The 144,179-nt window shown below is 40.4% G+C and overlaps 2 protein-coding genes across 13 annotated transcripts; both read left to right on the top strand.

Moving 5' to 3' along the window:
• Positions 1 to 45,996: 45,996 nt before the first annotated feature.
• LOC149285208 (R3H domain-containing protein 2-like) lies at positions 45,997 to 81,974 on the top strand. 12 transcript variants are annotated; one of them, XM_089495666.1, is made up of 26 exons: positions 45,997 to 46,155; positions 48,796 to 48,837; positions 53,223 to 53,309; positions 54,283 to 54,400; positions 56,000 to 56,078; positions 56,235 to 56,294; positions 58,676 to 58,816; positions 60,978 to 61,086; positions 61,845 to 61,940; positions 62,435 to 62,463; positions 62,920 to 62,973; positions 66,255 to 66,484; positions 66,765 to 66,924; positions 68,647 to 68,662; positions 71,591 to 71,683; positions 73,916 to 74,158; positions 75,399 to 75,525; positions 75,935 to 76,092; positions 76,556 to 76,710; positions 77,850 to 77,950; positions 79,424 to 79,596; positions 80,200 to 80,344; positions 80,594 to 80,691; positions 80,825 to 80,834; positions 80,979 to 81,053; positions 81,625 to 81,974. In XM_089495666.1, exons 1-26 carry the CDS (start codon positions 45,997 to 45,999, stop codon positions 81,972 to 81,974), a joined length of 3,108 nt encoding a protein of 1,035 aa, XP_089351792.1. The 12 variants fall into 12 exon arrangements, with proteins under 12 accessions (XP_089351792.1, XP_089351796.1, XP_089351794.1 ...); XM_089495670.1 differs by lacking the exon at positions 61,845 to 61,940; XM_089495668.1 differs by lacking the exon at positions 62,920 to 62,973.
• A 21,224-nt stretch (positions 81,975 to 103,198) lies between these two features.
• LOC149285207 (SH3 and cysteine-rich domain-containing protein 3-like) lies at positions 103,199 to 112,633 on the top strand. The gene is made up of 7 exons (XM_089495641.1): positions 103,199 to 103,243; positions 103,817 to 103,880; positions 104,474 to 104,523; positions 105,326 to 105,423; positions 111,124 to 111,175; positions 111,529 to 111,666; positions 112,535 to 112,633. Exons 1-7 carry the CDS (start codon positions 103,199 to 103,201, stop codon positions 112,631 to 112,633), a joined length of 546 nt encoding a protein of 181 aa, XP_089351767.1.
• Positions 112,634 to 144,179: the final 31,546 nt, after the last annotated feature.

Below are 144,179 nucleotides of genomic sequence, written 5' to 3'. Positions count from 1 at the left end.
TAGACTTATTACCTGGCTCTTCTGTATCCTTTGGAAGGATCTTTCCTTTATCCGAGTCTGAACTGAAACGTTTAAAGGAATACCTCGACGAAAATTTAAGGAAGGGGTTTATCCGACCTTCTACCTCACCAGCAGGAGCCAGCATATTCTTCGTTGAAAAGAAAGATGGTTCCCTTCGACCGTGTATTGATTACAGGGACCTCAATAAGATTACCATAAAGAATCGGTACGTATTACCACTAATCCCTGAACTACTCGACAGAGCCCGCTCCGCCTCCATATTCTCCAAGCTCGATCTCAGAGGGGCCTATAACCTAGTCCGCATCAGGGAAGGTGATGAATGGAAGACTGCTTTTCGGACTAGGTATGGGCATTTCGAATATACTGTAATGCCTTTCGGCCTTTGTAATGCCCCGGCCACCTTTCAGTATTTTCTTAATGATGTATTCAGGGATTTTCTGGACATCTTCATGGTGGTGTACCTCGATGATATTCTTATCTTTTCGTCTTCGCTCGCAGAACATAGGCTCCACGTTAACAAAGTTCTGCTTCGTCTTCGTGAGAATGGTCTATACGCCAAATTAGAAAAATGTGTATTTGAAACTACCATGATTGAATTCCTGGGATTTATCGTTACCCCCAAATCCATTCAGATGGATCCTAAAAAGATCTCCGCAATCAAGGACTGACCTATACCCTCCTCCAAAAAAGAAGTACAGAGGTTTGTTGGGTTCGCCAACTTCTACCGAAAATTCATACATAATTTTTCTCATATTATTCAACCACTCACCGCTCTCACTAAACAAGATACTCCCTTCCGATGGTCTCCACAGGCACAAGATGCGTTCGAGATGCTTAAAGACAAATTCACATCGGCACCGATTCTCGTCCTCCCTGATCCATCTTCTCCTTACTTTGTGGAGGTGGATGCATCCGCTAGCGCGTTAGGAGCCGTGCTCTCGCAAAGGCGGGGTGAGAGACAACTTCTACACCCCATCGCTTATTATTCAAGGAAACTGTCGGTTGCAGAATTAAATTATGACGTTGGTGATAAAGAACTCTTGGCTATTAAAGTAGCTCTGGAAGAATGGCGTCACTTGTTGGAAGGCGCTTTACATCCCGTTACCATTTACACTGACCATCGCAATTTGGAATATCTTAGAACTGCACGACGCTTGCGCCCTCGTCAAGCCAGATGGGCATTATTTTTTTTCACGCTTCCAACTCCATATTACCTACCTCCCTGGTTCCAAGAACACAAAAGCTGACGCGCTGTCCCGTCTCGGTTCCAAGACTCCGGTTTCCTTGGATGCCGTACAGGAAACTGTTCTTCCAGCGACATGTTTTGTCACCTCTCAGTCTTCGCTATTGGATTTAATCAAGACTGTTACTTCTACCTCCTCGCAGAATGCTGAGATCCAAGAATTGACTCTGAGAGATGGTTTACTGTTTAAAGGAACCAGTATATACGTACCTCCTGCTGCCCGATTCGAAGTACTCAATTTTTGTCATGATTCTCGGGTTGCTGGTCATGGCGGCATAAGAAAGACAAAGGAACTACTTACCAGGTCCTTTTGGTGGCCGTCTGTGGGAAAGGACGTGCAAAGATACGTGTCTGCCTGCCCGGTCTGTGCTAGATCTAAAGATTTACATTTACACCCTGCTGGTCTTTTGCAGCCTTTACCCGTTCCTACACAACCTTGGGAGGATATTTCTCTTGATTTCATTGTCGACCTTCCGGCCTCTGAAGACCATACCACTATTCTGGTTGTCATTAACAGATTTACTAAGATGGCGCATTTCATCGCTACCAAAGGTATTCCCTCAGCCACAAGCACCGCTTCGTTGTTCTTTCGTGAGATCTTCCGGCTTCATGGTCTCCCAAGATCCATCGTGTCCGATAGGGGGGTTCAATTCACCTCACATTTCTGGGAAGCTTTCTGTCAGGAACTGGGTATCAAACGTTGTCTCTCCACGGCTTTCCACCCTCAAACTAAACCAGTTCCCTTGTTTGGTTTTCTCGGCTTTGACTCGTATTTGGATTTCGACCTCGGCTACGTCTTAACCCCTGGCTTTCTGCTCGGCTGCTCTGTGTTAACCCTCAGTCTTCTGGGGGGTCCATGTTATCCGTCTACTTACCCAGAGTCTATGTTAACTCTTCGTCTGCTGTTCCTGAATCCGTCTACCTACCCAGAGTCTACGTTAACTCCTCGTCTGCTGTTCCTGAGTCCGTCTACTTACCTAGAGTCTACGTTAACTCCTCGTCTGCTGTGAAGTTTACATCTCCCGTTCCCTGCTCAACTCACTACTAGCAGTCTGCCAACAACCTGCTATCTAGTGAGTAGTGCATGGTCCGGCCTCCCTGCACAAGGTTCCTCCTCTCCTGGGCCAGGTAGGCTTAACACCTGCACAGAACCATCCAATTATATTAAACTAATTCACTAAAGAAAACTCAGACATGTTTACATGTATCTATGACTATCTTTACTACTTCATTATATACAACACTATACAACAATGTTTGCAGGAATAACATTAGCAAATATTTTCCTTAATATTAAGATAAGAGGGAAAATAATAGCGGTATTGCCTCATCAATGTAACATATTAAAAAGGTCATAAAAATAAAGTATGTTTTGGGCCAAATAAAAGTATAAGTGGTTGTAAATATTTTGATAAATTAGGATTAAGTTATATCTATTCCTAACAAATATCTGTGAAAAAGTCAAAATGTGAGATAATATGATAAGACTATAGAGCATGTAAAATAATGGTCCTATATGTTTTCAGATACTGGTGTAATATCGGAGTTCTACAGGCTAAACCTATAGGTAACGTGATGTCTTTATTTTCTCATTAACCTTCAGGTTAAAAGCTTTTGGGTAATATGTAAATACTAAATCTAGCACAGCGTCCTTCCTTGTTAGCTATTCTACCAATTGCCGAAGACACAACCCCTGTAAAGAATTTAAGAAGTCTCCAATCCTGGCTGTTTGGTTTCTCTATGCTACACCAGGGAAAGCAAAGTCCCCCATAAAAATAACTTTCCATTCCATTGGCATCTTAGCTTTTTCCTCAACTAGCATATGATCATGAAACTAACTACTTTGTGAGAATGTGACAGATTTAATCAATAACTAATCAAGATCCTGTTCTGTAATTATATCCCTTCTCCTCATGTCATCCCAGAAAAGCTACGTCAGCCAGTCAACAACCATCAATAGAGGACAGATAACTGAAATAGGGGGGACAATGACACACATTCTGAGACTAAAAAGTTATTATGGCTGCTCCCATGACACATATAAAGGGAGTCACAGACTGCATGAAAAGGAAATGTGTGCCTTTACTTTACGGAGTGCCAGTATATGATGTCATGTTTCAGCTCTCCCCAATGAGGACAGCAGTTGTGGAAGAGGCAGCTAAGGTTCTGTCCTTGATCAGGCCAAGTCCAACACTCAAGGTCAATAAGCCTATGTGTAGGCCTGGCTTCCCCCCAAGACCAATTTCATGCTGCAGGTCCTATGTTCTGAGACCAGGAAGAGTGCTGTAGAGACGGTGTTGGCTAGGCACATAGCTTTCAAGTACAAATGTGTCAATTACAGTAGAGATTTTCATCCCCCCCCACAGCCTATAAGTAAGCAATGCACCAGGGAGCCAATTGCTCTATAAGGCAATTCGTCTCCAGTAGTGTGGCAAGAGTCTGAAGCAACAATGGGGCTAGTCCGGAACATAGATCTGTATAGATAGTGACTGCAGAAAATAGCTAATTCACATACCTAGACTATTTTTGATTCACATGTATTGTACCTTAAAAGCAAACTAAGCACATGACGCACAAGGATTACTGACTAGTAATTTTCATGTTGGTGTCTAGATTACAAAGGGACTATTGTGTAGAAATTATTATTATTTCTTTGAGATGCCAATATGCCATTGGGCATATATAAAATGAGAAGTGGAACTCTCTTGTAGGTATCTTGTCATATTGACCCAATAGAGAGACTGATGGCATGCTCAGACTATCTTCAAGAAATCCTGTGCTACGATTCACATTTTATTTTCTATAATTTTAATTTGTTTCCTTTTTTATATTTGTTTATTAAGCACAGTAAATGAACATGACGGATTGTATTTTTATATGCTGAACAAGTCAAAAGTGTTTTGGAAGCCCTTGAATAAACAGAATAAAATAAAACATGCAAACACTGTTTCCAGGTTACAAAGAACTTGAAATGTCCATATTCATGGGTACACTGATGCACTAATGTACAAAACACCATGATTACAGGCCAAAAGAACATCAACTGGGTCACAAAGTGCCAATAAAGTTAGTGTTTTAGACAGGAGCATTCCCAATATAAATTTCAAGCTTCCAAGTATAGTCAAAAGTGATTTGAGGTTGTTAGTTTGACACGACCTTTGTAAAGGAAATATTGGTAGTTATATTTGCTAATTTCAAAGTCCTTTTTAAAAGCACAACAGTTGTGAATGCAAATATTGAAGGTACATGGGACATCAATGGTGAATCCACTTTAAGCTGCTCTGTAACTTGGTCAGTTTAAAGCTAATCCTGAAGTCCTAAACTCTGATTAAATATTAGGTAACATTACTGATGTTAATCCCCAAATAATTCAATATCTTTTATATTCTATCTATAATTCTATATATTCTTATATATATATGTTTGTTTTATTGTTTTTATAAATAACCAAGCTTTAAATCAAAGAAGTACATAGCACAAACGTACATCCAAACACTGACCCAGCAGAAGATCAGAACATGTAACACTTGAGAAAGAAAAAAAGCCATGTCAATTAGGGAATCACATATATGAGGTCACCAAGTGAATTATGGTAAAATCCCAGACGCACATGGATGTCAAACAATAATGTGAGAGAGCAAATTTGGTAAAAATGATACCTTTATTGACTAACTGGGGCATAATGGATTGCAAGCTTTCAAAACTATCTAGGTTTCTTCTTCAGGAATATTATGTGAAAATAGAAAACAGTCCCCCTCTATATAGACCGTGACCCCAGGGTGAATCACCCACATTAAGCTTAAACATTATTGTTTGTGCACTGCACAAGTATGGATTTAAAGGTATCTGTTAATGTAAAGGTCCTCAAAGGCTATGAATTGTTGAGATCTGTCTCTATGCATTAGTATTTGCTTCTCAACATTACAAAGGTCGTCCACTGCCCACAGCCAATGTGTAAGTGGGGGCACTACAGATTTCTTCTAGAAGCATGAGTTGCTTTTTTCATCATCAGAAGGTGAAAAGCCAGTGCCTCCCTATATTTTCTAAGGAAAACAGCTGTGTGGTTTATCCATATTTAAGCAGGAGAAGGGGAAAACTCTCTGCCTAAAATAAGACGGCATATGTCTAACACTGCTGACCAGTAAGTCTGTCCCAACAGTCAGTCCCAAATAATATATGCCAGTATTTTAATGGCAATATTTGAGGACAGATGTGGTGTATAGTGGGGACCTTTGTTGGCGTTATGTTTGGGCTTATTGATGATGGACTGCCCAAATTTAGCTGCATTTTCCTGATCCATAGTTTATCTCACTGACTTTATTGCCCTTGCCCTACTTCATATGGTATCTTAGTTCTGATGGATCATTGCAAACAATCTCTCAAACCTGGGGGTTCAACACCTTCATATATTTCGATGTGCAGTGAAGACCTCAATTGAGTGTTAGGAGTAAATACTTCTGATGACTTATAGGTAAGCATACAGCGTAATAAAGCATGAGAAAAAGCAAGCAGGGTGCTCGGTTGTACAGCAAGAGGCATTAGTAGTAGGAAGAGGAATGTGGTTCTGCTTTTTACATACGTCACCTAGAGTATTGTGGGGAGTACTGGAGACCCCATCTCCAGAAGGATATTGACACATTGGAGCGAGTTTAGAGGAGGACTACAAAAAAGGAATGTAGTTTGTAGCATAAAAATTACCAGGAAAGGAGAGAAAGGGGAACAGATAGTAATCAGTAATTTAGTAAAAAAACACATTTTATTACCGATTATAAGACGACCCTGATTATAAGACGACCCCCCAAAATCTGAATATTAATTTAGGAAAAAAAGAAAAAGCCTGAATATAAGACGACCCTATAGAAAAAAAGTTTTACTAGTAAATGTTAATTTATGTAAACTATTTTTTTGAGAAAAATATTTTGTTTTTATTTCCTTTTATTTTTCAACCTGCCCCCCCCGTTATGCACATCTGCCCCAGAAATGCCTTATACCCCCTATATGCCACTGTGCCCCATGATATTCCTTTTAACCCTCTAAATGTCACTGTGCCCCATGATATGCCTTTTAACCCTCTAAATGTCACTGTGCCCCATGATATGCCTTTTAACCCTCTATATGCCACTGTGCCCCATGATATGCCTTTTGACCCCCTATGTGCCACTCTGCCTCCAGAAATGCCTTATACCCCTATATGCCATATTATGGGCCAGAGTGGCACATAGGGACGTATAAGTCATTTCAGGAGGCAGAGTGGCGTATAGAGGGTTAAAAGGCATTTCTGGAGGCACAGTGGCATTAAGGGGGTTAAAAGGCATTTCATAGAGCACTCTGCCTACAGAAATGCCTTATGCCCCACATTTAACATTCTCCCCCCACCCCAAACTTACCAGCGCTTCTGATTCCCTGGGGGTTGTCTGCGGTCGCGCAGACCTTCCCCGGCTGTCAGAGATCAGAGTTCCCCTCACCGGTGCGGGGAACTCTGATCTCTGACAGCCGGAGGGTGTATGCGCGATGGATGCAGACAACCCCCGCTGCTAACCGCACCTCCTTCCGGCTGCAGCGGAAGTTGCCTACGGTAATAATGTGTTTTTACTGTACGACCAGGATGACCCCTATCTCTGTCTGACAGCTGTCATTGATCGGTAGGGTCATCTAATGGCAGTCATAATGGTCAGACCACTCCTATTGGTCATCTGATCATCCATAGCTCACTCCTGATTGGCTCTGTGGCAGTTTGCACTAATGGGAGCAATTGCGCAGCTATGTTGAATAAAAGGACTGCCATGCTGTCTTCCCCCAGGCAGGGCTGCATTTTCAGTGTCTCATAGCCACTGATCTGGCAAGATGAGGAAGGCAAAAAGTAAAGGTCCACTTTGTCAGTTACGTACAATACGCTTAGCTGGCACTTTAAGAGTTAATGGGTATTGTGTATGTGTTTCTATAACATTACCAAATAACAGTGTGCTTTAAATGAGTAGTCTATCTGGTTTATCATTTTTGAGTTGTTTGTGTAGTTGAGATTCTAATGAATTGAAATGTATTTTTTTTGCCTAGTAAGTATCACAGAGGTTGGTTTTTTACATTTGTTTGTTGTTGTTTGTAGTGCCCAGAAGAGCATTATGATCTGAAAGGATTAATAGTGTAATTAAGGCACTTTGATGTAAGGGTTAATTTTGAGGAAAAAGGTTTCTTGGTGATTTTATCTATAAAAGTATGACAGGAACTTTAAATCAAAATGATGTCATGTAGAGTGTTCTAGAGTGGCTGGACACATTTTACATTGTCCTTAAGCCTAGGATGTTGGGATGTTGTCACACTGTGAACCGGCGTATACCTTTCAGGGTCTCCCAGTACAGATGTAAAACTAATCTGTTTCATTTTTCTTCTAGCCGGTTTATCTCCGTATCCTCACAACTGTTCCCATGTTGTAGCCATAAATACACATAACATTGGTTTTGAATATATATGCATTGTTTATTTTAGTTTTAATTAACATTAGATTGATATATAATATGCAACTATGGCTCGTAACTTTTTAGAGTTATTTAAAAAGATCAAATATGTTATGTTCTTTAGTCCAGAGGTGGCTAGCATGAGTTTCTGAAGCAGGACTGAATTTACCTTACAATTTTAATCCAGTCTAGCTGTATAAATCGGAGTCATTTCATCCTTCTAGTCCTTGATTTAAAATATGATTCCATCCAGGGCCGGCCCTACAATGGAGCCAAGCGCTTTTTTTTTTTTGAAGCGGAGGAGAGGGGCGCCGAGTGGTTTTCGCTTACCCGCTCGGCGCCCCTCTCTCTCCTCTGCGAGGTCTCGCTGCCGGCTTGTAATGCTGAGCGCCGGAAGTGACGTCAATTTCCGGCGCTCAGCATTACAAGCCGGCACCGTGGCAGAGCAGGGAGACTCGCCGCAGGACTGTTTAGCGGTAAGTACAAAGGGGGGAAGGTAGATAATGGCGTCGGCGAAGTTTAAAATGCGCCCCCCCCGGCGTCGGCAGGGGGGGGGGCGGCATTTTAAACTTAGCCCCAGGCGGCATTAAGTCTTGGGCCGGCCCTGATTCCATCATAAAATTGTATCTACACAGCAGACTAGTGTGCCTGTGACTGTGTATGTGATTGACTTACATGTCTGAAAAATTATATATCATATCTATGTAAAATATGTTTTCCAGACACAAAAGAGATTCATCTTATAGCCCAATTAAGATATTTTAATTATTAACTTGAGATATTAAATAATACAGATTGATATTTAATCTACACATATATTTCTGTTTTGTATAAATCTACATAATTGGTCTCTGCCAGTAGATGGCATGAGAAATATTTAAATAAAACGGCATTAGTGAAGATTAGTAATTCAATTTGAGGTAAATTTAGTTACAGTGCCCCCTCTTTGTAATTCAACTTTTATTGGTTAACATGCACATACAAACTAGTATGCAAAGGTACAGCAAATGCATAACCATCTAATGCACTTTTAAAATTAAAAAAGCCTCCTTTAAATACTTTGTTGTTTTTAAGTTTCTTTAAAAAATTCAAAGACCTCCATTGATTTAAAGCTCCCTTGGCCTGTCAGAGTATATCAGAGAATCTCTGATCAGCACTGTCTGCAAATGTAGGGCAGCTGCTTGGGACAGAGCTGGAAAATCAGGACTGTCCCGGGAAAACTGTGATTGCTGGGAGGTATGTCGTTCCAAGATTTTATGTAATTGTATATGAAACCAAAAGCCGATATAGTAGGAATTAAAAACAATGTATTCTAAATATATTTAATATAGCTAATATGTCACAGTATGGTGACAGTATGTTACCATAGTAACAATAGATAGGCTTGATAAAGAAGTACATTTGCAGATATTCAAACACAATGCATTTTTCCCCTTAACCTCATGAGTGTCGAGACATATTTTTCCCTGTAGGATGTTGGGCTAATTTTGTATTTTAACTATAATTATATTTAGGTGACAACTAGACAAACCAATATTTATGAATTTGGATTTTTAATAAAAAAATACCTAATTTGTTTATTCATGCAAATCTTGGAAAACAGGGAGAGATTCTCAACCAAACTAATGAAAATTAACAAGAAAAAGCTGCATATTCGTTATCAATTGGTTCATTAGTTTTTTCCTCACCTCAAACGACCTCGCCTTAATTAATCACTTGGAGCCTGGCCCAGATTTTCTGGGATGTGCCTAACAGTCAATCACTGCTTGTTACATTTTGTTGGAGTCATAAAATGTAACAAGCATTAATTGACGGTTGGGTGACATCCCAGAATATCTGGGCCTGGTCCCAAGTTAAGGACAGAAAGGACATTAGAAGAATGTAGCTAAGGATATTATATGTGAGTTGAGGAGGGGATGGAGGTTGGAAGGGAGAGAGAAGAAGTAGAAGGAAAAGGGGAGAGCAAGGGAAAAAAAGATGGAAAGAGAGAAATATGGATAACGAGAGAGAAAGAAGGATAGGCAGAGGGAGAGAAGCAGAAAGTTCTTACCTGATAATTTCCTTTCCTTGTCATTTCCTAGTAGCATGCAGTAGGAGACATAGTTTCACCTATCCTAACCAGGTAGGGCAGGAAATATTAAAACTTCCAGAACCTCCCCCTTACCCTTAGTGAATAAAAAAGCCAGAACTTAAGCAATACAATCTTTATTAGGGTGATGTCAGGGTCACACACGAGGACACAGTGTAATAACGGAGTCCAGTTTGCAGAGAATGTACACCCTTGCAAAACACAATATTGCAGGCCACAAACCACATAGGCAGTGTGAGTAGGCACAGGGCCAGGCCCAGCAGGCAAGGTACAGAAAGATAACCAGAAGCGGTCCGGATTCAGGGGCAGGCAGCATATATTCATGGTTGGGTAAACAGGCAAGATGTCAGATCCACTATAACTGGCCACAGTACAAATCTGGTCCATTGACATGCCAGCTGAGACAGCCCTAAAAAAAATTAGCACATCTTCTAGGAGGAGGTTATTTTCCAGCTTCCATGTAAGCTTTCTAATTGCTAACACAATACAATTGGCTATAGTGGCTCAGGGCACTTTTGCCCATTCCTAGGGCCTGCAAAGATGATAAACAAACTAGATCTCTAGGATGTGGTTATAGCCAGATACCATATTGTATCCATTATAGGCCACATCCTTATATAGCTTTGTACCATTTTAAAGAAAATGTAATATTTAAGAAAAGGGACATTAAAAGGGTATAAATTATGGGTCTACAATACAATACTTTATATCCTTTTAAGGTCTCTAACTAAAGGCGCATCATGAATTAAGGGGGACCTTAAAATGGCTATAATATACAGGGCTACGAGAATACATTTTCAGGTCTCCCTTAATTCATGATGCATCTTAGTGAGAGAGTACATCATGAATTATGAGGGGACCTTAAGAAGTCTATAAAGTATGGGGCTACAATACAATACTTTACAGCCTTTATACATCAAACTTAACATATGATGCACCCTCTAACCAAGAATGAGCAAAACAGGGTGGTACTAATTTTATTAGCTCACGCCAATGGAAGCGCTCCAATTCCGGGCTCGGCACAGGAGAGATAAAAACTCACCACTCGCCATCCTCAATATCTAAACTTAGATTATAGGCTGCACCCCTAATTTAAATGAGGGGATGTGTGGCCTATAATCGGGACGATACAGTAAACTTGGGATAAAATACCGGTAAAATAATTTCCTGAATCAAGTGGTAAGTGGAATACCACTAGACACAAGTTCTGGAGGTATGCAAAGACCAACACAAACTTAAAAAAATGTATAATACAGTTCTAGTAGTTCTACTCTTTTAGCTGAAGTGAGAGCTATGAGCAACACAATCTCAACATGAGGAATCTTATTGATACTTTTTGCAGGGGTTCAAATTGGACTTGAGTGCGTCTTCGTGGGGAAACAAATCTCCGTTCCTGTGTTCGGTTCAGGCCAATATTCGTGTACATTCTTCGTGTTTGTTTTTTAGAAGGGGTTAATACGAGGTTAACCCGTACGAGCAACTCTTTTGGTCGCCGGCAGGCAAACTGGACTCCGTTATTACACTGTGTCCTCGTGTGTGACCCTGACATTACCCTAATAAAGATTGCCATTAACCATTGAAGTGCAGATGCTCTTCATTGGTTGATGTCCGACAACCCCCTGCTGGCGACCAATAGAGTCACTCGTATGGACCTTTAAAATCTCCTGACTCGGCCTGGGAAGGTTCCAGGAGTTAAAGGTCTGTGTAAGCGACTCTATTGGTCGCCGGCAGGGAGCTCCTCTGGCAGGGTCGCTTATACAGACCTTTAACTCCAGACGGCAGAACTTGGCCTGGGGAGACCATTGGTCTTCCCACTCCAAGAATTAAAGGTCCGTACGAGCCACTCTACTGGTCGCCAGCAGGGAGCTTCTCTGGCATCAACCAATGAAGGAGCTCGCTGCCGGCGACCAATAGAGTCGCTCGTACAGACTATTAACTCCTGACGGCGAAAACTCTGCCTGGGTTGGTCTCCCTGCTCAAAGAGTTAAAGGTCCGTACGAGCAACTCTATTGGTCGCCGGCAGGGAGCTCCTCTGGCAGATTTCTGCTCCCGTTAACCCCTGCATTGCTGCGTAGATAAGGTAGGCTAGATGGGGAAGGGGCCAGGGAAATTAGTAGGAGTCTTAAGGTTCTGTGAATATGAGCATAAAGAAGGTGCTTCTGCCAGTAACCAGTCACCAAGTTAAAGATTTATTCGTATGCCTTTCTTTCTTATGTGGTGTTTGTGTTTAGCTGTAATTTTCTTCTGATTTACTGTACCCCCACAAATGATATGTTTTGTTTTCGTTTAAGCACAAGAATGGCTTTCTTTAGCTATGATCAAAATTATATGATATCATATAATCGGTAGACTTGGGCACCAGGGGGCTCTTCGTGTTCGTCTTCGTCAAAAAAAAAAACTTCGTATTCTGCGAATATTCGCCTGGTCCTGTCTTCTCTTTGGGCGAATATTCGCGGACATTCTTCGTTTTCCCCGGTTAAGGGGTTAAAGCCGCTCTGGCGCCAGGAGTTTAAATGTCCGTATGAGCAACTCTATTGGTTGTCAGCAGGGGGCTCATCTGCCATTGGTTGATGGCAGACGAGCCCCCTGCTGGCGACCAATAGGGTCACTCGTTCAGACTGTTAAACTCCTGGTGCCGTAATTGTCCGGCAGATCCCGCTGGTCTCCCTGTTCTATCATTTATTAACTGTAAGTTGCAGCATTGGGATTTTAAAAGTCTGTACGAGCGACTCTGTTGGTCGCTCGTACAGACTTTTAGGGTCCTGGTGCTGTAACTTACCCGGCACATCCCACTGGTCTCCCTGTTCTATCAGTTAAATGTCCGTACGAGCGACCAATAAAGTCGTTCGTACGGACATTTAACTGATAGAACAGGGAGACCAGTGGGATGTGCCGGGTAAGTTGCAGCATTGGGGTTTTAAAAGTCTGCACGAGCCACTCTGTTGGTCGCTCGTGCAGACTTTTAAAACCCCAATGCTGCAACTTACCCGGCACATCCCACTGGTCTCCCTCCCTGTTCAATTAATTAAATGTCCGTACGAGCGAACAATAAAGTCGCTCGTATGGACATGTAACTAATGGAACAGGGAGGGAGACCAGTGGCATCGGCAGGGTAAGTTGCAGCATTGAGGTTTTAAAACCCCAATGCTGCAACTTGCCCTGCAGATGCCACTGGTCTTTAACTAATTGAACAAGGAGGGAGATCAGTGGCATCGGCAGGGTAAGTTGCAGCATTGAGGTTTTAAAACCTCAATGCTGCAACTTACCCGGCAGATCCCACTGGTCTCCCTCCCTGTTCAATTAGTTAGGGGTTAACTTTATTTTTTAAAGGGTTAAGGGGCCGTGCAAGTGAGCCTATTGGTCGCTTGCACGGCCCTTTAACCTATGGATTTCCGCTCCCGTTAACCCCTTCTATGCTGTGTTAGATAACGCAGCATCGAAGGGGTTAACGGGAGCGGAAATCCATAGGTTCGCTGGCAGGGGTTACAAAGACCGTGCGAGTGAGCCTATTGGTCACCTGCAGGGTCTTCCTCTGGCATCAACCAATTGGTTATTTTTTTCCCCGGAATCTGGTTTAAGTTTGGCACCAGTTAATACCTATGGAAACTGTACAGAAATGAAGAAAAGAAAAACCAAAGAATTTATACAATATCCCTGTAGCAAAACGTTTATATTTAAATATCCTCTTTCTACGTTCAATTAGTTTATCTCAGAATGCTTAAAGAAAATATTTTGACCAACAAATTTTAAAACATCCATATGCATTTCACTACAGGAAGATGTCGAAGGCTACAAGCGAACGCTTATTTGACCAGAAAAGAGTCTATAGCGGCGACCAAGATTCTCTCCAATAAAACGCTTCCTACAAGGAAAATATACAGACCAAAATAATATTGCCTTTGCTCGGTTGCTAGTATTCAGCATACTGTATTTACATATGTCATCAATCATATTTCTTCATTGTAAATATCGCCACTGGGGGATATGTGGTAGGCTTAGTAGTAATACGTGAAAAAAGACCCACAAAAGGCTCATATATCATGATATGCGAGTGCAAGCGATTTCCAGAAGCGATCCTTCCCCTATCACAAACACATATTACGTTAACTTTTAAGTAATGTTACGACTTCCTGATATAGAGAGAACTGTACCTTGGTTACCATAAAAAATGGCGACTAGCCCTCCCTATAAACATACCATATCACAAACCCATGTGCCCTGTTATCGTAATTGCCCCCCACAAAAGCGCGTGTAACTCTGGAGTTGAGTAGCGCTGCCAGCCCCCGGTGTTTAGAACTCTGAGCCATTTTGCCGCGATGACGTCAACGCTCTGAGAGCGTAGTGGCGCCGACGCAACACGTAGCCTGCAAGGAGGAGGAGGAGTTTCGACATTTTTTTCCCTTCCTTCATTTCCTTTTCCCCTTTTCTTTTCTTTCTCTTTTTCCCCCTTTTCTCCATTCGTTCATCTTTATATTCCTCATCCGTCGCTTCCTCTGTTCTTATTCTTTGTGATGCCCCCCAGCCTCCCGCGCGCGTCTTCTCTGACGAGCTCCTCTCCTCCTCCACTCTCACACAACCGGGGCTAACCGGGCTGGAGGGAGGGCAGAGGCATCCATGTCATTATTACCACTGCTTTAACATCACACTGCTTTATTAATTGCCTTTAATTAACCGTGTTACTCCACCCTTCGCCTGTCCTACCCTCTGGATCCCCGAGGACCACCGGACAGCTCGAGGAGGAGAGACACCAGCACTGGAAAGGCTGAGGTAAGTGACACTTGTTGGCACATGGGATTTCCTAGGCCTGTAGTGTCAGCTGTCACGTGATGTAAGGAGACTGTGTAAGGAAGAGAAGCCTGAGAAGAAAATCAGACACACTGCTGTATATTCACTAAAAGGAGAGTGTGCACTAGAGTTGTTTTTTTTATTCTCTTACTTCACTATTCATTATGAAGGGCCCTTTGCGAGCAAGTTTGTCCAGCAAGGCGGTCTTTGCCTGCCCTTTCTCATTCAACTCGTAAACAGGCTTTTTAGAACCTTCACTGAATTTATCATGGATTATACAGGGACAGCCACGCTTGGATCTGAAACACCGCTCTACTGCAAACTCTCCCTTTAGTGAATAAACCCCACTGAAATATCGGTTCCTGAAATAGGTAATCCCATGTTACATCTCCTCATACACATGTCATATCGCTGATAGGAAGGATAATATATTTTCACTTTGCTTTAGTGTTCTAGTCTTACTATGTAGTTTTGAAATCATGCTGAAGAAATCTTGTAGGATGGTGCACGCTGCCAACACGTTACTGAATAATGACGTGGTGGTGTTACGCCGGGTGTCAGCCTACGGAGGAATACTTTGGTACTGAAGCGGTTGTCTGCAGAAATATATCTATCTGAATAGTCAAACGTAGAATTACAATTAAAATAATATATTTATGGCCATTATGATGAGATACTTTAATTCTGCTCAAAGTGAAGCCACTGAAGCATCACTGCTTATGTTCCATGTGGGAATACATGGTGCTTGGAGATGGTTTAGGCAGGCAATTCACCATAACATGGTGAGCTACTGACGCAGTATAATGGATCAGGGTTAGCCACATGCTTTCTATCCAGAGGCTGAGTTCACGGATTCCCGGTTAGCTTCCTTTAAAGAAAATGTTTCCAAATGGCTGCACGAGTGCCTCTGGAGCTGTAGTTTCGCAGTAGCTGGAGATCTACCTGTTTGCTTTTGCTAGACTATAGCAGGCTGAAGAGAACTGTTGCCGCTTTATAGTTTCTTCACTGAGAGTTGACTCTCCCAACCTATGGATATAATACCGTAAAATAAAAACAAAAACATTAATTTTGTGTGCCTTTTAACCCCCTATATACCACTCTGCCTCTAGAAATACCTTATACCCCTATATGCCACTCTGGCATATAGGGGGTTAAAATGTATATCATGGGCTGGAGTGGCATGTATAAGCTATTTCTGGAGGCAGAGTGGCATATAAGGGGTTAAAAGGCATTTCTGGAGGCAGAGTGGCATATATGGGGTTAAAAGGCATTCCTGGGGCAGCGGGTGGAGGCTGGTGTTAGCTCTGTCATAGAAGCCCCGGCGGAAGTGCCAGCAGCAACGGGGGTTGTCTGCATCCATTGCGCAGACCTTCCCCGGCTGCCAGCGTATACATATACTATTCTAATATTATAATGTAATATGTTGTGTTTGGAGAGGTGTTCTGCAAGAACTAGAGGCGGATGCTGTTGTTGGGTTCTGCTGAGACTGTCTAGTCCTTCTGCAGCGTAACATTGTGTATCTTCCTTTAACAGATGTGTTGCTAGAGCAACACCAGAACCTTAATAAAAATCTGTAAGATTTCATGTGATGAGTAGTCTCAGGGAAACAAAACAACTGCTCTGCATCATGTTTGCCCCTTGGCTAGCATAAACGCTCTGCTAATGTTTTTTATTTTTAATATACTGGGCTCAATGAATTGCCAGAGTGGTCTGTGGCTCAGGATGCACTACAGTAATCTTATTGATTGCACGGTTTACCCGTCGAAGGTTAGATTTACTTTATTGCTCTCGGGAAAGCAATTTAAAGCTCTTGATGTAATATCAAAGTATTCAGGATTACATTTTTTATAAATTTTATATTGTTTTAAATGTTTGTCACCTTTAGAAAAGTTTCTGATGTCCTCCCTCCTTACTACTCTCACATTATTGACACTGGTTTCATGCATTGCCTTCTCTTTAGTGTTCCTACTCTAACAAATCGATTTGAATTCCTACCATTGCCATGTACCCATCCTCCTTAAAACATGCTGCCATGTCTCCAATCTTGACAAAATCATCCATGGATCTTAGCCATTCGGTATGACCCCTTTACTGATGACAACCTGTAATCTGTCATTCTCTGACAATTTGTATTCTGTTTGTACGCTCTACCTGAAGCTCAACAGCCCAGGTTTGTTATAACACGTGACTCTGCTTCCTTCTTCACCAACCACATCTAGTCACTTACTAAATCTTGCTTCCTTCACCTCTGAAATAGCAAGACAACTGTTCAAGAGAACTTCTTTCTGTGTGCTCCCCACACCATTCATCGTCCCAGTTCCACCTGCCAGAGTAATCTCTTTAGTCTTCTGCTGTTTATCTGCTCTTCCTCATTACAATATTTACACTGGCCTCCCACACCCTACTAGGGTACAGTGCATGCCTTTTTTTCTAGGACCAAAATGCTCTAGTGCTATTTTTTAATGATTCCCTTGGATCTGTCTTGAAACACAGGGTACTTGATATCATGAGTGTCTCTATTTTTCTTTTTTGATTTGTACTATTCGATATTTTTATAATTTGGAGAGGGAGGAATTTCACTGAGGCTTATCACTAGGTGACCAGGAATCAGGGCTCTGCAGACCTGTGTTCCTGATTACAGCATGTGTGGTCATTATAGATACCAACAGGGTCTATGCAGACCATTTGGCGTCTCTGCCACAGCGATGCTGGCTTCTGTATTCTTAGGGAGATTTCTCTGCTGTTGCAAAATCCTTAAACTATGCTGTTAAATCCTGCATCTCATTATGACACCTTTTTTTTTTTTTTTTTTTTGTTTTTTTTTAAGGACGTAATAGTATGTCCATAGGGGTGTGAAGTGGTTAATTAGGCTCCACACTATTCCTACTAGAGCAGGCTTTAAAAAAAAAAAATCCCTTGGAGGTTTTCCCAGCTCTTTGCCTGAGGCATCCTTCACAGGCAGGACATATTGCAAACTCAGTCACTCTGTCACTCTGTGCGAGTAGGGCAGAGCTGTTCGCAGCGTATTGATAGTCTGATATGTGCACATTACAGATGTAGATGTTTTCAGTGTAAAATCATGGTCACTCTTTAAAGCCTAAAAAAGCTAATGCTAGTGTTTCATTTGAACCAAGTGGGCCTGACTTGATTCCTATATTCCCAGCTGTTTTCTAGCTATGTATCATCTCAGGTAAGATTGTAAACTAAACCAGTATGACCCAGTGGAAATAAAGCATCAAATACGTAGTGGTGGTGTGTGGATATTCAACCAGAACTATATGGTTCTTTGCATGTATATATAGTGCACTATATGGACAAAAGTATTGGGGCTGCTGACCATTGCACCAACAGGGACTTTGATGACATTGCATTCTCAATACATTGACATTAATATGTAGTTGCCCTCTCCATCTTGTCAGCTGTAAAGGTGTTTGATGGGGTCGAGGTGTGGGCAAGTCGAATTTTTCCATGCCAAACTCATCTAACCATGGACTTTTCTTTCTGCACTGGTGCACAGTCATGCTGGAATAGAAAAGGGTCTTCCCCAAACTGTTCCCACAAAGTTGGAAGCATAGCATTGTCCAAAATGTATTGGTATGCTGAAGCATTAAGATTTTCCTTCTCTGGACCTGATTATAAGGTGTGTTCCAATACTTTTGTCCGTATAGTGTGCAAGGTTCGTAAAAGCAGTAGGTAGTGTTCTCCCGGGATCCACCAAACCCATATTCACCCATCAGACTTCTAGATAATGAAGCATGATTCATCATTTACACTACTTCAGCCAACGCTTGGCATTGCTTATAGTGGTCTTTGGCTTGTGTGTACCTGCTCAGCCAGGAAAACCCATTTCATGAAGCCCTCCACACACAGTGCTTGTGCTAATTTTGCTTTCAGAGGCAGTCTGGGACTCTGTAGTGAGTGGTGCTACAGAGGTAGTGCTGTTTTTATGCACTCCGCTTCCTGGCTGAGCTTTTGTTGCTCCTAGATGTTTCTACTTCACAATAATAGCGTGAAGATCTAGCAGAGTAGGAACTCCACAAACTGACGTGGCATCCAATGACAGTGCCACGTTTAGTCACTGAGCTCTTCTGTGTGACCCATTCTACTGCCATTGTTTGTCTATGGAGATGACTGCCTATGTGCTTGGTTTTATATACCTGTTAGCATTGCGTATGGCGGAGACACCTAAACTCAGCAGTTAGCAGGCATGTCCACATGCTTTTGGTGATCTAGCGTATATTTATTATGAGGACTTGTTGGTCATTTGAATACAATTTGCAATGTATTATGTTTGCTATTTTTGCTCTTAGAATGGAAACTGGTGACAAAGGCTGGTACCAGGCTGCTCAACTGTACCACATGTCATTTTAACATTAAGAACAATTGAGTTCAGCTAATTGTGCATTTACTTGCGTAATTGTGAGCTGCTCCCACAAGTTTTGCTCCATTGATTTAAGTGTTATGTTGACTGTAGGAGGTGTACTAGAAGGAAAATTAGACCAATAATAATAATAATAATAAAAAAAAACCTTAGTATGCATTTAACTTTAAATAGGGGACAGTGTGGTATTTTAATTTGTAATCACTGCAAGCAATGTATGCATTTGTTCATGCTTTTTATTTTCATTGGAATCTGTTCTTATCCAAGTGTATAACCACACAAATCTGGAAGTATAAAAAATACATTCTGCCTTTCTAACTCTTCCAGCCCGTCAGACTGCTAAATTTAGCCTGATCCTGCAAGTAGGCTCTCTGGGGATCTGAACAGATAAAAAAACCAGCTTCCCAGAGAACAGGAAGACAGACTGTTCAAAAGCGAAACCGATATTTTAACATATATCTCCAAAATATACCCTGCTATCACACATTGCATGTATTTATTTTACAGCTGAATTATTTTGTGCTACAATCAGCTGGCAGCTATTCACAAATTCTCTCATTTGCTGCCCATTCAGAACCCATGAAATGTAAAGGTATTCCTCGAGGGTTTTTTTTTTTTTTAATTGGCTATTTTGGTGTCGGGGAACACCTATATTGTAAAATTATGGTTTAAGCCAGACCTCTTATGAAAACCGCATAAACATTAATCACTTGAAAATGTTTAGATTTTGAGGGAAGAACCCTCACTCTTCTCCTTGATAACCACTGCAGCTGATCAGAGCAGGGCTCTATTGTCCTACATTGCTGATTGCAGTAACAGCGAATAGCCTACAGGGGGCTCATCTGAGGCTTGAGGAGGGTCTGGGTAAACCCTCTGGAACAATTGTTCAAACAATCTTTGATTCAGACAAAGACTGCAGAAATGTCCTGTGTATCACAATTCAAGAACCGCACATACTAAAATGTACTTTTTAAGATGATTGCATGTTTTTATTATCTTTTCCACTGGAGCTTCTTAGCATAAAATTTGATTTTGGATTTTTCTGAAATAAAAATAATGGCAACATAAATGTTTTTGCATTGTTCATCTTAAAGGAACAGTTACCGTATTTTTCGCTCTATAAGACGCACCTGCTGATAAGACGCACCTAGATTTTAGAGGAGAAAAAAAAGGAAAAAATATTTTGAGCTAAAAAATGGGCTAAAATATTTATTACAATAACTGAATAAGCTATGAACACAGTAAGACAGACACAGTAAGACACACACAGACACAGTAAGACACACAGACACAGTGAGACACACACACACACACACACACACACACAGTAAGACACACACACACAGTAAGACACACACACACAGTAAGACACACACACAGTAAGACACACACACACAAACACAGTAAGACACACACAGTAAGACCTCCCTCCCTAACCCCCCTTCTCAGTATCTCCCCTCTAACTCCCTAACCCCCCCTTCTCAGGATCTCCCCTCTAACTCCCTAACCCCCCCTTCTCAGGATCTCCCCCCCCCCCCGCCCCGGTCACTTACCTTAAACTCCTGTGTTGGAAGCGTGAGGCGTTTGTCTCGGGTGCCGGCGCTTCACTGCTGAGCGCCGGCGTCTGACGTCATATGCCGGCGCCCCGCGTAAAGCGCCGGCACCCGAGACAAACGCTTCCAACACAGGAGTTGAAGCGCTGAGGCAGGCGGCGGTGGCGGTGGCGGCGGCTGCCGCCAGCAAAGGATTCCTGTATATCTGTCAGGCAGAGGGGCCCGAGAGTTGCCGAGCGGTTGTCTTCAGCAACCGCTCGGCACCCCTTGGGCCCCCCTGACTGGCAGAAATCCAGGACTCCTCTGCTGGCGGCCGCCGCCACCTGCCTCAGTTGCGACCCCGGATTTATCGGCGTATAACACGCAGGTAGGGTTTAAGCTCCGGATTTTAGTTAAAAAAGTGCGTGTTATACGCCGATAAATACGGTATATCGTTGCCCCCCCCTCCCTCCCTCCCTCCCTGCCTGCATGCATCTTCGCTCCATAAGACGCGGCTGATTTTTCATCCTACTTTGGGAGGAAAAAAACTGCGTCTTATGGAGCGAAAAATACGGTAAGTGACCTGTCAACAATGAGTGCCTGCTGTCTTAATATACATTTGTTTTCCTTACTGAAACCCTGTCGCGTGCCACTCTCTTTAATGTCTTTGTTTTGGCTGTTGAGCTGCAGCTTCCAACATTTCTGTGGATTCTCACCACTGATTGGCTGCTGGTCACTGTTGAAACAGCGATCAGAACGGCTTCCTTGGTGAATCAGCCCTTTTACAGAGACAGCTATGCTTTAATCGGTGCTGTATAGGAGGCTATGTATAAAAATGGATTTTGGTGCTAAGTTCAAAAGTCTCCATCACCAGAGTCAGAGGTTGTACCGTATCGGCCCGATTATAGGCCACACCCTTAAAATTTGGGCCTATTTTAAAGAAAAAATACACATTAATAGAATAGTGAACAGGAATACATGTATTTTTGTTATCTATTGTGCAGCGTCAGCATATGTCGTATACAAACAGAAATATGGAAAACCAATAGCCATTTTGAGGTACCCCCCCTTAATTCATAATGCACCTTACTTATAGAAATGCCCCTCTGCTCCCCCCAGGCTTTCCTCTGTGCTCCAGGCTCCCTGGTGTGTAGTGAGGGCAGTGAGGATGTCTGCTACTTCCCCGCACCTTCACCGGGGCTTCCATGACAGAGCAGCGGAAGGTCATGCCAGCGCTCCGTTATAGAAGCCCAAGCGGAAGTGCTGGCAACAGCGGGGGTTTCTGCATCGCACAGACGACCCCTGGCTGCTGGAGAGGAGGATCCACAGCGCTGTGGGGGACCAGGATCCTAACCCTGCTGGCTAGGGCTAAATGAAAAAGAAAAAAACACCTCCCCGTACCGGGAACTGCATGTCCCGGTATCAGGCAATACAAACTTCACATCCATGCGCTAAGCCCCGATTATAGACTAAAAGTGTGTTTGGGGGGGGTGGTGTGGTGCAGCCTGTAATCGGGCCTATACTATACTATATTAATGTTTCATCTGTTTCAATGGAGCAAATAGCTCTCTACCATTGCACATTAGATTGGGCTTACATCCAATCTTTCCTTAACAGAAACCAGCAAGAGCAAAGACCCTGCCTGCGGTGTAATCAGCAGATATGCAGCTCACAATGTAGAATAGAAGAAAAAAACACAACGGAAGCTTCTTTTTCAAAAGTGAGACCTCTCATGTGACAGAAACCCTAAGCAGGATTGCAAAGATTTGTACAAAAATGTCTTATTTTTTGCTACATACTTTGGAAGAAGTTAATAAGGAAACAACTTCATGATTAGTCTTGCAAAGGGATCTTGAAAAGTTTTTAACTTTCAGGAAAATATTTTCCCACCTGCTGGTTTTGGTGGCTGTGAGCATTAATTAGTAAGGCCGCAGTCCCAACATGTGAAAAGTTACTCTACCTAGTGATGTAGGCCTTCTAGCATCTGCCTCTAAATGCCTACACATATGGCTTATCCTCAAAAAAAGGACAAGTAAATGAATATGTAAAGTTTTGGGTTTTGTTTTTTTTTGCATATTTGCATTAGCACTGTACTATTTTAAATGGGTAAAACTGGAAATGGGGGGGTTTTCTTTTTTTTCTCCCCCCCCCTCACACTTACTGTATATGTATGGAAGGCTGTTGTATTTACTACCCTTGGAGAAGAAATGCTTTTCTTACGTTACATCTAAAGAACCTTTCCAAGACTGTATTGTACTTTTACACCATATTTTCAGGTCGGTGTATGTGTCATGCAATGTTGTTTTGTGACCGACCGTGTTTGGTGACTGTCCTCTTTTCACATAACGAGCATCCATGTGTTCACCTAGTCGCTGCCTTAATCAGTACAAGGGTCACCTAGTCGCTGCCTTAATCAGTACAAGGGCCACCTAGTCGCTGCCTTAATCAGTACAAGGGCCACCTAGTCGCTGCCTTAATCAGTACAAGGGTCACCTAGTCGCTGCCTTAATCAGTACAAGGGTCACCTAGTCGCTGCCTTAATCAGTACAAGGGTCACCTAGTCCCTGCCTTAATCAGTGCAAGGGACTTACTCGGGTAACTAAAATGAAATCTAGCTGTCTGCCCAAACTGTGTTGGTAGAATTACATAAGATATATTCTCCAAACTGTATTCTGCGCTTCCCCTGACGTTCAAGCCGACAGCTGCACAACCTCAGGGCATGTTCAGAATCATATTGCTGCAAATTAGGAGCCTCGCTGGTCTACTCTATGTGCACGAGGAGCTGAAAAATGATTATAGCCAGTTTCTTGAATTCAGGGCAGCTCAGCCACTGTCATCATACCAGATCCTTTTCTTTCATCCATACTTAGAATGGGAAATCTCTGTAGCTGTGCCGGGAGAATTGCTTTCTCCGTATTGCCTGATATAAGCTGTCAGTGAATACATAACATTGCAGGCTAAGAATAGCTTTTTTAAAAACATGGTTTCTATCTATCGTCTCGTACCCATTAGTAGAATGTATATTTACTGTGTCTGTATAAGGATTTTCTTTTAATATATTTACCCATGCTTGTGACACCGGAATGAATGCACTGTATTTGCTCAATTATAGGACAAGTTTTTTTTTTTTTTAGAAAAAAAACTTCTGAAAAATGGACCTCGTCTTATAATTGAGGTCGTCCTGTAATCAGACCTCAGATCATCCCCTATGATACCTCCGAATCCTAGCATCCTCAGCCGCATCTCCGCATGCACCAGGGGCGAATCCCAGCATCTGCCGCCGTCTCCGCCTCCTCCGTCTTTGCCACCGCCGTCTCCGCCTCTGTCTCCAAGGCCAAAACACCATCCCCCGCTCCAGCATCCTTAGATGCGACCGGATCACAGCATCCGCTCACAACACTACTGTAAGGCGGGTCGCGGAGTGCTCACCTGACCCCGCTTCGATTTGTAAATTATGTGCCATATTCCTGCCTATAATTCTATGCAAATCAGTCCTACCTGATAGTCTGTTCTTCTCTTAACATCAGGTAGGAATGATTTGCATAGCTGGTTCGATTAGGGGCACATCTTAGTGAACTACATTTCCCATGATTCCCAGGGTGTCTTAAGCGTGGCTGAGAATCATGGGACATGGTGTTCCTATAGATGTGCTATTCCTATCTGAGCCACTAACTGGTGAGCAAGAAAAAAACTACACACATGCAAAAACAGTGGTTTTGATTTTTCCCCATTAGGGTTGTCTTATATTCAGGCATTTTCTTTTTTTTTCTTTCCCAATAAGATCCAAAATTTGAGGGGTCGTCTTATAATCAGGGTTGTCTTATAATCGAGCAAATACGGTATTTTAAGTATGCATTTCATGATTCATGTAATGGATTTGGGGTTTATTTCATGTTCCAACAATCTCTGTAATTGGCTTAATATTAGGCGTTGTGATTTTTGAAGTGGGAATGTTTTCCAGATGTCATAGGGTTACCAACAATGGGAGCCTCCATATCTGTAGATGAAGGGAATTTTATGCAAACATATGAAACATTTTTCTTCAGTTTTACACTATACTGCTTTATACTGTATTTAATGTTCATAGGATTTTGTCACTTCCTCTGAAGTATAAAAATAGTGATTAATAGATATGCATATATAGATATTAAAATGTCTTCTCAGAAGTGTGTTGTTTGCAGTGCATATTTGCATGATGGTCACATTTCTCTTCTCGCCCTCCACTAGGTGCTTACATTTCCGAGAAACATTGATTTTGGACAAGCCAGGATACCCTGTTGTTTTAGGTAGGTACAGCATGTTTACTAAACCATGTGCAGGTAGCTGTTGTGATTAGTGGTTTCCTAATTTATTGCTTATCTGGGCATTTCCTGTGTCTGTGTCCCTGCAAAATGACATCGTAAATGAATGCATGCCGTGTCTGCTGTTCTTTTTAGAAGTATACTGACTGAAGGGTCCTTTTCCCTCTTGTGCTCTGTGTTTGCCTTGAAGCTTTCAGCCCCATATACATTTCATGGAGCTGGCTAGCACTGAGTATACTGAGCGTGCCCACTGGTAAGCAGGAGACGCTTTTGGCTAAACACATCTTCTGTAAGCCATGGGAGTGGGGACGCGATGCCAATGTCCTTTCCTGCTTTTTGTACAGGTGGGGAAAGATAATCTAAAGGTGACAGCTATTCATTAAAGTGCATTTTAATGGTATTTATCAGTAATTACTAATTATTTACTAAGTATTTCTAATTTTTACAACAGTTTTGTTTTTGTTTAAATAACATTTATAAGAAAATAAAGACCGTTCTAAGGGTTATTTGTTCTTTTAAGCAATCTAGTCTCAAAAATGTTTTTTGTTGTCTGTGGTGTTGGAGTCCATTTATTGCATGCTAATTGGTGGAAAGTAACATAGTAATTTAGATTGGGGAAAAAAATCCATCAATCCAGGCAAGTTCATTAAGTTCAACCTTGCCGTGGTTCCTCCTGCTTCTGTTGAGGCGTCCCTGACACTCTTGCAAGTAACTAGTTCCCCTGATTAGTTTGGCAAGCTTGTTGTGTTTGCCAAAAGACATGTCGGATCACCACGTTTTGTTAAATTGCTTTTTGTTATGGCTTAGCTATGTCACTGAAATGAAAATTCCAGACTCACTTGGCCGAAACCGAAAATGACACCCCCACCTTTTTTTTCTTTTCTTTCCTAAACGAAAAATTAAAAAAAACACACTTAATAAAAGTAAGTAACACAAAAAATGGACAAAAATAATCTATCTATCTAGATATCATCTCAAACAGCAATCAAACTCCTATCATGCCCAGACAACCAGTACATGCTAGAACCTGGGCATAAGAGTGTGATTACAGGCTCTCTATCCCATGCTACCCCCCCCGCACTTACACATACATGCTAACACACACACTCATTCACAAACATTAATTCACTCATTCATATACTCATTCATTCCCTAAATCAATCATGCATACTTGCTCATACAATTCCATGAAAAATTGCATTTTTTTACTACAGGTTGAGTATCCCTTATCCAAAATGATCTGTAATTCGACCCCCTCCCCCAGCTAAGGGCAGTTCAGATCAGGTATGTGAAATGATCCCTTATCAGAAATACTTCTGGCCCCACTTTGGATTTGAGGGATACTCAACCTGCATATGTTTTGTTTCTTATATATATTATAGTCTGTTTTAGCTATATCCATGGGTTTTAAAGGAAGGCCTTACTTGTTTTTAACAAAACTATGTATACTTTCTGTGGGTATATCAAGTATGGAAGAGAGGAATCATTATTTAACAAACATATGATAAAAATCACAAAAAAAATCCCCCTACTTGCCATAGACTTGCTGCATGACCGCTGGATCGTTACCAGACCCTCCTAACAACCCAAGACAACAAACTGTTTTGCATTCAGGGTATTGGTGGTGAATTACCGTATCTCCTTTCCTTATGATTGAATCCCCCTACCACCTCTTGCCTTTCTAGCATTTGTCTCCTACTACTAGAGAGGCGATGCACCTGCCTACTTGGTTAATTAACCTGATGCAGTAAGGCCAGATCTGAATAATTCTCCCGAGCATCCTTGCACAAACTGACAGTTATGGTTGGTTGGGCAAGGCCAGAGCTAGCCTCCCTATTACCACTACTTTCCTTACCAGTTTCACCAAGGCTCTGAATTCACTATGCAGTTCTTTTGAAATAGACAAGAAGAATAAACTAGCCTTTATTTGGTTGGCCACTATTGCTGTTTATTTCAGTGAGTGGCTATTGGGGATGTGGAAGAAGTGTAAGTATGAGTGAATCCTAGCTAGGGAGGTGTTACACAAAACATAAGTCTGGGTTTCTAACTACAATCGCTAAACAATGCCTGCTGCAGTCTACGTGCAATAAAACACATTAAAAATGGGTTCCAGTATGCATTTAATGTAAAAATAGGGCCAGAATACTCCTTTTAATGTGTTCATCAGTAGATGTTTTCTCTATGTGAACCAGGCTTATATCTTTACTTTTTAGCTTCCTTTTATATGTGAAGTGGTCACATATGATTTCCCTAAAACGTGCTTAGCTAAAAATAAAATGTCCACCTGCAGGTTCATGTGAATTTAAAGGGACACTACAGCCATCTTCTGCACTTGAAAGGTGCTGTGCCACCTGGGCTTGCCTCATATAATCTCTCTAGATAGGTGAATGTTAGTAGCTGTAGATCTATTTCATGATATATTAGACTTGCCATTATCCTTACCTTAACACAGACACTTTGTAAAGGAAATTCATTATTACCCTATTTGCTCCATTATAATGCTCTGAAAAATACCCCTTGATGAATCAAGTTTGTCTTCTAATCAGACCTCAAATAGCCAGCAGCAGTGGAGGTTGTCTGCACTCATCGCACCGACGTTCACTGGCTGCCAGAGAGGAGTATGCCCCGCAGCGCTGCAGGAGACCTGGATCCTCCTCTCTGGCAGCCAGTGAACGTCTGCACAATGTGCACAGACAACCTCCGCTGCTGTCCAGCACATCTGCCAGGGCTTCTATGACGGCGCACTGGCGTGACGTAAGCTTCTCAGTCATAGAAGCCCTGGCGGAAGTCATTATTGTGACAACATTTTTAAGAGCATATGAACGATTTTGGTTACATCTGGACAATTTTTTAGTATGAAGGTTACTATGTTTTACACAGGAAAATGTCACTACTGTCCTTTTCTTGACCTTGATTTCCAATGTATAGCACCATGCTGAGTGAAAGCACAAGTAGCTGGAGAGCGAAGGGGAGCTCAAATGGGTGAAACGGCAGCAAACTATTTTGAGAGATTTGCAATTATCACAGTGCACAGCGCCAGTTTCATGCTAGAAATGGGTCATCTCAACAAATGCAGGCAGAATACAAGATGTTTTCCGTGAAGCTTGAAGAAGCCAGCAAGGCTCATTCATTTACATGTTTTATGTTTGTAATTTTTGTACGTTGCATACATAAGCACCGTCCAAACTGTGGCCCACGAGTTCTTACTCCAAATGTCATAGTTCTTAATTTGAAAATGGTGGTTTGATATCCACTGGAAAGGTTTCGGATTATTTCCTTTTGTACATAAGCATTTGAAACAAAGCTTCTAGTGGCAGGGTGTCAGACACCAGCAAGTGTCTGTGTTAGCAGGGTAGAAGGAGCCCAGAATGCAGGACTACTGGAGGTAACCGGAATAGTCCAGAGTAGTAGAGATAGGACGCAGTAGAAAACTCAGGTAGAGGCAGTACTCAAAATAGCATAGACAGGTAACAGGCCAGGGCCAGGTCCAGGCAGCAAAGTAGCGAAAACAGGTCACAGGCAAGGGTCAGGTCCAGGCGGCGAAGTAGCGTAAACAGGTCACAGGCAAGGGTCAGGTCCAGGCGGCAAGGTAGCATAAACGGGTCACAGGCAAGGGTCAGGTAACAGATCAAATCAGGAGACAAATGGGTAAAGGAGCACAGTACAGGAGACGCTGTGTAGGGCACAGAGCGTCTCAGAATATCTGAGCGCCGACATAAGGGAGCTTGAGGGTTTTATTGAGATCCCAGACGTGGCGTCTGATGTCACGTCTGGATCTCCGCCCTCGGTTCCGCCCCCAACCATCTCTCTCCTGTGAGACGGCACCAGAGGTGCCGCCCCTCCAGGGGAAGCCTCTCTCTCCACTCCTCCCCCTCCCCCCTGCATACTGTTAGCAGGAGGAGAGGAACTTAGAGCGGCGTGCTGGAGCGCCGCCCCCTCCGTGGGGACCAGAGCCGCGTCGCCGGCGTGTTCCCCAGCTCCCCGCGTGGACGCGGGGAGTGAAGAACAGACTGCCCGAGCCGGCGACAGGGACCGGGAGCCTGTCACGAGCAGACGCGGTCTGCCACGGGAGGTAAGTCCCGGACCTTGAATGGCACGTACCGTACGCCGGGCGGTACGTGCCTTACACAGGGCGCAGCCATGGTTAAGTTAGCTTACAAGATGGCGCTGCCCTTCTCCTGGCAATAGCCTCAGAAGCGATTACAAATTGCTTTCATCACTCAGGGGGTGTTTCTGGATGCCATCAGCATCCAGTGATTGACACCCCAAGCCTAAAGATCACTCAGGAGAGTGATCTTGATTTGCCCAGTCAAAGGCAATGTTTATAAACATTTACCTTTTGACCGGTAAAGATCTGCCTCCCTTCATCACTTGCTTTTAGCGAGGGAGAGGGACAGAACGTGATAAAGCAGGTATACTTTTATAAAATATTATAAAAAAACAAAAAACAACTTTCCCCACACAGGCTCTTATAAGAGCCCCTCTTTAACCCCTTCCTTACGGTTGATCACTGCATAGGCAGTGAAATTGCCCATCAGCACTTTTTGGCTGTTTGTGCACTTTTATTCACTTTTTTTATACTTTATATTATTTTTAGGTACCATTAGCCCCTCATTTGCTGTAGATCAGTCCTTAGTGATTGATCCCATAGCAGCAGTGCCTTTTTTGCCAACTTATTTTTTTTTTTTTTATTTATTTTTTTAGCCTTTTACCAGCCAAACAATCTGACAAACCCATGCATGTTGAGGTATCAATGTACTCAGGAGATGTCCCTGAACACATATCGGGGTGTTGTTTGACATGGACACATACCAGGGCCTATATATTTATAACTGAAGTACAATTTGTGTGAAAAAAGTAAATAAAAACAAATTAATATTACAAGGTTTGACACAGTGTTGTTTAATCAGTGCATGTAATGGGTTTAATACCAGCATTTGAAATACCCGGGGGTGTCTAGTTTTCAAAAATATATTTTTTGATATATTGAGTTAACCGGCTTTAAAGATGTTCCAAAGAGGAGATGGAGGCAGAATGACCAGATTTGGAAAAAAGATTTGGAAATCATAAAATGCTACTTGTACTTGTTGCCCTATAACTTACAAAAAACAGAAAAACATTGGGTATTTCGAAACTCAGGACACATATTTTTCATATATAAGCCACAAAAGGGTGTTTTCTTTTTCTTCAGATTTTCACCATGTTTGTTTTATTATTCTTTTATAGTAAATAAGATGATCAAAATAATGTTATCTTAAGAAAGCCCATCTTATCCTGAAAAACCCCCAATATATAACATGTGTGGGTACACTAAACGGGTGAGGAACAAATTACAGCTGAACAGGAGCACCGCAAAAGTGTTAACAGCCTCGGTCCCAAAGGGTACAAAGAAAAAGACAAGCCCGGTCCCAGGGGTTAAGGTGGTGGCCAACCATTGTAAGTCACCTTAATATAATACATAAATATAACAATTAAGAAATGTCCTTTTCGAAAGGGTTTATGTACCAACGGCGTATACATTTCATATTTAGTTTCTGTATAGAAGCAGGAGTGCAAATATCCAATCAGTAACTTCCATATTTAGGTATTGATTTTCATCTATTTGAAGCAGTAGTTGTTTTGTTTTTTTTCTACTTAAATGAGCTGATGAGACATGTGCTTGAAGTCCCATGGAGCCTCTGACAGATTGCAATAACAACTGTTGCCCACCAGATACAGTGTCTCATCATAGTCAACCAGAGGGGAACGAAAAACAAACTATATATTTTAGCTGCCCTTTCACCCATAAATGGGTTCTATTCTATCAGGTTAATCCAAGAGCTAAATAACAAATCAATGAATGTGGGCATAACCCGTTAAACACAATACCAAAACAAGAATTCAAGAAACCAAACCCTAATATAAATGTCATAATAAAATATAACTTTTAATTCATAAAGCTTAAAATGAAAAATTAAATACATAATCCCCCTCTGTATAGATGGGAAAAAACATTAAACACTAGCCACATGCACATTATCTGTGTCTAAAGGTTAAATCAGGGCTGCAATGCCATAAGACACTCTGGGGTTAAGAGATTTTTTTTTTTTTTAACTCACTAAATACTCCCCGTTACCCATATTATGAATAGCCAAAATAGGTCGGTATACAGGGAGAATGCCCTACGCACGTTTCACCCAAATGGCTTTGTCCATCCCCTACAGACTATACTAAATCTCAAGGAACATATTTGATGGAATGTAGTTGACTAGTATATTATCTTTTATTTATATAGCGCCAACAATCTATGCAGCGCTTAATACAACACATTTATTCAAGGGGTATGACAAGACGAGAATTGACAGACTAAGACAAACCGATACATTAGGTGGAGAGAGCCCTGCTTGCAAGCTTACAATCATACTCCTTACCATACAATTATATTTTCATCACTGTCATTAGTTCGCTGTACTTTAAGTCATAATTGAAGCGAAGGGCAAGTGTTGGATCTATCTCCTTCTTGAACCCGGGAAGACCATGACCACTTTTTTTGCTTTTCTTCTCATTTTTACTTTCTACTGATATTATGGTATATGTATAAGCATATAAAGACATAACAAAAATAATCTAGAATATGTGAAGTACCCATGTCACTATTGATATATGTTACAGGATCAAATGTGTGTTTACATATTTTCTTTAGATTAATAGACATACTTTGTTTCTTGAAAGGCACGCTGTTTCTTTAAGCAGCTGCAGAGACTGTTCCATTAAACACTATTTTGAATGAGAGAAAGAAGGGGAGTGAAAGTGTGTGTGGGTGGCTGTGAGCGCCACTATTGGCAGAACTCGCAGTGTGACAGTGGATGGGAACAGCTGGGCTCTGCCCTGCTACCGAGCAGCTTGTCAGAGCAATTATCTTGGCAAAGGAAAGGCAGCCAGAGTCCGTAGCACACCATTCAAAAGAGAGCAGCAAGAAGGTGGGGGCGAGCTGAGGTGTTTGGGGGAAAAATAGGATTCAGAACCTTTCTCTCTGAGTATTTTTTAAAATCCATCTGCTCTTGTGCCTCACGATGATCTCGTTCTTAGGGTGGAACAGCTGATTTCTTTCAGAAACAATCCCTCTTACCCCCACCTGACGGTGAGTGTATCTGATCTGTATGCAATGGCTGACAGTCCACCCCTTATTACCTAAAGATTGTTGTAGGCCATTCATAAAAGGTTGGCCCTTCAGAGGCCTGAAAGGGTTAGGCTGTAATGTATCCACACCAATGTAATGCTGGCTCTCTGTATTCTCTTCTTGGCTTGTTTTAATCAGCTTTGTATTAACATGGCATAACAGTTTGATTGAACTGTTCTCAAGACTGTTTAGCTGCTTTTTTGTCGGTGCTTCAGATCTGTGAATGAAAGAGAGCTTTATCTAGGATACCATTGCAAATGTTTTATGTTTCTTCCATTATGTACGGTAGAACTCAAGCACGACCAGAGATCGGTCTGCAGGTTTGATTTTTGCTGTTCGCATCCAATTTTCTCCTTTTAAACTGTCATTCGAGCAGCTATATGCAGCATCTCAGAAACAACCAATGCAGATACTCTGCAAACTGAGCCCCTCACAGCTGAAGTGATTCATGAGCCATGGCGAATAATTTTCATTCATTCGTTCTTTCATTCATGGATTTGATGGCGTCATGAATGTGCCTTTGGTATGGAGGGGATTCCCACTGTCAGAGAGATGCTAGCGTATTCGTATTGCTAAGCTTGCATAAAGAAGGTTTTAACCTGGTCTTCTGCACTTTGTACATCCCTCCATATACTATTTACCTTCTATTTCAGTGCATAATTGACACTGTAATTGTTGGTCTTTTTGATAGAATGTAGATGTAGATCCCTTTTATGTGGGTAAAAAAAAAGTCTGTCCTTCTTTGCAAGGTAATAGTAATGCCAAGAAAATATGAAGCCCCCAGAGGTTTGACAGAGGCTCCTCACTTTGTGAAAATAGGTTAGTAACAGCATCTCGTTGAGCCTTTATTTTATTCCTCTAAAACTGTATTCTCCAATTGAACATTTCCGTTCTCCTATAGATTTCACATAGTCCTCCATCAATACACCAGTGGAATTTGGTTTTATCAAGGTAGATTCCTTTTAAGTTATTGCTTTAGTAGAAATGTTGGAACACAATGATCCCCGGCATGGTCCAAGATAAATGAGCTTATATTAAAGTACCTTTGACCTTATTTAATCTGCTAGAAATCTATCCTGACCCTTTTCCTCTTGGTATCTAAACCACTGATCAAAATGTTTTCCTATTTTAAAGTATATCACAAACTTTTCTCCTGTCTGGAGCATATGGTTCTAAAAGGTACATAAGTGAACTGACAGATTGAGATGTACGACAGTTTTTCTCCCACCTTCTTTGCTATTCCTCCTTGTCGCATTTGAATGTCTGCAAAACTCTTGCCATGTGCCGAGTTCCTTGTCTAGCTTCTGTTTTATTTTTAATTAGGCAAAAAAAAAAAAAGACCGACAACTGCTTGCAGCGTTCACAAATCCCCCACCGCCACCTGCTAATCACAAACATGTTCCCACCAACCTGCAGGGGAATATTTACCCCCTATCCCTGTAGCTAGCAGCATAAGGATAAGTGGCAAAGGAAAACTTCTATGGAATAGGTATTGTCTGGCTTGTGTCATATGCTGCTTTAAACTTCTACCATTGGAAATGTTGAAATGTATTTTCGTTTGTCCTGATTAGGGTTGGTCATACTCCACGTATTATACTACCACCACTTATTATTTCCAAAAAAAACATTTCTGTTAGTACTGGAGAATCGAAAGCTTTCTCGCGAGTCAGTTTCCTCTTAGCGCTCTGGAGTTGCCTTTGGTAGATCTCTCAAACATGTGAATCTCAGGCGGTCACTCATTGAACAGGGTACCAAGTAATGCCACTTTTTATAGACAGGAAGTTTTTCTGGCCTGTGATGAAATATCCATGTGCTTTGAATAATGTAGTACCCTATATATGTAGTATTTTAAAGGAAAAGCTAAAAATGTGGCGTGTCCTAACATTGTGTGGATTTCTTTTCCGTATCTGTACACACTCCGTGATCTATGTGCTGCCTACTGCTCGGAGTTTAGAGCAGTGCACCAGACTGCCATTAAATCTATAGGAATGTTTGTGCGCTGTGAAAAATGTATTTGTGCTGTTGCCTTATTAAACATTACCAGTTTGAAATATTAAGAATCATTACTACATTAATCAGACCGAATAATCTATTTTCAAATGTCGTGGAAACCCTCATCTAGCCTACTTCCAAGGTTGTTGTATATAGACGTTCTTGCAAAATGCTGTTCTTTCTGCTTCCTCCAAACTGCTGTTCTCTATTGTGAGAATGTTCTCTGCATTCTCCTCCTCCTAAACAAGCTGCACGGCATCTGCCCTGATGCATCTACGTCAGCTGGGATTTCCGTCCTTATGACGCACACTGGCAGCATGAAGAGAAGAGGGAGGGAGGAGGCTGTAAGGAGTATGATCGCTCATGGTCAATAAGAATATTCTGAAAAACACCCATACGTGTGGGACATGGACACAAAGAGTGACCTTGACAGGTTGAAAACATCCTTGACTTTTTTTTTTTTTAATTGCTAGCCATGTAGGGATCTCCTGTAGAGGATACCCTTATGTCTTGGTTGCCATGTGACAGTTGTGACGTCTGTGGCAGTTCCCATGCTAAATAAGGAGTGTGTTAACCCTTAAGTTGGCACGAAGTCTGCATTGCAGTCTTCCGTGGCTTGCATCCCGTGCCCTGCTCCCTGCAGGCTAGAAGAACTTAATAATAAACATGAGGGAGGAGGGATGGAAGCAGAGAGAATTATAAGCTCTGTTTATGATTGATTGGACTCGGCCTTGCTGGCAAGAGGGGTGCTTTCTGCGCTTATGAAAAGAATTGTGCCGTGGGACCTACTGTCTGATGGGTGATTGTATGTAAGTTGCATGTAGGTATGTTTTATGCACGTAGATGTTTTTAATTACCTTGAAACAATTGTTTATTAGGTGTGCCTGATTGTTGTATAACCATTACTTTTACCACAGAATACTTTTTTTTTTTAACTAGCTCTTTCTAGTTATCTATAAAATGCAAAGCCTTCAGTTCTCGTAGCAGTGTTGATTAGGTAGTTTTTTTATTATCAAGGCAATCCATCATATTACCCGTGTATTCAGGAGGGCCTGCTGAGCCTTTCTTGCAAACTTGGGTCTGCCCTTGAAAATGGACAATGATAGGAATGAAGTCAAATGTTCAGCTCTCGTGCAAGCTTCCTGTTTAGTGAAGAGAGACCTCCATAAACACATGAAGGAGCCAATAAGATTCATAGGCGAGAGAAGTATTTTTACTAGGTTACTAGATGCTGTTTAACCATCATGATGGAAATTGCAGGATGTCATTCCCACGTGATTTACAGCTAGTGTTTTTCTCAATTCCAATGGATCCCCTTAAATTGAATCTTTGATATATTGAACATTGTTTTTTGGGGTTTTTTTTGCTACTCACAGTATTGAAGCATAAAAAATGGCACTGTGGCAATGTGTATGGTATAAAATGTCACCTGCATTTAAAAGGAGAATCTGGAAGAGAATTATGTGAGTTCTATGGAAGTATTGCAATGCATTGGGCTATTGTTTCTGGCTGTTGAGTATGTTCAACATATAGTCGAATAGCCTTCCAGCAGAAGTCCTAAAGATGAATGCAATGTTTTAAAGGCACTGTGTGACTAAAACCATTAGAAAAGCAAAGCCAGCAACCAAATTGAACTTACAGCGATGGAAATTGAGTAGACTAGTTGGGTGAGAAGCTCTTCTATACCTTCTCAGTTCCAATGTTAAAATAGCCAATGTTAAGAAATCTACTTTGTCTGCGGAAAATTAGGAAATGTGAGGTTATTTCAGGACAGGGAGGTGTTAATCACACACCTGCCATCAATATTACTTTTAAAATAAAATAGTCCTATTTTAATTACATAATATATATTTTTAATCAATTCATTGGCTTTAAAGTTTGTGTGCTGTAGTTTTAATATGTGGATGACAAAAAGCCTTATTATTGGCTCTTCCACTTTAATTCTATGCAACTTGTTCAGTGGTTATGCTTAGGTGACAATTTATACTTCTTGCCTTTTGCAAGTTTTTCTATTTTTAGTCTAATTTAATAGCGTGATTGCTGGTGTGATTTCCTAGCTTTTCTCACTTTTGTTTTGTTGTTTTCCAAAGCTGCTATTTTTTCTTTTCTTACAAAAAGTTTATTTTGGAACACAGTAACATCTTAAATGAAAGAATTTCTTTTTAAGACCCAGTTGCTAACAAGATACTTTGTTGGTCTCTCAGGTTCTGAGGTTTTTTGTTTCTGTGTTCTGGCAGAATGTTAGTTCTAAAGCAGGAATTATTGCTTTTGGTGATAGGGCTGGAACATATTCTGTAGTGTTGTGTAAGGGTATCAGACGCATCAAAATACATACACGATGAAATCATTGCTTTTCTGTTTAAAAGTGACCTTGCTGCCAATCTTATGTGGCATTTGCCCACATTGTATATTTGGACATATTGGAACAATGTGAAGAAGGTGCCTCGGTTTTCTACAGTCAAATGTGAAAATGAGTGTCAGACTTTTCCTTCTTGTTGGACGATGTCTGACATGGTGTACCAGCACTTATTTCCGTTGCTTTGCTGATTATGTTGGATGTTGTAGTCCGTCATGGGCGAGCCAAGCCATGCCATAATGATCCAAGCCACACACAAGCCAACTTGAACTCACCCATCACATGTAGAGGGTCCTGGGGAGTATATATACGTGAAGGAAATATATAACTCCTGAAGCGACACGCAGTCTGTGTTTAGGACCCGTGCAGAAAGTACCGGTAATCTTATTAATTTAACTATCAATAGTGACATGATGCCTTTACATAGTCGTAGCACTTAATAGCAATTGGAATTCAACATTTGGTAGTCCATGTATCTAGTGGGTAATGCCTTGTGTTCGTACTGCCCGTTTTGTATTTGGAGCCTTGCTGCATGAATGTGTGCATATGTATATATTTGTGCGTGTTTGTATATATCAGGGCTCGACAAATCCCAGGCGTCAGGTCGCCATGGCGACAGAATTTTGTCCTGGCGCCTAGGTGTTTGTCAGCCTCTTACATCCACAAAAAATTGCCCCCGCGTTACCACGCGGGGGCGCTGCTGCTGCTGTCTGCTCAGGAGTCTGGGCAGACCAGCACAGCCACTCCAAGCCCGCCCCTGAGCCTGAGAATACTCCCACGGAGTGATCTGTAGGCTGAAAACGTGGTTGCAGGAAAACCAGCAATCGTGTTTTCAGCTGCCACAGGCAGCTTCAGGGAAGGGGGTTGTGTGTTGATTAGGTCCCCACACATGAGAGCAACAGTGCATCGTTAACCCCTTCAATGCCGCGGCATTTTAGGGGTTAATTCCCGTTTTGTACGGAGCAACAGCAAAAACGAGCTCCCGCAAGCCCTTTGACTCCTGTAGGTATGGAAGCCTACAGCAGTCATCAAAGAGACTTCCCCTGTAATGGCTGGTCTATAGACCAGCCATTTCGTCCCAGCTGCCAGAGGCAGCTTCAGGGACAGGGGAGAGGGTTCTTCGGTCTCCACATGTGTGGAGACCAGCCCCAACACCCCCCTGCTGCCCGATCGCTCCATGAGAGCGACAGTGCAGCGTTAACCCCCTTCAATGCCACAATTGTGTATGACACATTTGTGGCATTGCAGGGGTTAACATTTGTCCCCACAAGCTTGTGGGGACTAAATATCAGTCAGTGCTGTGCTCCAATGGAACATCAGCATTGAAAGAGTTAAAAAAACAAAAAATAAAAAACAGCACTGACCTGAAAGTCCAGGGTGCTTCCAGGTCAAACACTGTGAGTTTAGTAAGTTGGCTGATGATGATCAGATCACTCCTGACCAACTGTTAGTTTAAAAAATAAATAAATCCTGGCTCCTAACTTTTTTAGCTGGCGCCTAGATTCACAACAAATTTGTCAAGCCCTGGTATATATCTATATATATCTATAGATACACACCCACACGCATTGTTGGCCTTTAAAGTATAATTTTATTTTATCAAAATTATCAGCGATGTGAAATATATGTAATCTGCTTCAAATTATTGACCGCTTTCTGATTAGGACATTTTGATAGTTGGGAAGTCATCTGAAAATGTAGTGGCAATAGTATCAAAATGTATGCATAAAATCTTTTAAAAATCTTCATTAGGCTTAAGGAAAAATGTATTAGTACACATGGAATTTAATTTGAGTGTACAAAATAATAACTTTAACCACACTGATGTACACTTTCTTATAGTAGCACTGGGGCTGCAACGTGATTATAGGTGAATAAATACTGGTGAGATAATAGTGAGTATCTTATTTATTAGGTATGAATGGATGTTTGTATGGGTTCTCTGATGGAACTTAAGGTCTATTCTGTGTGCTGTGAGCTTCCTCTGCGCAAGTACCATATCTTGTCTCACCGCTCCTGGTGATAGAACTGGTTGCCACGGAGCTGTAATTCTGATTGGCTAACCTGTACTACCAATAAGATTAAAGATCTGCGTAGCATTGTCATCATAACCTTGCAGGATTTCATTTCTTGCCTTTTCTGTGTTCTGTTGGAAAATAGAAATTAAAGGCAAAGACACATGCATCTTTCCTGGTTTCACTACACTCATGTACACTCATTTTTGTTTTGGTCTCCATACTAGGGCTGAAACAACGAATCGATAAAATCGATAATAATCGATAACGGAAATCGTTGTCGACGATTTCCGTTATCGATTAATCGAGTGATCAATTCGTTGTTGGAGCACTCGGCTCCTTTTACTTACCTCCGCGAGCGTTCCCCGCTTCCGCTACACGCGCCTTCTTTTAGTTGCGGTTCGCTCTGTGCGAGTGGCTCCGTTCGCACAGAGCGATTCGCTCTGTGCGAGTGGCTCCGTTCGCACAGAGCGATTCGCTCTGTGCGAGTGGCTCCGTTCGCACAGAGCGGTTCGCTCTGTGCAAGTGGCTCCATTCGCACAGAGCGAACCGCTCTGTGCGAGTGGCTCCATTCGCACAGAGCGATTCGCGGGGGTGGGGGTGGGGTTTCAGGGCAGAGTGGGGGTGGGGGGGGCAGGCCAGGGTAGGAGACTGAGTGCAGGGTGGGGGTGGGGATGCAGGGCAGGGTGTGAGTGTGGGGGCAGGGCAGGAGACTGGGTGCAGGGCAGAGTGGGGGTGGGGGTGCAGGGCAGAGTTGGAGACTGGGTGCAGGGCAGAGTGTGAGTGTGGGTGCAGAGCAGAGTGGGTGCAGGGTGTGAGTGTGGGGGCAGGGCAGAATGTGGGGGCAGGGCTGGGTGCAGGGCAGAGTTGGAGACTGGGTGCAGGGGCACAGTGCAAAGTGCCAGGGCTGGGTGCAAAGTGCCAGGGCTGGGTGCAAAGTGCCAGGGCTGGGTGCAAAGTGCCAGGGCTGGGTGCAAAGTTCTGGGTGCAAAGTGCCAGGGCTGGGTGCAAAGTGCCGGGTGCAAAGTGCCAGGGCTGGGTGCAAAGTGCCAGGGCTGGGTGCAAAGTGCCAGGGCTGGGTGCAAAGTGCTGGGTGCAAAGTGCCAGGGCTGGGTGCAAAGTGCTGGGTGCAAAGTGCCAGGGCTGGGTGCAAAGTGCCAGGGCTGGGTGCAAAGTGCTGGGTGCAAAGTTCTGGGTGCAAAGTGCCAGGGCTGGGGCAAAGTGCCAGGGCTGGGGCAAAGTGCCGGGTGCAAAGTGCCGGGTGCAAAGTGCCAGGGGTGGGGCAAAGTGCTGGGTGCAAAGTGCCAGGGCCGGGTGCCAAGTGCCGGGTGCAAAGTGCTGGGTGCAAAGTTTCTTGAACAGTAATAGTCCACCTCTTTTCAGAATGTTTGGGGTTATTTTGTTTCATAAATATTGTGTTTGGGTTTTTGTACTTTGAAAATATTGTTTTTTTTATTACATCATAACAAAATAAGAATGTTAATGTAAATTTTAAGTTGTTTTTTAACATCCAGTTCATTAAATTATTTTAAATAAACAAAAAATTTGCATATTGTTTTTTTTTATCCGATTAATCGATTAATCGAAAAAATAATCGGCCAACTAATCGATTATTAAAATAATCGTTAGTTGCAGCCCTACTCCATACCCAATTGTATTTGATTACAAAAGCTTCTAAGCGCCTGCATTTAGCTGCAGGGATTAAGAAGTCAATGATGCCAGGTATATCCCCTGGTAAGCATTCATCTGATTATAGTCCGTATCCTGCAGGAGACTGTGTTACATAAGTGTTATTAAATAAGTTGCAATGATGCAACACTTTCAGATATATCTATATAATCTACTGTATTGTAGTGCTGGAATGTATGCGTGCATAGTGTTAGTGTGTGGTTTTATATATGTCTAGTGTTAGCCAGTGTGTATGTTGTTGGATAGTTTGTGCAAGTTGTATAAGAGTATAGTGTTAGCGTGTATGGTGTTGTGTATGTTAGTCTGGTATTAGCATGAGTGTCAGCATATAGGTTGTGTATTAGTGTATGGTGTTAGCATGTGTGTGCATGCGTGTAGAATGTCGCTGTGTGTTTCTGTGAGGTGAAAGTGTTTGTGAGCATTTGTGTGTGTGTTTCTAAGTGTAATAATGATGGTTAAACATACAAGCTTCAGTCATTATGGTGCAAAATACCCTTTGTCTTAAAGCGGCTAACTGCAGTACAGTACAAAGTGGTGCAGCATTGAAGAAAGTTGATTTATGTTGTATTGCCTCAATAAACAACCTTTAACGGCAGACCAGGGAGTAATATATAAAAAAATAAAAACATGACTGGGGAAGAAGAAAAAGTTTGTTCCTAGATACAAACCAAATTTGCAGACCCCTGCGGCATCCTGAAAGAATCCATCTGTTCTCCCCACCTACGAGATTTCTGTCCGCCGACTAATCTGCATCACTCTACTCCAATAATCCTCACACAAGCAGTCACTCTCCGCTCTCATTTCTCCTCAACCTTCAAATATATTGTAAGCTTGCAAAAGCACAGTCCCTTGTTCTGGACTAGTGTCGCTTAACCCCTTAATGACAATTGCCGGTTCTGGCACGTCACCGGAAAACAAACGGTTAACGACAAGTGACGTGCCAGGACCATCATGTCTTTAAACAGGTGCAGAAAGCGATCTACTTTTGCTTTCTGCACCCAAACGGCATTGCTGTAATGCCTCGACCTCGAGGCATTCAGCAACGCCACGATCGGCACTAGGGGCCATCTCTGGCCCCTCCCCGGGGCGTCAACGCCCGTTTTAAAAACGTTTAGGAGGCGATCAATGATCACCTCCTAAACTTAAATGGTGTCGCTGGAATGCCTCGATCAGAAGGCATCCAGCGACACCAAACACTTACCCCAGGATGGACTGTGACCGCTCCGGAGATAAATAATATGATACAATCAAAACAATGTCATCTAAAGAAAGCCCTTCTTGTCCTGAAGAAACAATATCTAATGTGTGTGGGTTCAGTAAACGGGGAAAGAAGAAAATTACAGCTAAACACGAGCAGCGCAGAAATGTTAAAACGGCCATTGTCACGAAGGGTACAAAAAGTAAAATCAGCCTTTGTCACGAAGGGGTTAAAGTGTGTTTTTAATGTTCTTTGTGTGTTTGTATATTTTATTTATATTTTTATGTTAACGTTCACTGCCCCCCTATTTTGATGGCTTATAAATCTGCTTTAAAAGGTGTGAAGCCTTATTACATGTGTTTTAGCTTGGTTTGATGTGTGTTTGGTCAGTGTTTACATCAAACATATAATAAACGTGGACCAACTTAATGATCCGCTCTTGTGCTGGGGGGGGGGGGGGGCGCTGAACGTTTTCAGTTTCCTGAAGATCAGTGGTCTCTTAAAACATTTGTTTTGTGTGTGCTTTTGAGAGCCCAAATAAGAGTTTATTTCTGTCCTGGGAACAATTTTGCACTGTAAATCTGGAAGAACTATTAATATTGACAAAACCCCTTTAGAGAAATTGATGTCCGGATAAGACCTCTACGGGAAACTACTGCGGTGGGTCCATTGCAAAGAGTTCATTACTGTGAGCTGTGTGACCAGAGAACCTCCAGTTATAAAGTTTTTGGGTTTTTTTGGACTGGTTTGTAAACCTGTACAGATTTGGTATGCATCATGCGTGTGTTACTTCATTTGTTACTAAGACTAATTATTAGGAGTATTTTGACTTCATTTTTCTTGGTAATGTTTCCACGCTATACCTGTTAATTTTTTATGTAAGGCAGACCTAATACTTCTAGTGCATTGGAAAAGAACACACTATCTGCTGTAGAGTCATCACACACGACTTAGGTTTAGGTTTTTCTTTTTGTGCATACCGCTAGACATAGGCCATATTCACCCTGTGAGCGCCCGCAAACTGTGTTCTTCTGTACATCTGTGTTTCTAACCTCGGCGCAGTGCAATGAATGTCTATACCCATTGTTGCCTTTATTGGAGCAATTTGCATACAGTGTTCATTGAAAGTCTCTTCTGGGCTAATCTTGGATTTAATTGCCTGAATGGCTACAGAAGGTTCAGCAACCAGTATAATGGTAGTAAGAAAAAGTCATATAGACAAAAAGGGTTAAGAAGATAAAATGTCGCGTTCGCTCCGATCTGGTTGTGTTTGATGTCTATATCAATTGATGAGTCCTGTGGTAGGTAACTCGGTTGTGTTGTCCAAATGCTTTATTTGAGCAGCATGCTAGGATGTAAGTCGCATCAGGAGAACAAACCATTTTTTTCTTGGTTTTACTTATTTAAAATTTTCATCCTTGATGGTTTTCGCATTTTTTTCTTTTTTTTTCTTTTCTTTTTACCTGCTTCTCGCCTTTTCTCTTTCCTAGTATCACTGGGCTTATTTGCTCTTGCATGCGCACTCTTGTCAGAGACGATCATGTCCTCCTCACAGCCTCCCACGTCGTCCTGGGGGACTGAGGCTGAATCATTCATACAGATAAAACAGCCTGCCTTTTAGAAAATTCTTAATGAAATCGCACAAAGGAGGCGTGCAATGCGGTGGAAAGGAGGCTTATACCGCAGTGCTGGGCAGTTATCCCTTGTCACAGAATGTGTGGGAAAAAGATCAGGTTTTTTCACCTTCTGGTTGACTGGAACGGTTGTCACAATCATTAACACTTTAGTTGTCGCTACACGTTGTAACACATCCACAAGACAAAGTCCAGCCAGGAATAAGAAGAAACCCAAAGGATTTGTCTTACCTATATATGTTCATTCAACCCATTCACTAGTAAATTGCAGGAATTTTATCATATCCTAGTTTTTAATGCACCAAAATTGATGATTGTGGTGTTTTAAAAGGAAACTGCCCCAATGCAAGTTAGTATTAACTCACAACATAAACGACTTTCCTAGGCAACTGTAACTGGTCTCGGTTATCCGCTAACTCAGCCTCCTCCGCTACTCTGACCGCCGAATCTCTTGATGCTTATTACCGGCAGATGTCAGAATGTCGTCCGCTCTCGCCTTCCCCTCAAACATCAGCCAAGACTAGATGTTTGAGGGTAAAATCAGGAACTCTGTTTAATAGGAAACACAGCAGTATTTAAAAAGTACAAGGGGGTAATTTACATCCAATAGTAGCAGCAAAACACACACAGTTCTTATTCAGACCCTGCTCAGTATCTGCATTCAGCCCACATCAGCCAAGTAGGTGGTTGTTATTGTAGTGTGTGGGGGACATGGTAAACGCGCAAGGTTCTGTGACTTCTGGCCATGGAGGTTTCTGTCCTGTAAGTTTTGACTCGATGGAGATTAAGGCCTCCTTCCAAAAGGCTGGTACTCCAAGTCTGTATCTGAGCTCCACAGTCTTTAGAGTCTCTAGGAGTTGGGGGAAATGTGGCACTCTGTACCAGGGGGGAACAAGTAGTCCCCACGAGCCCCTTCTGTAGGGAGGAAGTTGGCACCCACAGGAGCCCTAAGCAACAAAGGCTTCTGTGACAGTAGCCCACAAAGTAGCAATCCTTCAACTGTTTGATACCACTGGTGAGCAGCTCATTGATCTGATGTGTGGTGTTCGCCCTTCTGGCACAGAAAATGTTTGTTTTTTGAAGGTTACATTTATGAGCATTTTTACATAATTTTTTGAACTTCGTACGTATTTTGTAGTACAGTGTGATCATTCTGAAGCAATAGACAGTCAGTCGTTGAATATACAGGCAGTACTCATTTTGCATCAGTTTGGACTTTCAGCAATTTGCACATTCACTCTGACTAGCCCAAAAGCTATAAATTCAAAATAAGAGCACAAAGACATAACTGATTAATTTAATTTATATTTAATCCAAACAAACTCTCACAGCGCTTATACAAAAATAACGGTAAGAGTACGTACAAAACAGTCCTCGGGTAACTTAATCCGTGTGAATCTCCAGATGTTACAGTCCTTTGTCAGAAACACTATGGACACATACACACTGATACTCCATTATACACTCTCACAGACTATACTATACATACACGGACTCAAGCACCATACATATATAGACACACACACACTGACTACAGTATACATACACGGACTCTAGCGCTACACACACACACACACACACACACACACTGACTACAGTATGCATACACGGACTGAAGCACTATACATATACACACACACACACTGACTACAGTATACATACACAGACTCTAGCACTATACATATACACACACACACTGACTACAGTATACATACACGGACTCTAGCGCTACACACACACACACACACACACACACACACACACTGACTACAGTATGCATACACGGACTGAAGCACTATACATATACACACACACTGACTACAGTATACATACACAGACTCTAGCACTATACATATATATATACACACACACACACACTGCCTAGTCTGCATACATGGACTCTAGCACTATACATATACACACACACACTGACTACAGTATACATACACGGACTCAAGCACTATACACACACACACACACACACACACACACTGACTACAGTATGAGCTATACATATACTTGCATACATTAACCCCCTCTCACCTAGTGGAGACCGGCCAAGCTGTTGCCCATCTTATGCAATCGTAAATCCGGCACCAGATGCTCTCCTGTGGAGATGATGCGAGGGCCATGCGATACGTGACCTCGATGGGGGCCTAACTGCACCTGCTACCCTACACCCCTGCAGGAAAACATAGGGTGCTGGATTCATGATGGCAGCCCTGCAAAACCCTGGGTGCCAGAAAATGGTTTGTGGTCGCCATAGCGACCTGGCATCTGGAGTTTGTTGAGTCCTGCCTTAAACAAAGGTATTTTGTATGACAATGTTCTTTAAGATAGGAAATTCTGCCTTGATTATATGTACTTTGTATAGAGTAGATCAGATAATGTTTAGTTTGTTTTTTACTACTGATAAACAATATCTTTGCATCTTATGGTTATAAAAAATAACGATGTTTTCATACCGCTACATTTAAACTAAAATTAAGCTGTGGTAAATAAAGTCTAATGCAGCACAAGTGACAAATAGCCAGAGACTGGAGAAGAGAATAACCTTCTGTGGGTTGTTTTTATTATTTTTCATGAAAACTCAGGTGGCTAGGCAATCAGCTGCTGTTCAGCTTCTCTTGCTATATCTTTTGTGTAACGGATCTACTCCCCGGAGGTTTCACAAAAGGTAGGAGAAAGTCGTGAAGTATTTCTGGAACCTCCTGTGGCAACACACTGAGCTACAAAAGTGGTTGTTGAAAATCTACTCAACACGTTTATACATTTACTTTTTATCTAATTACTCCCTTCAATGTCACGTGTGCCTTGGTGTAAACATCATGTTAGTTGGTATGAATGTCATTACTGATGATGTAACTGACCTCTTTGTTTTCTGAAGAAGTTTGCGCAGGGTGTTAAGTTGCATTTTCACTCACCTCTAGGCCTTAGCTGGTGTTTTGCTTACTTAAGGCTGACATTCATACATTTCTCCCAGTCGCCATATGGAAGACCAGTATTTTTAACTGTGTAGTGTATCTACTGAAGACTGTCAGGTTATACTACTCGTTTGTCAAGCTCTACTGTGTATTTGTGCTCGCTCTTACCCTTTATTCTGACTTTTTATGCAGGTTTTGTTCTTTCTGCTCTGTGCTATGCTGAAGATGTCCCATGGCCACACAACCCAGGAAACTCTGGAGATCATGAAAGAGTCAGAAAAGCGCCTGGTTGAGGAATCGGTCAACAGAAGTAAAGCTGTGTCTAGGTCACCAAGTAAAGAGGAGCAAGAATCGGATGACCTTAACTCGCGCCAAGAACCACAGGTTATTACGCAGTTCATGATTAATTCACTCTTTGAGGAACACAAAATATTTTCAGTGCATGTAACAGATCCGATCCATAATGGTTATCAACTGTAGCAGAGGTGAGCGAACAACTGATTCAGTCACTTTGGGGTTTATTCTTTGTGGAAGTTCGAACAAAAGTTAAATATTGCGACTCCCTGCTAGTACTATTTAGGGCCAACTGCAGCAAGCTTGTAGTGTTAGAGGAGCTTGGTTGGTTCTGTATAGTATGTAGTTAAGAGTGAGTTTTTGAAAATTGCCTTGCCTGGACAGGCCCTTTTATAATGCATAGTGAAATCCGTTACAGTGGGCCGTAATACAAGATTTACACTTTGTGTAATTTTGTCATAATAAATGTCAGTCTGTTCCTCTTTTCTAAGAGCTCTACAGTCCTCCAAACAATTTATAAAGTCTGTTGTATAACCTGAAATATCCCTATTTGTGAAGGGTTTGTATGAGGCAATATACATAACTACCAAAATAACATTTTGTCTTATAGTGACACAGTAAATAGCACAAGAATGTTTGGTCCATCATTTACTTTGCTATAATTAGTAATTTTCTTGTTATTAAGAATCTTAAACTACAGCAATAACTTGATTTGTTAAGGGACATAAAAATATAACATTAAGACAAGCAAGACAAAAACAAATCAATAGAAAATTACTATATTGGTACCAGAAAAGGTTTTCCAAATAAGTTACAGTAAAATCGAGTCACCTAAGCTTAAAAAAAAAAAAATAATTTAAATGCAAGAGACATCATGGAAGCTCATGCGTATCAACATCTTCTAGATCGGATGCATGTTTGAGCATACCCCCTCCCAAACGTTTCTGTAAGTTCAAATTGTTATGTGAGGTGCTGCCCTAGGTCTTGTTTGCCCATTACACAGTTCTGCAGAACACAATGAGGCTATATACTACGGCAAGAAAAAGTAAGTGAAGCCTTTGGAATTACCAGCATTTATCTATAAATCTGTCTTAAAATGTGATAGTCTTCAGCTCAGTTAAAATAATGAAAAATCGCAAACTGTTTTAACTAATAACACACATTATTGTATTCTTCTTGTCCACATTGAATACATCATTCAAACATTCACAGTGTTGGTCGGCCACTTCAACTAAAGCTAACTGGAATCAGGAGTAAGCAAACCTGGAATCCAATCAATGGAAAAAGATTGAAGATGTGTTTTAGAGCTACTTTAACATAGCATCTGCTGATGTGTTGATTTGCATAAAGCAAACTCTTAAAAAGTTTACATATTCACCAATCCACAGTTAGGCAAATTGTTTATTAATTGAGACGATTTAGTACTGTGGCTGTTCCCTCTACTGTATAAGTGGACGCCCAGCCAAGATGATTGCAATGGTACAATCACAATGCAGAATGCTCTAGTAGGTTAAAAACAATGCTTGAGGGATTCATTGGAACTGGTGAACATCTTTGTCCAGGAGTCTACCATACGCAAAACATTGAACAGGTATGGAGTACAGGGCACAATGAAGGAAGCAGCTGCTCTCCAAAAAACAAAACAAAAGTAAAACAAACATTGCTGTGCACCTGAGGCTTGCCAAAGAGCACCTTGAGATTCCACAATGCTACTGGGAAATGTTTTGTGAACTGTTGAAACTAAGGTTTAGATGTTCAGGAAGAACATGCAGCACTATGTATGTCGTAAAAAGGGCACTGCATACTCACATGAAAACATCATCCCAATGTTTAAATATAGTGGAGGGAGCATCATGCTTTGAGGCTGCTTTGCTGGACAACCTGTGATCGTTGAGGGGACAATTAATTCCAGGTTTATCAAGCTATCATACAGGATAATGCCACAGGGTGTCTATCCACCAGCTGAAGCTCAGTTGAAGTTGGGTGATGCAGAACAACTATGACCCTAAACTTTGAAGGGAATCTGCTACAGAATGGCTAAAAAAAAAAAAAAAGCCCGCCTTTTGGAGTGGCCCATTCAGATCCCAGGCCTTAACCCTAACCCTAACATTAGAGATGCTGTGGAATTACCTCAAGCGCTAAAAAAAAAAAAAGCCCGCCTTTTGGAGTGGCCCATTCAGATCCCAGGCCTTAACCCTAACATTATAGATGCTGTCGAATTACCTCAAGCGCTGTTTGCACGAGACATTCTAACAATATGGGTGAGCTTAAGGAGGAAGAATGTATCTGCAAATACTAGAAGCGCTTGTTTGAGATTATTGATGCCAACCAATGGGTGTTCATGTTCATGGGACGTGTGAGATTTTCATTGTTTGTGTGTCATTAGCTTAAGCAGTAGTAGATGTAGATCAGCAACAATTTATGCAGAAGACCAGGTAATTCCAAAGGGTTCATTACTTTTTTCACGTCACTCTAAATTACTAAACGATAATCTTAATGTGAATATTGCAAACTGTAGTTTGTGTTTACAAACATAAACTCAGGCGATCTTCTGTTACTTTGAATTCCTTAATTCCACGGAGGATGTTATTTCTTAAAGTAATAGAAGAGACAGAATTATAGTAAAAGCCACAGTGAATAAAATCTAGACTTTTTTTTTTTTATGTCCTGTTCGTTTTTTGTTAGAATTTCATATGTCTATGTATTTCTTTTTTCCCCCCAATGATGCAGAGGCGGAATCCAAGCCACGGACATGCCAGGAAAAGAGCCAAGGTACACTTGCGTACAACTCATGCCACCCACATCTGAGAAGCAATCACTCCGCTGCTTTAAACATACTGGTTTCATCTTGTTATTTCTCACTTGATGTTCTGTGAAAGATTAAGCATTTTGGCAGACTTTTGGGGTACAGTTTATGGAAAGCTGTGTTTTTGTGGAAAGCAATTGGTCCAATCAAAGCATTTCTTATAGTTCACAACAAACTTTAATACGTTACCTTATTTTCAGGCTATATATTGTGAATACTAGCATTCAGTCAGTATCTTGGCCACTAGACAATAATAGAACCCTATTCTGTTTTTGTACACCCCCTTTATTATAAGTATATTAATGGTTTGATAGCTTTTTTTTTTTTTATAGTACCATAGAATAAGACTCAAAACTCAAATACTACATTGTGACTTTTGTTTTGCTAGGTAAGTAGGTCTTCCACACTAATTACATGTATGGAAATCTATGGCCTACTAGTTTAACACATCAGTACAATTAGGCCCATAAATATTTGGACAGCGACAACATTTTTTTGATTTTGTATATGATTATATGTAGATTAGAAATGAAGCAATCAAGATTGTGATTTAATTGGAGACTTTTAGCTTTTTGAGGTTATTTACATCCAAATTAGGAGACTGGTTTAGGAATTACTGCAGTTTTCATATGTAGCGCCCCCCCCCAACCTATTTTAAGATGCTAAAAAGAAATTAGACAGTTGAGTGAAAGCTGTTACATGGCCATGTGTTCCTGTTCCCTCTTTTATTTTTATTAACAAGCAGATAAAAGGTATGGGGATGATTCAATATATGGAATTTGCATATGAAAGCTGTATATGAATCACTCAATATGAGGTCCAAAGAGCTGTCTGTGGAAGTAAAACAGGCCACCATTAGGCAGAAAAAGCCCAAACTCAACAGAGAGCAGAAATATTAGGAGTGGGTAAATCAACAATTTAGTACATTATGAAAAAAGAGAACGACTGGTGAGCTCATCCGTGAACGACTATGGGACACAACTGTAGTAGTCTAGCCAAGAATACACTATCGGTGGTAGGCATATCATTGTCAGAGTCTGTAATCAACAGAAGTCATTAGACCTTGCCAGCATGCCACGTTATTTGTGTAACATGATGGAGGTAGTGCAATGGCATGGGCATTAACAGGATGAATTCTGGATTTTCTTTATGGCAGTTTGTCCAATTACTTTTGATGACCCCCAGAAAGTGGGGATTATGTATGAAAACTGCTGAAATTCCAAAAATGTTCACCTATGTTGGATGTATACCCTCAAATGAAAGCTGAAAGTCTGCACATCTTTGATTTATTTCAAATCTATTGTGGCGTACAGAGCTAAAATTATGGACATTGTGTCACTGTTCAATTATTTATGTACATAACTGTATAAATAACCATGTGAAAAAGAAAGTACACCCTCTTTGAAATCTATGGTTTAACATATTCCGACATAACAATCATCTGTTCCTTAGCAGTTTAAAATTGAGTAAATACAACCTCAGATGAACATGTGACATATTACATGGTCATGATCTACTCCACAAAAGTAAAGCCAAAAAGAAGAAACCATGTGTACACACCCTTACTGCTTCCTAAGGAATTAAGTTGGCAAGTGGCTGCTAATCAGTGCCCTCGATTAATTGATCATCAGCGTGACCATCTCTATGAAAGTTTTAGCAGGTAGTAGGCCTGGAGCATTCAGGAAACAATGCCAAGGAGGAACAACATCAGCAATGATCTTAGAGAAGCAATTGTTGCTGCCCATCAATCTTGGAAGAGTTACAAGGCCATGTGGAAAACATTCAAGGCAGTCGCCAATCTTCCCAGGAGTGGACAGCAAATTCGCCCCAAGGACATACTGTACAATGCTCAGAATAACTGCAAAATAACCTAAGGGTTACATCTCCGATTCTAGAAGCCTCAGGTTGCATGTTAAAGTTTATAACCATGCATTTAGGAAAAGACTGAACAAGTATGGGTTGTTTGGAAGGGTTGCCGGGAAAAAGCCTTCTCTCTAAAAAGAACATGGCAGCATGGCTTAGGTTTGCAGAGTTGCATCTGAACAAACTACACTTATGAAACAATGTCCTTTGGACAGACAATACCAAAGTGGAGATGTTTGGCCATAATGCGCATCGTTTGGCAAAAAACAAACTCCGCATATCAGCACAAACACCTCATACCAACTGTCAAGCACGGTGGTGGGTTTGATGATTTGGGCCTGTTTTGCAGCCACAGGACCTGGGAACCTTGCAGTCATTGAGTCGATGATGAACTACTCTGTATACCAAAGTATTCTAGAGTCAAATGAGGCCATCTGTCAGACGGCTGAAATTGATCCCAAGCACACCAACAACTTAAGACAGCTGTGCATAAACAAATGCCCAAAAACCTCAATGAACTGAAGCAACACTGTAAAGAAGAGTGGGTCAAAATTCCTCCTCACCAATGTGAGACTGAAATGTCACATGGAAAACTATTACTTCAAGATATTGCTGCTAAAGGTGATTTAAAAAGCTAGTAAATTACACATGCCCTCTCCATTTTGGCTTTATTTTTGTTGAATACAGTGGGGCAAAAAAGTATTTAGTCAGCCACCAATTGTGCAAGTTCTCCCACTTACAAAGATGAGAGAGGCCTGTAATTTTCACCATAGGTACACTTCAACTATGAGAGACAGAATGAGACAACAAAGTCCATAAATCACATTGTCTGATTTTTTAAAGAATTTATTTGCAAATTATGGTGGAAAATAAGTATTTGGTCAATAACAAAAGTTCATATCAATACTTTTGTTATATACCCTTTGTTGGCAATGACAGAGGTCAAACGTTTTCTGTAAGTCTTCACAAAATTTTCACACACTGTTGCTGGTATTTTGTACCATTCCTCCATGCAGATCTCCCCTAGAGCAGTGATGTTTTGGGGCTGTCGCTGGGCAACGCGGACTTTCAACTCCCTCCAAAGGTTTTCTATGGGGTTGAGATCTGGAGACTGGCTAGGCCACTCCAGGACCTTGAAATGCTTCTTACGAAGCCACTCCTTCGTTGCCCGGCGGTGTGTTTGGGATCATTGTCATGCTGAAAGACCCAGCCACGTTTCATCTTCAATGCCCTTGCTGATTCATTCCCCCCATTCATTCTTTCCTTTACACGGATCAGGCGAACTGGTCCCTTTGCAGAAAAACAGCCACAAAGTATGATGTTTCCACCCCCCATGCTTCACTGTAGGTATGGTGCTCTTTGGATGCAACTCAGCATTCTTTCTCCTCCAAACACGACGAGTTGAGTTTCTACCAAAAAGTTCTACCTTGGTTTCATCTCACCATATGACATTCGCCCAATCCTCTTCTGGATCATCCAAATGCTCTCTAGCAAACTTCAGATGGGCCCGGACATGTACTGGCTTAAGCAGGGGGACACGTCTGGCGCTGCATGATTTGAGTCCCTGGCGGCGTAGTGCGTTACTGATGGTAGCCTTTGTTACTTTGGTCCCAGCTCTCTGCAGGTCATTCACTAGGTCCCCCCGTGTGGTTCTGGGATTTTTGCTCACTGTTCTTGTGATCATTTTGACACCACAGGGTGAGATCTTGGGTGGAGCCCCAGATCGAGGGACATTATCAGTGGTCCTGTATTTCTTCCATTTTTGAATAATTGCTCCCACAGTTGATTTCTTCAGACCAAGCTGCTTGCCTATTGCAGATTCAGTCTTCCCAGCCTGGTGCAGGTCTACAATTTTGTTTCTGGTGTCCTTCGACAGCTCTTTGGTCTTGGCCATAGTGGGGTTTGGAGTGTGACTTGTTTGAACTTGTTATCAGTATAAAAGACACCTGTCCACAACCTCAAACAGGTGCCATTAATACAGGTAACGACTGGAGGAAGGAGGAGACTCTTAAAGAAGATGTTACAGGTCTGTGAGAGCCAGATATCTTGCTTGTTTGTAGGTGACCAAATACTTATTTTACCGAGGATTTTTTCATTGAATTCATTAGAAATCCTACAATGTGATTTCCTGTATTCTTTCCCCCCATTCTGTCTCTCATAGTTGAAGTGTACCTATGGTGAAAATTACAGGCCTCTCTCATCTTTGTAAGTGGGAGAACTTGCACAATTGGTGGCTGACTAAATACTTTTTTGCCCCAATGTAAATCATAACACACAGTAATAGGTCATATGTTCATCTGAGCTTGGATTTAGCTAATTTTTAGATCTGTTAAGGGACAGATAATTGTTATGCCCTGATATGTAAAACTGTACTTTCATTTTCACTTTACTTGTAAGGTTCATGTTACCTTAGTTTGTGGAGATGCTTGTATGCTGTGTATAATTTGTATGTGCCGTATGTGACTGTTTTTCCTACTTTTTCCCTTAGTCCAACTCAAAGTTAAAGCTTGTTAGAGGTTTAGCTGTGTGTGAAGAATCTTCTGGGCCTTTCGTGGATGGGCCATTGGAGCCTCAGGTAATCATAACAAATGGGTTTGTTTTTGGTTCTACTGTTTAAAGTGACAGTGGGTTTTCTTAATATAAAATGTCCTCTGTAAATTGAGCAAGCTGATTTGTTGGTAAAATTATATATTAAACTGTCCCTGTAAATTTTCTCTTTTTGATATCTTATACTGTAAGGTAACCGTATTCTTCTAGGTTCCGTGTGTGTGTGTGTGTGTGTGTGTGTGCGCGCATTTACTTATTAAATATATTAAGAAGAAATAATAAATCACTGTAGATGACAGCTGTTCGACCCGTGAAGTTGCCATTGATCTAGGACCTGTAACCTTACTTGGTCCTTGTCTTTTGTAGGATAACCCAATGTCTGTCCCATACATGTTTAAATTCCCACAACATATTAGCCTCTAATAGTTCTGGAAGGCTTTTCTGTTTAACACTTCCTTCTTCTTTTTGAAGATACTTTCAAAAATGACTTTATTATTTGATAATGTACTTGTTTAAAAACAGGTGCGTAACAATAAGGGTCTCAGTGGTCTAACTGAGGCCAGGCCAGGCAACGTAAAGGGTTCTGTGTTCTCAGAAACACCCCACAAGACACGCTTCAGCAAAGGTAGCGCTCATTCCACTGCCCATGTGCCCCCAGTGCAAATGGCCACCGTTGTGGAGGTACTGCCGTCTTAGGATCTAGGATTTTTTTTTATATATCTTTCCACCATCCCCGTCTTGGATTTTTACTGCTTTATTAGCTTCACTTATGTGAATTGGCACATGGGTGGGATTCTGGCATTCATTAATACCTGCAGAATAATAATAATAAGTGCACAAATATTTGGTATCTGTATTATATAGCGTTAAATGTAATGGCTTTTGCTTCTGTTTCAGGCCATTTTAGCTGACATATTTTAGAGGGGTGACAGTGCCACTTATTTTTTTTTTGTATGATTCTTCTTTTCTCTGAAGATTTTAATTGGGTTTTCTTGTTTCAGGATGTCATTCATTTACATATCAGCTGTCCTTCTGACAAGGAAGATAAACCATGCAAAGATGTGACTGAGAAGGAAGATAAAAATAAAGAAAAGGGGCCAAAGAAAATGCTATCAAGAGGTTAGCGTTCTTTGCAGGAAGTATTAAATGGGAGCTGCTGTTAACTCACAATACTGCTTAGATACGTAACAAGCCCCAAACCTATAGACGTTTGTAACCTCAGGTTTACTAAAGTGTTCTCAGATATAGCCCTTAACCCCTTCAATCCCCTATAAACGTACCGGGACGTCCAAAAAACGCCCACTAAGAAACCCCTATGGATGTCCCGGTACGTCCAGCCCTTCGTGCAGCGTCAGGGACACATCCCTGCCGCTGCACGGGAGACCAGGCTGTCGTTTGACAGCCTGGACTCCCCCCTGGCAGCAGAAGCCCGATCTCCTGTAACAGCTTCCGGCATGAAAGTAAGCTGTTACAGTTGAAAGTGCGCGATTTCCGGGTTGCGTCACTGCTGACATAACCCGGAAGGTCATCGGAGGACAGGAGATCCCCTCCGATGAGGCACAGAGACGCTGCGTTCTCTATGCAGGTCTGTGAGGACCTGCATAGAGATCACAGTGTGATCGGTGCAGGGGGATCGCGGATAGGGGAGTGAGAAACCATGTCTCTGACTCCCCCTCCCGTCCTGAAAGAGAAAAGCAGAAAAAAAAAAAGTTAGTCCATTTAAAAAATATTAAATAAATCATTAAAATAATATAAATAATACAAAAAAAATATATAATGTGAGCTGTGATGTCATTGTGACATCACTGGCATGTTCAGGAGGTCCCTAGGAGGACCTCTAACCATTTATGTGTTATAATAATATATAACAAAAAAAAAAAAATAATATATAAAAAAAGATTTTTTTTTTAAAAAACCTTACTTCCCATTGCCCTAGCATAACATCTAGCCAGTGTAACCCTCCTGCCCCCTTCACAACCCCCAAACCCGTTAAGCCATAGGCATAAAAATTATACAAAATTGTACACCTTATAGTATGCTCCCTGGTGCTGGGAAAGTCTGGAAAATCTATATAAATTAGGTATTTCTGAAATCAGGACACCTGAATTGATAAACTTGGAGGGGATTTTCCATCACTTTACCTAATTTTGTGAGGATTCAGAGGGAAAATGTAAAAAAAAATTAGTTTAATTTTCTAATCTTCGCTAGTTTTTACTAAATTTCTCATTCTAAATTTTCAGCTAATCATTCAACTATGGTATCAAACGAAAGCTCTATCTCTCCTTGAAAAAAACAATATATAGTTTACATGGGTACACTATTCACAGGAAAAGAGAATCATCGCTAAACCGACATACCCCAAAAATGGCGAAATTGCTCTGGGCTTTGAGGTACCAAAAACCCTTGGGATTGAAGGGGTTAACTCCGCTTGGTGTTTATTTTTTTTATTGTGTTTTTTTTGTGGCTGATCCAGTGAGTAAATGAGAGGGAAAGCCTTGCCCCCCTCACTCCCCCATGTTAGTGCAGCCTCAAAAAGCAAAAAAATTGGGATCTGGACTCCTTTGTGGCCCTATGAGTATTGGAGCACATTTTCCGCACAAGTAGAAGCATGAGATGCCTTGGGAAAAATGTTATGTAATTAACATTGTGATGTTGCAGTGCAATGTGTTCGATGGGTTGTTTGAGTCGCGAGGGATTTTAACCTATGTGTTATTACAGATTCCAGTCAGGAATACACAGATTCTACAGGAATAGATGTACATGAATTTTTAGTGAACACACTGAAGAATAATCCAAGGTAGTAAATATTAATACATTTGATTTTATTTTTTTTATTCATGTTTTTAGTCTGTTTCATTGCTTGTTTTTTTGTCCTAGTAGAAATAATATTTCTGCAGAAAGTACTAAAGGTGGTGTTCAGTAGCGTTATTAACTCTGGGTCTAATTTCCACAGAGACAGAATGATGCTGCTAAAATTAGAACAAGAAATCCTTGAATTTATTAATGACAATAGGTAAGTACAGAGATTGTGTTGCTCTCTCTATAATCTTCAACATATATTCCTGTCTGTAATTGAGTTCACATTATTATCTTTGTGTTTACGCTGCGCTTCTTACATTACATGCATTGAATGACTGATAAAACTAGAATGGGCAGACTATGGAAAACTAGTGATGTCCGGATCATGAACGAATCGTTCATTTGATCCGGTTCTTTTTAGTGATCCGGATGAGTCGGTTCACTAGACTGAACGATTCGTTTGTAGCGGTTCAGTCTGTGAATCATGCAGCTGTAACCTGATCCTAGAGCTGTGAGTCATCTGCAGAGCACTCTGGGGTCAGGTTACAGCTCACTAATTCACACAGGAACGATGACTCATAGAGTCGTTCAAAGAGTCGAATGATCCGAAGAGTCGAATGATCCGAAGAGTCGAATGAACCGAAGAGTCGAATGAACCGAAGAGTCGAATGAACCGAAGAGTCGAATGAACCGAAGAGTCGAATGAACCGAAGAGTCGAATGAACCGAAGAGTCGAATGAACCGAAGAGTCGAATGAACCGAAGAGTCGAATGAACCGAAGAGTCGAATGAACCGAAGAGTCGAATGATCCGAAGAGTCGAATGATTCGAATCTTACAGGGATCCGGATCTTACAAGGATCCGAATCTTACAGAGATTCGAATCATTCAGAGAATATCACTGATACCATACTTTTATAAATAAATACATTAATAATCTTCACACTGCCCCCAGGATTTAGATTCCCCTGAGTTTGCCCCCCTTTACCTATAACTGCACCTACAGTTAACTTTATTAAATTAATGAAATTAACCCTCAGTCATCAGCATAAAATTAACCCTTATACCCCATCAACCATAACTACCCCTGAAATTAACCGTAAAGATCCCATTAACCATAACGGCCCCTGAAATTAACCCTAAAGACCCCATTAACCATAACGGCCCCTGAAATTAACCCTAAATACTCCATTAACCATAACTGCCCCTAAATTAATTGCATGTACTCCAGATAAATTACCTAATAAATTGGTATGGTTGATGGGGTCTTTAGTGTTAATTTGGGGGCAGTTATGCTTAATGGGGTGTTTAGGGATAATTTAGGGGCAGTTATGCTTAATGGGGTCTTTAGTGTTAATTTAGGGGCAGTTATGCTTAATGAGGTGTTTAGGGTTAATTTAGGGGCATTTATGCTTAATGAGGTGTTTAGGGTTAATTTGGGGGCAGTTATGCTTAATGGGGTGTTTAGGGTTAATTTAGGGGCATTTATGCTTAATGAGGTGTTTAGGGTTAATTTGGGGGAAGTTATGCTTAATGGGGTCTTTAGTGTTAATTTGGGGGCAGTTATGCTTAATGGGGTTTTAGTGTTAATTTGGGGGCAGTTATGCTTAATGGGGTGTTTAGGGTTAATTTGGGGGCAGTTATGCTTAATGGGGTGTTTAGGGTTAATTTAGGGGCATTTATGCTTAATGAGGTGTTTAGGGTTAATTTGGGGGAAGTTATGCTTAATGGGGTCTTTAGTGTTAATTTGGGGGCAGTTATGCTTAATGGGGTTTTAGTGTTAATTTGGGGGCAGTTATGCTTAATGGGGTGTTTAGGGTTAATTTGGGGGCAGTTATGGTTAATGGGGTGTTAAGGGTTAATTTTAGGGGCAGTCATGGTTGATGGGGTGTTAAGGGTTAATTTTAGGGCAGTCATGGTTGATGGGGTGTTTAGGGTTAATTTAATGGTGAGGGTTAATTTAATTAATTTAATAAAGTTAGCTTAAGGTGCAGTTGCAGGTAAAGGGGGATGTAAATCCTGGGGGCAGTGATTATTAATGTATTATTTATAACAGTATGGTGACATTCTCTGAATGATTAGAATGCCAATGAAGGCAGAGAGTCGTTCAAAGATCCGGATCTTACAGTGATCCGGATCACTGTAAGATTTGGATCCCTGTAAGATCCGAATCTTTGAACGACTCTCTGCCTTCATTGACATCACTGGAGGCAGGGGGGAGGATTCATAATGAAAGGGGCGGGGCCAATCGTTAGTGTGCCTGCACGGAGTTACTGGAAAACAGTAACTCCGTGCAGACACACTGAGTGATCCGAAGATCCGGATCATGAATCGGATCATTTCAGTGAACGAATCGAAATGATCCGATTCACTTTAATGATCCGAACTTCCCATCACTATGGAAAACCTTTACATTAGGTAAAGAGGGTCTTGCTCGCAAGCTTACCAAATGTTGCTTCCGATATGTTCTTGTTTCGAATGTGTACCGTGATTGTGCTTAACATCCTACTGTGATTCAACATCTAAGTTGATCCACATGATCTTGCACTAGTAGGCTTTTGATTCTACAGTATCTGTTTTTTTGTTCTTTAATTTAGCAATCAATTTAAGAAGTTTCCACAGATGACCTCATATCATAGGATGCTTTTACATCGTGCTGCTGCATACTTTGGCATGGATCATAATGTAGACCAAACAGGCAAGGCTGTGATCATCAACAAAACTAGCAACACACGGATGTAAGTTGCAGCTTGGCTACCCAAACAGTTGTCATGCAACCTTTATTATTACTGGTTTTTTTTGGGGGGGGGGAGGGGGTCTTGTATCTAATTTTCTCCAAATGTTTCTATCCTCCATTTACAGCAAACTATTTATTTAAAAGTAAGTTTTATATGTTTTGTTCTTTTATTTAAAGGTTCTGATGTTTAGTAATTATTCAGAAGCAGGTTAAACATATGTATGGGAAGGAATCGGGTGTGATGCTGGCTATGTAACAGAGATGAACTGTTTGTGGTCTTTATCACCATACTGTGGATTTCTGCTACTTTATAGTAAATGTTTCTAATGAAGAAATTTTTTTAAATGTCAGTTTTGATGACTGATCTTACCCTTTCCATCTTTCTTTATGGCACAGTCATTTGTAGTGCTGTGAAAAAATATATACTTTCAGATTTCTTCTATTTTCGCTTATTTGTCATATTTAAATGTTTCAGATCATCCAAATTATTTAAACAAAAGACAAAGACAAAACCAATATTGCCCATGTAAAAAAAGTAATTGGTCCGTAAACTAATACCTGGTTGTGTTATCTATGGTGGCAACAACTGCTATCAAATGCTTTGGAGACATTTTGGTCCACTCTTCTTATTAGAATTGTTTTAGTTCAGCCACATTGGTGAGTTTTCAAACAAGAACTGTGTTTTTAAGGTCATGCCACGGCATCCAAATCACATCATCGCCACCCCCACCTTCTGACCGTTAGTATGATTATCTTATTTGTGGAATGCTGCGTTAGCTTTACGTTAACAGAACCCATGTCTTCCAAAAAGTTCAATTTTTTTCTCCTTAATCCACTGAATATCCTCTCGAATGTCTTGGGGGTCATCAAGATGTTTTATTGGCAAATGTGAGACATTGGATGCCATTTTTGTATCGTGGGAAACATTGACCTCAACTGAGTGAAATGAGGCCTGCCGTTCTTTACATGTTAGTCTGGGGTTCTTTTCTGACCTCCTAGATGAGTTGTTGATGCGCTCTTGGAGGAATTTTGGTAGTTTGGCCACTCCTGGGAAGGTTCACCAATGTTCCAAGTTTTCTCCATTTGTAGACGGCAGCTGTCAATGTGGTTCATTGGACTCCCACAGCCTTAGAAATAGCTTTGTAACCCTTTCCAGACTGTCCAATGATCTGTTCTTGAATTTCTTTAGGTAGGGGCATCTTGCTGCTTTTTGAGGCCTGTTTCAAAACAGGTTCTAATTCTTTGATTAGTCTGTTGATTTAGTCACTAAGGGAACAATGGGTTTTCACAAATGGCCAGGAAGGATTGGATAGCCTTTTCCCTATAGATAGAGATAGATGTAGATACGTGTGTATATATATTATATTAAAAACTGAATTTTGTGTTTATTTGGGTCATCTCGGGTTTTCTTTCTTTTATTTTAAAATTAGTTTGATCTGAAACATTTAAGTGTGAGAAAAATAAAAATCAGAGAGGGACAAGTACTTTTTCACAGTGCTGCATAATAAAACCTAATCTTAGAACTTTAGTAAGAAAAGAAAGAGAAAACAGGTTGTTTGTCTCATAGTGCAATTACAATGTAATTAGTGTTGGCACCTATTTATAAAGCAGTTTTCACCTGGAAAGCCATTTTGTACGGGCATCACTGAAACTAAAGTGTTCCAAGACAGTATTCCCAAAAAGCTGCGATTGTGTGCTATTCTATTTTTTGTGCTAGAAATGTCCACGATTCAGCCCCTGTTATTTAAACTGCGGAGAGAATAAATGTCCTATTTTTATGGAAAGTTGCAACAGTGCCTTTTTTGTATGTATATAAAATCCAAATAGGCTGCTTTACTTATGCCAGTTAAAGAGATTTAGAAACAATTCTGCTGCTTTTGTATACTCAACCCATGATGTTTTACAAGTAAGCTTAGTTAGCTATATATCCGAAGCCCCCTTTAAGATTGTCTCACATTGAAGCGTGTCTAATTCCGGAAAGTTTTAGGGATTTTTAGTGGACATATAATCAGACAATATGTCGTTGTGTATGTGTGCACATGAAGGAAAACTGGCGTGTTTGCAGTCCACAAGGACAGCGCTGGACTAGACTTGCATGTTTTTTAGCTAGACCCTACTAATCGGAAAATATGAAGATCTGAGACTTTGGGTTTTTTTTCCAGTCCAGAGCAGAGGTTTTCTGAGCACATCAAAGATGAAAAGAGCTGTGATTTCCAACAAAGGTTTATTCTAAAAAGGGATGACGCCAGCATGGACCGAGATGATAATCAGGTGACCAGGGATTTTCTCTTTCGTTGGTTTTAAACTATTAAATCACTGTACTGAATTCACTTAGTTTTGACATTTTCTTTTCTACTGGCAGTACAGTGTCCATCTATACTTAACTGCTGGATGGGGGGGAGCGCGGGAGCGCATGAAAGAGAAGGAGCATAAAACCCAAATACTATAAAGCACGTTCTCCTTTTTACAATCCTTTTGGCCCTGTGATATGTATCATAGAACACTTTACCAATTAGATGTAGTGCTGTTGGGCTGATAGTTTAATTTACTCTTATGTTTTCCACCGTTGAGGTCCCAATGCTTAGTAAACACACCATGCAGTACAAGTTTACCTTTTTTCTTAACTAATTGCCTTATAGTAATCAATAAACACAATTTACATAACATTGAGCCTTTAATTCTCCGTGCTGATATCGGATTCCAGTCCAGTCTTTGTTGAAATGGAGTTCTCATGATTTATCTTATTTGTGGAGACCGATAGCATGCTACAGCTGGAAAATATAAATCCGATTAACGTAATCACACTTTTGAGAAACGGTTTCAATGCTGGGGTCACAATTTGGGTTTATCCCAGGTTGCGATGCTCTGTTAAATGTTTTTTGATCACTGCTCCATTGTAACAATTTATTTTTTTTTGTAATATTGATCAAATTCCTAAAAAGCCTAAGGCCAAATGTTGTGTACGTGTATCTTGCACATGGCAACACAGTCTATCTTGCTTTAATATAATTCTTGCTCATATGATACAGATTAGAGTTCCCTTACAAGATGGGAGGAGGAGTAAGTCCATAGAAGAGAGGGAAGAAGAATACCAAAGGGTTCGGGAAAGGATTTTTGCGCGGGAGGTTAGTGTCATGACATCGGTTTATTTGGCTTATTACAATTTAGCCCTCTCCCCAACGAATGTCTCTCGCTGGAACACTGCCATGGTTTAGAAAGAGCCGTATTTGCCTTGCCCTGGTTCTGTTCTCTCTCTGCTTAGATTTAACCACTTCCTCCTTAACTAGCCAGTGTGCATCTTAGTGCCTGACTTCACATGGCAAAAACTTTTACTAGTTGTTGAAATAAACATTTGTGTGCATGATTAAGAATTGCTGTATGTAAACATTTTAAATCTTTTTATCAGAAACCAAAAACAGATGCTAAACTAAAACTAAAAGTTTTTGACTAAGAAAGTTGCTAAACTTTTAACACCTTGATAGTGTCATCGAGGTGATAATTTATTACCATGAAATAATTAAATTTTCTTGCATTTGGTCGGCTAAGTATAATGTTAGACACCATGGGCTAGTTTAATATTGTACTGTTTTACATCATCTCTTTCTTTATTTCCCACCAGTCTGCCCAGAATGGTCATGTTGATAACAGGTAAGGCGATGTGCTTTCTCACCTGCTTTTATTAGGGTAAGAGCACACAGATTTAAAGAAACCCTCTAAAATAGAATGTGCTACACATGAGAAGAAGAAAAAAAAAAACACTTTATGAAATGTGCTGGAGGAAAAAACCCTGAACTTGCTAATTATGAAAACTGTAACTGAAACCCTGTTGTTGATCAATATTAATATGGCTTTGCAATGGGATGTCCAACAAGTTTGTATAGGTGTGATGGTCAATTGTCCACATGACATGGTCAAGTGTATATAAAATATATTGTGTGTGTGTGTGTGTGTGTGTGTGTATATATATATATATATATATATAATGTCACACGCACACACAGTATGTACATGTTACACACGCACACACACACTCACACACATTCACATTGTTGTAAGTGAAGACACTTAATGATTTTACCACTTCCCTCTTAATGTAACCAACAGAGTCTACAGAGAAGGCTTTACCTCTATCTCTCTCAAAAGGAGACAGTTGTTTAGGTACCATCTATGTTGTATATATTCGGTATTTTCTGTGCAGGTCACTGGTATTTACACTCTCCTTGCATGGCTACTGGTGCAGGTCTTCTTGCCGTGTACTTTGTTTTGAGCATCCTTTTTGTTTGTGGGCAGAGTTTTCGTTCTGGCTCATGCCAGAATTGGAATTTGTATGTGTTATTTTGTGCGCTTTATTGTGCTTATTTAACTACAGTCACACATGTTTTGGTTCCCCCCCCCCCCTCTTGGAAACAGACTATTGTGGTTTTAGTTCTATTTGGGGTTTCGTTACTTGAAACAGGGCTTCCAATGTGACTAGGAGGTGCTTCAGACCTTACATTTTTGAAATCATTATGGGAAGAGTGCTTTTTTTTTAATAGAGCTCCTGGCTCGAAAATAATGCTTATTGGAGTATGCGGCCAAAACAAAATTATTTGTAAAATGTATTATCGGTCAATGAGCATCTGCCTGGTTCTTGCCAAGCAAACATTTTCTATATGAAAAGCTTTCTCTTGTCTTATGCCAGGGCTTGACAAATTTGTTGTGAATCTAGGCGCCAGGTAAAAAAGTTAGGAGCCAGGATTTTTTTAAACTAACAGTTGGTTAGGAGTGATCGGATCATCATCAGCCCACTTACTAAACTCACAGCGTTTGACCTGGAAGCACCCTGGACTTTCAGGTCAGTGCTGTTTTTTTTTTTATTATTAATTTTTTTTTTTTTTTAACTCTTTCGATGCTGATGTTCCATTGGAGCACAGCATTGACTGATATTTAGTCCCCACAAGCTTGTGGGGAAAAATGTTAACCCCTGCAATGCCACGAATGTGTCATACACAAGTGTGGCATTGAAGGGGTTAATGCTGCACTGTCGCTCTCATGGAGCGATCAGGCAGCAGGGGGGTGTTGGGGCTGGTGTCCACACTCATGTGGAGATCAAAGAACCTTCTCCCCTGTCCCTGAAGCTGCCTCTGGCAGCTGGGACTCAATTGCTGGTCTATAGACCAGCCATTGCAGGGAGGGGAGTCTTTGATGACTGCTGTAGGCTTCCATGCCTACAGGAATCATCAAAGGGCTTGTGGGGGCTCGTTTTTGCTGTTGCTGGTCTGCCTGGGCTTCCAGGCAGACCACCAGCAGCAGAGCCCCGTACAAAACGGCAATTAACCCCTAAATGCCACGATCGCGGCATTGAAGGGGTTAACGCTGCACTGTCGCTCTCATGGAGCGATCAGGCAGCAGGGGGGTGTTGGGTCAGGTCCCCACACTTGTGTGGGAACCCAATCAACACACAACCCCCTTCCCTGAAGCTGCCTGTGGCAGCTGATAACACGATTGCTGGTTTTGCAGCAACCGCGGTTTCAGCCTACAGGCTCACTCCGTGGGAGTGATCTCAGGCTCGGGGGCGGGCTCTGAGTGGCTGTGCTGTCTGCCCAGACTCCTGGGCAGACAGCAGCAGCAGCGCCCCCGTGTGGTTACTCAGCCTCTTACATCCTGGCGCCTGGGATTTGTCGAGCCCTGTCTTATGCGTTAACAATTTTCAGTTGTAAGAATAGGTTTCATAAATACAGATGTTTCTGTTGATCTACGTGGGATTTAAGCCAGTCTAGTTTTTGATTCCACGTGGATGACTGCTTCATGCTACATGACCCTACTGTCTGAACTCCATTACTTCCACCATCTTTAAGCTTTGCTTTATCACATGCTCCTCTGCTTATCTAATATCACAATAACTTTAAGGCAGAGCCAATAGAACGTACTTTCCTTTGTCAGGAAAAGAAATGGCTAAATCCTTGTAACTGTTAAGTGAAAATGTAAAATTCCCGCACTACATTAGCTCATTAAGATGCACTAATCACATTGAACCACTGTATTTGAACGGGAATAGCTTGTCCTTATTAATAATTTTATCTAGCTGCCCACGGAGAGTCATACCCTGCTAAAAATGTTAGAATACAGTTCTCTCTTTTCTCCCTGTGTGGGTTACGTACTTGTGATGCCTACGTCAAGTCCCAGGTAGCCATGGTGCCTGTATTTTTGTCATTTCTGATCATTATAGCCCCATCCTTTTCTGGGCCATAAATAGCCTGGTTCCTATATTTGTCTGTCTGTCACAGAAATTTGCCCAGCCCTGATATGTGCCTTGTGTTAATATTTTGCAAAATGTTACGTGATAATATTGCCCCCAATAAATTAATGCTGTTCAAGGTGTATTTTCTCCTTGATCTTAGTATTAAAATTCGATATTTACGTTAATCTTAGAATCGCATACAAATTACAGTGTGACTCCTATTAGTCACTTAAGTTGATGATTAACAAAATACTGTTGCAGCTTAAAGGTGGCTTGTGGGATCGGTATGATGGAGCAAAGAACATTTCCCGGAAAGAGCTAATGAGCTATTCTCAATCTAGTAGTAATCACGCATTTAATGAATGTTTCTGGTCGCTACATGTTTTCCATATAACCTGGAATACTTTGGGAAGATACCTGGAAGTGTCCTACCAGTGCGTTTCTCCCGTTGGCTGGGCCCATCTGACCTCATGGAAACAATATGCAGATATATAATAGAGGCTTGGGGATCTAGTTTAACATGAAATTAATGTATTTAAGACCTACATAAAATCCATTGGTGTCCTATTAATAAACCTTTTCCTGTGTAATTGATCTGATTAACTAAAATCATCACAATATCAGGCTATAGATTAAACATTATATTATATTTATAGCTTGCTTTATATAGTCAGTGCGGGCAGTTAACAAAATATTCCAGGCTAAATAGTGAATTCAAGAACTGGTAAGGTAAGGAAAAAGTTAATTGTAGGGAATTCTGATACTCTAAAGTCGCTTGTTTATACTGTGTATAAAAAGAATTGTTCCACCTAAATGAAGCTAATATTGTGTCACCTAGTGTGTTATGCAGATTTGTATTCTTTACCTATGCTTATACACAATTGCAAATAGGCTTTTCTAAAAAATGGCTTTCCGCCTTGTGAGGAGTGCACTCGTCTCTAGATTTCAATAAACCTACATGGTGTAGAATTCTGTGTGGTTATTTTTATCTTGGAGAGGTTCAATGCTGTATATTGCCATGGGAATATTACTGTAGCGTACGTAGAACAGCCCCTTTAAGATGACACAGAACAGTCATTAAAATGTACCTTGACTTATTTTCATTTTCTGATCAATTTGTGTATGTTGGTAATGTTAAAGGAACAATCCAGGTGAACGTAGCACCTTTTTGCGTCTTTGTAGGTGTGTGTGCTGTGATAACCTCTCTGTTCTCCTTCAGGGGTAACAGGGACTTGCTGAATAGAGGCTCTTGCAGTCGACAGAGCAGCACTGACGGTGAAATGAAGTCTCTGGATCCTCGGCCCTGGAGCAGCACAGACTCGGATGGCCCGTGTCGCAATATGCGTCCTCCAGTAACCAAAGCTAGCAGCTTCAGTGGTATCTCAATCCTAACCAGAGGCGACAGTATTGGCAGCAATAAGAGTGCAATTAACCGTGCTGGTAGGCCAGGTATGCAGCTTAAATCTTCCATTTACACATTATACGTGCTACACTAGACCCTCATATTCCTAAAGTGTGTGAGCAAGTGTCATCCATGTGTTTGCCACTTAGATGAATTATTGATGCATTATTCATTGAATTTATCTGACTGAGGCCACTGTGCTACATTATCGGTGTTCATTCATATATTTATGCTGAAGATGTAGGGGTTAGATTTCAGTAGCTGGTAGTATCAACTTCTCCCTGCTTTCATTCCACGGTGAGGGCTGCATTTGTTTGTTCTTGGCAGGCTTGCCGATAGGCACCCCAGAAGTATGCAGCCAAGCCTCTTCCTCCTCTCAGCAGTCCACTCGAAGCGTCATACCTTGCACGACACAGCAACAGCATCCCCATCCTCACCAGGCACTGCCACCCACTCCTCCGCAGCAATCCATGAGTAACCACTTAATGTCACAGGTGAGTCACCAACCAAGTGTCGTCTGGTCCATCTATTCGATAACTCTTCATCTATCTCACCAATGCCTGCTGCAGCTGTCTCATCCTTTCTTTGATTCCCCCCCCCCCGCTCTTCCGTTAGAACCTTTTGTTTTTCTGTTCCTCTTTCTCATAACTGATGTTCCTGTCGGCTGCTCTTGTCTGCTTCTTATTTCTGTGTTGCTGTTCATGCATTTTTCATGTCTTGTGCTGCAGTAACATATTTCTGTTTATTTAATTTATTTCACTACTGCTTTGTGTGCCCACTATGCAGGAGGTGAGAGTAGGTTCTCACCCTATTGAGAGTGTGCCTTCATGTGGCGGGTGAGCTTAATTATGCTTTGGCCAATTCATATAACCAAAACCTCTCATTTATATTATGTTTATATATTTGTTGCCAACTTTGTTGGGGCGAGAAGTGCAGTTTTCGTTTTTGGTATACATTGTACAACCAATACACTGTATTCGCATCATGCTTACACCTGTTTGGTAGGCCTCATATTACACATTTGTATTATTTGAGCCTGAGACTAGATGTTTTCTCTGCGACACAGGCCAGCGATAGTAGATCATCAGTGGAAATAGATGACATATGAAAAGGCCCAGCATTTGTTAAATAGGAATACAATATTAAAATATCTTAAACTACCGTGATTACCTTGTAAATATTGCTGTAATGATATGGTACTAATACAGATTCACGTTACAAAACTAAGGAAACTGGGAAGATAATTCACCCGGTGTGAGAATTAAGCTGTCAGTAGCAAAATATGAGATGACAATCGCCACGTATGAAAATTTGTAGAATTGGACAAAATTAATGAACGATGTGTTTTTGGAACCTATAAATTGACTTTTGATTCTTATATCGGAGTAGACTAAAATTTATGAAGTTTTAAAGTGAAATAAAGTATTGTTTTTGGAAGCATGTGATCTAAAAGTAAGACAATCTCACATTGGGGTTATGTGTGACGTAAGGTAGCAAAACCAGCATATCTAATGAGTTTCCTGTCTCAGCTTCATTTTAATCATCCACTCTTTCAAAAGCAACCTAAACCAATCCGCTTTTAAGGGGAAAGGTAAACAGGAGGAAAAAAAATTAACCCCTTAACGACCTTTGCCGGTTCAAACCCGGTTTAATATTAAAAAAACCGGGTTAAACGCTTAAACGGCGTTGCTGTAATGCCTCGATGTCGAGGCATTCAGTAACGCCGAGATCGGGGGCCATGTCTGGCCCCTCCCCGGGGCGTCAACATCCGCCATACATTGTTTTAAAAGTGTTTAGGAGGCGATCAATGATCACCTCCTAAACTTAAATGGTGTCGCTGGAATGTCTCGATCAGGAGGCATCCAGCAACACCAAATACTTACCTCTGGATGGACTGTGACCGCTCCGGAGAGCGGTCACAGCCGCCGCTGCCGGTGATCTTCACCATCAGCAAGATAGCGGCTGCCCTGTAAAAAAAAAAAAAAAAAGACCAAAAAAAAAAGTCAAGTTTTAAAAGTTCACTAGATGGTCTCCAGACCCTCTAGAGAACTCTGGCTCCACTTGCAGGTTGAATACAGGTACTGCATTCAACCATGCAAGTCAATGGAGCCCAGCTTTCTAATCACAATGTGATTAGTAAAATATTCAAAAAATAATAAAAAAAAATGTGCTAACATTTAAAAATAATTATGCAGTGATGTCACTAGAGGAACCATCCAGTACCAGCAAAATGTGTAAAAAAAAAAAATATATATATATATATATATAAAAAAAAGTTAAAAAAATTAAAATAAAAAAATAACGTTTATTTTGAGCAAGTGCTAAAATTTCTCAAAAATCTCAACAAAGAGTTAAAATAAAAGCACTTCAAATACCCAAGGGGTGTCTAATATATAAAAAAAATGGCATAGGTACAGACTGACCAAAATGGAGAAAAAAGCGCACTTCCCAAATGTGGCATTTTAAATCTCAAACAACACGACAAACCCATGCATGTCGGGTATCACTGCACTCAGGAGATGTTCCTGAACACACATTGGGGTGTTGTTTGACAGTGACATATACCAGGACCTGTATATCTATAACTGAAGTACAATTTGTGTTGAAAAAAATTACTATTACAAAGTTTGACAAAGTGTGGTTGTATAACTCTTGCATGGAAAGGGTTAAAATAACAGCATTTGAAATACCCTGGGGTGTCTAGTTTTCAATAATATGTGGTTTGACAGGGTTAAATTGCGTTAATCGGCTTCAAAGATGTTCCAAAGAGGAGATGGAGGCAGACTGACCAGATTTGTTAAAGGTTTGGAAATCATAAAACGCTGCTTGTACTTATTGCCCTATAACTTACAAAAAACAGCAAAAAAACATAAAAACATTGGGTGTTTCTAAACTCAGGACAAGTAGTAGAATCTATTTAGCTAGTTTTTTTACTTGCTCTTTTAGGTGAGTAAAAGATTTTTCAAATAAAAGTCATAAAATGTTTTTTTTTTTTTCAATTTTTCATCATTTTTATTTTTTTATTTTTTTTATAGTAAATATGATATTATCAAAATAATGGTATCTGAAGAAAGCCCATCTTGTCCTGAAAAAAACAATATATAACTTATGTGGGTACACTAAATGGGTGAGGAGAAAATTACAGCTGAACACAAGCACCACAAAAGTATTAAAACAGCCTCGGTCCCACAGGGTACAAAAAGAAAAAATGAGCTCGGTCCTTAAGGGGTTAATGAATATATCTTATGACAACAGCTACACTATACACAAAACAAGACAATAAAGCAGGGGTGTCCAAGTTTTTTCTGCAGTGGGCCACTTCATCAGAATTGTATACGTGCGAGGGCCGCACTCATTTTTCACTGAGAGAAAATATGGCCTTTAATAAGATACGCAGATTAAAATAAAGTAAATGACACAAAACCTTTACTTTTCCTCTCACTGATTTCTGGGCCTACAAATTCTGGATAAGAAAATAAAATAGTTTTAGGGAAAATTCTGGACCAAAACCGAAAATTCAGGGTTCACTAAGCCGAACCTGAAAGTGACCCCCCCCCCCCCCCACACACTTTTAATAAAAGTAAGTTACACACCAAAATTGTACCAAAAAATTATATATTATAATTGTTAACAGCAATCTCAGGCATACCCAGATTCTAGCATGTACTGGTTGGCTGGGCATTGTATTTTTTGTCCAATTTTAGTGTGTAACCACGCTTTTATTAAAAGTAACACACCACAATTGGACAAAAAAAAATCAACAATCTGACTTGGCATGATAGGAGTGTGATTGCTGTTAGCAGATTGCTGTAAGCAATCACACTCCTATCATCCCAAGTCAGCCAGTACATGCTGGTACAGGGTGGCTGTAAGTACAGACCCCTTACTGCTGGCAGCATCAATACACAAGGGGGGCAGCTAGCCAGGTTTCAGCATGTACTGGCTGACTTGGCATGATAGGAGTGTTATTGCTAACAGCAAACGCTTTTTATACCCAGGCAACCAGTGAATGCTGGAACCTAGGCATGATGGGACTGTGATTGCTGTTAGCAATCACACTCCTATCATCCCAAGTCAGCCAATACATGCTGGTACAGGGTGGCTGTAAGTGCAGACACCATACTGCTGGCAGCATCAATACACAAGGGGGGCAGCTAGCCAGGTTTCAGCATGTACTGGCTGACTTGGCACGATAGGAGTGTTATTGCTAACAGCAGTCACAGTCCCATCATGTCTAGGTTCCAGCACTTACACATCCATGCTATCACACACACACAAATTCATTCACAGATTAATTCCCTCAATCAGACATACTCATTTACACAACCTCCCCCACCCCCTTACCTGCTCTACAGCTCTCGATGCCGATCAGACTTCAGCAGGGAGCGCGGCCTCCCTCGTTCTCCCCACAGAGGAGGCAGGACTGGAGCAGAGAATAGACCCTCCCTAAAGTAAGCAGCAGGGCTCTTGTGATCCTGGCTGCCGATCTCACACGGGCCGCACCTTGAGGTTCCGCGGGCCGCATTTGGCCCACGGGCCGCATGTTGGACGCCCCTGCAAGAAAGCAACATGGCACACACAGGCCATTGTGTCCGGTGCTCTAATGGCACCATATTAAGTAAATTAAGGTAAAAAATGCAACACATGAAATAAGTTTTTAAATGTTGCTTATTTTAATCTTTATAGACTTAGTTTAAACTGTAAAAGGTACTTTTTAGAAAGTGGAAGATCTGCTGGAAAACCATTTATTTTATAGCACAAGGGATCCGAGAGGTGAGAACCGTATTTTATCACAGATGTTGACATTTAAAACAATGTATATAAATGGTATTTCACTCTAATCAAAAATTGTGACATATCGTGTCAAAAATAAACTTCCTTTTGCATCGATAATTATGTGGAATTCTACGTACTTCGGTAGCTCTTCAAGTTTTTCACTTGCGACGTATATTAAAAAATAAAAGTTCTCGATGTGATTTAGCAATGTTTTGGTTAAAAAGAAAATGTAGTACTAATGTTTGTTTCTGTTTTTTTTTTTCCCCCCCTCCGATTCCCCCACCCATTCCCAACCACTGTTTGTTCTCCCTTCCTCTCGCTCCGTCCCCCATCCTTTCTTTGTCCTGTTCTCTGCATGCTGCTCTGCTGGTGCCAAGACCCTCCAGCCCTCTCCACAACCGGTCCAGTACTCCGCCAGCTCCTGCCCCCAAGTCCTTCTGCCAGTATCACCTCCCCAGCAGTACAATCTGGTATATTCGCTCAACCATTCCCTCCTCCTGTTTTATTCAAAGAAAAATAACCTATTTAAAGGGTAGATTCATTTTAACTGAAACAATAGCTTCTGAAGTATAAGGCATGAGGGGTCTTACTAACATGACATTTTTTTCTGTCTGGATTCTAAAAATGTAGCAACTAGTTTGATGGTTCAATTGATAATATGGGAGGGACCAGGCTAACAGTGTGTTATTTTTTCTCTGTACTTTTTGCAAGTTTTTTTTTCTGTTCTGTTTTTTTTTCAGCACATGTCAGTGTGCCATATATAATCATTCTGCATTGCCATCTTACTAATGTCCTGGAACGGCTACAATAAAACACCGTGTAATGCTCTGCCTCCACGTCCCACTCACTACTTGTGTCTTAATCATCATTTAAAATTTGAAATATTTCCATTTTATTTGTCTGGTAACCCCCCCCCCCCAGTAAGGGCTTAGGATGAGTTCTGCTTCTGGGGTACACGTATATGGATGTACCCTTTGTCTACAGATATTTGCCAGTCTTTGCCATATGTGACAGTGTATGAATTTTTGGCTGTCATTTTTAATTAAATTGTTTTGGATTTGCCCTCGGATTCTGGCTCTTTTTGTTTTGAGCCTTATTACCATCATTTATTGCAAGTGAGTAAAGTGGATCTGGACGTCTTTATTCCTTACTTTTCTAAGAGGTTTGTTTTCATTGTGGTGGGAAATTACTTTTCCATATTTTCATTAAAGCAGCTGTACGTACCCTGTTTCTCTATAGATTACCAGTAGAGTTACTTTCCTCAAGGCTTTTCTGTTGTAGAAATACATCTCCCTCGGGTATCCTGTTCTTCAACATTTGTTACGTACACACGGATTGTCTGGACATGTCTCAAGAGAATCCTGTTGGTATACTTGATGTTTGTTTTTCCATGATTTTACTAAATCATAAAATCCTTGAACATTAGTTGGAGAAGTTTAACATTTTCCTGAATGTGATCTCTTAACTGGTGATGGCTGGAAAGCCTTGCAGCGGATAAGATTGTTTTTCATACAAGGCAATACCTTTGTTATAGGAAACATGTTGTCTCTTCATTTGTTTGCGATTAATGCACTGTTGACTTCTAATTTTCTTTTATTGGAACGTTTTAGTCTTTGAACATTTAGTTGCCTCGTTTTTAAATATCAGTTTGTTTAAAAGGGCAGTAATGCATAGGATGAGGCAATCTGTAAATCAGATTTGTTTTACGGATCCTAGTTAAAGCACTGCCAAATGGAGTGCTTGGCATGTAAAAAGGGCATGTTTTTTTTCTTTGGCCTAGGCCGGTTAATGTTGCCATCAAGCTGCAAGGGTGAACTTTCCTGCGGCAGCACCCTGTAGGGCAGGGGAAACATTTAAGTTGTGCAGAGCATTTATAATAAGTGCCATAAGCTAATGTAGTATGCATTATGTGATATATGGCTGTATATATATATATACACTATATGGACAAAATTATTGGGACAACTGACCGTTACACCAGCAGGGACTTTTATGACATTGTAAATACATAATTAATACATTAATACAGGGGTGTCCAACCTGCGGCCCTCCAGCTGCTGCAGGACTACATCTGGAGGGCCGCAGGTTGGACACCCCTGCATTAATATGTAGTTGGTCCCTCTTCACAGCTATAATAGCTTCCACTCTTCTGGGAAGGATTTCCACAAGATTTTGGAATGTTTCTGTGGGAATTTTTGCCCATTAATATAGTAGAGCTTTTGTGAAATCGAGCACTGATGTTGGATGAGAAGGCCTGGCTTGCAATCTGTGTTCCAGTTTATCCCAAAGTTTGTTTGATGGGGTTGAGGTCGGGGCTCTGTGTGCAGCCAGTCAAGTTCTTCCACACCAAACTCACAGAAACACTCTTGTGGAAAGCCTTTTTAGATTAGTGGAAGCTGTTATAGCTGCAAAGGGAGGACCAACTACATATTGGTGTATGTATTTTGGGTGTGATATTATAAAAGTCCCTGTTGATTTAATTACTTTCATCCATATAGTATATATATATGTGTATGTATATGTATGTATGTGTGTGTGTACCTCATTGCATAGTTACGTTGTACACATCTAAAAACTGATATTTCACTCGCGTTACTGCTATTGGCTGCTAATTCAGTGTGAGTGCTATTGAACATGTGCAAAACCTTTTAAGTACTAATGTATGGACCAGAGGTTGGTATAAAGTTTCATTTCTTTTGCAGGCTGATGATTTGAACAGTCATTTCGGACAAATGACTCTGAGTCGCCAGGGCTCAACTGAGGCACCAGATCCATCTTCTGCCATGTACCAGCCTCCCATTATATCGCAACATCCCCAGCAGGCTGGCTTCATCATGACATCAGGGGGACAGGCTATCCCCGCCACTGGCTACCCTTCCTCAGGACACCCTTCTCCTACTCAGCAGGTCATCCCACCACAGGGATTCATGCAACCTCCACAGCAAGTATGTCTGAAAATAATGATGGCATGTTGTTTATTTTTCTCACCATATGGGCTTACCCATACACACGCGTGGATTTCTGTGCAGACTTTATAAGGGAAATGGCATAAAATCGTTTTCCTTTTATGACATATAAACCATAAAGAAAAGAAAAAAACTAGCGATTTGCCGATCCTTTCATAGTAGCACAAATTGAGTTAACAGTTAAATGTAAAATATACATATTGTGTTATGACTTTTATTGTCTCTGGAGTGGTGATGGGAAAGTGACAAGGGCATAGAAATTGTGTAACTTGAATATATCATCCATTATGGACTGTTGCTTTACCCTATTTTTTCTGGTATCTGACTGTCTTGGTCCATAAGCTTAATCAAACACAGGGTCCATGTTTCATTCAGAGAAATTAGCCATTCTATTCGATATTCTGATAAATATTGAAGCTAGATAATGCAGTTACCATTCAATAAAGCTTAACTGTTGGTGAAAACGTTGGCATTTTCTTTCTTAAAGGGATACTTCAATGATCATATACACGTTAATGTATTGTATTATTATACTCCCCTCAATTTAAGTTGTAGTGCTTTCCTGCCATTGATTGGCTGCTTCATGGTAGCCAACCAGTGGCAAGAAATGCCAGACCACAAAGGAGGGCAGCTGCAGTAGCAGGGCTGTAGCTAGTAGGTCAAGTAACTGCTTTTTTTTTTTCTTTTACTGCATATTAAAGTACTCGCCTAGTACTTCACTATGCATTCTTCTTTAATCTGGACCTCGGAGACATTAAACTTTTACGCTAGGGGTGTGTTGAGCTTAATCAAAACACACTGTCTGGATGATATGGTCCGTTTAGATTTTGTTGGTTAGTCATTAAAGCAATCCTGTGTCAGTTATGTCACCCACAAATACTTTGATACTCCTATTTTATTCACATCTGCTCCACCAGATGTATATATAACTAGTAGTTTTAGTTTTAGGGCCTCATCAGTGCAAGTCAGAAATGGAATGGAAGTGGGTTCATCTGAGATTAAGAGTTTTGTAATTTTTGGGCATAAAAAAATACTCTGATTCTGGAAGATAGATACTAGCTTGGTGACAGTTTTCTTGGTTACCTGTTATTTGCAGCAAACGTATTTGCTTTAACAGGGAAGAAAGTAAAACAAATCTAAGCGACTATCCAATACATGCTGAGTCTTAAGAATAGTTATGATGGAAAAAAACCCTAATTTTTGCCCCCCATATGTTCAGATTCAGGTCTCGTATTACCCCACGGGGCAGTACCCCAACTCTAGCCAGCAATACCGACCTCTTTCACACCCAGCGGCCTACAATTCACAACGCAATCAGCAGGTCACCCCGCCGCCTCAGCAACCTGGTGAGATGATGGAACGTTGGATCTGTTTGTTCGTTCTTTTAGCCTTACTATACATGACATCTTCAGGGCACTTGATGCAAAAATGATTGACTTCGCTGGTTGAGCAAATGTATCATTTATAGTAATTAAAGGCTAGTGCTTTGTTTTATTAGACCAATTTTTTTTTAACATATGTGGCTTGTTAGTGTCCCTCTGTTTTGTGGCCATTAATAAGTAGTATATTAGAGCAGATGTGACCCTCAAATGCCTTTAGAGAAAAATGGTAATTGCAGCCAGATCTGTGTTTGGAAGGCAATTTTAGAATTAAAATAGTTACAAACTATACTTCGTGGATAGCTACTATAAATCAAGACTTTGTTTCTGACATATGTAGGCATGCTTCACTGAATAGCGTTTCTCTCATTTAAAGGTATGCAGTCCATAATCTCTAGCCAGCCTCCTACTTACCAGGGCATGATGGGTGTCCAGCAATCGCAAAACTCTGCCATCCTCAGCAACCAGAGAGCTGGTGTCGGAAGCCAAATGCAGAGTATGATGGTGCAGTACACTCCACTCCCTTCATATCAAGTGAGTCTGCCTTAAGTTATACCCTGTATACAGCTGTCTATAATAAGACCCTCATGGTCTATGAATGGCCCCCAGCATCATGTACAATTTATTGTTAATGCAGTGTTGCTTACGTTGCCTGAAAGAGTGCTTGGTCTGGCTTATGGAAATATTTTGGACAACTGCATAATTATTGTATTTTGTTTGCGTGCAACCAATGGTGTTCCACCTTAGATTCCCTTCTGTGAAGTTTTGTACACTTGGGTGTGGGAATACCAATGTACATGTATCTACTTGAAAATTTTCCTCCGTACCACTGCGGCAAATTAGTGAAGCAACTTTAATCATGGTTGGGCTGTTTGTTGAATGTTTCTCTGAAGTAGATACAGATACCAGTGTTTGGTTGCATCTGTAGTCTCTTTCTGAAATGCCATTCTAACAAGAAATCATTCATACAATGTAACTGATGTGCTGGTCTTTGCAGGTCCCGGTGGGCAGTGAATCCCAGGGAGTTGTGCCGCAGACATACCAGCAGTCTGTGTTGGTGCCTGCAAACCAGTCGGTTCAGGGAGCAATGCCTGCCGGAGGGATGCCAGTCTATTACAGTGTTATACCGCCAGCACAGCAGAATGGCTCCAGGTGTGTATTCCGTACCCTGAGTGGGGGTGCTTATAGCAACGTAGAACCGTACATTGCTTATTGTAATGAGGTGATCTTTGTAACGGTTGGCAGACCTTTGTTTTCTCTAAATGATGTGCAGGTAGCCCTAAACTTAGAGATTCACACTGAAAACAGGACCCCATTTTTGGTCCCAACCTTGAGTTGCATCATTAGTTTGACATTTTCATATTGTGGTACATGTAAGCATCAAGACTATGCATTTTTTGGACATTTGTAAAATACAGTGTTGACATGTTGTATATAAAGCAATCTCTGGCTTAAACCTGCTATTATCCTGTACTGTTTATTCAACATTGTAATAGGACCATTATGTAGCTCAATTGGCTCCCCAACCACTGGCCAGAAATAGAAAAGAATATGTATTTTTTTATTGACTTTTTTTTTTTTTCATCGAAACATTTTCAACCAACTATCAATTTACCCGTTTTTCTTGACCCCAGTGATTTATCTTTTATTTATATAGTGCCAACAATTTACGCAGCGCTTAATACAATACATATATTCAAGGGGTATGACAAGACTAGAATTGACAAACATTAGGTGGAGAGACCCCGGCTCGCAAGCTTACAATCTTGAGGGAATGGGGTGACAAACATAAGGCAAGGATCGAGTAGCAGAGTATTTGCTTATGAGGGCAGAAATGTATGAAGGGCCTTACATTTTACAGCACTACGGCATTTTATGGCGCTATATAAAACAATAAATAATAATATGTTAGTACCAGGATTTTAAATTTAATTCTAAAGGTAATAGAGTCGGTTGAGTATTTCACAGAGTGGGGAAGCAGAAGAGGAGCGGCGTGCAAGGGTCTTGTACAAGGATTTACTTGTACTTGTGAAGTCTGTGCATGTTCATAGATAGTCTGCATGTGTTAATTATACCGTGTAGAGTATTCATGGAAATTTACTTTTTACATAAAGTAACATCTGAAAAGTATTGATGTGATTTGTAGAGTATTATGTTTTGAGTACAAGGAGAAAAAAGTCAAGTGCTACCACACAGACCTGGGGAGGACTGAATACAGACAATTCCTATTGTCATTTGTTCTGTGATGTTTCTTTTCAACTATTAAAGTTCTTGTATGTGAATTTGTTTAGTCACTCGGTAGGCTTTCTGCCACCTCCTGGCTCTGAACAGTACCAGATGTCTCAGTCTCCTTCACCATGCAGTCCTCCGCAGATCCAGCAGCAGTATTCAGGTATGTGCAGCAAAGGAGATGTTAATTGTATTATCCAAATTAACAATAAATGTATCATTCAGTTAGCTTGTCATTCCCAATGTTCCACCATTTAGTCAGTTTGTTCCGTTAAGGTAAAAAAAAATCTATAAATGCAATTATTTTATGGTTTTGTATCATTACTTGGAAAGGGTCTACCATGTTTAATTTCCTTGTCCCTTCTCACTTTACTCAGTGGGTGGTAGATAACTGGATCAGCCTCCCATCACAAATGGCAAACACTGTGAGGGAAATAAAACTTGCATGGAATAGGCGCAAACATAGTGTTTGTACATCAAGAAAAAGGGGGCAGAATGATTCAATGTTTCACTCCTGTGACACTGAAAATAAGTAAAATCTCTGTGTTGCAGCACCGCATAGTTTGACTGATAATTTGGATTTAGTCATCTGTATTCTATTTTTTGGTAGCCATCTATGTTGTGATGTGCAAAAGTATGCATATGCAGAGCTTTAGTTCATGCAGTGTGTCCATCGTCAGGTGTATTTGGTTTAGCTCCTGCTTGGAAGCATATATTTTGTGTTGACTTTTTCATGTAATGGGGTCACATTGTTTAGATGCGTAAAGGGCAGGCTCTCGTAGTGAGGTGCTGCGATCTTGTCTGCTGGGATTTTAAGACCGTACTGTGGATATACAATAACCCTGCGGGGCCACATTTGGCCCATGGCTTCCCAGTTGGACAGCGATACGACTAAAGTTTTAAACTATATTTAGCAGTAAAATCCGCCTTGCCCTTGTTTTTGACAAGCTTTGTGTGTTTGACACATTTGACTTTTTAAACTAATCTTACAACATACGCATTTTAAACAATTATGGAGACGAATGAGATTACTTCTCTCTTATTCATGATGTTTTTCATCTGATCTGTGCTAAATGTGTCTAAAGTCAATATTATGGTAACTTTGGTAAATTCTAAAATGTTCTAGCTTTTGGCAGCAATGACTTGAGTTGCAAGTCTTGAAAGTCTTGTAGGATAACGCACGTCCTAAAGTAAAGGAGGAGCTGTCACTTCAGAACCATTGCTGTTAAGGTTGTTGCATTGGTTACTGCTGCCACCTATGTGTTCTCGTTTTTATCGCACATACGTAACAAAAAGGCGTAATGTGTTTTTTAGTACTATCACATGTTTATTTCTATTTTCCCATTTTGAATCCTTTACTTTACAGTTCAACCCACTTAGTAAATGTCAGTGTACGATAGTATAGGTTATGGTAATATTGATGAAACATATCTCATTGTTTTCTTGCTTACTTATTACTATATGAAGATCCTAATCGTTCCTGGTGTGTTACATGCAGACAACATAAAAAAAAAACTAGAGGAGCTTGTTGTTAGTATGGGCTGATGTTCTTCATGTCTTTCTTCAGCTCAAATTTAATCTAAAATGGAAAATATTCGGCAGTGAATGTGAACATATATGAATCACTTTCTTTCAGGAGTCAACCCTTCCAGTTTGGGTGTTATGGTAATGCAGCTGAATGTTCCCAATGGCCCTCAAGGATCTTCACAGAATCCAGCGATGGTCCAGTGGAACCACTGCAAATACTTTGGTGTTGACCAGCGGGGTCAGAAACCGGACCATCTGTATAACCCAGATGGCAGTACTCAGGTGAGCAAAAGACTGCATACTCATACATTACTGTTATGTATTACATTTACATTTTCCGTGTGTGTGTATATTTACTCGGTACTCTGAGTGATTTTAACCCCTTCAATCCCAGGGGTTTTTGGTACCTCAAGTCCCAGAGCAATTTAGCCATTTTTGTGCTATGTCGGTTCAGCGATTATTCTCCTTTCCTGTGAAGAGTGTACCCGTGTAAACTACATATTGTTTTTTTTCAAGGAGAAATAGAGCTTTCTGTCAATACCATAGTTTGATACCTGAAGGGGATATCCTGTCCTCCGATGAACTTCCAGGTTACGCCAGCAGTGACGCAACCCGGAAGGGAATGCCCGATTGGGCATTTTAAACTGCGAGATCGGGCAGTTTAAAATGTAACAGCTTTCCGGTTTTCATGGCGGAAGCTGTTACATCAGACCAGACAGCAGAAAGCCAGCGATGCCGGCTTCTGCTGTCATGGGGGAGTCCAGGCCTGACGCTGCAAGAAGGGCTGGGCGTACTGGGACGTCCATAGAGGATTCTTGGGATGCGTTTTTTGGACGTACCGGTTCCCTTTATCAGTTTTGCATGCTAATAATATTTTTGTTTCAGGCCAATAACTTGCTGAGTAGCCCCATGACATCGCCTGCACAGTCCCCCACGCCGTCCCCAGGCTCCACTTTGAACAATGTGTGCACTGGACTCTCTCCAATGCCTGTAGTTTCCCAGTTCCCTCGGCCAGTGTGCTCGACACAAGGTATATTTCATGGCATGGTATATAACTAAGTTACATTAATGGGTTTTCTTTTTAGATATGTATTCTGTTTTTGCAAATATTTGTGTACACAAAACAGACAAAATACACCCCAACAACATATTTTTTGTTTTGTTTTTTAATCTTGACTTAATCTAGAATAAAGCTTTTTTTCAACATGAAGTGTAGTGTCAGAATATAGTTCTTGCTTATTTCACCTAATTTTCTATTTTTTCCTTTTCTTTGACACAGGGGATTCTCGATACTCGCTGCTTGGACAGCCGCTGCAGTACAGCCTTTCTGTCTGCCCTCCTTTATTACACAGCCAGCCCTCTTACTCAGCACAATTGGTATGTTTTAAATAGCAACCATAACAGTACCCTAAAGATACATTCAGGCCAAATTTCTCCCTCGGCTCCCCCCTGTTTTTCTGTTTTGAGGACAGCATTTTAAATGTTACATCTGATTGTGTAGTTATCTTAGGGCCAGTATGGTGAGCCGTAATGCCCTCTGCAATGTTTTGTTAATTCGTGCTTTTCTTTATTTGTGTATGATATGAGATGTAATGGATTTTTTTATTTTTTTTTTTAATCTCAAGTCTTAATTACTTTTCTTGTACTTCTGAATTGACAGACAGGGATAAAACATGGAAACAGAGGGAAAAGGCAAGCCCTTAAATCGGCATCCACGGACCTGGGCACAGCTGATGTAGGCAAGTACATTCCCAGTTTAATTTCACTTTATATGCATGTAAATATGTCTTATTTATTTTTTTAATTCACACTGACACCTTGCACAGTTGTATTTTCCACAGACTAAGTACAACTAAAAATAAATTAAAAAAGTTGTGTTCTACAACATCCCCCATGTGCAGTTAAATACAACAAACGCAAATTTTTTTACATTTTTTTTTGAAGGCCAAGATTCTCTTGCGTGCAGCAGTGTTTAATTTTTTTTTCTATTTTCATTTTAATTATTTTTCTTTACCTTGTTTTTCCTTTCGGGGTGCACTGCTGCCGATCGTATAGTGATCAGCAAGTACGGCGCTATAACTCGTGCAACGTGCGTTGCGGATCACTGTTACTGTGATGTGCGTGCATGGTGTCTTCTGACTACTCTTTTACTTTAGTGTTTCTTGCTTTGTCACTGCCTGCAGAGAATTTTCATGCATTCATTGTTATTGAATTGACACTTCTGTTAGGATCTTGTAGTATGTCCTAGCATTGCAAATGCGTTAATAGATCAATACTTTGATATGTTTCTCTCCATCCAATCTGTTCTAGTACTTGGCAGAGTTTTGGAGATCACAGACCTACCAGAGGGCATCACAAGATCAGAAGCAGGAAAGCTCTTCACCCAGCTGGCAATGTCTGGTGCCAAAATCCAGTGGCTGAGGGACTCTCAGGGTCACAATCCAGGGCCCGGTGGCGACAACCATGGACCGGCTGAGAATGGCCGCCATACCCACAACAATGACCTGGCTGAGTTTTACACCATTGTGGCAGTCTTCCCCAACACCATTGCAGCACAGAACGCCTCTGTGCAGCTTAACAGCCCCATCAGTCGCTTTAAGCTGCGCAGCATCAAAAAGAACTATGACTTGCGCGTACTGGAACGTGCCAGCTCCCAATAGGGCATGGGGAGGTGGGTGTGAAGGGAGCAAGAGGGCTGAAAGGAGAACAAGGGAATGAAAGACTCATCCCGCCGCTCTTCACCATTCTCTTCTTCCTCCTTCCACTTTCTGCCCCCAAAAAGAAGCACACTGGACTTATAAATACAGCCTCACCTGGCCCTGACTCCTCTTAGTCCCTGTCACCTTTATTCTTTCAAGTAGTTCCCTACACATTCTTACATTTTTGTCACTTTTCATTTTTGCTGGTCTTTAGCAACCCATCACTGTTAGTTAATCCACCTCACACCTCTGATCTTGTGTTGTTGATATCTTCTTTAGCTCTCGCACTCTTGTTTACTATCTCTGTAAGATGTATACTGTTTTAATTGTTTGGGTTTTTTTCTTCACATTTCCCCCTTATTTTCCTCTCCTTTTTTCCTGCATATAATTTTACCTCTTCATTTGTTTCCTGCACACTCGGCATACACATTGCATTAGTTTGCAGTCTGTAGCAGGCTCGTCTACCTAAGGGATGAAACATTTATCTTTGTTTTTCTCTCTTCAAATGCTTTTCCTCTGAAATTCTGGACATTAACCATATGCTGAACGAGAGCAGAGGTGCTCTTTTGAAGGTATCAAGCTGCCGTAGGGTGAAAAAAGGACATTTACTTTTGTTTGCCCTTAATGGAAATTCTGCCTTTTTATTCCTTCTTGGAGTTGGTTGTCCCTGAACATTGTATAGGTTTTTGTGTTCTTTTGTTTTGTGTTTTTTTTGTTTTTTTTTTCTAATTTTGTTTTTTTAGGGGTTTTTTCTGATGCTTGTGAGAGTACATTAACATGGATATTTATTTGCACAAATGGGCTGTACTCACTGTAAATTTTATTTAATCCAATTTTGTTTTTAAATATGGAAAAAAAGTATGTGTCACATTAAAACACATGTGTCCTTTTCTTTCTAGAGTGGTACATAATAACAATTGTGATAGTTTTGGGCCAACTTAAACAATAGATGTAGTATTAGAGTTTTGAAACAATGGGGTATTTTGCTCCCTGAAGAGGTGTAAGAATTATTGAAAGCTGCATCTGATTTGGATATGGACTTTTCCTGCACATCTAGCTTTCTCCACGGGGAGCGTCTATGATTGAGGGAATACAGTGGGTAAGCAGAACCGGACAAACGTGGACATTTTACCTGTAAGGAAAATGGGTTCTGAAACATGAGGCAACGAGGTAGAAAAACACGTTTGCATGAATGTCAGAACACCCCCACCCACATAAAATTGAGTTCCAAGTGGCATCAGGATATAGGAGAGAAGGGTAAGATAAATGAGTTCTGAAACATGAGGCCCCAAGAGAGAAAAACATGTAGATTACATGAATATAACAGAGGTGAAGTGCCACCACACTCTTCAAATAGATGCTCCATAGGATCAAGCAGGATCAAAGCACAAAAATATATCTGTGAATAGGGTCAGAAAACTTAGGCCTATTGTGTTAAAATACAAACAACTTGATTGCTTGCACCAGGGCATGTAACTTTCAAAACAACTGACCAAAGAAATGTTAAGCATCTGAGGCATTCCAGAACTAACCATAATGTACATTCCCACCCCCAAAATAAATCTAAATAAAGATCTGGTGGAAATAGGAGTTCCTGGCAGAATTCCAGGAATAGTTTGGTACAGTTGTTCCCATAGATGTTTTCAAACGGTACTTGTATATAATACATAGGTATCTCGCATGGCTGCATAGATGAGTGTTTCTCTGTAACAGGTGCCAACATTTTATAAGGGATTTCTTCAGTGTCTATTTTAAATTTGTAATTTGTGGAGATCAGTGTGAATCGAATGTTTCTTCTCGTGCTGTGTTCTAATCAGAGAACTGAAAATTGTGCTGGTCTGGTGGGCAAAAGTCCAATCAGTAAGCGGTAGGATATCGGTCATTTAATGCCTGTGTGTAAATCTCCAGTATTACCCAGTCCATTACCAAACCATGAAAAGTGGGGGGGGGGGGGGGGAAGGAATTGAAAATATCCAAATTAAAAAGGTAACTGCTAATTATACCACATAAAAAAAAAAATATCGGTATTTTGTTGCTGAGGAAATGAAGAGAAATGTTCATTCTTCTTGAACACCTTACATTATTCAAGATTGTGATTAAGTTTGAAGATATTAAACCCAGACTTTGTCTGTTGAATGTGGTGTTTAATATTTAGGATAGACAAAACTTACTGAAAATTGTTCAGTTCATATATTAAGGAAGAAGTTTAAGTGGCCCGCATAAAAAGGGTATTACAATTTCAGACGTGATGTTTATTGCATCTCCACCTTTCTAAGTTCTGCTGGGACTACAACAACCATGCTACTTCTACTTCTCCAATTTCTCTGTGTCAGCCTTAGCACATCAGCTGTCCTGTCACCTCTAGACATGTCACTGCCCCTCATTCAAGAAGCAGTTTAGCATTTCTGTATCTGAGATGTAAGGGACTGATCTCTATCTCCCTCTGTGGCTCTAGTTCCCTGAACAACCCAGTGGACCTCCATCAAACAGCTAGAGGTAAGATATTATGCACATGTTCATTCAGTTCTACGCACTCAACTGGAAGTAATGATTAATTTGTCAAAACAGTAAATGTGCAACGCGAAAAAAATGTGCAATGTCCATTGGGGAAAGAATGTCTGTCTGAATTATTGCTGTATGCAATATTGGAAAATTGTGTGTGAGATTCCTGCGGCTATGTATATTTGCATATCTCTGAACACCTTAACGCTTGAAGTGTAGTACAGAGGAATTAGAAGAAGCATCAGTTTATTAATCTAATTATATATAATAAAGAACATGTTTGCAAGCTATGGAGGTATCTGCCCTGAAGAGCTTGTAATCAACCTAGAAATACAGAATTTGACCATAGATGAGTACTTGGCAGGTCTAGTCTTTCCATTTTTTTGTGTTGTTGAAACCTCAGATATCAGCCAGTCCTGTCGTCTTATATTCAGGCAATACACCTATCTTATTATTATGGTCTATTATACCATGTTGAAAATGGAATACTAGCATGTTACAAACCAGGCAAGTGTTCTCAAATCATTAACTGTATGCTTATAGGACGCATTCAACATTTTAGAAATGGTGGGCTGGTCAAGTACTACTAGTCCCAAATCACCTCTTTTGGACTTTGCAGGGCCAGCATTTGACTTTAATACAGAGGCTGTAACTATTGTATTTTATCACTTATGTAGTAAGTACCCAGCATATTTCATTGTATTTAGGGATTCTATCATCACTATCTCGCCTGAAGGGACCTGGTCTTTACAACCAGTTCCATGAACTAGACCTTGGAGTATAAAGTTGTGCATAGACCACTTAATTTAATAGCGTGTTCAGTCAGCAGCAGTGTGTGAGTGAAAACTCAGCAATGGGATGCAATATTCCATATAATTTGGTAAACAGAATAATAATTTTAGAGCAATTACTGGATTAGTGTGTCATATTTCCCAATATTTCTTATAAAAAATCAGTTTTCTGGCTACTGCTGGGAAAAAAGTGATGAACAGATGAGTTCGTGGGTACGCTTTTTTTTTTTTTTTTTTTTTTTTTTTTTTTTTTTAAGTGTGGTTAGATTATGAGGATTTATAAATAGCTTATATCTGAGTGAATTAGATGGTTATTTTTGGTCTGGCTAAACACAGTTACCCCTAGTTAGGTCTGGTGATCAATATGCAGGTTCTGGTTATAGACAATATTTGTTTTTTCCTCATTTCCAGGCTGTCATTTTTATAACTATTGCAACAAATGGCTGAAAAACGAATATTCTGAATACTTGACTATTGCAGTAGTCCAAATCATACCATGAATATACCTGCGCTACAATAGTGTGTTTCAAGCAGATTTAGTAACTGATCTACCTGCTATGTGTGTTTTGTTTGTCTATTCAATGGGGAGTGAATAAAGTGGTTGTTGCTGGAATAAACAGGGAATTTTTATACCTTGGAAAAATTTTGTTGGTTACAATGTGGTGTTAAAATGTGTAAACTGTAACTGAGAAGTTCCAAAACATGAGACAGCTTGGATAATTCTGGCCTTTTTTTTTTTTTTTGAGACTTTCAGAATAGAAATATCAAATTCTGGATTCTAAAGTAAATTAACTTCATCTGAAATACCATTTGAGTTATCTTGAAACAAGAATCAGGTAATTTTCTTTGCCTGTGGGTTTCAGGCAATTAGTCGTGTGATTAAAATCCGCTTTTTTTGTTCGTCTAAATCAAAAGTTTGCTTGACATTGCTTGAAAATCAAGGGGTGCTCTAGTAGGGGTTAATATCTTTTCCCAGTGTTCAGACAGTACAGCTGTTGTCAGCCATCAAACGTGGCTTTTAATATCTCAGTCTTCAGTTACATAGCCATCCAAAATAGTGTGAATCCAAGTGGGAGTAGTTTATGATGAGCTGATGTTACGTTCCCCATGTATCTCACATTGTTTTATGGCAGCCGTAGTATATTCGATAAGAGGTTTATTTTGGAACGGCCGCACAGTCCAGTGTTGTAGGACATGCAGTACCTACAGTATAAAGACATTACAAGATTTATTTGGTTTCACCGACAAAACGAAAACCATCGAGTAGCAAAAGTATTATTAAATCATCTCTGACTGTTAATGTTCTTCCAGCTCTGTTGGAATCCTCCTGCTGTCAAGATTTACCAATACAATTTTTTGAATTAGATCTTGATACCCACAATTTGACCTTAACTTTTATTTAATGCTGGATAAAAAGGGAGTAGCATCTACAGGGGAACCTACTGCCAGTCTTGCTCAAGGAACAACAAATGTATTACTGGACACATCCAAATATAGGGCAGATAAACCGCATATTCTGCCAGACAATATAGAAGAATTGCAACAGAAGACTGTGGCAGCCAGAAATCCATATACAGCAAAAAATTGGATTATCCAACCAATGTTTGCCTAATCTGCATGTTATACTGTTAAGTAGACTAACCCCCTCCCCCCCAATTAAATGAAGATGTATGATCTAAGATGTCTTATAGGTATGAATAAATACCAAAATGTAATATGTTCTGCTGCAGCCTTTTCTGTATGACCGCTTTAATTGCTAGACAAACATGAGGGGCAACATAATAGGTTATTTGTTAAATGGACGGTTTACTGTAAACCCTATAAAGAAGAATGCATATTGGCCTCAAGTGGAGGAACAAACACATTCCAAGGGGACTTTTAAGGTTTTGTGATCTTAAGGGAAGAAAGACATTAAAGAAGACATAGAAATGCATTAAATTGAGGCAGAATATGTGCTTTTGAGCATATTTTCACAAATTATAGATATTTTATGTGGATGTGAATAGGATGGAGTATGAATGTACCAAACACTAATATGAAATCTCTAATTCAGTTACCTTGGAAACAAAACATTAATATGTCTAATAATTTAATGCATGTGATGTTCAAGGCTGTGACTAAGAATTTCATTAGTACAGATAAACAGCTGCTCAAATATCAGCTGGTAACTGCTCCCAAATAAGTCTACATTTATATACGGAGTAGACCTGCGTGCCTGGATTCCTACAATTTGCAAATTTAACAATTCTCACAATTCAACAATGCCCACGAAAAGCAGGAAAACAAAGCCAAAAACCTCAGCATTTTCATCTAACATTTGTGTGCTCTTTCACTTCCACACTCACGCGCTCCCTGAATGTCTCCCTACGTTCTCTCCTGACATTTCGTGTCTCGCAGCTCCGCTTCCATGTCTCGCATCTTCTTGTTCTCTCTTTCCATGGACATGATTTCACCTGGGCGATTGGAGGATCCAGGAAGAGGATGTCTCCAAAGAAGGAAGAGAGAATACAGAGAGCAAGAAGGAAGAAGAAGATGCGCCACACAGATGCGCACTTGGTTGGCAGAAAATGTAGGGAGACATTCGGAGAGCATGAGAGAGCCTAAATGTGGGCGTCGGACAACAAATTTCATTTCCGAATTTAAAATACCCCTGATTTTTCATCCGAAACAAATGGGCAGCAAACGAAATTTGGTGTCTTAAAAAGCAATAATGACAAAAAACAATGTAAAAATTTGGACAAATTGAATTAAACGTGCAAATGGGCCAAAACCAGAGTACCAGTTTGGAAGCTGGACTGTCTGTTGGTTGTGTTATTTAGAGTCTACATTGGTCCACCACGTAACATTTATGGAAATGTCATGTTGCTTTAAATTACTATATTGCATTTTATATCTAAGGACTCCAGCAGATTTCATAGTCTTCTCACAATATGGGGAGGGCGAAAATTAACAGTAGCATTGAAATTCACACCAACATTAACATGTAAAGACATACTGGAACAGGAGTAGAAGTGCATCGCGCTCTATAGCTTTTGATGCTCCTATCGCTAATGTATAAGTTATATGTTTGTGTGATTTTTTTTTTTTTTTTTAATCGCTTGTGTTAGCCATGGGGCTGAGCGACTTGGGTTTGAAATGTGTAGTTACAAATTCAGAAAAGTAAATCTGAGTTTCAATACCCACGGATTACTGCAGTCTAGAACTAAGATGGCAAAAGGTCACTTTTTTCAGAGTAACATACTCGCAGTCATTTTGTCAATAGCACATGAATGAGAAATGACTAATTTATTGTGTTATTTCAGGCAGTTAAAATAGTCCACATATTTAAGAAGAATCAAATTAACATATTATGCTTTATATGAATGTGATGAACACATTTTAAGTCTGTTATTATTATTTATTGTTTTATATAGAGCCATCAAAGTCCGTAGCGCTGTACAATGTGTAGACAGGACATAACAAGTATATAACATAACAATTTGACTTACAGAGACAACAGGTGAGAAGGGCCCTGCTCAAACGAGATCACAATCTAGAGGGATTTAGGGTGTTTACACAATAGGCAAGTGCCGCCGTTAAGGATGGACCAGCCACATTAGTATACGTATTGCAGGAGAGGGGCTAGGAAAGGTGAGCTAAAGCAATACGGGGGGCGTTAATGTGCAATGTTGTAAGCGTCTTTAAAGAAGTGGGTCTTTCCAACAGACATTTTACCTCCTTGTCAGTTATTTGTTAGTTCACAAATATTGTACAAATAGGGTTTATTCATAAAAGTGGGAGTTTACAGGAGAATCATATGATGCATGGTCACTCTGGGGAGATTTCTTGAAAGTTATCGCACTGTTGAGCAACGCATTATGTAGGTCCAATGCATTAAAAAATGGAGAATTATCCATAGTTCTCCTGCAAATTCCCACATCAGTAAATAAACCGCAATGTGTAGGCCAGGGCCATGTAGGCTCTTTCATGTCATGGTTGTAATGCTCTTTTCCCCCCAAAATCTTAAAATTACGTGTGTTTTGAATGCTTCCAGAATGACTGAGATTGAAGTTCCTGATTCTTCCTCTTCTAAAGAGGCTGAGAAAGTTCTGAGTTCTGTAAGTCATTTTCTCCAAGCTTTCTGGTGAAGCAATAGCTGGCCTTCCTATGCTTTAGCAGACCATTCATCATTTTCATCCTCATCTTTTGCTTCATTTGCGATGTGTTTTCTCACAGACCTAAAACCACTCACTGGCTTGCATTGCTAGTCCTCACTTTACTCTTTTATATTACATTTTGAATCGGTGAATGGTAACCATCATATTTTCAATGTAAAGCTTCTGTTTGTCTTGTTCCTACTGGTTTGGGTAATAACTTTTCTATGAAGCACCTTCTTGTGCTTTGTAATAGGCAGTCTACTCATGACCATCCTAGCCTGTAAGTCTAAATTTTATTGACGTGTACATTTGTAGAGTAATGCCAACCGTTCCCTGTTTGTCCACGGAACAAAAAGTTAATCTCCTTGTTCTGTATTTTTAGCCTCTTTAATTCGCTTGATCATTTTGCCCCTATTCACAAGGACACACGTATGAGGTGGGTGGGACACAGGGATGACTAGTATTTGATCAACAGACAAACATCAGACATTCCTGTCGGGTACATGGAAGGAGGAACATTGTAGCCATGCAAAAGGTATGGATTTTTTTATGGGAATATGACATACATAACATGTCTGAATGATATTATTGATAACTTGATAAAGACCTCATTGTGAGGTCGAAACGTTGTTGCTGTCGTCCTTCAATAAATCTGCCTGAGCTGGAACCCTTGAGTGCCTGGAGCCTTTATTTATTTTGAATGATATTATTGACCTGCTGGTTTAGTGTCGCATTGAGAGGCACTATATTTCCTTGCATAGATGAGAACTTTTTGAGATGTGTGTCTTCACTAGGGTAGGTATGTGAATTAGCTGTGTGTGTGTAGCATTAAGTGTATGACTTCATGTTCCGGTAAAGTGAGAGTATTTTTAGAGAGCTGTATACCTCATCACTTTAATTGGAAAACATTTCACAAAGTGAACTAGAATAAAAGGACATATTAACTATAGATGAATATATTATAGAGTTAAAAGTGTATGTGATTTGATGTCTGGAAAGGCAAATCAATGGGGTTTATTCACCAATGGGAGAGGTGGCAGAATAATTTGCATGACAGCTGTGGATTTAACTCTCACTAACTTCACTATTCATTATAAAGGGACAATCCTGGCCACTTTCTCCAGTAGAAAGAGATGAGGTGGCGTTGTATAATTAAATGGATGTCGGGCGTTTGGGGAAATCTCACTGATGTTACTATACATTATCAAGGGGCCAAACTCTGTGAAAGCTCCTTTTAGTGAATAAATCCCAATGGGCATAATTCGCTACAGAGATATAAATTTATGGATACTTTCTACACTGTAAATTAGCCCTTTGTGGTGTTTTTTTTTCTTTTTCTTTTTTACTACCCTCTAACTACCCTCTTTTTGTAATACCTCAGAATGTTTGGTGTGCTTCACATAGGTACACTGCACAACATAAACTTTTCAACTTCCATTATGTTGAGCAAGCAACATAGCTAGTTGATTATTATGGAAATAGTAGCTACTGACTGTAGATTGGGCTTTGGGTGGTACACTAAGTCTACAGAGTAAACACTAACTTGTTGACTGCATCTACAATGATATTCAGCCAGCCATTTTGCTAGCTAAACTTCATGGAGATTGTAGTTATAGACTGGGTTTGTGGTGGCCAACAGTACAGACCAACTGCAGCTACCATGATATACAGTGTGCACCAAAGGACTGGGCATAGACTGGGGTAGTTGTGGCTAATCTTTACCACCCAGGTATTGTAAACCAAAGTTCTCAGGTTGTGCAGGTATCTGCTGGTCTGTTGGCTACTAACATTGTCATATATTGTATCCTATTAATGGGTGACACTTGCCTCCCAGCAGGAAACCCCTCTCTTAAGTCAACAAAGGTAGGCAATGTGGAGGAAAGTCAGGAGGTATTGGGGTTGGAAGAGGGGAAAGGTAGGGAGGATAATTTGTCCTCCCTGGAATAAATCATGTGGATGCCCATGACTTCACACACAGATGACTGAAAATATGTGGAGGCTGTGAGTCTTGTTTTTCACTTCTTCCCTGCATGTTGGAAGTTATCATGCTGGACCTCACCTCAGAATTGGCACTCGTGGGGGAAAAGGGTGTAGGGGGCCTTCAAAGGCCATTAGCCATTAACAACTAAACTGGCATATCTGTCAATCCAGATCCCTCCTCCCCGCCATTAAGCTTGTTGTTAGCAACTTGGGTTTATAACATCTTAAAAGGGAAGTCCATTGAAAAACAGATCTCCTTGATCTTAAGGTTACAGTGCTATATACAGTAATTTCGGTTTAGGTTTATTTTGTTCTAATAAACATCCTTTCTGTGCAGACCTAGAAGCTGTCATTGTTGTCAGCAGTCGTGATATTTTGGGTAACTTTCCCTGCTCCAGCACCACACTGAGCTGATTCTTTTTGGCAATTCTGATGTACAATGAAATGATTTACTCCATTGACTTTCATTGGTTAGATTGTGCAACTGTGTGATTAAGACTATAGTTTACCACACTAGAACACATACAAATGGCTAATAAATAGCCACCTGCAAATATTAGATTATGCAAAAACTAGAACTATACGTACATTTTTACCCAGTTTGTGTCAATTAGCTTGAGATTGAAGACATTCAAGAAGTTTAGGTATGATTGGACAAAAACATTTTTGTTATAAAAAAAGTATATGACGTTGCCTCTATACGTTAAATTATGTGACTCAAAGCTTTAAGAAAGATTGCTGAATACAATATACATTGCAGGCGCATTTGATTGCAACTTAATCTTTTAACATACTATACAGTTATAACCCCAAACTTACGGCAATGTACCACTTTAACAAAGAATAAAAATGAATTGTTATGTAGGATCATGCTGTTGACGGTTATATATGGAAACTATTAGGAAATGGACATTAGATGCAGTCCTCAGAAGTTTCTTCTCAACCTGTTCTTATAATCTTCTCTGGGACCAAGACAATACATTCAAACATATTACACTGGTATAATAAATATTAATTATAATATGAAGGTCAATAAAAGTGATTTATCCCCACAGTGTTGGTGTCTTCCCATGCCCTGCCCTCCACAATTCCAACTAACATCATCAAAAGGAAAGATTCGGCCACAGTGCGTTACAATCATTATTCTCAGTATTAATATGTGACCATTGGAGACATCAGATAATATAAGTGAATGAAAAGCTCTACATGCTACATATTTCTTAAATCATGAGATTCTGCTGACAGGAAATCCAAAACATACATTCAGAGATACTGACTAAACATTTTCCCTAATCGGCTGAAAATATACATTAAGGTTTTACGTAACGGTTAAGTAGACAGTCTTTTGGCGGTTTGTTTGACACGTGACTCATGGTTTATTTAACAATCTGAGAAGTCAGGAGTGTTTGCAGGAGGGTTTGTGGCTTCAACTCCCTCACTTCACTATATATTATGCTCAATGTCTAAGGAAAGTTTGAAGAAAGCCAAGCTTCCTGCAGTAGAAGTTCACTTGACTTAGACCTTCATAACCCATAAGGACAACTCTGGCTTTACTGAATAAACCCCATGGTCTTCATGATGTATCATTTTACTGATGGAATATGTTTAATTAAATAGATTAGAAACTCCACGAGTGGAAGTATGTGGCTGAAATGTTGCATTGACCAGGATGAAGGAGATTGATGCCTTTTAGTCTTTCAAGGCAGCCCTAGAGTATATTATGAGCTACGATAGGACTTTGTTTTATAACAACCGGTTTCTCTGGTCATTAGATTTTCCAAAAAAAATTTGTTAGGGATGATGCTGTTTCTTGGAAGCCTCACGTATAATTTTAATGTACAGGCATACTGTGATAATTACCCACCCTCTAAAAAAATTACAGGCTCTGAATTTACTAAACTTACCATTTATGGCAGGCAAATGACATAAGGATAGGCTTTCAGTTCCAATGTTATGTTATAAGAATATCAAGCTGGACAAAACATACCTAAAATGGCTATAAAATGTGCTTGATTTTGGTAATGCTTATGGTACAAATAAAAATAGGATTACTCTTTCTCACTGTTCAGTAATGTAAGGGGGCTTGTAAGTAATCAATATTAAATCACAGACACACTGTTAATGGAGCGGCAGTGCAGATTCCTCATATGGACAGGACGGCCATGTGTGTACCAATATTTTAGTGAACTTTTGCATTGTTGCAACCATGTCAGGATAGAATGTGGCAGTGATGTTCAGCTGGCATTATGTGTCTGGGAACTAGCAGCCCCTATGTCAACGTTATACCCAAGTTCCACTTAAACAGGCATTGCACATGCGCATGGGCTAGACTGCTGACTGTCAGCATATAGGTTTGAAAGCTGAGGTCACTGGTTAGTGTGACAGTCTTATGCTCTGTGCCAATAAGATCAGAAAATAACTAGCTGCGTCCCCTACGAGCTGAAGGCTGCTGACAAATATAGCCCCCTGCTCATACTGCAGATTAAGGGAGCAAGCAGACATCATGATGTCAGAATGCAGATCATGTGACCAGGGGAGCAGATTTCTCTGGATTTTATACAAGGTGTCCCGTATGCTAAAACATGGTCTGGCCAAAATTTTGGCCATTTATTTAAAGGGAACTGCTGCAATCACAGCTTTGACCATAACTCAATTCATTCATTCAAACATCGTGTGCTTTTTGTATTGGTCTGGAAATCAGTGTACATTTTTGGGAGATATTTAGTTGTAATATTAACAATGAAATCAAACATTGTTGAATTGACTTGCATAGGTACATTATCAACTAAGAATAGTCCACAGTAAAGTTTGCAAACAACAACAAGAACAATATAATGCCTTTCTCCCAGCGGGACTCAAAGTGCTTTACAGGGGTAAACATCTATATTAAATTAATTTAGTTACATGATTGGACATTAAAAAAGTGGAGCAATAAAATTGATTTAGCTGAATGCTTGGGAGAAAAGATGCATTTGAAGTCTTTTTCTCTAAAGATAGGGCTTCTCTGACTAAATGTGGTGGAGAGTTCCAGAGCGTTGGCGCAGCATGGCAGAATGCATTGGAGCCTGATTTTGTGCACACTCTGGGCTTTATATGTCAAAAAGCCCATTTTAAAATAGATTCTCCATTTAATAGGAAGCCAATGGAGAAGCAGAGAATGTGTGATTATGGCATAAGCGGGGTTGATTTGTTAATAGCCCGGCTGCTGCATTTTGTTTTATCAGTAGGCGATGAAGTTCTTTTTCTGGGAGGCGCAGGTATAGTGCGTTGCAGTGATCCAGACGAGATGTCACAAAAACATGGATTAGGGTGGCAGTGTCCTCAAGTGGGATTAGGTTCTTAATCCTGGCTATGTTCCTAAAATGAAAAAAGGCTGATTTTTGTCACAGCAGAAGTCAGATTTTTAAGTGACAAACCGCTGTCAAGAAACACTCCAAGGGTTCGCACTTCACTTAATCTGCATAGCTCTGAATCACGAGTTTTACACTGGGTGTGGGTTGGCGTTTAATAGAATTGGTTTCTTTTTTTCCTCTGATCAGCAGGACTGTTTTATCAGGATTTACCTTTCACCAGCTAGTTTCCATCCATTGTAGGAGATCTGCTAAGCATATGTTGATTACTGGTGTTGGATCCTTAGTTCCTGGTGCAAAATAAAGAAAAAGTTGTGTATCATCCCCATAGCAGCGATCTCTTAAGCCATGATGACTGATTATGTATAAGTGGCAGCATGTACATGGCAAGTAGAGTGGGAGATAGAATAGAATAGATCACTGTAGTAGTCCACATGTTAGTAGTGTGTGTGCTCTGAAGAGCATATTCCTGATGATCTGTTTGCGATAAATGATTTAAACCACATTAGAACTGTACCTCCCAGACAAGGGCAGATCCAAAGCCTGACCTCGAGAGGAGCACTCACACTAACACACGCACCCAGACACTCACACCAAGACAACTAGATACTCAGCACTAACACACAGACATACCCAGCTATACATGTTATCATACCCATAAACCCATTCTAGTATGCCCAAAGAAACATGTTCACATACTAACATACCCAGACACCTATTACACCCTAACATACTCAGGCAGACACACACTAAAATACCCCCACACACATAGGCAGGCAGACACTAACATACCCAGGCAGACACATGCATACACTAACATACATGCTATGCTAACATACCAGCTCTTTTTTATAACAATTTTGTACTAGCCCAGGGATTCAGGAACGGATTGTGGCCATGTAAAGGAGAAGAGATAATGAAAAGTAAGAGAAACTGAAATAAAGAGGATGAGAGAGATGAGGATAAAGGAGAGATGGGAAAAGGGGAGAGATAAGTAGGAGGGATACTAAAAAGGGATATTTCTACCCTATTCTAAAGGTACTGATTTTAAGTTAATAAACTTCCATGCAAAACCAAGTTGTACTGACATGCCCCTACTAGACAATTGTGTAAGTGACTAGAAATTATAACTTTTTCCATAAGTGCTAGATCATGCACAAGGCATCCTAGGCACCTGCCCCAGAGGCTCGTGGGGGTCTGGTCGCACATATATAAATTGCGTACATGTGAGGTGATTGGCATGGAGCCCTTGTTTGGTACCTTGCCTTGACCCCCATAGTGTGGGAATCTGGCTCTGACATAATAAAGTGATTTAATCATAACTATAAACATGAAAATAATGAAACTCTAATTTTATGGACATTTAATGGACAAATTAGCACTAAATGATTGTTTGGCACATAATACCTTTTTATAAAGTATTTGAGGGGGGCAACCCCCATTAATTACCAGTGATAGTAATACAAATTACTGCTTCAATCTATTTCATAAAAAAATATGCACAGCATGTTCCCACCAAACCTTATTAAAATGATCCTGTTTAATCAAATACAATACATCATCCAAAATTAACCTGTGCTATACCTCTAGCATTGTTGTAATTCACATGGCTTCTTACAATTTTCTAAGATTTCTCAAGCATTATTTTTATTGTTATTATTTCGATCAATTTCAGGTCCAAAAGTTGAAACAAATGTTCAAGAAAAAGAAGAAAGATAAGAATGAGTCTGGAGCCCAAGAGGCTCAACCAAATGGAGAGTTGCCAAATTCTGGACCTATAATTTATTACATTTATGAATCTGAGGAAGAGGACGATGAAGATGATAAGAAAGAAGAACCTCTGCCAGAGCCTCCTCGGCCAGTTAACGACAAGCCCCATAAATTCAAAGATCACTACCTGAAGAAGCCAAAATTCTGTGATGTGTGTGCAAGGATGATTGTCTGTAAGTTATGTATACATCAACATGGAACTGAAATTGAGGAATGCTCTGAACAATCATGGGAGCCAAGGCTCCTCTAAATATTTCCTCTAAACATTTCCCTAAAGACACAGAATAGCTACATCTGAGTGTAGCTACATTAAGGACCAAGGTGGCGCATATTATACACTTGTCTACAGCGCCATTAATAAAATGGATGTAAAAAAAAAAAAAAGCTGACAATATTAACCATTTTCAATGGCGGTACAAGACAAAGCAATGCACTGCGGGCGCTTTAAACTGTTAACTGGAGGAATACTTAAATAGGAATTCTAAAATAGAAGGTGTGAGAGTCAGGAGGCAGCTGTCTTTAATCTGCCATCTCATTGAGAATGCACAGTAAATAGCTCCTGGTCAGCATTGTTAAAATGATTGCATTTTGGATCTAGATTCCCATCTGCTGGTCTGTTAGCAACTTCAGCACAATAGTGGAAAGTGGGAATTAAAACGTAGCTGAATTATTGGATTACTAATATATTGTTCCCACAGGTCTCTGGCAGTTTAATGATATGGCTTGAATGTATTTGTGTATTCATTCAAGTTTCACCTAAAATCAAAATATACACATGTGTTATACAGAACCGATCATTAGTGATATTTGGTGAATCAAAGCATAAGCTTAATGTGCTGATGTAATGATTATCATTACAGCTTGCATCACATGGCCTCCTTTGCCTTGTGTAATATATATATATATATATATATATATATATATATAGTGTTTATATATTTCAGCAAAATAGTGCATGTTATATAAAAATGAGAGTTTGTAGAAGAATTGTGGTTTCAATGTACCAACTTCGTCATAGTGCCTAAATGAGAGTTCAGAAGCAATAAGTGATAATGGAACTACAATCATAATGATCAAAGTTAACCTACTTTATTCTGTTTCAAGATTGATCTATTTAGTATTTACCCAATACAACTAAAAACTTTAAAACATATTTAGACATCCCAGTCTAAGATTTTTCTGTGTTCATCTAGCCGCTGCCACAGAAGTAGAATGATACCCTTTGTCATATTTAAAGTCGAAGATTAAATATATCCTTTCTTTCTGTTTTAGTAAATAACAAATTTGGATTGAGATGCAAAAACTGCAAAACCAACATTCATCATCACTGCCAGCCCTATGTGGAGTTTCAGAAATGTTTTGGGAAAATAGTAAGTTTTGAGCTGCCTTGATATTTCATTATTATTATCCATAATGCTAATAAACGTACTCAGATTACTTTAAGAAAAAGTCACAAAAACCTAATAGAAGCAGTATGGATATATGTGCAGAATAAATTGATGACGTGGAGCTTAGGAAACTGATATCTTGTGTATATTGTAAATAACTATGCTACAAGGTACAGCTTTTTTCTCTGTACGTCTTCCAGCGATCTAGCTTGAGGAAAAAGTCGACTATGTCCTCTACTGCTAGGTTTCACTATGGGCTGGATGGTATTATAGAAACAGATTAAGCAGCTGCTTAGTGCTCACATTTGTCTAAAGAAAAGGGGAAACACGTATACCAAGGTCATATAGATTCTATAGAACAATATATCATTGTAGTGTATTTTTTGTCAAAACTAGTTTGTGATCAGAAGTATTATGTTCTTAAGTGTGTATATATTTACACATTTATTTATTTACTAACTTAAAGATGGCAACCCTGATAACCATTTTCACTTATATGGCACAAAACCCTAAAGCTGCCACTGATATGAACTTTTTATCTCTTATGCCAAGATTGTTCTGCCTTTAATGCATTTTGGAGAGTACCCAAGAATGTACTCAAATACGTTGCTTAAGAAGCTATTGTAAGTATTGTGAATTTTTTGTTGTGTTGCGCAGCCTCCAGGTTTTCGACGTGCATACAGCTCCCCGTTGTACAGTAATCAACAATATGCCTGTGTAAAGGAACTTCTGCCTTTTTGTAAGTACAATTTTTTACCGTAATTAAGTAGAAAGCAGAATATCCCTGGGTACATTTGTTTTTGTTTTGTCTCTTTTTGAACAAGCATAATTGCTGGTTAATTATGGTATATCTTATATATTCATCGATATAGTGTGTGACCAGTGGCGTCGCTACAGGGGGGCAATTGCCCCCCCAGGTTAATCCTTGCCCCCCCTGTTGCCCCCCTGCCAAATTTGGAAAAAAGTCGCAATGCGACTTTAAATCCCGTCTTTTTTTTTTTTTTTAAATGCGGAGGAGAGAGGGGAGCCTAGCAACCGCTCGGCGCCCCCCATTCTCCTCCACGAGGCCTCTACATCCGTCGCGGTGCCGGCTTTTCATCCTGAGCGCCGAAATATGACATCATATTTCGGCGCTCAGCAGTGAAGCAGCGGCCACCGCAGCAGAGAACGAAGACAGAAGCCTCGTGCTCCCGTCGCTGGACCTAAAGGTGAGAGAACTACAAAGGGGGAGGGTAGATAGTGAGTAGGGAGAGGGGTTAGAAAGTGATAAGGGAGGGAGAGGGGGTTAGAAAGTGATAAGGGAGGGAGAGGGGGTTAGAAAGTAATAAGGCAGGGGCGTCCCCGCGAGACCTCGAGGTGCGGCCCGCGTAAGATCGCCAGCGAGTGCAACCGATCTTACGCGGGCCGCACCTTGAGCATGTACTGGCTGACTTGGCATGATAGGAGTGTGATTGCTAACAGCAATCAAAGTCCCATCATGCCTAGGTTCCAGCACTTACACATCCGACCAGTAAATGCTGGAACCTAGGCATGGTGGGACTGTGATTGCTGTTAGCAATCACACTCCTATCATGCCAAGTCAGCCAGTACATGCTGAAACCTAGCTAGCTGCCCCCCTTGTGTATTGATGCTGCCAGCAGTATGGGGTCTGCACATCACTTACAGCCACCCTGTACCAGCATGTACTGGCTGACTTGGCATGATAGGAGTGTGATTGCTAACAGCAATCACAGTCCCATCATGACTAGGTTCCAGCATTTACTGGTTGGATGTGTAAGTGCTGGAACCTAGGCATGATGGGACTTTGATTGCCGTTAGCAATCACACTCCTATCATGCCAAGTCAGCCAGTACATGCTGAAACCTAGCTAGCTGCCCCCCTTGTGTATTGATGCTGCCAGCAGTATGGGGTCTACACATCACTTACAGCCACCCTGTACCAGCATGTACTGGCTGACTTGGCATGATAGGAGTGTGATTGCTAACAGCAAGCACAGTCCCATCATGCCTAGGTACCAGCATTTACTGGTTGCCTGGGTATGATAGGAGTGTGATTGCAGTGTGGACGCCAGGGCTGGCTTTGGGGTGTGCAACCTGTGATCTATGCGTGTAATTTAGGGGGTTTTAAATATACCTTTTAATGATGTGTTTTTTTGTGAATTCCAATTGATCTATACCTGCAAAATGTTAATATAAATTTAGAAAAAAAAGAAAAAGCCTGAATATAAAAGCCTAAAAAAAGTTGTATTAGTAAATATTAAATATTTGCTAACCTGCCGCCCGGTTATGCACATCTGTCCCACGGGTTGCTACTCTGCCCCCCTATTTGCCACTCTGCCTCCCTGATATGCCATTCTACCCCCTGATATGCCACTCTGCCCCCCCTGATATGCCTTATACCCCCTATATGCCACTCTGCCCCCCCCTGATATTCTTTATACCCCGTATATACCACTCTGCCCCCATATATGCCTTATACCCCCCTATTTACCAGTCTGCCCCCTGATATGCCTTATACCACCCTATATGCCCTCCCTGACTTAACGGTGCATCCCTAGACTTGTCCCCCATGCTCCAGACTCCCTGGTGTCAAGTAGGGGCAGCTGGTGGACATCTGCGTGTTGCGCGCACACAACCTCCGCTGCTACCCAGGACTTCTGCCGGTCGGGTAGCAGCGGAGGTATACTGCGCAATTGTCAACGGCTGCCAGAGAGGAGGATCCAGGTGTCTTGCAGCACTGCGGGGGATCCTCCTCTCTGGCAGCTGGTGAATGTCTCTGCGATGCGCGTAGACAACCTTCGGTGCTGCTGGCCGGTACTTCCGCCGGGGCTTCTATGGTGGAGCACCGGAAGGTTATGTCACACTAGCGCTCCGTCATAGAAAGACCATCGGAAGTGCTGGCAGCAGCGGAGGTTGTCTTCGTGCATCGTGCAGACATCCACCGGCTGCCAAAGATGAGGATCCAGGTCCCCTGCAGCACTGCGGGGATCTGGATCTTAGTCTTGTAGTGAGACCTCTATTTGAGGTCCGATTTTAAGATTACCTCAAAAATAAGACGAGGGGTATTTTTTTCAGAGCTATACGGTATATAGCACCAGCAGATTCCGTAGCGCTGTTACAACAGAGTCAGTAGAATACTTTAAAATCACACACAATAACAAACTGGTACAAAAAGAAGGGGGTCCTGCTCGTGCGAGCTTACAATCTAGTCCGTGGTTGAGGGGTGGTGAAAGGGTAGAAGAGGTCTGCTTGGATGGGGATGAGTTGGGGCGAGTCAGGATGATCTGTAGATGTTGGCAATTGGTATCCAGGTCTTCGGAAGATGGACTAAGACCCTTAGTCCATCTGCCTTAAAACAGAATAAACTCACTTAAGATGAAATAAGTTATTTTTATCTAGCACCATTGTTATAAGCAGCCTCAATGTATCATCAAAACCCAGGTCCTACTTAACCTTCTTCAACCATGATACTGTATATTACAATTTACAGTATGATAAGAGGAAGGTGTGCTAAGTTCAATTGTATAATAAATACAGTACTCAAACAGGGGTTATGAACAGGGTACAACAACCATCCTAAATACATCAAAAAGCAGGTCCTTGACTTGACGAGTCTTTACAGTAAGTATTGTGCAGCTATATCACATATTATGTTCTGATGTCTATTAAACAGACATCACAGACCATCTCTTTATAAAAAAGGGTTTATTTCAACAAACGTTTCTATTTGAAGTATTAAATATATACATATATTTACACTCATATGTTATTTTGACCACTTGTTAAATATATCGCATCATGAATTAGTGCCGAAACTTCCCCACTGTCTCTTGAATTACTCTAATTTAATAAGTGGATGGTTGCAAAAGAGAGTAAATGCCTTGTGCCTTGTGATGTTTTGGTTAATGGTAACAATAGTTATCCATAAATCTCTTTTGCCTGCTGCACTTTATCATTTTAAACAGTATAGGAAAATAAATTATAGAAAAACATAATCATTTTATTCGCACAGCTGTGGCCTGGTTTTACTGGGCTGGAGAGGTATATTCTTATTATTTTTCATAACAAACACTGAGAATTATAAAAACACAGATGGCAGAACAAATCCTATTCCACAAGATTAGTATCTACCTTTAGTCCTTGACCACTAGGGGACATCACCACACCACAAACCTTCCTCTGACAGTAAAATATGTAAACGCTATTGTTATCCTTTCTAGAAACAATATATGTTCGTTCATATAATAATTAAGTTACAAATTAGTATAATACCCATTTAAATTAAACAAGAAATAATTAAAAATAAAATTGTAAGCTCACCTCTTGTTTCTGTAAGCCAAGTTGTTATGTTACATACTACTTGTTATGTCTTTTCTACCCATTGTACAGCGCTACTGAATTTGATGGTGCTATACAAAACAATAAAAAATAATAATGATAATAATACAATGGCCAGCACAATGACTTTGTCTCATATAAGTTTATCATTCCCTCCTTATGTTGTTAACCCTCTTAATTTCAATCTAAGCAGGGTTGTCACTCTTCTGAGAGAAGCTTTGTATATGTTTAACTACTACCCTTCTGTGCCTTCTGGAATCTATTATCTCAATGAGATAGGGATTCATTAATTATTGGCTAATTCAGATTGGTGAATTTATAAATTGAAGCAAAACAGAGGGTGGCTGGCAATATTCAGTTCAGGGGCAAGTGCAGCCAATTGGCCTTGTAATTAAACAACTGCAACATGCACTTGGTGTGCATTATACAGCCCTGTCCAAAACACATTCATGGACTCCATGAAGGATCCAGTCGTCCTTGTTACTCTACACCGTTTGACTAAATGTAGTCAATAAAAGCTTCAGATGGCCCAAAATAGCCGAACCATAAAACACTGCTCTCATTGCCTGCCCTCTGCCCTGCGCATATATATTTTATGCATTTGGCTTTATAATACAAGCCCATGTAATCCCATTAAAACCCTGTGGGCTGACAAGAAGTCCACAGACTCTCAGGTGTGCATGAAGAAGCAAAGTCCCTTAGTCTGTTTGGATCAGTGGGACAGTTCTTAGAGAAGTTCTTATCTCTCTTTAAGTGCCCCATGGCTGGGACCCAACATGTTGCTCTGTTGGCTGGTCGGCAGTTGCCCAGAATGCCCAATGAGTAATGTAGCTTTATTATAATAAATTTCAAATCTTACTATATGTTTTGTTTTGCAGCTGCAGCAAATCGCACTGATCCTGTGTTCGATACATTGAGGACAGGAGTCATCATGGCAAATAAAGAAAGAAAGAAAGGGCAAGATGACAAGAAAAATGTAAGGAACCCGACTTGTGGATGCATTGCTTTTTTTGTATTGCTAGTTTGCAAGTCTTACCTTTATGTGACATTTCTAGTACTCAATAGTTATATAAAAAAAACTAGTTAAATTTGTATAAAGTGGTCGTGCCTACTTTAACATATGACTTTGCAGATTAACATTCTATTCAGAAATAATAATCTCATGTCATACTAATAGATACCAGAACCATTTTTACAACATTGCAATTTACAGGTTATGTGGATCTTCTGCATGCTGAGCAATTAACTTTGGCCTGCTCTATATTTTATGGTTCTTTAGCCATTACTAACAAAACTATAATAGTTATGTCATCACTTTTTTCAAGCTGACATTTTGCTGTCTCAGAACTTACTTAGAAGTCTGCTCTTTCATTCTTATGTATTTTTGTTCCATGTGTGATAGAAGAACACTAAAGGCACTGTAATGGTAATTGTATCTTTAATGTTCTATGAAGTCTAGGGATGAAAAAGTCCTGATTAAAATTGTCCTTGCAGGTATCTGCCTCGAGTTATGTTATTGATACCTAATTTCCCTTGTCTGTGTTTCTAGCCTGCTGCTATGATTGATGAAGAGCCTGAGCCACCAAAGCAAGAAGAGGGTAAACAGGACGGAGGTGAGGTTATTGTCCCCTTCACCCAAATTATCTGTTAACGGATTATGATATTATGAGAAGGTAAAAGGGTATTTATGTCATCCTCTCTTGCTGAGTGTGTCGAGGAGGCATAATGACTCAGCTGTCACAGTCTCTGATGGTCTAGTGTGTGTGCACTAGATTTGTACCCCCAACTAGTATCATCTGTGTCCTAATATTACTTCTTCTGATCTCTTCCTGATCAGCACTTGTAGAAATGTAGGACACAAGGATATAGTATAACTTGCCCCCACAGTCTTTGAACATAGACAATGCTCTAGCCCTATAGTTATACCACTGCTACTAGCTCAGATGAACAGTACAGCCTGTAACTGGTAATGACTACTCTATCATATCCTCCCGGACTTGAAGGTCAGAGTTACAATTCCACAGAAGGTCAATCTACTCTTTAATCCTCTCAAGGAAGATAATGAGCAGCAATTATAAATGAATAATAATAATTGCACGCCCAATGTTTTAATTGTTTCTGAAAAGAGCTTTGAGGACTTGGAATAAAATGTGGAACACAAGTACAGAGCTGTCATTTCCTCAGATGTTGTCCTGTTTTATCCTAGATACCACTGATGGTGACAAGAAAGGTGATAAGAACTCGCAGGATGCTAAGGTAATTTTAATTACAAATTAAAAAGAAGAAAAATATATTTCTTAACATACATCCGCTAACTAATCACAACAAATCGATTGGAAAACACTATTCAAGTGTTGCCTTTCCAGATGTTCCTGCTAGCATTAGAAAAAGAAAAACATAAGATGAGGTTGTGTAATGCCCTATATAGCCCCACCAATTAATCTTATATTAGCTTTGGTAAACTTTTCAAATAAAAGTCAGAAAAAGCATTACATGTTTCATCATATTTTTTATAATTTATTGTATGATATGATCAAAATAATTGTATCTAAAGTAGCCCTTCATGTTCCTAAAAAATAAAAATAAACTATTTGTGTGGGTCCACTATGAGAAAGAAGATAATTACAGCTAAACACAAACACCGCAGAAATGTTAAAACAGCCATCGTCAAATGGGGTTAATCAAGTAAAAATGTCCTTCATTCACAATTTTGAGCTTTTAAATGAAAATATAAAAGTATAGATCAGTTAAGGCTTGTTTGCTTAACATGCTAGAGTGCAGTTGATGATATATCTAAGTGGAACAGCACTTTATTTAAACAGTTTATGCATTTTTGTCTGGTATGGTATATCTTATATATATCATTAGAACGTGTGCAAAACTAGGCAGTCACAGGATCAAGCGATACATCTACATTCCCAACCGAGTAGACTAATTCTATTGTATTTGAAGAACGTTCTGGATTATTCAAAGATCATTTGCTCTAGAATATGATTTAGAAAACTTCAGCGTAACCAAAATATTTTGTACTTCATCTGTGTTATGTTTGCAGAATAAGAAGGCACAGCCAGGAGTTCGAGGAGGTTTCATGCAGTCACATTATTTTGTAGCATTGTATCGCTTTAAAGCTCTGGAAAAGGATGACCTTGATTTTCAGTGAGTACTGTATAGCCTGATGTCACTGGTGTTGCTTCATTTTTGAAATGATCATTATTATAAGCCACATTCGTAATGTTGACCTGTAATCTGAAAGGTAAAACAATTATGAGGCTTTTTCTGGTATATTCTGCATGAAATCCTTGCCACAGTTGATGTGTGAATTTAGGGCTTCTTTACGTTTTGCCACCCTATATAGGAGCAATCTTAAAGATACAGCCTATGATACAGTTAAGGGTCTTTCTACACACAACGCCAAAAAAATATCACAACCCAAAATGCCCCAGGATAGTATTGTCTAAGACTAAGCATGTGACAGACATAACCAGGGCGGGCTGGGCCGGGGGGCAATTGCCCCCCAGGCCACCCTGAATCCGGGCCGGTAGACGAACATTCATGGCAGCCGCAAAGTTAAAAACTAAGCGGCTGCCACCGGGACTGGCCGCCGTGCCGGTAGCGAACCTGGCACAGGGCGGTCCGCCTGGAGTGCCGCTCACAGAGGGGTGCCGGCACGCCTCCAAAAACGATGCGCGCGGCAACTGTGGCTGTGCGTCGCGACTTGATGTCAAATCCCGGCGCACAACACTGAAGCCACGCCCACCGTCTTCCACGCTCTCTGCACCGGAAGGACGGGACACAGAAGAGGAAGAAGAAGAGGAGGAGGAAAAGTGACAGTGCCAGAAGAAAGGTAGGAAAATATTAGTAAGTGTGTGAGAGTGATGGGTGTTATGCTGTAATTTATGATGAATGTTTGTGAATGAGGGTTTCAGATTGCATGAAAGTGTGGGAAGATTGCATGGATAGCATGGCATAGGGAGGCTGTCTAGGCATGTTAGGAGTGTGATTGCTGTTTTTTGTTTTTTTTTGTCCAACTGTGGTGTGCTAACAACACTTTTATTAAAAGTAAATTACATACCAAAATTGGACAGAAAAATTCAATAACAGTATTAATAGATATATAGGATTGCAAACGGAAATCACACGCCTATCATGCTAAGTCAGCCAGTACATGCTAGAACCTGGGCATGATAGGATTGTGTTTGCTGTTAATTATATATATGTATATATATATGTGTGTATATATATATAGTAATATTGTTATTGATTTTTTTTTGTCTAATTTTGGTGTGTTACTTTTAATAAAGTATTTTAAAAGTTTTTTTTTCGGTTTTGGCCAAACGAATGCTGAATTTTCAGTTTCGGTCCAGAATTTTCATATCGGTGCATCCCTACTATGTACTAAGCCAGTCACTGAAGTGTTAGGCCTACACCACATCAATAAACTTAAAAGGGGTAGGATAAAAGCGCTAAAAGCAACAACAACAACAACAGCAAAAAAAAAAAAAAAAAAAAAAAAAGTCCTTTTTAAAACAAAGTTATTATAGATGATGATGTAGCAGCAGAACCACTTGCCAAGGTTTCCTCTTCTTGGCTTAGACAGGTAGAGTAGTTCACAAGGGGGTTAGTGGCTGCGCTCTCACGGATGTGTATGAGATATATAAAAGAAAAAAAAAAAAAAACAAAAAAAAAAAAACACAATAGTGCAATATGTCTCAAAGCTTATTTGTGTTTGAAATAAAGGCCAAAAAGGGCTACTCACATTTGGTAGGGGCTTCTTCAGTTAGCCCCAAAGTATACGCTTGGGCGATATAATCCTCGCCTTAAAGATTTCTTTGGCAGCACTATGTAATATGGGCTTCTTCAGTTAGCCCCAAGATGTGCATTTAGGTGGTATAATCCTTGCCTTGGAATTTCTTTAGCCTCAGCCTTTGAAGCAGTCTGGAGTGTCCACAGTTCCAGGAGCTCCTGGACCTTTTTTAATTTATAAGACAAAATATCTTGTCAGCCACAACTATATCCTTGGTGGGGATTTTACCACCTATGCGCTGAGGAGTGAGCAACTCTATCATTGCTCACCAAAAAGGAACTGTGGACACTCCAGACTGCTTCAAAGGCTGAGGCTAAAGAAATTCCAAGGCAAGGATTATACCACCTAAATGCACATCTTGGGGCTAACTGAAGAAGCCCATATTACATAGTGCTGCCAAAGAAATCTTTAAGGCGAGGATTATATCGCCCAAGCGTATACTTTGGGGCTAACTGAAGAAGCCCCTACCAAATGTGAGTAGCCCTTTTTGGCCTTTATTTCAAACACAAATAAGCTTTGAGACATATTGCACTATTGTGTTTTTTTTTTTCTTTTATATATCTCATACACATCCGTGAGAGCGCAGCCACTAACCCCCTTGTGAACTACTACACCACATCAATGTTTGGCCTAGTATATAGTGATAGGGGTTGTACTGCAGTATTGTCAGTGTCTGACTCAAAGTATAGGCACACATTGACGGTGGTACCGCATAAGTATATAATGTTAGCAGTTATGCTGTACCACCGTCAATGTGTGCCTAACCATAGAAACTATGCAGTTTTAAAGTGTGTGTGTGTGTGTGTGGGGGGGACGGAGTGCCACCAGTGGCGTCGGCAGGGGGGGGCCAGAGGGGGCCATGGCCCCCCTACGTCATGCTGTGCCCCCCGGTGTGCCCCCCCAATTGAAACGCGGGCTTTTTTTTTTTTTTAATAGACCCGGAGGAGAGAGTGAGAGGCGCCGAGCGGTTGCTGAGGAATAAGTTCTCAGCAACCGTTCGGCGCCTCTCACTCTTCTCCGCGACCGCGAGGCCTCTTCCTGGTTCGCAGTGCCGGCATTTCAAGCCGAGCGCCGGTATATGTCGTCATATCCGGCGCCCAGCAGTGAAGCCGGCAGAACCAGGGATACAGAGACCTCGCGATCTCACCGCTGGACAAGCCCAAGGTAAGTGAACTTCAAAGGGGGGGTTAGAAAGTTAGGAGGGGGTTAGAGAGTCAGAAGAGGTAGATAAGAAGTGAGAAGGGGTAGATAAGGATAGATTGGGAGGGAGAGGGGGTAGATAGGATAGATTGGGAGGGAGAGGGGGTAGATAGGATAGATTGGGAGGGAGAGGGGGTAGATTGGGAGGGAGATGGGGGTGGATGGGATACATTGGGAGGGAGAGGGGATAGTTAGGATTGATTGGGAGGGAGAGGGGGTAGATAGGATAGATTGGGAGGGAGAGGGGGTACATAGGATAGATTGGGAGGGAGAGGGGGGGTACATAGGATAGATTGGGAGGGAGAGTGGGGTACATAGGATAGATTGGGAGGCAGATGTGGTAGATAGAGAGGCAGTTGTGGTAGATAGGGAGGGAGAGGGGGTAGATAGGATAGATTGGGAGGGAGAGGGGGTAGATAGGATAGATTGGGAGGGAGAGGTCTTTATGGGACAAAAACGGCGTACGTTCAGCTGTTTGGGGACAAAGTTGACATAATGTGTAACTTAGGTGCTGGTCAGGTTCTATGTGGGCAGTGTGGACACCAGGGTTGGCTTTGGGGTGTGTGACCAGTGATCTATGCCTGTAATTTAGGGGGTTTTATCTATACCTTTAATGCAGAGTTTATATGTAATTTCCAATTGATTTATATCTGCAAAGCTGGGTTTTGTGTCATTCTGTTCATCTGTATCGGCTATATTTCCATACATTATTAATGTTTACCTGCAAATATAGGATTTGCATGTCTTATTCAGTTGATCAATACCTGGAGTGCTGTTTCCATGTGTTGATTATTTGATCTAAACCTTCAGTGCTGAGTGTTCATGTGATTTCCAGTTGATATATACCTGCAATGCTGGGTTTGTGTGTTCTGTTGGTTTATACCTGCAATACTATGTTTCCATACATTATTTATGTATACCTGCAAATACAAGTTTTTTTTTAATCTCATTCAGTTGCATGTGCTGTTTCCATGTGTTGTTTATTTGATCTATACCTGAACTACAGGGTGTAAGTAAAAGAGCGCTATGGTTTAGTGAATGAGGGGACAAAGGGACTCTGGGGATGATTACAGGGGAGAGGACCTCTCAATGTCACGGTGCAGTCAGAAGGAGGGAACACTGCACTGACTCTCACTGTCTTCCCCTGATCTGCAGTCAGTGTGGCAAATATATTGGCTGCAGGGGCTAATATTAATATATATTGGCTGCAGGGGCTAATATTAATATATATCGGAAGCTGGGACTAATGTTTATATATATCGGCAACAGGGGCTAATATTAATATATATTGGCTGCAGGGCCTATTATCAATAAATATTGGCTGCAGGGGCTAATATTTATATATATTGGCTGCAGGGACTAATACTATATATCGGCAGTAGGGGCTAATATTAATATATGTTGGCAGCAGGGTATAATTTCTATGTATATCGGCAGCAGGGTATAATATAAGTATGTATCCGCAGCAGGGGCTAATATTAATATATATCCGCAGCAGGGGTTAATATTAATATATATCGGAAGCAGGATGTAATATTTCTATATATCTGCAGCAGGGTCTAATATTTATATATATTGTCAGCAGGGGCTAATATTAAATAATGAAAAATAACTGTCACTTTAGCTGTTATTTTGAAATCATATTTTAATCACGGTCTTTACTTCAAAGAGATAAGTGCATATTATGTAGTTAAAAATGCACGTCTAACGTGTGTGTGTGTATATATATATATATATATATATATATATATATATATATAGTGTATATGTACCGTTTTATAATTGGCCCCCCTACTTTGGTCCCTGGCCCCCCATGTGCCCCCCCAAATATGAAACCTGGAGACGCCACTGAGTGCCACATACAGGATCTGCCACAGGTGCCAAATACTCTAGGTACGCCTTTGTGTCGTGCGGCAGTCAGGCCCAATGGCCATTCCTCAGCTCTTCGTCCCACGTCTTAAAAGGGGTGGGATAAAGAGCTGAGGCACAGCTATTGGGCGGCACGGTGCGTGCACGCCGGCCGCTTTAATTTCATTAGGCGCCGGTGGAGTGACTGCCTCACGACGGCCGCTTTCAATGTTGCTCGCAGCCGCTTTGGTGGCGCAATGGGCCACTTGACTAGACTTGCCCCCCAGGCCTTAGGCTGCCAGCCCTCCCCTGGACATAACAATGAATTGTTGTAAATCATCACTCATAAATCAATCTCTCTGATTTTATGGTTGGATATATTGTACATTTGTTAACAGCATTCACTTGTGCTAGATATTGAAAGTCTCTACTGTTGTCTGTTGTCTGTTGTCTGAGGTCTTGGTTGACTAGACCTGATCTTTTTTTATTTTATTTTTATTCACCTTCAGTACAATTTAAATAAGAAAACACAAACAAATAATAATATTATCAAAGACCATAACCCCCAAGTGCAAAGTCAACTATTTCATTGGCATGCCTAGAACCAAACATGCAGCAAATAATGACAAAAAATCCCACAAATACAAGTATGGTGCTGCTCAGCGTGGAGTCAGAGCAGTCTACAAGTTTAAAGATTAGCTAGGAATAATAAAGTTGGTAGCATGTTGACAATTCAACCATGGGACAAGGTCTGATCTTGGTATCACGAAGTGTAGAACCTTCAACATGCAAGGTTGTAGTTCCTACTTATTGTATATTTTTGCCCAGAAATTATTTTTTTTCTGCTACTCATATGAATATTAAATCTTTTATTTCAACATTTTCTTTGTCTTAATCCTATTTTTGAATGACCCATTTGTTTTTTGTTTTTTTTCAATTCTATACATATATGGCTTATATATTCAAAACTGTGTTGGTTTTTAAATATTTTTTTCTATTTGTAGAGCTGGAGACAGAATCGCAGTTATTGATGACTCTAATGAGGAATGGTGGCGGGTATGTATATTAGATATTATGGCATTTTGTTATCATACTTTCATAGTATGATGGCACTTTGATTGTTAAAAATACATTCGGACATTATTTGCCTCACCTTTTTGCTTAAATGATATTCCCCAGCATGCCTTTTCCACTTCTTCCTAATTGGTTGCTCAGTTTGGTATTTTTTCTTTTGCAGAAACTAGGACTTTTTTTGTTGTTGATTTGCATGAGGGCATAAAATCCCCTGTACACAGCAAGCACCACGCCAATAGAAAATCTAGTATTTAAACATTTTCTAAAAACTGTTAAGCCTTTAAAACTACTGGAACACCAGTGTTTTTAATTTGATTGATTCCTATAATTTTTAGGGCAAGATTGGGGAAAAAACTGGATACTTTCCAGCTAACTTCATTATCAGAGTACGAGCAGGAGAAAGAGTATACAAAGTAACCCGTTCTTTTGTTGGAAACCGAGAAATCGGACAGATCACACTAAAGAAAGACCAGGTAACGATAGTGATATATTTGCATGTTTAAAGAGGGAAACACTTGTGGTCCAGACAGAGGAAACAAGGAGAGGGAAGGCAAGGGGATCACGGGTCAATTGCTTCCTGGGTTGTTCTGGCTTGAAGATTTTGTGTAACTTGCTAAAGCCTTTTCGCCAGTCAGAGAAACCTCTTGAGTTTTATGAGATGTGGTACAAGGACAGGGATACCTGTTGTACACTCTATAGGGTAATGTTCAATATAGTTATTTTACTTGAATGTGAAGTTCAAATTTCATTTTTATCTGTATGTTTGCCTCATTTTGCATTTAGCAGATGACCAAGCACCATAGTGCCCAATGCATGAATTTGGTCATCAGCCCTGCCAACAGTATATTGGAGGATTCCAGGATAGCGCCCATAGCTCCTACCTACACAGCCACTATCTATTCTCCTGAGTACTCCAATTAGAAATGTAAACCATGTGACTTGTGCTACTTTGAGCACTTGCTTGAGAACATGGAGGACTTTTTACTATGTCAAGTCTGTAGGTTACATCCTGGCACTTGGAGAGACAGATTATGCGATACCCCTTCAACAGAGATAATATTTTACAAGAATAAAGCTAAATATATAAAGATAAATATATAAAAGCAAACCAACTCTTTTGAAAGATTTTATGTAGTAGCACAAGAAAAGTAAAATTTCAAATGGCATGGCATAAATACCTTCCTTAAAAGGACACAGAAATTCAAATCACAATATACTCAGTTTTCTCTTTAGATAAAATACCACACATTTTAGTACAAATAGCTCATATATGCAATTATAACAAATGGATATTTTTTCATTCAGCTGTTTTTATTGGTTTTTTTTATATCATGTTGCTAGATTGTTGTACAAAAAGGAGAAGAGTTAAATGGTTACATAAAAGTCTTGACTGGACGGAAGGTAGGACTTTTCCCAGTAGACTTTCTTCAGGAAATCTGAAGCGGGGGAAGAAATACAGTATTTCATATGGAGAAAGAGAGCATTATATTGAATCATAGTTCTCAGCTGGATTTCTGAGCACCTAAAGGGATAATGATTCCACCAAGAACTGCAGCGCACTTTTAATGCTGTGATTGTGGATACTGAGATGAAATCTTCCTCATGTTGCTCTTCGTGGATTCCACAATGTCTGCTTGGTATGACCTTGTACAAGTGAGAGCAACCAGACCAAAGTCTAGGAGTAAGTCTGACCAATGGTTCCCTGAAAAAACCACAATCAGAATTCATCAAAAGGAATAAGGTAATACCTACAGAAGTTATTATTCACATGAAGGAAATTAAAATAGAACACGCTGGTTCAAGTGCAAATGTTTTGCGTCATACAGTATTAATGAAATTGACTCATAATGGGAAAATTCATGGATCACTCATACAAATTTTTGAGGAATTTATTGACCTAAATCTGGATTGCCTTTATGGCTAACCTGCTTTATGGTGAAATTTCAAAAGCGTTATGGATTCCGTTCCAGACAACCTTTGTTTAACAGCTGCGACATGTGTCTCCACAAGGGTGGGCGTGATTGTATTTTTATCTTTTTTTTTTCTTGTCTATAAAAAAATTTGTGATGTCCACTTTTCCTATGACAGTTCTAAATTTGTTCCCATTCTTCAGAATCCCCTATTGCTGCTTTTTTTGTGTTGTTATTATGTTTTTTTTCCCATTGATATGGGTACATAGTTTGCAATTTGTGTACTGGTACCTATGATCACCAGAATTTAACAAATATCTCGTCTGTGCAATGACAATTTTGTTCCAATAATAAGCAAACCACTTATAACTGTATAACCTACAATATATATATTTAAAATAAATACTTTGTTCACTAAAGATTAAATGTGCATTAATTAAAGAGTTGACAAAAAGCTTTGAAGTTATAGTAACATCTTATGTTAGAAGTCGACATCACAAGATGTTAGACTTCAAGTCCATAGACAGTTTAAGACTGATAATAGCTGGATACCTATAGATAACTTGCAAATATATATGTTATTAAAGTAAATAATAGACATTGAACCACTGCCTTGAAATGTTTACATTGCATATTACCAAATTCCATCTGGTAATTGCCAAATATGTACTGTAATTAAATAGCCGTATTTACTCTGTGAATCCTATAGTCTTGGTTTATGAATACTTGTATTAGAGACAAATTTGAGAAAATGCACTAGGGCAACCTGAAATATATTTCAATGCTGGTATGACATCCAAGTATTTGTAAAATATTATCAAATAATGGGTATGGTTGAGCACTGCTTTAAATGAAGAATGTGAGGTATATTGTCATTTAACCATACATTTAAAATTGAAAATACCCTAAAGGCTGCTACTATGCTATGCTGTACTTTGATAAAATAAATTTATTTGAACAATCTTTTTTTATAAATATATTGCTTAATGCTGAGCCAAATACAACTTTAGAAAGGACAGTCATGCTTGATGATATAAACTCTTTTAACAATCCATGGGGAAGTACAAAACTAGGAGAAAAAACAAATAACATGTTAGTGAGTGTGTGTCTGTTAGTGTGGTGGGTGTGTTTGTGTGTGTTGGTATGTTGGTGTGGGTGCCTGTGTGTGTCTGGTCATGTGGGTGTGAGTTTCTTTGTATGTGTTAGTGTGAGTCTCTGTGTTAGTGTTCAGTGCCTAGTTGTGTTAGTGTAAATATCTGGGTCTGTGCATTAGTGTGAGTGGGTAGGTTAGTGTGTACAACTGTTTGTATGTGTGCTGATGTTGGGTGTCATGTTGTGTTAGTGTCAGTGTCTGTATGCATGTCTGTGATTTAGTGTGTCTGTGTGTGTTTGGGTGTCTGGGTGTACAAATGGTGGTGTTGGCTGTTGTCCCATTCTTTCAGGTGCCCTTGACAGCTTCATCACTGCATTTCTAATTGTGTCATCTACTTGCACATGTGTGGTTATTTTTAACAACAATGACATCACAGAAGCCTATTTACATATTGAGCCTTGTTTGTGATCTTTGGGGGTGTGATTTTTGGTCTTGATTATTCTGGTTTTGACATTGTCTTTTCCTATTGACATCGATCATTCTCAGCCAACCACAACTTTTTGGACTCTTGATCTCAATATAGCTGTTCTTTTAAGTTTTGTTCACAGAGAGAAGCAAGTCCTTGCAGTCACTGGAGACTTATCCGAATGGGGATCTGAAGTTCTTCCTTGGGTTATTTGACCACAGATGATATCTTTGATATGGCTAGCAACATGGATCCTGATGAGTTGGTTAGTCTTGAATCAAGACATAAGTGCCAGGAGCAGTTACCCTATATCCACTCTGGCAAGATGGAGTCTAGGGACCAGAAATTGGGCTATTTGGCTATGCTGCCTATGTAGCCATCTCAAGTAGCTGCTTCCCAGTTAGTCCCTTTTGCTGCTTCTGTTCTTCCCCTAGAGGCTGTTTAGCTGCCATTACGAGAAAGCTACAAGGGAAACCCTAAACAATGTTAATGATTTACAAGACACTGCCAGTCAGGCCTTCTAGGTATGATATATATCTCATTCTAGGAGAAGCATTGGCATGGGGTAGTCCTTTGGTGGAGCAAAACTGTTCGTTACTCTTGATTACCGATACATTTATTGGTGCACTTTTGTTTTTAACATTCCTGGCCACAATAGTGCTCTTGAGGCTGCTTTATCAGACATATATCTCTCATCACCTTTGAAACTCTTCCACAGGTTGAGTCAGTATTCTCCATAAGGAAAGCATCTCTAACCAAGAACCAGACCCTTAAGAAATATCTCAAAAGAAGCTTTGCTAAGGGCTTTATCCATCTTTCCTTTTATCCTGCTGGGACTAGGTTCTATTTATTTTGAAAAAGATGGGTATCTGAGACCTTGCATTTACTAACAAGGTCTAATTTAAATAACTATCAAGGGCAAGTATTGTTACTCCTAGATGCTTCAATTTCACAATAATAGCACTTACAGTGACTTGTGGCATTCTATGACAGTGCCACGTTTAAAGACACTGAACTCTTTAGTACAACCCATTCTACTCCCAATGTTTGTCTATGGAGATGGCTGCCTATTTTATACACTTGTTGCAATTTGTGAGGAAAACATACCTAAACTCAATAATCATCAATAATCCTATCTGCTTCTGCTAGAGTAAAGAAGAGGGGGTAGGTAATTGGGCATTGCCGCTGGCAGCTCAAGTGTGCCCCTCCCTTCCGAACCACTGAACTCAAAGCAGGAAAGAGACAGTAAATCTACTAAAATCCACCATTAGTGCTGGTTCCCTATCATTCTTGAGGGAAGTGACATACCCCACCTTTATCCTCATCGATCATGAGAATCTTCAACATCCAGAAGAAGCTTAATGATTAAAGTCATAGGAGGCCAGATGGGCCTTCTCCTTCTCACAATTTAACTGGTTGAAAACCTATAGACCTGGGTTTAAAAAAGTAAGGCAAATGGTCCCAATATCCCATCTCCTGGTTGGGTCGGATATACGCCATAAAAACACTTTGTCTAGGCTACTATACCTGTTCCGTGCTCTTCCTGTACCAAGTAAGAAATTGGACATTGACTCTTTCCAATCACAATTATTCACCTTAATCTGGAACTCTAAAAGAGCGAGGATCCAGAGGAGAATGTTGTACATGCCCAAGCACAAGGGGGGACTGGCTGTCCCGAATCTCTACCTCTACTATCTGGCAGCGAGGGTTTCACAGCTGGAAGCTTGGTCCTTTCCGGACGGCGTGCTACCGTGGGTCGATATTGAACGCGGTTTCATTTCGCACCATCAGCTACAATTGATTCTCTGGACTGTCAACTCAGACTTCCCGAACTCGGACACCCTCACGACCATGAAGACATCCTACCGCATATGGACAACATTCAAACACAAATTACGCCTTACAGAGCGGTCGTCCTCCTTGACCCCCATAATACATAACTCAGCTTTCCCAGAGGGCCTTGAACCTGCAAAATTCACCTGGTGGATAGAGTCGGGACTAGCTAGAGCAGGCCAATTGATACAACGAGGCAAGGTAATCCCATACCATACCCTGCGCGACACCAAGCACATCCCACCTCGGGAATTATTCCGCTACTTGCAATTCAGCCACTTTATGCAGACTCTACTTGAACGGGGATACGTAGCTGAACCGACACTGTTTGAACAGAGATTTTTATTCCGCAAACGTCTACACCACTCCATCTCCTCCCATTATAACCACTTTTTAGCAATCAAGTTTGGCTCTCCCCCTACATACAGGCAGAGTTGGCACCGAGATCTACACAAGAAGTTCCCTGATGAAGATTGGGATAGTGCTGCAGAGTCCATGCATAAGATTACCATGAATACAACGGTCAAGGAACGTCTCTACGAAGTGGTAGCCCATTGGTACCTCTCGCCTGCGAGGCTCTCTCACATGGGTCCCGGGTGCGTTCACCAGTGTTTTCGAGGTTGTGGAGAGATGGGCTCTTATCTCCATGCGTGGTGGACATGCATATTTGTAGCGCCGCTCTGGCAACATTGTTTTCAGCAACTGTCCCAGGCTTTACACACACACATATCGGAATCTCCTGAAGTAGCGTTGCTAGTGATGGACGTGGACATGCCAGACCTTTCTACTCATAACCACAAACTCATACATAGAATCTGTGCAGCTGTCAAACAAGCTGTGGCGCGCAGATGGAAGGGACGCCCTCCTACATTGGGGGAAATCGAATCCAATATATGGCACCTAATCACCATGGAAAAAATAACAGCGAAACTTCACGATACCATGCACAAGTTTGAGGCAATTTGGGACCCATGGATTTCTGCATTTGCCGACAAAGACCAAGTGATGCCTCTATTACACCTTTAGCACCACTCAGGACGTCCATGGGGATCAGCTCGACCCTCCCTTCTTCCCTCCTTCTTTCTCTCTCTTTCTTCTTCCTCCCTTTTCTTTTCTCTTTTCCTTTCCTCTTCTCTCTTTTTTCTCTTAGCAATTCACACTGCTACCGGTTTGCATTTCATTTGTTTTGACTTTTATGTTTATGCACAAAAACACGAAAAACACATCTGTGATTTACGGCACTCCTCTCATGTCATGCCTGCTCCGACTTATACTTACCTGTTGTGCCCGGCTACTCTGATTGAACTGTACATTTGTCAGCTCCGTCCTGATCTGACGTTGTAGCCCTGTTTTACATTGTATCTTGCTCAACTTCATCCTTTGAACGGCACGCTTTGTTTTGGATCTCAGATGCCAATAAAAAATATATAAAAAATAAAAGTAAGGCAAATACCATATCCAAGTAGCTTGAATATTCAGCTCCTCCCGCTACCACTATAGATCTTATAATTCACTGCAGTGCATTGTAGACAGCCTAAGCACCTAAATCCTACCTAGGATTGAAATGACCCACAGGAGGCCATTTAGCAACTCCCGCTGATTTTCTAAGCAGGCACATTTTATCCTCCTAACCAAATTACTCTTCGCTTTCATGTTAGCCTGTATTCTTTAATAATTTTATTTGTCCCCAAGGTGTTGCTGAATAAATTATGTCAGACAGAGGCTCACAGATCACTGTGAGGTTCCGAATGGCTCTCTGTAAAAAAGTTGGGTTTCTCTTCTGCATATCATCCACAATCTGAATGGTCGGACCCTCTGTCAGATAATTACACTAATTAAAACAACACATCGAAGCTAAATATTGGGATTTTAGAACTCTTATGCTTAGGTGTGTGCAGTAAAAGTCTGAAACTTTGATAAGAGATCCATTTGTATGACAAAATAATAAAATTGTTTGTTACTAATTGCGGTCTTACCTTTTTCACAACTAAAGCCCACAAGTATTTTTGGAGCATTTTTTGAGTGCCTTAAACTGAGCCATAATAAAGCTTACCCAAAATAAGTACTCAGCCCTTGTGACAGGTCCAGCTGCTCAAGTTATAAAGCCGGCTGCTCCCCTCAAGGTGACATCAATAAAAGGAGTTATTTTTTCTTGTAAGTTCTGAATTCAAAATATATATATTTGCAGATAAGATGTGTTTTACTTATAGGACTGCAATGTATTATCGATTTGAGCTTTGGTTAAAGTTTATTAAATGTATTAAAGGATAATACTTATGCAACTGGAAAGGCAGGACTAAGTGTTAATCTGCACATATTTCTAACATGTATTGGCAGCTGTGAGTTTACTGTTAAGCTATGTGCAGTGTCATTAGAAAAAAAAACAGTTCTACTACACCTTCTGGCTTAAGCCTGGTCCGTTGATGTCAGCTCAGCTCATAATTCGTACCATCCTGGACATGAGATGCATTTTTTCCATTGGAAAATATGAGTGATGATTACTCAGTTACACAAATAAATAGCTCGGTTACACAGTTACTTTGATTTATTGCACCTACATATAGCTACAGGCTCTGGAAGCACACATACATACTGAGAGTAGTGGACAGTTTGTCAGCTCTCACTAACAACAACATTATGGATATGTAGAACACTCAAGACACCAAGGAAAATAAGACTTTGAGTTGTACAGTAGGGTACTATACGATCAATCTTATAACATAATATACTAATACACAGAAGGACTCACAGTGAAAAGTGTAGACAAGGGTGATCTGAGAAACATCATAATGATAAATGACAATCAAGTTCAAAGCTATTAATGTACATAAAAATGTTTACATAGTATTTATTAGAAGACCATACGACTAAATCCACTCACATTAATCCTCAGAAACTAAGGCCCGACCTTAGCAATATTTCTAACATATGGGTCAAACAAGAAAGCCCCCTTACCACCAGTGAAGAATAACTTCAGCCATCATATGCACCTAAAAGTGCTCCCTTTAATTCTGCAAACAATTCTGCAAAATATACCCATATGCATCCCCTCCAGCAACTATGCTTGCAGGAAATGTGTTCAGACATAATTGTCATTTGAAGAATATTCACAGGGACAATTTGCAGCACAACCTGAAAATGTACCACACCCATTCCCCAAAGCTCCACCCATACAATTAGCATAGCTCTGCCCAGTTATTATAGTGCAAATTACCGTATTTGCTCGATTATAAGACAGGGTATTTTTCAGAGCAAATGCTCTGAAAAATACCCCTCGTCTTATAATCGGGGTCGTCTTATAATCAGACCTCAAATAGGTCTGACTATGAGACTAAGATCCAGATCCCCACAGCGCTCCAGGGGACCTGGATCCTCCTGTCTTATGCCCCCCATTTAGCACCCCACCCCCCCCAAACGTACCGGTGCTTCTGACTCCCCCGGACAGCGTGTAGACGTTTACACGATTCGCGTAGACAACTTCCGCTGCAGCCGGAAAGAGGTGCGGTTAGCAGCGGGGGTTTTCTGCGTCTATCGCGCAGACATTCCCCAGCTGTCAGTGAGGAGAGTTCCCCGCATTCTCTCTGAAAGTCAGGGATGGCTACATGACTGGGGAGTCAGAAGCAACGGTAAGTTTGGGGGGGGCGGGGGAGCTTTAAATGGGGGGGCATAAGGCATTTCTGTAGGGAGAGTGCTCTATGAAATGCCTTTTAACCCCCTTAATGCAACTCTGCCTCCAGGAATGCCTTTTAACCCTCTATACGCCACTCTGCCTCCTGAAATGCCTTAAACCCCCTTAATGCAACTCTGCCCCGTAATATGCCTTTTAACCCCCTAAATGCCAAAGTGGCATATAGGGGGTATAAGGAATTTCTGGGGCAGATGTGCATAACTGGGGGGGCAGGTTGGAAAATAAAAGGAAATATTTTTCTCAATCATAGCTTTTATTTAAAAAAATAGTTTACATAGTTTACATGAATTAACATTTACTGGTAAAACTTTTTTCCTATAGGGTCGTCTTTTTCTTTTTTTCATAAATTAATATTCAGATTTTGGGGGGTCATCTTATAATCGAGCAAATACGGTAATTCATACAGTTTAACACAGGGGCATAACCAGAAACTACAGGGTCCTGGTGGGGAAATTGACCCAGGGGCCCCCCAAAATTTACAAGCTACAAAATAGCTTGTCTGTGTCAACTTTTCACCCAAACAACTTGTCTGTGTCAACTTCGCCCCCAAACAGCCTGTCTGGACATTCTTTGCCCCCAAACAGCCTGTCTGGACCATCTTTGCCCCCAAACAGCCTGCCTGGGCCATCTTTGCCCCCCAAACAGCCTGTTTGGGCCATCTTTGCCCCCAAACAGCCTGTCTCGGCCATCTTTGCCCCCAAACAGCCTGTCTCAGCCATCTTTGCCCCCAAACAGCCTGTCTGGGCCATCTTTGCCCTCAAACAGTTTGTATGCACCCCAAACAGCTTGCCAATTCAATCTTTGCAACCAAAGAGCGTGCTTGTACCATCCTAGCCCCTAATCAGTAGCAAAGATGGGATGCTCCCAAACAGCTTGTCAGTGCCCCCAGTCTTCTTGTGCCATCTTTCCCCAAAACAGCTGCCCCAAACAGCTTGTCTGTGCTATCAATGTCTCCAAATCGTTGTACCTAAACACTTGCACATCCATGCTAGCACACATTTACACATCAATGCTCACACACACAAACACCTACACAAGTACGCATATCTCCCGGTATCCTGGTAGGCCAGTCTGACCCTGCCTCTAGCCCATGACCATGTTTACACTTCTTGTCTTGTCCTTCGGTACTTTATACTTGTAGAGCCTGTAGCCAAGACACAGTGGCCATACAGCTCAGCTCTGGTGGTGTGTGGACAGTACAATACTTGGTAAAAACAATGCAAATGCTACCTCAGCATAGTTGGTCCACTCCTGACAGAGGTTGTTCCTCCAATCAATAACAGTACAGAGTTAAAATTCAAAACACTTAAGATAAGTCTTGGCTTAATTCATCAGTAAGTCTTTCATTGGTTACATAGCGTTCACCAGCTTTTTTTTCTTTTACTACACAAATATATTAACTGTGTTCCGGCATCAGCTATATCTGCCCTGGAAAACTATTTCTATGGTGCATTTTTCATTTTGATTATGCAGGATTGTATAATCCAGCCTTCCTCAAACTGGAAGCTAATATTTAGTAAAATACAATATATTCTTTATTATAAATAAATGTTTAGACATTTGTTGCGTTACCCATTAGATGGTGCTGTGGCAACATTCTAAAGGAGACAGACATACAGGCATCCGTACAGTAGGGAAAACTTGGGTTTTTTCTCCAAATGAATGTGCGGCTCTTATTGATAAATAGGCAGGCCATCTGCTCTCTCAGAGCACATTAATACAAACAACAGCTGCTTTCCTTGTCAGCTTTTTAATCAAACCACCATAAATCTTACAACCTGGCCGAACAATCAACCCTTTCAGTGAAAAACAGATAATATACAATGGTTCATACGAGTTGGCCCACATGAAAAAGTGCTAATAGATAACTGCTGTTATATGGCTCCAATGGAAAATTTACATTTTCTTTATTAGTGTCATATTATTGTTGCTGGTTTGTTTTCAGCAGCAGTTGATACCCCATGAGGGAAATGTACTATGATTATTTAGATGGCTTTCTCTCTAGCCTCTCATAACTAGAGTTCTGGGCCAACAATTGAGGTAGGAGAAAGTAGCTTAGTCTGAAGTGGATTATACACATCTTCGCCTGAAAATAAGAGGTTGCTTTAGGAAGTATTTCCTAAAATGCACTTTGTATACCAACATAAAAAGCATACAATTTTTATGTGACTTTGTGGTCTCTTATTGGCCAATTATAACTAAGTAAGTTTTTTTAGAAGAAAGATGATGTACTTTATTTCTGTTGTTTCTGTACACATTAATGTAACTACTTGAAATGGAGAATACTGGGATGAAGCATTCCTAGCAAACATTTCAAGCACTTAGAAACGACGGACTACAATCCAAAAATATTTCTTTGCTTATATTTGCTAATATCAGAACCAGAACAACCGATGTCTACTTACATAAATAGAAAACTCACGGATTATAGTTAAAATGTTCAGTACTTGAGTACTTTTTGGGTGGAACATCTTGTCTGTTTAGCTTCTTTTTAATCAAAAGTGGCAGTACAGTACTATTGGAAATTTAATTAAATCTGGTTTAAGTCATTTATTTCAAAATTAATAATTAGCTTGATATTAACTTTGCACTTCCCACTCAGTGGTAAAACAAATGTGTTCCAAAGTTGTACAGACACTGATGGAGATTTTTGGAAATAGTTATACACATAGTTGCCAAAAAAATGATGACTATGTAATAAAAAAAACAAAAAACAGAAGATGGTATTAAAATGAATGAATAAGGATAAACAAAAGCTATATAGGAAAAGTGGCAATGCTAAATAGTAAAAAGGGTCTGTTTCAGGATTGGGAATCCTACTACACTGAACAAACCAATTGTAACAGATTAAAATAAGGTGTAATGCTCAAAAGAATAACGCTACAATAAACCTGGAAGGTTTGTCCATCTGACATATACCAGTGTCAGAACTGGTCGGTATAGTTAAACCTTAGCATTGCCTTTACAGCCAGACTTTGGGCTTCCTGAGACACCCCATTGATGAAGATGTGTATTGTTGAACATTTACTCAATTAAACTGCCCACTGTGTTGCATGTCACAAAATCTCCAGTAGGCTGCCACGTCACAAGGACTTGCTTCACATGTGTAAACAAGCACTTGTGTGAAACATATAGGTTAGTGATAATGTAAATATTATAGGGGTTTTAACAGTTCTTTTTTTAAATATATATTATTTAGATTTGTTGAACTCAATGTTTTAGAGTACTTAATCTTATCATTTATTAAATACATACATTTTAATAAAAATATCTTTTTTCTAATCAGACTATTTCAAACACTGTTCATTGTAAAGTGCAAAAGAAAACAAAATTTAAAAAAAATATTAAAACAAGGATAAATAACTATACTGCTAATAAAAACATGAGAATACACAAGGGTGTGTTAATATATTTGCTAATCTAATAAATTTACTAATCATAAATTTCACTGAAAAATGTATTTATTAATTATAAATAAATAAAATGTGTAAAAAAGTTTTGGCTTCTTCCCAAAAGCACATGAAGGATACATCTTTATTTGTTTTGGGCACTTTAAGCTTATGTAAGAGTTAATTCATACATATAATTTAGATATCATTGTAATTTACAGTTCAGAGACCATTATTTAACATATTTGGATGGATTTACAGAACATCATCACATATAGCCTTGGGCTTTGCTCTCATTCAGAACTTTATGGGTAATAAATCATCCTTGCCCTTTTAGAACTGCGCATCATTGTAGTCAAATTAAAGATGTCATTGCTAATAGGGTGAATTAAACTGAAGCTACCTAAGAAAATATGTTTACAGAATAATACTTTTTTATAGCTAAAGAAAATAATTTTCTCTGTTACATATTAATATCCAATATGGTCCTTTTGCTTAACTATTGCTTAACTAAATGTGCATTTTATCATGGCTCTAAGTAAGATTTCTAAATTTTACAGGGAATATCTTTACCCTTTACTTTTAAAAGTTAATTTAACTTTAATTTTCTGATGCTGATGTTTTGTTCCACAGCCACAAAGGCTACGATCCTTAAAAATATGTTTTCAGTTCATAGTTTTAACATACAAAAATTGGTTGTTTCTTCCAATCCATCCTGTCAGTCTTGATAGGGGCTGCAAGTGTTGGAGGAAACATTGGCCCTTTTCTGTAAGCAAATATTGGCACTTATTATAAACATGTGTTGCATATAAAAACGTAGTAGCACGCATATAATAGTGATAAGTGCTATCTATTATTATACCCCCCACACTTAAATTGGGTGAGAGAGAACAAGCAATCAGAAGGGCCACAAATACTAAAATAATCACTCTTTTCAACACCGGGATGCAGAAAGGTCACTGATTGGTGAATCTTGAATATGGGCTTCAGCAGTAGAAGACTATGGTACTACATATGGTCCTTAACCTACCCTTAAACTAAGACAATTTAAAGTACAAAGGTCAGACAGTACCAGTCACTTTAACAAGCTATAGGATATTGTTCTGCATTTTCCTCTTTAATTGGTGCAGAAATCTTTTTTGAACTATTGAACTATTTGAACTATTTTTCCAGGCATTAGAGTTAGAAGATAATTAAATAATAACAATAACTGGTAAGAAAAAAATCACTATTTAACATAGCTTATTAAGCTAGTGAAGTTATATCTTCTATTGGGTAATACAAACCTTTTTTGTTAACAGATCAATTAAAAAAATACTACTATTTTCCTACTTACTGTATTAAATTAATAGGAATTACCTGTTCTGAGACAGTCCTGATAAATTGCAAATAACAGCAAAGCAATCTCACAGTTCTCAGATTTGAAATACTTGTGCTCAAGATAAGAGATCCATAGCTTTAGAAACTTCTCAAAATACTAAAAAAAATATATAAATTTGCCAAGAGACCAGAATAAATAGCTTTTTTAAAAAAAAATGTAAACTTAAATTGTTGCAATAGATTTAGTTTTTACTCAGTGCCTACCTAAGAATTAGTATCCTTGTCAGCTTACTTGTACTGTTTATAAAATGTATATTTCAAATTAACAGGGCACTCTCAACCTTCTCTGAAATACACTATAGACCATGTATGTCTATATGTGAGTATGTGTGCGTGTGTTGGTGTGAGTGTGTAAGTTACTAGGGGGAGAAGCAAGGGAAAGATGGGGAAAAGATGCCTAATATAATAATGAATAAAAGTAGAGAGATAATAAGGGAGAGATAATAAGAAGTAGAAGGGATATTGAGAAGGGGAGAGATAATGCAAAGTGAGGAAGATAAAGTAAAATCAGACGAGAGATACACTGTTGCTGCAGATTTGTTGGTTGCACATCCATGATGCAAATCTCCCGTTCCACCACATTCCAAAGGTGCTCTATTGGATTGGGATCTGGTGACTGTGGAGGCCATTCCAGTACAGTGAACTCATTGTCATGTTCAAGAAACCAGTTTGAGATGATGTGAGCTTTGTGACAAGGTGCATTATCCTGCTGGAAGTACCCATCAGAAGATGGATACACTGTGGTCATAAAGGGATGAACATGGTTAGCAACAATACTCAGATAGGCTGTTACTTTTAAACAATGCTGAATTGGTACTAAGGGGCCCAAAGTGTGCCATGAAAATGTCCCCCACGCCATTACACACCACCACCAGCCTGAAACATTGATACAGGACAAGATGGATCCATGCTTTCATGTTGTTTATGAAAAAGTCTGACCCTGTCATCTGAAAGTCACAGCTTGAATCGAGACTCATCAGACCAGGCAATGTTCTTCCATTGTCTAATTTTGGTGAGCTTGTGAGAAATGTAACCTCAGTTTCCAGTTCTTAGCTGACAGGAGTGGCACCTGGTGTGGTCTTCTGCTGCTGTAGCCCATTTGCTTCAAGGTTTGATGTGTTGCGCGTTCAGAGATGGTATTCGGCATACCTTCGTTGTAATGAGTGGTTATTTGATTTACTGTTGCCTTTCTGTCACCTCGAACCAGTCTGCCCATTCTCATCTGACCTCCAACATCAACAAGGCATTTCCGGCCACACAACTGCCGCTTACTGGATATTTTCTCTTTTTCTGACCACTCTCTGTAAACCCTAGAGATGGTTGTGCGTGAAAATCCCAGTAGATCAGCGGTTTCTGAAATACTCAGTCCAGCCAATCTGGCACCAACAACCATCCCACGTTCATGGTCACTTAAATCCCCTTTCTTCCGCATTCTAATACTCATTGAACTTGTCTGTGGGTGCCATCACCAGGGCAAGACTTTCCTGCCGGGAATCCATGAGATTTCCCTGGGAGGAGCTGATTCAGGGACCAGTGCAGAGGCGTGGGGCACAATCTTGTTAATGCGGCTGCTTGGTGTGCGCACACCACGTTGCCTCAGTGAGGGTCTTCAAGACGTGACGCTCAAGGGGGTGGGCTCATACAGTCATCAGAGCTCCTTGTGTGCAGTCAGAGTCAGTCCTGAGCACAGAGCAGGCCTAATAAAAAAAATATTTGGGGGTGGGATTCTAATGAATGTGGATCTATATTCAAAAGGAGGGCTGGCTCCCTGGAAGCATCAAGGAACACAAGGTGCACAAGGTGATGGGGGCAACAATAAACAAGAGGGGCTGGCTGGGGCATCACTTAAACCAATACTAAAGGGGGTGCTGGCTGGGGGGCATAAACACAAGTGTGTGTGGGGGCATAAATACACAATGGAGGGAAGGCTGGAGTATTAAATCAATACTAAATGGGGGGTGGCTGGTGATATAAATACACAATAGGGGGTATGAATACACAATGGAGGGCTGGCTGCAGGGGACTAATACATGTGGCAATAAAAAAGGGGGTGTGTGCATCAATAAACAAGGAGGGCCTGGGTTGGGGCATCATACTGGTGTGATTGGGTATTGGTGAGGCAGAGCGTTTCCTGGTGTGTGTGTTTGGGTGTCGGTGTGACAGAGCATGTCCTGGTGTGTGTGTTTAGGTGTTGATGTGGCAGAGCATGTCCTGGTGTGTGTGTGTCTGGGTGTCAGTGTGGCAGAGTGTGTCCTGTTGTGTGTTTGGGTGTTGGTGTGGCAGAGCCTGTCCTGGTGTGTGTTTAGGTGTTGGTTTGGTAGAGACTGTCCTGGTGTGTGTGTGTTTGGGTATTGGTGTGGCAGAGTGTCCTGGTGTGTGTATTTCATCATCTGTTTCCTGCCACTTACAGTAGGAACTATTTCATTTTTACCTATGCAGAGATGAAACTGCCTCCAGAATAAGTAGTCACTTCAGAGGACAAAACCTTCTAGACCCAGAAATCATTAAGTGGTATTGTGTTATTTACTCTATATAATATTTATATTTAAAGTAGGTAATTATTCACAGAGCCTTGGTGTTTGCCAAAGTTGAAAACAATGGTGAAACTTGCTGTTGTTGCAAGGGCGACAAACTTCACAAAAGACACACTATTATATGTATTGTTCCTAAATTCGCCACTGCTTAAATCGCATGGATTTCAAGATCAAAAACAACGTGGTTTTACTTCAGGAAGATCATGCCAAACTCATCTTACTGACTTTCATCATTGAGTGACTAAAAAAATAGATTACTTTGGTGCAGTAGATATTGTGAATCTAGATTTCATTAAAGCTTTTGACGCTGTCCCACATCATCAATAAACTGCAATCTCTGAGTCCGTATCCCAATATTGTTGAATTGATTAGGCAGCGGCTGAGTGACAGACAACAGAGGGTTGTAGCCTATGGAGTATATTCGGAGCAAGGTCTTGTTACCACTGGGGTACTTGGACCCATTCTCTTTAATATTTGTTTAGTGATATTATAGAAGGTCTTGATGTTATGTTTCTATAAGTTTAGACCACTGACAGGACTGATGGTTAGGTGGTCCTGGTCTGTAAGTATTTCTGCTCAGGTAGAGTACAACTGTACATATCCAGTCACTGAAGAGACAGATCGGGTAAGTGTGTTGTGCTGTCGACCAGTGACATTGATTGGTGACTCTTACTGATGGGAGGGGGCCATCTGCTGCAGAGCCTAACCGACAGCAACTGACATGGAAGCAACTTTGACTTCTACATCAGTGCTGTTGAAGATTTATTTTTAATTTTTATTTTGAATATATATTTTTTTTTTTACGTTGTCAATGCTGGTGTTCCATCGGAGCGCAGCATTGATTGTGACTTGGTCTCAAGTCTTTGGGGAATGAAAAGACAAATGTTAATCCTGTCACTGCAGCAATCACATCATCGTGATTTAGGCACAGAAGGGGTTAACACTGCACGTTCGTTCTAATTGATTGATCATGCAGCATAAATAAATTAGTACCTGGGTATAATAAGCTCTCCCTTTTTTCAGGACTCTATGCATATCATACCCGGGATATCTCCAGACGCCAATGAGCAGCCTTATAGCCTGAAACCTAAAGAAAGAGAAACAGCACGTGTTTTTTTAAATATACTTTATTATGCATGTTTCTCAACCAAATTGCTTCTTTGCAGCATGACAATCCTCTTGGGAAAGTGAAAGGCTTTTACTCATACCCGTAAGTTTGAGAAAAGGTTAAACTACAGATTGCCATGCATCATCTCATATAAGCCAACACTGTTCAAGAGAGAGGCATTTCTACGATGAAAAGCCCATTCAAAAGAAACGTTTCTAAGAGAAGTTAGATATCAAGCAAAATCGTGACCTCTGGTTTTTTAAAAATCCATCACTCATTTATTCACAGTATGGGTCCTCCACTCAACTAGACCACATTGTCATGTGAGGGGAATGCAAGCAGCACTTCATCTTGATCCCAGAGGCAGTTGCCTACTTACATGATTGTAGATGAGACAACACAGTGGACTAACAACAACACACTTATGCATTTGACATACATACCTATTAAAACTATGCAGCACAATAACAAATAAACACGTATTAAAGTATTTGTAGTTCGGTATGCTTATATGGCATAAGAAAATAAGAATATTAATCTGTTAAATAACTTGATTAAACATATATATATATATATATATATATATATATAGTGAAATTCAAATTAGATCTGTACAATCTGTACAGATCAATATATAACAAATTCATCACTTTTCATCACCTCAACCTTTTATTATAAATAAAGGATAAATTACTACAGCATCTGACACCTGGTACAAGACTAAATCAATACAATGTACGCTGTTAACGAAATGTGTTTGTATTGCACATATATATAAATATAGCAGTTCACATTAACAATTACATATTAAAATTAATTGTAAATATTTTGTATCACATATCACTGTATTATACTACAAATATGGTGAGTTCACCTGTTGTCTCTGTAAGTCAAAGTGTTATGTTACATACTACTTGTTATTTCCTGTCTACCCATTGTACAGCGCTACGGAATTTGATGGCGCTATATAAGCAATAAATAATAATAGTAATTCCCCCTGCATGAAGGAGGGAATAAAAGAGGGGTATATTTTAAATGTGTACTTTAATGTGCATACTTCCAAAATGCTACCAAAAAGAAGAAGAGCAATTCACGGACAAAGAAGTAGCTACCGCAGCTACCCTCCTCTTCTGTGGCCCAACACGTGTGGCTGCTTCAGTCAGTGGAAGGAAAGTATTCCCATTGAAATCAATGAGAACATTTGCTGTGCATGTGAACAGAGGTCTGAAAAGATCCCCACCCACAGTGTTCGACGAGCCAGGGCTGGAAATGACTGGCAGTTAGAATATCACATGCATGGACGGACATATTTGCTGCACTGCAAAATGAACACTAGAAGGTCTATGTAGCTATCATATGCACATAAAACAACATCATGAATCCCAAATTGACATTGATGCAGATGCTGACTAGGAGAGCCAATGAAAAGAGGGTTGCTACTCATGGTTGTGATGCCGGGAAAACTAATTTCTCCAGAATACAACTACATCAGTCACTCAGCCAGAAAAGAATGGCGTCTGGGATGTAAGGCATGGTCCAAAAGCAGCTGGCATGAAACAACTGTTTGTTAAACAGAAAAGATTAAGCACCACTTACTGGCAAGTTAAATGTATCTGTAAGGCGTGAGGTGCCTAACAAAATTGCCAAGGTGTCATTATAATTCACCTTTTTAGAGTATGTGGAAAACCCTATGTACAAAAAGATAAAGCAGATTATTATCAGTTCAGAGTAACACATGTAAACTAAACATGGAAGTTTGCATTCCAGCAGTGAAGAGGTTAACTACACACACAGATGTTTTATACTCAAATATATGTATGTTTTTCACTCCAGAACGGAAGAGGTTAACTACAAACTGACATTTTGCATTACAGCATCATAGGTTTACTACACACAGCAACAGATCCGAAAGGGGACATGCCAGCTGCATTGTCATAGTCAGCTGAGATAGGGGAGGCTGCCTGCTCTGTACAAGCGCTGTTACATTGTGTCTGTTAGTAATGAGCCTGCTATGCTGGATTTTACTATCAGAAGGTAGACCCGGCTGTTTAGAAGTGAGCTTATACCGTATTTGCTCGATTATAAGATGTCAGGGTCCTCAGCAAGGACCCCGACGAAGCGACTCACCTGAGTACCCGCCAATGGCGGGCACCAGCTCCCACCGCGGCCGTCCTCACTGCTGCTCCGTCGGCTGCCGCGCCGTCTGCATTCAGAGGCGCGCACACGCGCCCCCACCTCCCTTTGTGGATTCCTGAATGGAGGAGGCGGGGAACGCGCGTCAACGACGTTACGCACGGAGGCGGAGCGACCCCTGGTGGTAGCTTTAAAAACTAGCTCTGAATATCATTCAGTGCTCAGTTATTGTGTTGTTCAGAGCAGGGGCGTAACTAGACGCCTCAGGGCCCGGGTGCGAGAATCTGTTAAGGGCCCCCTCACCCCCCCAAAAAAAACATGATTTTTACCCAACAATTTTTTTTCAACTAATTCAACAAATTCAATTTACATATTGAATCATAATCAAAGAAAAAGGGGCGCATGTACAAAGGGCATAATCCAGGGGTGTCCAAGTTTTTTCTGCAGTGGGCCACTTCATCAGAATTGTATACGTGCGCGGGCCGCACTCATTTTTCACTGTGACAAAAAATATGGCCTTTAATAAAATATGCAGATTAAAATAAAGTAAAATGACACAAAACCTTTACTCTTCCTCTCACTGATTTCTGGGCCTTGAAAGTTTTGCGACTACAAATTCAGGATTCCCTAGATTTATTCTAGGGATGAACTAAAATGAAAATTCTGGACCAAAACATTCAGGGTTCACTTAGCCAAAACCGAAAATGACCCCCACCTTTAAAAATAATAATAAAAACTCACATGTTTAATAAAAGTAGGTAACACGCAATTGGACAAAATTAGCAATATGACTTGGCATGATAGGAGTGTGATTGCTGTTAGCCTAGGCAACCAGTAAATGCTGGTACCTAGGCATGATGGGACTGTGCTCGCTGTGATTGCTGTTAGCAATCACACTCCTATCATGCCAAGTCAGCCAGTACATGCTGGTACAGGGTGGCTGTAAGTTATGTGCAGACCCCATACTGCTGGCAGTATCACTACACAAGGGGGGCAGCTAGCTAGGTTTCAGCATGTACTGGCTGACTTGGCATGATAGGAGTGTGATTGCTAACAGCAATCACAGTCCCATCATGCCTAGGTTCCAGCACTTACACATCCATCCAGTAAATGCTGGAACCTAGGCATTATGGGACTGTGATTGCTGTTAGCAATCACACTCTTATCATGCCAAGTCAGCCAGTACATGCTGGTACAGGGTGGCTGTAAGTGCAGACCCCATACTGCTGGCATTATCACTACACAAGGGGGGCAGCTGGCCAGGTTTCAGCATGTACTGGCTGACTTGGCATGATAGGAGTGTGATTGCTAACAGCAATCACAGTCCCATCATGCCTAGGTTCCAGCACTTACACATCCATGCTATCACACACACACACACACACACACTCATTTATTCATATAATCATTAATTCACAGATTCATTCCCTCAATCACACACTCATTCAAACACCCTCCCCACCCCCTTACCTGTACTGCAGCTCCCTCGATGCCGCTCACAGACTTCAGCAGGGGGCGCGGCCTCCCTCTGCCTTCTCTGCTAAAGCACAGAGGAAGTAGGAAGTCACGTGAACTCCGCTTCCTCCGTGCTGTCCAGAAGACCCTCCCACAAGTAAGTAGCAGGGCTTGAGGTGCGGCTCGTGTAAGATCGGTTGCCCTGGCTGCCGATCTTACGCGGGCCGCACCTCGAGGTCTCGCGGGCCGCATTTGGCCCGCGGGCCGCATGTTGGACGCCCCTGCCTTATTTAAAAAAAAAATAACGTAAAAAAAAAAAGATTTCGGGCGGCCCCTTGGCTTGGGCCCCCCTGCCGCCGGGGCCCGGTCGCAGTCGCGACCCCTGCGACCCCGGTAGATCCGCCACTGGTTCAGAGCTCTATGGTGTTACTGCCTATCTATCTGATTCCTGTTACTGAACCCTGGCTATTGAATATCGTTTCTGCTGATTTCTCCATTCCTGACCTTTGGCTATTGAATACCGTTATTGCTGATTTCTCCGTTCCTGACCCTTGGCTAATAAACACCGCTTATGCTGTTTTCTCCAATCCTGGACTTTGGCTATTTATTTCTGGACTTACTGCCCTCACCGCTGTGAGGTATCCTGCATACCGGGTTCCTCCTCCCGAATTCCCGACATAAGATGACCCTGATTATAAGATGACCCCCCAAAATCTGAATATTAATTTAGGAAAAAAAGAAAAAGCCTGAATATGAGACGACCCTATAGGAAAAAAGTTTTACCAGTAAATGTTAATTCATGTAAACTATTACATTTTTTAATAAAAGCTATGATTGAGAAAAATATTTTTTTGTTTTTATTTCCTTGTATTTTCCAACCTACCCCCCAGTTACGCACATCTGCCCCCAGGCTTGCCACTCCAATATGGCACTGTGGCCCATGATATGCCTTTTAACCCTCTATATGCCACTGTGCCCCATGATATGCCTTTTAACCCCCTATGTGCCACTCTGCCTCCAGAAATGCTTTATACCCCTATATGCCACTCTGGCATTTAGGGGGTTAAAAGGCATATTATGGGGCAGAGTGGCATATAGGGAGGTATAAGGCATTTCAGGAGGCAGAGTGACGTTCAGGGGGTTAAAAGGCATTTCATAGAGCACTCTGCCTCCAGAAATGCCCTATGCCCCCATTTAACACTCCCCCCCACCCCACACACTTACTGGTGCTTCCAATTTCCTGCTGTATACCGGGGCAGCAGTCTTCCTTACGCTGCAGCCGGATGGAGGTGTGACTAGCAGCGGGGGTTGTCTGCGTCCATCGCGCAGACCTTCCCCGACTGTCAGAGATCAGAGTTCCCTGCACCGGTGCAAATACGGTAGTTACTGGTGCCCTTGTGCAGGATTTCATTGGTGTCCCACTAACAACCATACACTCACATATTCACTCTAACACTATACCCTAACACTAACACACTCTTACTTTGCACAGAGCAGATCTTTTACCTCTGGGTCACATAATGCTGCGTTACATGATCCAGTTGAGTGGCCTGGTTACATCAGCACAGTCCTGGTTAGAATACAGCCTTGTCTCTGCAAAATCCAGCTGTCTATAAAACCAATTATCAGATTGACCTTTTAAACAAGTCCGTTAATGCTAACCACTGGGTGGGTAATCATCTTTTTTTGAGTCTGAGGGTTTTAACTCCACTGTGATTTTGTTAATATTTTATTGAATTTGAGAAATCTCACAAGCCAAGTACCTTGTTGTATTTTAATCATTTTTATAATAACGGCATAGTAAGTGACAGTCTGCATCCTCTTCTCTACTAAGCTGCCCACTAACCCCTGGACAAGGATCTTCACTGTTCCTCCTTTTCTAATAACTTTTATGAGAAACCATAGAAGAAAAAGCCCCTGAGTCTGCCTTGTACGCCAGGTTTAATGGTGGCCAAACCACCCCCTCTGAGAGTTTCATCAGTGTGCTGTTTGATCTTGAAATATATTTTTTGGTGGAATCATGGACTGTGGTTGAGGTTGGTAAATGTAAACGCCTAGTAGGTAATCTGTGCAGTCTGGCCTATTGCTCTAGAACAGGGGCGTCCAACATGCGGCCCGCGGAACCTCGAGATGTGGCCCGCGTGAGATCGGCAGCCAGGATCAAGAGCCCTGCTGCTTACTTGTGGGAGGGTATATTCTCTGCTCCAGTCCTGCTTCCCCTGTGAGGAGAACGAGGGAGGCCACGCCCCCTGCTGAAGTCTGCGAGCTGCATCGAGAGCTGTAGAGCAGGTAAGGGGGTGGGGTAGGTTGTGTGAATGAGTATGTCTGATTGAGGGAATGAATCTGTGAATGAATGAATTTGTGTGTGTGTGATAGCATGGATGTGTAAGTGCTGGAACCTAGGCATGATGGGACTTTGATTGCTCTTAGCAATCACACTCCTATCATGCCAAGTCAGCCAGTGCATGCTGAAACCTGGCTAGCTGCCCCCCTTGTGTATTGATGCTTCCAGCAGGATAGGGTCTGCACTTACAGCCACCCTGTACCAGCACGTATTGGCTGACTTGGGATGATAGGAGTGTGATTGCTAACAGCTAACAGCAATCTGCTAACAGCAATCACAGTCCCATCATGCCTAGGTTCCAGCATTTACTGGTTGCCTGGGTATAAAAAGAGTGTTTGCTGTTAGCAATCACACTCCTATCATGCCAAGTCAGCCAGTACATGCTGAAACCTTGCTAGCTGCCCCCCTTGTGTATTGATGCTGCCAGCAGTATGGGGTCTGCACTTACAGCCACCCTGTACCAGCATGTACTTGCTGACTTGGGATGATAGGAGTGTGATTGCTAACAGCAATCACACTCCTATCATGCCAAGTCATATTGTTGATTTTTTTTGTCCAATTGTGGTGTGTTACTTTTAATAAAAGCGTGGTTACACACTAAAATTGGACAAAAAATACAATGCCCAGCCAACCAGTACATGCTGGAATCTGGGTATGCCTGAGATTGCTGTTAACAATCATAATATATATATTTTTTGTACAATTTTGGTGTGTAACTTACTTTTATTAAAAGTGTGTGGGGGGGTCATTTTCAGTGAACCCTGAATTTTCGGTTTTGGTCCAGAATTTTCATTTTAGTGCATCCCTAAAATAAATAGAACTATTTTATTTTTACTTATCCATAATCCTGAATTTGTAGGCCCAGAAATCCCAGAAATCAGTGAGAGGAAAAGTAAAGGTTTTGTGTCCCACTGCAGAAAAAACTTAGACACCCCTGCTCTAGAAGAAGGCTGCCAGGGGATGAGATAAGAGTGTGACAGCTCTACACAGAGGAAGACTGATGGTGAGTGAAGATGTGACAGTGACACATTAGTTTTATCCAAGTTACAGGGGGCAGGTTCAAGTTGTCTACATTTACAACCTAATAATGATCCTTGAGAGCTTTATTATTCCTGCTTAAGAATGCCTGACAAATAAAGAAGCCTTACAACTGCCTTACCACACACAACATCCTTTAAGCCATAATCTCATGAAGCTATCCTGCATATCCTACGTTGGCCATAATACATGATTTGTTATGCTAAGCTGTTTCTGTTTATAAAGAAGTTACTTATTGGTTGCAGCTGAGAAGGAGGGCATATGATCAGTAAACCACTTTTATGTTACTTAATTTACTTTTCTTTTCTCAAAGACAGCCCTTACTTTGCTACAAAGCCAATTACTTAACCTGTAATTCAGTTGTTTCTTACTTCTACCCTATTCAGCTAATTAGAATGTAGGCTACAACCATAAGTACAACCATTTGTACCAACCATTTGAAAGTACCGTAATTTCAAATCAAACACCCAATAAGCAATTAAAAATAAAGCTTAGTTAAGTCTCCCTCCTTATATTAAGATTAAAACATTAGATTTTTTTTAAACAATTTATTCAAAGAGGATATAGTACATATGAAGTACAGAAAAAAGAAAAAGGCAAACCAAAATACAGTACACAAATACAGTATGCATGTATCAGCATCATAGAAGGCATATAAGGTACATGTTGGTAGCAAATAAGATACAGTTGATACATGTACAAGAAAAGCTCAAAAGGATCTGCCACAGAAAGTACATAATACAGACAACCCAGATGGTGGTAGGCAAGTACAATATATAGGTATCAGCAGCATATAAGGTGCAAAAAGCACAGGCATAAGGAAATCGTGACATGAACTGCAGCAACACATAAACTGTGTAAGGCACCAGTGTGAGGGAATTTCAATATGAACTATCAGAAGAGCCGTCAACGAAAGAGATAAAAAAGGCAACAGGGGAGCCAATAAGTTCATGGGCAAGGAAGACAGAATAAAACACATAATAAGTAAGCAAACTGATATCTCACTGATATCTCAGCCCCAGCACAATTCCTAAGACTCTACACCAACCATAGCCAGAGCAGGTCAGAACCCTGGTATTGGAGAGGACCCCTTCAGCGTTTGAAGGCAAAACCAACCAGTGGATCAAATCGCGTTGTAGAGAGACAGTTTAATGACGTTATCCATAACAGCAATAAAGGAAGACCATTTTCGGAAGAAGGATTTAGCCTTTACTTCCCTATGCATGGCGGCTTCCAGCCAATCCAGGCGAAAAATGCAAAGTAACCGGCCCACAGCTATGTCAAGAAGTGGCGGGGTAGGCTGTATCCATTGGGCGAGAATAGATTTTTTACTAACCGCTAATGTGGTGATCAAAAGGGTTTTTTCCCTGGCAGTGAAGGGGCGAATACCTAGAGGTGGTAAAATACCAAAAATGGCCCATTCCACAGTCAAATGGAAAGTAATGCCTAAAACTCTGACTATATATATATTGATGAACATCTCTCCAAAAGTTGACGATGTAGGGGCAGGCCCAGAGGCCATGATAAAGATCTGCATCGGTTGCCGCACATTTAAAACAGGTAGAACAATCGCCCAATTGAGCAGCCACATAGAGTTTCTGAGTCATGTACGCTCGGTGAAGAATTTTCAAAAACATTTCACTATAGGAACGGGACACCAAGAGCTTAGAATTTAATCTCGTGGCTTTGACCAGTGCATCCAGGTCTATTTTTGGGAGGTCTTCTTCCAAGTGGGCAGGCCCTGTCTGAGAATCCCCATAGAGAAAGGACATGGTAAGGGGGCCGGAGGAATTATGGAGTGTCACACTGTCAAGAAATCTCTGGTTTCCTGAAAATGGGAGCAGATTTACCATGTTGGAATCTGGGATTACAAACCAAGGACATATATAAAACATTAGATTTATAAAACGTTTATCATTATAATTTGGAAAACCTTCAGAACAATGATATTTCACACCATTTCGAGCCGCGTTTTTACTCCAGCAAATAGTTAACTGATACTAGGAACTGTAACCCTCTTTTGGCCACACAAGTACCAGTCGTCACCCGCCATCAAGGAGATTACTTGTATTTGGCAGTGCCCCCAGTTAGCTAATGAGTCTAATATGTAGACATGCATTATAGTTAGGGGCATAATAACAACTTTATGCAATGCAGCTCTAATAAACACAACATCTCTGGATACAAGGCAGCTTGGCTCTCTGTTGCTGCGGGATGATGAAATACCTGTATAAGAGATGTGGATGTTACTTGTCCACACTGTCTGTTCTCAGGCAGGGGCAGATTCACAGTGGGGCAAAAAAAAGAATCCCCCCAGGGCCCTTGGTGGCAAGGTGGCCCCCACTTGCGGTAGTGTAATGTATCTATTTGCCTACACTGCACAACAGGAATGCAGTACTTGCTGTGCTGGGTGATGAGGGGGGCCACTTGGTGCAGCAGTGGTATTTGCTCCGTTTCTGGAGCATGATAAACGACGATAGAGTGAGATTTAAACTTCATGTCACATGACAGGATCAGCCCTTAGGAAGCTACTTTTGTAGTCACAAGGTGCAGTAAGTAATAGTGGAAGCTGCATGGCTAGTGGAAAAAGCAAGGATAAAGGTTACTGTGTCAGGATCCCCCAACCAGAAAGTCCCAGGGCCCTACCTGATCCTAATTGACCCTTGTTCACAGGTGGCTGCATCTTAACCCCTTAATGCTTTTATAACATACTGTTAAGGTAAAAGAGGGGACAGGCAATGTGTCTCCTGCACTCAAGGCCGGCTTTAGGGCGCCATGGCAACAGGGGCGCCTGCCCGGGACTTAAATTAAAACATCGTTTTGTTTTTTTTTACTTTATTTAACATCCTCCAGGTTAAATAAAGTTTTTTTTAACTTTATTTAACATGGAGGATATTAAATAAAGTTAAAACTACAAAAAAAACCCCAATGTTTTAATTTAAGTCCAGGGCAGGGGTGCCGAGCGGTCGCTCGTGAAGTTTTCAGCAACCGATCGGCACTCCTCACTCTCCGTGACTCCGTCGCGGTGCCGGCGTTTCATGCTGAGCACCGAAATATGATGGGAAAAAGCAATAAAATATTCTATATTATCACAAGCAATACAAATAAAACAATAGAACACACTCTGTACTTGATGAGCGATATAGCAGAATAGGATTGATTGTATGGCATTTTGTTAAAGCCAAGCATCTACTGATCGAACTGTTGGTCTAGGAATGTGTTCCTATCTAAGAGGGACTATGCAGACAGCCCTTTCAGGCTGTGCACTATGCTTGTTACTGGTATTTTGTCCTCATTACTGCCCTCCCTGCCAAACATCTACCTCTTAAATACAATGGGGTCAATTCACTAAATGGAGAGTTGTATTTTAGTTCCTAGACATTATGAAGTCCCATCCCAGTGAGCTTCTGCTGCAGAAAGAACTTGACTGACCATGTTTGATGTATAATTAAATCAGCAAGGTTTCTCCAAAGCCTCCTCACCCATTAAGTTATGTATTATGCAGGGAAAGCACAACCATTCTAGCCAGAGAGGCATGTTGGTATTGGCCCTTCATAATGAATAGTAAAGTGAGAGAGTTAAAACCACAGTAAAGAGTACTAATGTTTGCCACTGTTTTTATATATATTGTGACGTCTGTACTGATAACACTTAAAATCCCAGCCCATACCACAAGTCTCTTCCCTCTCATGAAAGCTTTGCTTCTTGCTACCAGTGGCACTGGGACAAATGCCCCTTTTACCCAGTTGTTAATCAAGAAGTGAACTAATATGAGTTAGCCTAGAGTCAGTGACTTGTTTCTTGGATGTAGGTTAATTAGTCCCATTGTCACCAGTCCCTTGCTAGTGTAGGTTGCATCCAACAGTACTTGGTCAAGCCCTAAACTTACTTATACTGGCTGTATTTTCTGGTTAGCTTGTTATAACCAAGAGTATCCACATTTTATACCAGGGGCAGGGGGTGTGGCTTTAACCAGAGCATATTAAACACTGCCTACATAGATACATACACATACTCTCCCTTACCTATACATACAATATTGACTACAATGTTTTTTTGTATGTTCTTTCTACTGCTGGTATGTATTGGACTCGTCTTACCCATGTTTCCCTTGTATTTTTTATATGAATAAGAATATTAAACTCGCTGTCCCTTCAATGCGTGTGTGGAAGTGGTTTGACCTCGCACCTGCAGGGTTGGTGGGTAAGTTTGCCTCAGTATTCATCTTAAACCCCCAAATAAATCAGTTTATATACAAATTATATTTGAGTAATTTGCCCTAACACATTGTACATTTAATGCTGATCTTTTGGTGCAAACAGAATTATGGCTGATGACCAGTATTGTGCTTTCCTTTTCCAACTGTCTCACTGTGTATTGTTTATTCTTAATAATACTATCATTCTTTCTTTTACTTTTTTGTCTTACAGTTTTTTCTTCTCTTTTACTTTTTTCTCTCCTTTTCTTTTCAAACAACTTCTTTGCAGTGTTTTTTTTTGTAGATGTATTTATGTCCTTGTCATATTGATTTACCTATAATGTATTTATTGTCCTCCATTCTGTTATCATGCTTCAGATTGAGTATCCTCTTCTATCTCTCTCTTGCGTCTTCATGATACGTGAAAAAAACTCTGATAAACACAGAGTTGGGCACAAGCCCATGCTTTCATAGGACAATTATGAAGTGCCCTATTTTGGAAGGTCATTAGAGTTCTAAGAGCTTCTCCATCTTTCCTATATCGTGTCTTTGTCACATTGGTAATTGTGTCTTCCAACCCCCAGGCTTAGACTTGCTGTACGCAGCACTGTATTAGCCATTTGATTTTCTTTATTCTGTTTTTTAGCCAGCAGCCTCCTCCTGAAAGGGAAAGCAATTGTACTTAAACAAAGCAATCTGCCATCCATCTGCGTGCAACTTGCTCCCAGCTCAAAGTCATGTCAAGGTCGCGTGGCTCTGTTTATATGGATGGAAGGGCAGGAGTTGTGTTTATCAAGCACCCTCCTTAGATGAAAAAGTTAAAAACATTAGTGTAGGGCAACAAACCATATCATATTTAAGGATAAACACTTTTAAACATAAGCAAAGGGATATTTAGTGTACTAACCCCTTGTATAGTTAAAGTTATATGATTAAGCTCAGTAAGAAAGATATCCACCCAAAAAGAAAAAAAAAGACAGAATAAAACATTTTTACCAATGTCCAATATTTACGTAGTTTCTGTGTACAATTGCCACAAACTTGTATACCACCAACTCCTCATATAGCTAGGATTACAAGATTGACAATTTAACAATCTATCTATCCACTTAGACACAAACCATTTAGAAGATTACTGTAGATCTTACCTCAAGGAACTGGAAATTAAGTCAGGAACAAGAAAATGTTGGGCCAACTTGCTGGCTTTCACAAAGCTAACCCATTTAGTAGCAGGAGCAGTCTTTACAGAAGAAGATGAAAGGCTCTTCTATGTCATGGCATATCCTATGATGACACTAGCTCTTTTGGTGATGTAAAAGGTTCAGATTTATAAACCCACAATCCCCAACTAAATGATACTGCTGCTAAGAACTTCATTGCTCCCATCAGGTCTTATGTCATTGCTTAATGGACAGAAAAAATAAATTTAAGAAACCTACTAAGAGATTCTCACAAAAAAATAACTCATTGGGCATTGCCTTCCCATCTCCTGCCTCATCTTCCGAATCTAAACATATTTTCCGATGGCTAACTAAATAGGCCCAAGGAAGTTACTCCACTCTGTAGTATAATGAAAAGGAATGGAAATCGTGTCTTTCTTTTCATTCTTTGAGTCTCCAAGGCAATTTTCTGTCAGATGCAGCACTTTTATTTCTCTCATTTTATATAATTTTTACCTTAACATGTTCGCTGCCGGGAAATGTCTGCAATATTAATGGATGCTCTGCAGCGTATGAGAATATGGAATACAGAGAAAGAACACCGAGGGTAATGTAGTCTGTATTTATACTTTACATACTTATTAAAATATTAGCCTTATCCTTAGGCTGCTTTTTTCAGGTAAGATTAGCTCCATTTCTCCATAGTGGGGTTATGGGTGCCTTTTGAATAGAAATATACATTATTACAAGATCTACAAATTTTGTGGATCTATTTGCAACTAGGCTGGCTTTAATATTACAATTTATTAGATAATATAGAAAGTACAAATAAAAAAAAAACATATTATGGGTTGGATGAATATGGTCTATAGTTTTCCAAAAAATGTTTTGTGGCAGTTAACTCACATGGTAGGGATGGGGGCCCAAATGACCACAAGTTTTTTTTTCAATTATTCTTATGTTCTCCACGCCACTGGTAACAGGATGATGAACAAGTGGAAGGCATGAGATATGGTCAGTGATTCCCATATTATCCTTTCTTAACAAAAAATCCACCATTCCCCGCTCAGTAAAGGGTGTATACTTGGGTCCTATACTACCCCAAGCTTTATAACTTCCTGCCTCATTGCACACAGGGAGGAGAAAGGGGGATAACTGTCAGCTCCCTCTTGATTTATTAATCTCTTCAGGGGAGGGGGACTTGCAAGACACTCTCTAGGAATGAGAGGTAAAATATGCAAATTGGAAGTTCCAACTCACACGAGCAACTCGTAAGCAACAGGTGGCTTGCTTTTTTTAAATTCATGTCAATTTGACTTTGCTGTAGAGATACTGCAAATACTGTCTACAATACACATATACATACAAATATATAACGGTTAGCGATGTAACATAATGATGAATTACAATTGCTTAGGTCACTCTGATAATTCTGAAAGTACTTTGTCAATGATCCAGTATCATTATCCTTTCTGTAGCGAGGGTTTTGATTAGTAGGATTGGGTCAGCACTGTCTCTATTGATTTTACGCATCGATTTTCATTCAAAATTTTAGTAAAAAAATGAAACCTAGCAGAGTTGATATAAAGACCATAAACTATGGGCCAGATGCAGCAGGATGACTAGAGTGTGTATTTTGTGTAAATAATGACAGTCTGATTAACAAAGGGGTAAACTAGACACATTATTGTTGCTTTTGACAGGATATACAGAGGCAAATAAATATCCACAAGTAGAGAAAAAAAATCCATTGCACCTAGAATTTTAAAGTACTTTAATACACAGAAATGTTCTTACAGTGTAAAGGAGTCTAACACAGGAGCAGGGGAACCATTGGAAAGGAGTTGTGTAAAGCCAACTTGTAGATATGTAGGCCAGTAACAAGTGCTACTCTACAAATTCTGTGAAGGGTGTGCTTCATTTCCTCAACATCCTGAAGGTTTTCACCAATAACATAAAGCTTGGGGTCACTTAGCTGTTTTAATGGAAAACAAGGACATTTCTAGATGTGTAATGTAATTGCAAAAGTGTTTTTTTAATGATCAATTGACCTTTTAAAATCAAACTTGGATCAGCTAACACAACGTGCCATTGGAACACAGGAGCGATGATTGCTGATAAAGGGCCTCTGTATGCCTATGAAGATATTCCATTAAAAAATCAACCATTTCCAGCTACAATAGTCATTTTGAACGTCAACAACGTCTGCAGTGTATTTCTGATCCATTTGATGTTATTTTAATGGACAAAATTTGATTTGCTTTTATTTAGAAAATAAGGAAAGTGACCCCAAACTTAGTGTATATATACAGTATATGAGAACTCATAAGATTATTATGTATTAACTTACTTTCATTTTACATTTGGTTTCCCCCAGTGTTTTTTGAAGCATATATTATTAACATGAATAGAATTAAGGAAAATGTATGTATTTTACTTGGATATCTTGATATTCTGCTATTGCGTAGACCACAAGTAGAACACACTTTTCTTTAAAACATATCAGATTTCTGAAAGTGTATATATTCTCAAAAGTAGGAAAAGCAACGTCCATGGGTCCTTTTACAAAACTTTAAATGCAGCTGGGGTTGCTGTTGTAAACTCACATAGGTTGCTCAAAATACCTAACTCACATATTAACAAACATGTCAACTGCCAACTAACAAGAAAATGCAAGTACCTGAACGTGATTTATTTTGGCAGACCCTAAACTCTGGTGAAGTTACATAGGTATGTACAGAAAAGTTAAGCTGAGTTGCCAGTTTCCATGTTTCAACTTGATTGAATCAGAACTCAAACTCAATAGGACTAAACGAGTTGATGACCAATTTAAGATGAAAGTCAGCTGACACTCTTACATACTGCCAACTTGCATGACCAACTGAACAGTAATCAAATCAAGAAAATCACAGTGTCCAACTCAGCAAAACTCTGTAATTTGACTGGCAGTTCAAACAATAATTACTAGATTCATGTATTCAAATGAAAAAAACAGAATACTAGGATTCCTTAAACATGTAGTTTATAGCCATGAATTCCCTGGCACTAAAAAAAAACATACTTGTAAATGTGATCTGCTGTTTCTTATGAGTTAGGATTAAAATCAGATACAGAGACTTTGAAAATTCTATTAGAGCTCATTACTTTCTAAATATGTAAATTAGCAATAGTAAAATGGGTAAAAAAAGAATATTCATAATCTTCAATTCAATATATTTCTTATGCTTGGTGCTGTCATATATTAAACTATGTGTGTT

This window comes from Sceloporus occidentalis, unplaced genomic scaffold (genome assembly GCF_023333645.1).
Source record: "Sceloporus occidentalis isolate IW3139 unplaced genomic scaffold, rSceOcc1.0.p SCAF_82, whole genome shotgun sequence".
Classification (NCBI taxonomy): Eukaryota; Metazoa; Chordata; class Lepidosauria; order Squamata; family Phrynosomatidae; genus Sceloporus; species Sceloporus occidentalis.
The sequence above is the reverse complement of the archived record's forward strand: the minus strand, read 5'-3'. Positions and strand labels throughout refer to the sequence as shown.

Coding starts and splice junctions, on each gene's coding strand:
- LOC149285207 (XM_089495641.1), top strand. CDS start 103,199: ATGGCAAATAAAGAAAGAAAGAAAGGGCAAGATGACAAGAAAAAT. Junction 103,881..104,473: donor AGAGGGTAAACAGGACGGAG/GTGAGGTTATTG, acceptor GTTTTATCCTAG/ATACCACTGATGGTGACAAG. Junction 111,176..111,528: donor CTAATGAGGAATGGTGGCGG/GTATGTATATTA, acceptor TATAATTTTTAG/GGCAAGATTGGGGAAAAAAC.
- LOC149285208 (XM_089495666.1), top strand. CDS start 45,997: ATGTCCCATGGCCACACAACCCAGGAAACTCTGGAGATCATGAAAGAG. Junction 46,156..48,795: donor ACTCGCGCCAAGAACCACAG/GTTATTACGCAG, acceptor CCAATGATGCAG/AGGCGGAATCCAAGCCACGG. Junction 48,838..53,222: donor ATGCCAGGAAAAGAGCCAAG/GTACACTTGCGT, acceptor TTTTTCCCTTAG/TCCAACTCAAAGTTAAAGCT.